This window comes from Neofelis nebulosa, chromosome 3, assembly GCF_028018385.1.
Source record: "Neofelis nebulosa isolate mNeoNeb1 chromosome 3, mNeoNeb1.pri, whole genome shotgun sequence".
Classification (NCBI taxonomy): Eukaryota; Metazoa; Chordata; class Mammalia; order Carnivora; family Felidae; genus Neofelis; species Neofelis nebulosa.
In genome coordinates, this window is record NC_080784.1 from 50,218,517 (window position 1) to 50,360,969 (window position 142,453).

Below are 142,453 nucleotides of genomic sequence, written 5' to 3' on the forward strand. Positions count from 1 at the left end.
ACAACAACAACAACAACAGATGTATGAATAGGCAAAGGACTTGAGTCGACTTTTCCCCAAAGAAGATATCCAGATGGCCAGTAAGCACATGAAAAGATGTTCCGCATCACTAATCATTAAGGAAGTGCAAATAAAACCTCAATGAGATATCACCACACCCATTAGGGTCACTGTTGTTAAAACAAACAAACAGGGGCGCCTGGGTGGCGCAGTCGGTTAAGCGTCCGACTTCAGCCAGGTCACGATCTCGCGGTCCGTGAGTTTGAGCCCCGCGTCAGGCTCTGGGCTGATGGCTCGGAGCCTGGAGCCTGTTTCCGATTCTGTGTCTCCCTCTCTCTGCACCTCCCCTGTTCATGCTCTGTCTCTCTCTGTCCCAAAAATAAATAAAAAACGTTGAAAAAAATTTAAAAAAAAAAAAATAAAACAAACAAACAAAACCAAAAAAACCTCCAAAAAATAACAAGTGTTGGCAAGGAGGTGGAGAAAGTGAAACTGTTGCACATTGTTGGTAGGAATGTAACATGGTGCGTCCATTCTGGAAAACAGTATGGTGGGACCTCAAAAAACTAAACATAGAATTACCATATGATCCCGCAATTCCACTTACGGGTATATGCCCAGGACTGAAAGTTGGGCCTTGAAGAGGTATTTGTATACAATGTTCATAGCAGCATTATCCACAATTGTCTAAAGGTGGAAACAACACAACTGCCCCTAGATGAATGAAGGAATGAGTGTGTAACATACATGCAATGGAATATTGCTCAGCCTGGAAAAGGAAGGAAACTTTGACCTATGCTATGTGGGTGAACCCTGAGGGCATCGTGCTAAATGAAATACACCAGCCACAAAGAGAAACACCGTATGATTCCACTTAGATGGTACCTAGAGTAGTCAACTTCATAGAGACAGAAAGTAAAATGGTGGTTGCCAGGGGCTGGGGGAGAGAGAACAAGGAGTTAATATTTAATGGGGACAGAGTTTCAGTTCCAGACCATTAAAAAGTCTGGATGCTGGTGCTGGGTGCATGACAATGGGGATGTGCTTGATAATGCGACTGAACTGTAGACTTAATAATAAAACAATAACACAAAATGGTAAACTTTATGTGCTATATTTCTTATTCCAGAAACAATGAAGAAATTTATATTCTAGTTCAGGGAAACAAAATTAACATGCATAGGACATTAAATAGCAACAGCAGAGATAAGAAGAAGTGTCAGGGGAGTGGCACAGCCATGAAGACCCGGCCAGGGCACTTGGACTCAACTTCCTCAGGGAGGTTACTTCAGCCAGAACCAAGTTCATGACTATGAGAGCCAGAACGATCCCTTCAGCAGGACCGATTATATAGTTCACAGGTCCCAGAGCAAAACAATTAAAAAATTTCAACAGGTCTCCTGACAGCAGAGAATTAAATTAAACTTAGCATCCTTTTTTAAAAAATATTTTTAAAATATTTATTCAATTTTGAGAGAGAGACAGAGCATGAGCAAGGGAGGAGCAGAGAGGGAACCATAGATTCTGAAGCAGGCTCCAGACTCTGAGCTGTCAGTACAGAACCTGGCTCAGGACTAGAACCCAAGAACTGTGAGATCATGACCTGAGTCAAACTGGACACTTAACCGACTGAGCCACCCAGGCTCCCCAAGCTTAGCGTCCTTCTGAGCACCAACTGGTCCTGCTTGGAAATGTGTATCACAGGTATGGCAGCTAGTTTTATGTGTCAACTTAGTACACTCTAACACTGAGTTATTTAATCTAGGTATTGATCTGAACATGTTTTGTAGATGTGGTTTATATCTACAATCAGATGACTTTATGTAAAGGAAATCATTCTCAAAAATGTGGGTGGGCCTTGTGCTATCAGTTGAAAGACTTAAAAGCACAAACTGAGGTTTCTGGAAGAATAATAAACTCTGCCTCGAAAGTTCCTGACTGAGTTTCCGGATTGTGGCTGCCCCACAGATTTCAGGCTTGGGAAAATCACATGAACCAATTTCTTGCATGAATATGAAATACGAATTGGTTCTATTTCTCCAGAGGACCCTGACTGATACATAAGGGATGAGTAAAGTTAATAAAAGACAAGCATAGGAGGGAAAAGCCTGAGGCTTTGGAAATCATGGAGCCCAATCTCTCATGTTCTACAGTTGAGGAAACTGAGGCTCAGAGAGGTGAAGAAATGTGTCCAACACCACACAGCAAGTTAAGAAAGGCAGCGTCTTCAAGCCTTTCAACCAAAGTATGTCTTGCAGCCCTTTATTTTCGAGAGTTTGAATTTTTAAAATCTATGAATGTTGCATTCTATTTCATTATGTAATTGTTTCAAGCTTTTGAGTAATATTTTACTTTCCAAATCTTTAAATGGCATTTCCGCTCTAGGAAGGAGTACCATGTTTGTTCTGTGGTCTTCTGGCCCCTCACATCTACCCCAGCAGGAGAAGTACAGATATTGAGGGACACACAGTGCAATGGCTTATGTCTGAAACCTTGAGATTCAGTAAAACTTCAATTCCTGGAATGCTAGAGCAAAAGAATATCCTGGAAATAGACTTTCTAATTATCAGAGAACCCAGATGTCTTTTCTGGCTCAGGCTTTGAGGAAGATAATTTACTCTTCCTTTGACTTGGGATCTTTTGATGCCTGAAGGTCATGCTTCCCCAAAATTCTTTTTTTTTTTTTTAAGTCGATTTATTTTGAGAGAGTGTGCATGCACATACACGTGCACGCAGGGGAGGGGCGTGCTGCAGGGCTCAAACTCACCAACCATGAGATGGTGACCTGAGCCGAAATCGAGAGATGGACACTTCACCGATCGAGCCGCTCAGCCGCCCCACCAAGAGATTCTAATTGCAGAATCCTTTTGGCATTGAGTCATGTGTACTGATCCACTTTGCTCTCCTTCCTTGATTCCTCCTTTACTTCTATCCCAGATTCCCACCAGCCGACCTCTCTTCTCTCCCAGCGGCCCCTTATGGTGTCAGCCTCAGGTAGCATGAGCCAGCTCTGCCCCTTTGGCAAACACTCTCATCTCAGGAGACCTGGAAAGTCATGGGTGCTGAGCTTGGGAACTGTGCTCCGAGACTGTGCTTACAACACTGGACAGTGACCGCCTGCACCATCTAAAGAGACAGATGGAAGGATGAGGAACAGCGTCTCCCCTGGGCCAATGGGAAACTAAATTGTAGTGCAGCATCAGGGCTGCTGAGCCATGAGGGCTCTCAAGGTTACATTTGGGGTGAGAGGTCACCACCCAGAAGAAAAGGTGCATATCCCACCAAGTAGAGCAGGCGAACTGTGGGCAGCTTCTCACCTCGGGCAGCCACCCAGCCCTCCATCCCACAGGGCAGAGCCAAGAATGGGAGGGGTCCGGTGAGCTCTGAGGGTCTCAGAAGGATGCATCTCCGCCCAGAAAGTCTCCCCAAATGCGAAGACGTGAGACATTTAAAGACCCAAGACAGATGATGGCTCACTTCACTTGCAAATGTTTCTGCATGGGGAGAACCCAAAACTGAGTCAACCTGGTCACCTCATGGGCAGGGCCAAGAGGATAGATAAGGGGGTGGGTAGATAGAGCTGACTCGAGGGAGGGGGCATCGAAGGGCACGGGTGTGGGGGGCCCGGGGGGGGGGGGGCGGTGTGTGGAGCTGCAACACCACTTTGGGCTTCCCTCAAGTTCAGCAGCCACTGTCAGCCCCAGAACGGGACTCATGGTGCCCTCCTGTGGCAGCCATCCTGACCCAGCTAAGGTACCCAGGCGGAAACCAAGCAGCCTGGCCCTGACCTAAACTGCCTAGCTGGCTAGTCCCAAACTAACAGGTGGCCAGAAATGCCACAGAGAAGGGAGCAGACCTTGAGAGAGGCGCTGGGGTGGGGGGGGAGGGGGGGGAGGGGGTTGCTGAGAGGGAAGAGTTTTTTTTATAATTTAACTTTATTTATTTATTTATTTATTTTTGAAATTTACATCCAAATTAGTTAGTATATAGTGAAGCAATGATTTCAGGGGTAGAGTCCTTAATGCTCCTTACCCATTTAGCCCATCCCCTTAGCCTATTCCCCTCCCACAACCCCTCCAGCAGCCCTCAGTTTGTTCTCCATATTTTTGAGTCTCTTTTGTGTTGTCCCCCTTGGGAAGAGTTCTTTATGCAACCATAAGTTTCAAATTTAGAAGAGGTTCCTGGGTCCCCTACAAGGAAGATCTTACAAGGAAGGTCTCCAGTTAAAAATGAGGCCCAAGGCAGGAGCTATCCAAGAACGGGGGAATGGAAGCTGGAAACATAGCTATGAGTACCCTAATCCCAAGGGGCCTTGAACCCATGGACGAAAGGAGCATAGAATAAAGCAGTCTGAGCATACCCGAGCCTGACTTATCTTAGTTTGACTCTGGTTTTCTTCCCCACGCGGCAGGGCTCTTCAGAGACACCTAGACATTTCCAGAAACTTCCAAAAGAAAATTATCAAAATTTGGGTGTGGTTTTTTTCACTGTTGACATCCACAAATGAATGCCTTTACACCCACACGGAGGGAGAGAACGATGTTCAAGATAACTGCAGGGTATTATTTTAAAGGTCAATACCTTGTGCACTCCATGCGGGTGGGCTGGTGACTGGATGCAAGTTTGGATTTGGAGAATGAATACCTTCCTTTGATGCCGTCAGTGCATCTCTGTGATTTTAGACACATGCCGTCATATGCAAAGAGGTCAAAAGTCTCTTAATGAAGGTAAGCCTGAAGTAAGTGGCCTGCCTGTCACCAGTTACTGAATTGGGCACCAGAGAGGGACAGAGACCAAGAGGAGATTGAGGGGCGAATGTCTGGTACTAGTTCAAGGTCAGCGTCTTTGCTCCCCCACGTGCTGGAGGCAAGGGATGAGAGCAGGCAGGTAACGCTGGCATCCTCTCCATCCCCGACCCCAGCCCCAGTGAGCTCTTCCCACCTTGGAGCGACCCTGACAGGTTGAAGGCAAACGTTGGCCGTCAGGGAATGGTTCTCAGAGCGGTGGGCGTGGGCAGGAGGAAGTGGGCAATTTGCTGTTGCCCACAGCTCTGAGCGATGCCATAAACCTGGAGGATTATGACCGAGGGGTTGAGAATCTCCCAGAGGCAAACAGAGAGTTCATTATTAACCTCGTAAATCTGCTCCATGTGGTCTGGCATTTACTGATAGTACACTACTTGATTTGGTAATCATTAATTCCTTTAATAAGTGCTGCGGACCTGAGTCCTTTTCACATTGCCTTCAGAACGATTTCGTATTTCCTGGGTTTGCCAAGCTGCTCTCTTACAGCTAGAAGATACCAGGCAATGCTGGGTCTGGATAGGTTATGAACGGGGGGGGGGGGGGGGGGGGGGCTGAGCAGCTAGAACGGGGTAGTGAGGCAGAATCAGATCGGGGTTCAATCCCAACTCTGCCAACTTACCAGCTGCATGGCTGTGAGTAAATGGCCCCAATTATCTCTGCAGCCTGACTCTTAAGTGACCTCTCCCCACGACACTCCTTGTCCGGGCCTCATGCTTCATTGTGGATAAGAGCTTCTGGAATCTGTTAATTGTGGAGTTTCAACTCATTTGGGGGCACAAACATGAAATAATCTGATTCATTCTAAGGACTGTGCCCATCACTAAACAACATCTCAAGCAGACTGTTTAACTTCCTGGAAACATCACAGTTAATAAAACAGTCCGTTTTGTTTACTTTAGAATGTCAGTCTAATACCCAAACCTAGACTCTTCTCCTCCCCTGTGAGGGGAGGGGGGGAGGAGGGGAGGGGCACACTCTACCCTCCGGCACACCCCCAGCCCTGGGTTCTGAGAGCCCAGAGAGAACAGGAAGGGGCGTGATCCAGCTCTGGACCCCTCCCATCCTCCGCTCTCCCTGCTCCAGCTGTCTTGAGGTTATCTGAGGTGGGGCGGGGTCTTGCTTGGTCTGGTCACCGAGAGGGTTAGTGCAAGGTGGCCTCTTCTCCTTGTAGACAGGGTGATAGTTTCCTTGGTTGGCCTTTGAACTTCTCTTGGACACCCGTAGAGAGCAGTCCTTCTGTCTGACCTAGACCCCTGCCAAGCAGTCCAAGCCTCCAGCCCCCTCTCGGTGGGACAAAGGTACTGTTATATGGTGAGCATTTTCCTTTGATCCTGTCATCGTGACTCTGTGATCAAAGGGTAACCCCAGTGGAGATGACGTCAAAAGCCTAATTGGAGGCCCTTTGGGAAAGTGAAGCCCGAGCCAAATGGCCTTCCATTGACCCACAACCGCCACTTAGTGGTGAGCTCTGTTCCACATCATGGGCAGCTTCCTGGCTCTCACCCCTCCTCTATTCCCTGCTACTTCACTGAGAAGGGTGGGCAACCCGAGGTCCCTTACAATAGCCCCTGTGGGGCACAAGGAACAGAAGGCAGATGTTCTTTCATCCAGACCCCTGGGTCACACACTTTTCTAATGAAGGCGACTCCTGGAAGCCTTTGTAATGTGCCTAGAGAGTAACCGTGGGACCTAATGGAATTACATGAAGCAATTGGCCCAAGTTGTAGAGCACTTTAGCTGGCCCACAGCTACTGGTACAGTTGCACAAGCTGCACACTGCGTAATTCCGGTATCATTTCACCATGCAGTGAGCAGATTCCTTTTTGTTACAATTCCCTGGCAGAAGGCCATCAAGTGTCAGCACAAGGCCTAACTGCAGGTTGGTGGTGCCACCCTTTACCAGGCAGATACTAAGCCCTCTCTTCTCAGAACATCTGGCACTGTTCCCACTTTGCTCCAATAATCCTAGAAGCCAAAAACCCAGGGCCGATTAGCACATGGTCCCCCTGCCGGAATTCCCCACATCTCATCCCTGCACCTTGGTGATCTCATGTCCTGCCTTGGTTTTTCTAGTGCCTCGGGCCAGGATTTCTGTCAGGGATGGAGAGACATCCAAGGACCCTCAACAAGGCCACCGTGCAAAGGGGGAAAGAGAATGGACAGATTGGGTCCCAGCAAACTTCAGAGTAGCTTTAGACTATCTTTTTAGGTGCTAGGCTAGGACAGTTAAAAAAAGTTTTAATGTTTATTTATTTTTGAAAGAGAGAGAGAGTGAACAGGAGAGGAGCAGAGTGAGAGGGAGACAAACAATCAGAAGCAGCCTCCAGGCTCCAGCTGTCAGCACAGAGCCTGACAGGGGGCTTGAACTCACAAACCACAAGATCATGACCTGAGCTGAAGTTGGACACTTAACTGACTGAGCCACCCAGGTGCCCCTAGCCTAGGAAATTTAAAGTAGACTGCATATGGACGCCTGGGTGTCTCAGTTGGTTGAGCACCTGACTTCGGCTCAGGTCATGGTCTTGTGGTTTTTGGGTTCGAGCCCCACATCAGGCTCTGTGCTGACAGCTGGAGCCTGGAGCCTGCTTCGGATTCTGTGTCTCCCTCTCTCTCTGCCCCTCCCCTGCTTGTGTTCTGTCTCTGTCTCACTCAAAAATAAATAGACATTAAAAAATAATTAAAAATAAAGTAGATTGCATAAAAAGCAACATGTAGATACTGTGGCTGCCAGCATCTAGAGACATAATAGGAAACAAAAAATAAATTTTGAAATCTGGTATGTGACATTAATGTGATGTACAATTTACAATGAGGGTCATTTTAGCAAAATGCCTTCTGAGCTTGTAACCCTAATTAATACAGATCATTAAGTGAATCATACTAACTTTACTCCGAATTTCCTTGAGACTAATACTAAAATACCAGCTTCTTTGATGACCTAAGCCTTGCAGTCTGTTCCTTGTGTGGCAGAGGTCCTTATAACTTAAAGAAGGGAGAGAAAAGGAACAGGTGATGTAAGAATATTCTAAGCTTTTAATTTATGATGTAGACTTAGCTACAATCCTGGAATGCGGCCAGATGTTTTTTTCTTCGTGCGAAGTATATTTGATGAAAAGAATTCTATGGCTACAAAATACTCATAAATGGAAATGCTTAGTAACTTAACGTTGAGGGAGGTACCACAGTTAGGTGGGGCCACCTGCTGGTAGCATGGGGTACTGCAACCCAGCCAGCCGGCAGACTAAGAAGTCAGATCTCACCATCAGAAAAAACCCAAGTGGGAAGCGCCTGGGTGGCGCAGTCGGTTAAGCGTCCGACTTCAGCCAGGTCACGATCTCGCGGTCTGTGGGTTCGAGCCCCGCGTCCGGCTCTGGGCTGATGGCTCGGAGCCTGGAGCCTGTTTCCGATTCTGTGTCTCCCTCTCTCTGCCCCTCCCCCGTTCATGCTCTGTCTCTCTCTGTCCCAAAAATAAATAAAAAACGTTTGAAAAAAAATTAAAAAAAAAGAAAAAACCCAAGTGGAAGAGAAATCATGGTGGAGGGGACAGATGTAAGTAAGGGTTGTATGGATTGACAGCATACCAACAATGTCATGGTGAAGGCCGTGCCACAGGAATTCCAAGTGAAAAGGAAATCACCCCGTTTTGTCTTTTGGGGACTACAGTTTCCATTAGGAAAATAGCAATTGTATATTAAAATACCCAGTATGCCTTATTAGTACCCTCTCTTCACTCTGATTTTCAAGCTATTCCTTCAGATCTCGCCCCCTCCCCCCGAATCAGAATACATCAACGGTTGTATAATGGAATGGCCAAGATTCACTTTTCAGAAATTTATTTCACTTGGCTGTTCGAACACATTTCTCTCCTCCTAAAAGCAAGAATCCTTCGGTTTAACTTTGTCACGCTCCACGTATTCTCAATTATATGGTATTCCTTATACATCTTTGCTACTGCCTTTTCTTTTCTACTTCTTTTTTTTTCAATACCAAAATGCAGGCATGTGGGAGATAGAAAAAAAAACAGCATAAAAGGAGGACACCCCAGAGCATTCTGATTACTGGCGGTTTTATTGAGTTAGTGGCACATGGGACTTCTTCCCATGATCAGCGAACACAGGCATTACAGCGTGGAGTCCAGAGGGAGGAAAGGCTGGGTGAAGGGACAGGAGGGCCTTGAGGCAAGGCCTGGTCACTTGGTGATGTGCAGGGCTCTCTCTAGGGGCCTATCGCTCATCTTGGGGGCAACGGAACTCAGACACCCCCATGTTTGGAGAGGCAATGTTCACATCTCATTTCTCCCTGGAAATAAAATGAAGGAAAACGGAAGGTGAGGGCTCAATATTCACTGACAGGCAGCAACTGATACTCAACTTCTCCTCAACAAAGAAAGAACATCCTTCAAAGGAAAACTAAAATGTCCACTGATTTTTCTGCCTTCGTGCCTGGGCTCTGGCTACTGGTGCCATCATTCCCAGGCTGGCTATGCTGCCCTGTTTCTGGCTCCTGTGGACCTGCTGGGCCCAGAAGGATGCCAGGTAAGGCCTGCATACTCACCCGTTCTTTTGACGGTATTCCTGAAGGGCCTTCTCTGCCACAGTCTCCATAAATTTAGGATTGTTCCTGGAGACTTCCTCTGGGACCATCACAGTGAAGGGGTCGGAATCAAAGAGCTTCACAACCACCTTAGTGAAGCCAGAGGGAACGTTGGAGTCAGAAGTCTGGGAGCTCACCTAGAAGGAAGAAAGGTAAGAGAAGGACTGAAAAACTGGTCCAGATGGACTCATTCTGCAACAAAAGCCAGGCAGAAATCTGGACAGTGGACCCCTTTTGCTTTTGACTGATTTTGACATCTGGACAACTCCGTGAACAGAAATGTCCAAGTTCAGAGACACTTGTCTGTAGGTACAAACATTGTCTGCAAATGACCAGCCTGTGGGGAGCCCCACAGAGACAAATGGGTCCTAAGCCACCATGTTTTCTTTGGGCAGCCACTGGCTTGGCCAGTGACAGAAAAGGAATCGGGGAAAGAAAAACAAAAAAAAGGTTCCCAGCACTAGAGAGAAGCTTTCTATCCCTGGTAGAGAATAAGGCCCCAGTTCATGAGGCATCCAACATAGCAAGGCAGCTTCGTGGAAAGAGCACAGGCTTTCTGGCCAAGCACACGAGTTCAAACGCCCAGGCGAGTCACCTACCGGTTATTAAACCTTGGGCACGCTGTTGAGTCTCTCTCACTTTCCTCAACTGTAAAATGGGGCCACGATGGTCTACACCTCACGGGGTCATGAGGCTTCCATGCAACCACGTGCATAAAAGCTCTTATGTTTCCTGCCATGTGACAAATGCTCGATCCAAAGCCTAAGGGCTGCCTTTAATACCTTCATCCCATTTACTCCCAGGGAAGGTTCCCATCGCCTCCGGACCGTGTCCCGGGCCCCCGAGCTTCGGTGCGTGGCCAGGACATGACTCACCGTAGTGACCTGGAGATAGAATGGGTCTTCACTCTGAGTGAGATTAGCCAGCTGGGACACCCAGCTAAACTGCTCATTCAGCTGCTTCAGCAGAGAGGACGTGTTGAACATCTTCTCCTGGTAGGACCGAAGCAGCTCGTCGTACAGCTTGGTGAACTTCTCTGCCATTTGCAGGGAGTTGTTAAGTTCCTGCCGCAGCAGCACCTGAGAGGGGTTGCTGGCAGAACAGTCTGCCCAGAGATGGGGGGGAAAAAAAGGCAGAAATGTAAAGGGAAAGCTAAAAAAGGATAAAAACATGAATGGAAATCCGTCCATGGAGCCAGGACCGAAAGCAGGGCTACTGTTAAGTACTGAGCCACAAACCACGTGTTGTCAGTCTGCAACGTTAACAGGGCTCACCCCGGAATATAAACCAGCACGCAGCTTCCTTCATCGATGAAGTCTTGCTCTGGAAAACAATGTCACCTGAACTAAACAGTGTCCTTAGAGACATCATTGATTTACCTTTGGGTGCAAGACCCTTATCCCTTTGGAAGACTGGTGACAAGCAGTGTGGACCACACTTTGAGAAGCACTGATCTCAGTCTCTGTGCTCAGACCCGGACCTGCTCTTGCTGCCCTCGTCCCCGGATGGATCATTTCCGGAGCGAGGGAGGGGTTACTTACGGCTACCCTTTGTGGGGACCTACTCGGTACCAGACACGACATAAGTGCTTTAGATAGCCCCTGTCTCCGATAATCACATCTATTTTGCCTTTAAGTATTACCAGCGATGAAACTGAGGCCCGCAGAAGTAAATCAATTGCCTAAAAGTCATAGAATGAATGATTCATGGGCTACTCAGAGTAGGCCCTTCCTACTCTGAGTCTATGGTTCTGGAAAATTCTCCAAGCCTGTCTTTGGAGCAAATCTGCAGAGCTGGAAATCCAGTGCCAACAGTCAAAAGAGGCAAAAGAGCTGGTCAGGGTCCTTGGGGCACAAAGCACAGCAGCCTGGTGGCTGGGGGTCCCGGCTTGCCCATCTTGGTCCTTGAATACTCACTGCAGGTTTCAGATTGAGAAGAGCTGGCAACTACCCACTATCTCTTTACAAACTACTGATTTTCTTTCCCTAATTGTTTCAAAACTCTCCTAAGGCGGGTGCATCCCCTGACTTGGGGAAGACAGATCTTTGCACACTGCATTTAATATAAGTGATTACCATAGGTATTGCAACTTCAAAAATGTTAGGTGGGGCAAGAAATGAAAGCCAGGTTGAAAAGACAATACAATGAATAATCTCAACTCTTTCACCAGAGAAGAATTAAAAAATAAGGAAAGCCATTGAGAACCCAGACTGTCTGGAGCAGTGGATCTCAACTGGGGGCTCTGCTAACCCCCAGGGGATATTTGGCAAGGTCTGAAAACAGTTTTGGTTGTCAGGATTGGTGGGGAGGGGAGGCTACTGGTGCCCACTGGGGAGAGGCCAGGGGTGCTGCTAAACAGCCCACAGGGCACAAGACAGTGCCACACGACAAAAAATCCTTTGGTGTGGACTGTCAGGAGTGCCAAAGTTGAGACCCCCTGGTCTAGAGTGTTCGGGCAGTGCGTGCTCATTTGGTTCAAGCACCTTCAGTAAGAGGTGCTGACTCTTTCTCCATGCAGAAGAGAAGGCAGTTTAGATAAGCTGCGACCAGTGACCATTAACCTCAGTGCTGGGTCGGGGGGTGTCTGGGTGGCTCAGATGGTTGAGCGTCCAACTCCTGATTTTGGCTCAGGACATGATTTCACGGTCGTGGGTTCGAGCTCTGAGTCGGGCTGTGCGCTGACATCGTGCAGCCTGCTTGGGATTCTCTCTGCCCCTCGCCCCACCCTCATGCTCACTCTCTCTCTCTCTCTCTCTCTCTCTCTTTCAAAATAAATAAATCAACTTGAAAAAAAAAAACAATATCAGTGGTAGGGGTGCCAATTTGAGCCCTGGCATCTGTGCGTCTCTCTTCTGGCCCTAAACAGGACTTTCTTGTGGCAAAGCACTATGTAATTTCTGCAACTCTAACTACGATATTTTATGGGAAAAGCCCGGGAGGCTTGGTTGAGTGCTCATCTACACTTCATACATCAGCCTCTCACAGCACTTGTATTTATTTTGCAGTGGCTTCTAAAATTATAGGAGTGAGGCTAGGAATATTTAACTAGACTCTGAAGGCTTGCCCTGGCAAACCCAAACGTATTAAGAACAAAGCCACAAGATTGATCTGCAATGTACAAGGGGAACAATTAACTCTTTCTGAGCACAGACTATTGTGTGCCAGGAACCATTCTAGATGCTTTGACAGCTGTTACTCAAAGTAACAAGAAACTAGTCAATGAGCAGATCTAACAAAACTGAGGGCAACAGCTGAAGGGAAGTACAGTCGACCCTCAAATGTGTCCACAGTGTGGATTCTATACCAGGCAGTACTGTGATGTCGTTTTTCTCTTCTTTATGATTTTCTTTCTTTTCTTTCTTTTCTTTCTTTCTTTCTTTCTTTCTTTCTTTCTTTCTTTCTTTCTTTCCTCCTTTCTTCTTTCTTTCTTTCTTTCGTAAGAGAAAGCAAGAGTGTGGGAGGGAGTGGGGGAGGGGTAGAGGCAGAGCAAGACAGAGAATCCGAAGTGGCAGAGCTCGATCTTATGACTGTGAGATCATGGCCACCGGACACCCCCTCTTCTTTATGATTTTCTTAATCTCTTTTTTTCTAGCTTACTTGAAGAATACAGTACATAAGACACGTTGAATATGAACTACGTGTTAATAGACAGCTTACGTTATCGCCTCCTTTTACCCCCTCGTTGTTCAAGGGTCAATTATATTTCCTTTGCTTCGGGACCAACCACTACCGGTGACCCATGTGTTCTGGGGACAGAACACCAAACGCTGGTTAAAAACATGTCCCAAACACCTAGCTCTCCAACATAAGGGTGTCCTATAATCTTAAGAAGTTACTCAACCATCCTGGGACTACGAGCTTTTCACCTCTGTTAAGACAGGGACAATAACTGTACCTAACTCAGGATCATTCTGAGGAAGTGAGTAAATGTTTGCCAAGTGTTTATAGTGGTGCCAGCAGAACACACGGTAAGTGTTTGTTAACCAGAATACGTATTCTCTCAAGTTCCATCATCTGCAGGGGAAAATGAGGAGGTCTACCAGGCTGGGCCCTGGGGAAGAAGATAACTGGGGAAATCAAAGAATGCTGTCTCCCGATTTCAGGGACAGCCCTCCATCTTAACCCGTGTCTACAGATGAGGGGCCCAGGTGGAGCAGGGCCGAGGACTGTCCCCAGTGCCACAGCCAGAAGGCAGCAGAGTGGAATTTCAAGTCCCATGTGTCCGACCCCATAAAGGGAGCCCCAGTGAGGGACCAGGGACCCAGGGCTCCCCGACTCACCCACTGACAAGATCTCCTGGCACTTGTCACACTGGTCCTTCATCCTCAGGCACCCCGTGGAGTTGTGACGGATCTCCTTGCACACCATACGGTCTTGGTTGTCTTCTGGAGACACAGGAGGGAAGGGGGAGTCATGCTGATGGCCCACACAGAGCAATATAGTGATGGGCCACCCCGACCTCACTGATCCTTCAACGCTCCCGTTTGCCCCCCTGAGATGCAGGTTGGAAAGTAGTCATCTGCCTGCAGACTGATCGGGGCTCCCCACAGAAGGACCAGGAGCTGGCTCCCAGGGCCTCGCCTCCCACCATCTCTGGGGGATGAGACCCTCCCGCTGCCACACTGTCGTTAGCTCCACGGGCCTCTCTTTGGCATCAGAACCCATTTTTGCTTTGCATTTCATCTGGCTCGTTTCTCTCCCCCTAGCCAGTCAGCAAGCCCCTTGAAGGCAGGAATGGGATCCTCCTTTGAGCCGCCTTATAACACAGGGCTCCCCCCATTGCGGATATGCAGTAGATGCTGTTCAATTCAAGGTCCTTCTGTATTTCCAGACCATTTCAAGCCAACACACTGCAGCATTTAGGAGATGGTGTTGGCCAACTACGTCTATTAGTTCAACGAAGGAAATCAGTTCTAAATATATTGACTTTTCATGTCCATATTAGACTTCATTCCCTGAAAAAATATTCACTGCATGCTCATTCTCCACCAAGGCCCCAAGGTTATAGCCATGAACGGTTTTCTAAACTGTAATATGGGGGCGCCTGGGTGGCGCAGTCGGTTAAGCGTCCGACTTCAGCCAGGTCACGATCTCGCGGTCCGTGAGTTCGAGCCCCGCGTCCAGCTCTGGGCTGATGGCTCGGAGCCTGGAGCCTGTTTCCGATTCTGTGTCTCCCTCTCTCTCTGCCCCTCCCCCGTTCATGCTCTGTCTCTCTCTGTCCCAAAAATAAATTAAAAATGTTGAAAAAAAAAAATTTTAACTGTAATATGGACTCATTATATAATTGGTCACCAATATATGCATGGCATCCACATAAAGCCACCTGCGTTCCCGAGAGAAAGGCTGTCTGGTTCTCTCGAATGGACTAATCAATGTCATGACCACCAGTTGCTGGGAGGGGCATGGTAAACTTGGAAAGAACAAGGTTCCAAGTCTGGCAGGGCTAAGTTTGACCAGGTCATACTTTTCCGGCTGTGAATACTTGGACACACTCCTTTACTGTCATAATTTTCTCCTCCTTAAATGGGGATAATACCATTCATGGAGTTGCTGGGGGAAATAGAGATGACACACGCCAGGCCGCCAGCAATGTTCTTAGACTCTACTGAGCTTCTCAATAACCTGCTAGTTCCCATCCCTTAGGAAGAATGAGACATTTTTTCACCTTCTGTGAATTCCATCGGAAAGTGGTAGGGAATTCTCTGGAGGTTGATGTCCATGGCCTGTTGAGCCTGGTGTATCATGTCGAAGAAGGGTTGAAACATGTCGTGGAAGTTCAAGGGTTGGAATGCAGGGAAAGGCATTACGTTCCGGGCGAAGCGGGACTTGGGATTGAAGAAGAAAGGCCTCCTCTGTAATGAGCTGAAGGGTGAGTAGTGGTAAGTATCCTGGGGCTCACGGGTGAAGAATCTGTCCTGGAAAAGCTCGTCCATAATTCTGGATGCCCGGTTGAAGCTGTCCTGCATGACGTCCAGGGCGTGGGTCTGCTGCCGGTCGTTCTCCAGCAGGGAGTCGATGCGGTCGCCATTAATCCAGAAGTAGAAGGGAGAACTCTGGTTCAGGAACTCCTCAAGCTGTAACAGGCAAAATGGGCAAGTTAGAAGGTTGCTAAGGTCCCAGCCTCCTCCTGGCCTCCTGCTTGTTGAGAAGAGCCGATCCTGACCCCTCACTGCCCTTGGGGCTCCTCAATCATAGCACGTGACCAAAGGTCCTGCTGGGACTGGCTCCCTGGCCCCCCAACTGGGGGCCAATGCCCTTCCATTCTACCTTCCCAATGGGGAAGAATTTAGGAAGGCCTCTGAGGCCACGAGATGCACAGACCCCCATCACCTGAGACTAGCCTCTTCTTTGACCACGAAGGATCCCACACCCCTGCTCAGCCAAGGGCCAACTGACAGCCTTCAGTTCATGAGCTCCAACCAGGCGAGGCCCTCAGGGGAGGATGAGATCAATATTCATGTGCCAAAGTTCTTAACTCCTTCTGCCTAAGCGGACACAAGGATTTGCTGTACTACAAAGCTGTTACATTACCCAGCTAATAATTTCTAGAGAAGAACCTTCTAACAGATGGCCAATACCTGGCACATGTGCGGTCCATGACTTCACATTTGTGCACTCGTAGCAACTGATGATGGGCGCTCCGGGGGGCCCCAGTGCAGCTGCAGCCCGACTGATCAGTTGCATCAGGGCTTGTGAAAGGAAGCTGTGATGCTGTGATTTGTAGTAAGAAATGTATATTTGGTCTTCGTGGGGTTCCTAAAGCCCTTAGAATTTCCTTCCAGGAGAGCAATAAAGGTCTTTTGTTATGTTAATTAGGCGGCTTTTGGAAAACACTTAAGGATGGGGGCTGGTAGCCAGAAGAACGGACCCGGATGCCCCGGATGCCCAGATGAGAACAATTAGAGGGTGGAAGTTTTAATCCCACCTCCTGATGTGGGGGGGGGTGCGCGGGGAGGGTCTGGAGGTTGAATCCATCCACAATGGCCAATGATTTTATCAATCATGACCACGGAAGGAAGATTCCATAAAAATCCCAAAAGGATGGGCTTGAGGAGCCTCTGGGTCGGTGTACATGTGAAAACACTGGAGAGGGGCGCCCTCTCAGAGGACGTGTTAGCTCCCCACCTTTTCCCCACACCTTGCCCTATGCATCTCTTCTGGTTTTTCTGAGTTATAGCCTTTTATCAGAAACCAATAACCTAGTAAGTCAACTGTGTCTCTGAGCTGTGAGCTGCTCTGGCAAATTAATTGAACCCAAGGAGGGGATTGTGGGAACCTCCACTCTGTAGCCAGTCGGACAGAAGCACAGGTGACAAGCCAGGCTTGGGATGGGCAGCTGAAGCTAGGGGGTGGGGAGGACGGTCCTGTGGGCCTGAGCCCTTACCCTGTGGGATCTAATGCTGCCTCCCAGGTGGCCAGTGTCAGAATGGAGCTGAAGCGTAGGCTGCTGTGGGGGAATTGCTTGGCGTGAGGAACACCCCCTGCGCGTCGGAACTGGGTGTAGGACCATAGAAGCATATTTCACTCAGTTCTCCGCACCCCCCACTCAGAGCCTAGCTGTCCTCAGCGGCGCGTCCCCTTTCACCTGTTGGCCAACCAGGCCCGAGCCGCTTCTGCAGACGCGAGCGTAGAACTTCATGCAGGTCTGTTTCAGGCACGGCTTACACTCCTCCCAGAGGGCCATCATGGTGTCATTGCACACCCCCTGGGACGCCTTCAGCTTCATTTCAGAGTCCTTGGTATCACTTAGGGCATCCTACAGGGGGACACGAGGCCAGGTTAGCCACGCGGAAACCACAGGCTTCACGCTTTCCAAGGGCGCACGGCGATGCCTGGTCCTCCACCGCTCAGGCGGGTCTTTCCAGGGCTGGCCACACAGCGTGCTTATTTCCTCCTCTGGCTCCTATAGGCCTCACTCGCCTGGATTTCCCTCCCCACCCAGCTCTAAATACCTTCCCAACTTCAAGACCCCGCTCTTCCTTACAGTTTTGTCCAGCCACTAGATCCCATGTAGATATCCCCTTCCTCTGATGCTGCACTTAGTCTCGACCCCAGGATTTACCGCTCCCTTATACCTAACTTTCTCTTCTCCACTTTTGGGGTTTAAATGTTGTCTTCCAAAGCTTCCACCAATGTCCTGAATCTTATTTGTCTATTGCAGCCACAGTCCCTGGCATGAAATGAGAATAAGCAAGCTTTCAGGGGCGCCTGGGTGGCGCAGTCGGTTAAGCGTCCGACTTCAGCCAGGTCACGATCTCGCGGTCCGTGAGTTCGAGCCCCGCGTCAGGCTCTGGGCTGATGGCTCGGAGCCTGGAGCCTGTTTCCGATTCTGTGTCTCCCTCTCTCTCTGCCCCTCCCCCGTTCATGCTCTGTCTCTCTCTGTCCCAAAAATAAATAAAAAACATTGAAAAAAAAAAATTTAAAAAAAAAAAAAAAAAAAAAGAGAATAAGCAAGCTTTCTTGATCAAAGTCACTGGGCGTCTGGGTGGCTCAGTCAGTTAAGCGTCCGACTTCCACTCAGGTCATGATCTCACAGCTTGTGAGTACGAGCCCTGCCTTGGGCTCTGTGCTGACAGCTCAGAGCCTGAAGCCTGCTTCAGATTCTATCTCTGTCTGTCTCTGCTCCTCCCCTGCTCTCTCTCTTTCAAATATAAATAAACATCAAGAAAAAAAATTAAGGTGGCTCAATCAGTTAAGCATCAGACTCTTGGTTTCAGGTCAGGTCATGATCTCACAGATGGTGAGTTCGAGCCCTGCATTGGGCTCTGTGCTACTTGGGATTCTCTCTCTCCCTCTCTCTCTGCCCCTCCCCTGATTGCTCTCTCTCTCTCTTCCTCAAAGTAAATAAATAGCCTTAAAAATTTTTTTCTTAATTAAAAGTTAAAGTCACAACAACTACCAAAACTCTCTTGTACATCCATGTCACTTGGTCCAATAATTCTATAAGAATCCATCCCAAAGAATTCCTGCCATAAAGGGAAAATCCCTATGCGTGAAGATATTTGTTAAGTATTCATTTATGGCAGAAAAAAAATACTGGAATCAATCCGGATGCTTAAAACTAGAAGGCCAGTGAAGCAAATTGTGGTCCACCCAGAGGCTGGACAAGTAGTTTGGCAGGGGTGTTTGTAGTTAAGTTTTAAATAGCGTAACAAGCACTTTTCCATGTTAACAAACCGTGATTTTGAGTCTAGCGGCTGTCAAAAGAATATAAAGGGGAAAAAGTAGTAAAAAACGAATCACATGTTAACAGTCCTCAGGTAAGAGGGTTATGGAAAACTTTTCTTTTTCCACTTTTCTATATTAAAGTCTCAACAAATGAATGTATTAACACTTCCAAGAAGAATGAAGTAGACCATCCACACCGCAAAGCAAATCTACACTGTGAAGAGCTGACCAGGAAGACAGGGACTTCCAAGAGATCCCTCTTCTGTTCCAGGTCCCCTCCACCCCTGGTACTCTGCTGCTGCTGGAAAGGCCACCATACCTCTTACCAAGCCAATTCACGACCATCAACTGCCCTGCCCACTTCCTCTCTTTCCTGTTCACATACTGAAGAACTAAGAAACAACGTAGTCTTGGGGCGCCTGGGTGGCTCAGTCGGTTGAGCGTCCAACTTCGGCTCAGGTCATGATCTCACAGTTTGTGGGTTTGAGCCCCTCGTCGGGCTCTGTGCTGATGCCTCAGAGCCTGGAGCCTGCTTTAGATTCTGTGTGTGCGTGTCTCTCTCTCTACCCCCACCTGTTCACGCTCTGTCTCTGTCTCTCAAAAACAAATAAATGTAAAAAAATAAAATAAAAAATAAAAATAAGTAATGTAGTCTTTTCTTGAACTTGATGTGCTTTTATCACAGAATCTGGATTGTAGAATATCCAACTGTGATCATGACCACAAAAACTCCAGAACAAGACTTGCCTGCCACCTCTACATGAGCTACTTGAGGATTCTCATAAAATGGTGAGAAAAAAACCACTGAGGCCAAGGAAGGGCACTAAGTGTCAAAAGAAAGAGCTGCCTCCAGGCCAGCATTTCCTGAAGCAGCTTCCAGGGAATTGTGCTAAAAGCTATCAGGGGGAGAAAAAAGGATGTTCTGATCAATTCCATTTGGAAAACAAAGGGTTAAGTGAAATTACACAAACTTCTTCGCTGCAGAACTTCTCAGAGCCTTTATTTTATGTATTTAGTTATTCTTTATTATCTTTTTTTTTTTTTTTTTTTTAGCTTTTAAAAGTTTAAAAAAAATTTTCTAGGGAGAGAGCACATGAGCAGGGGAGAGGGGCAGAGGGAGAGAGAGAGAGAGACTCTTAAGCCTGATGTGGGCTCACAACTGTGAGATCATGACCTTAGCCAAAATCGAGTCAGATGCCTAACAGACTGTGCCACCCAGGTGACCCCTCAGAGCCTTTAAAATGCTTTACTATGGGGGCTCTGGGTGGCTCAGTCGCTTAAGCGTCCGATTTCAGCTCAGGTCATGATCTCACAGTTCGTGGGTTTGAGCCCCGCGTCAGGCTCTGTGCTGACAGCTCAGAGCCTGGAGCCTGTTTTGGATTCTGTGTCTCCCTCTCTCTCTGCTCCTCCCCCACTCATGCTCTGTCTGTCTCTCAAAAATAAATAAACATTAAAAAAAATTTTTTTTTAATGCTTTACTATGCATTATGGGTCATGAAGGTAGCAGGTGACCCTGTCTTAGCATTTCGTTCATTAGGGGGAGGGAGGCAATGGGAGTAGGTTTTTAGGGTACACTTAAGGAGACTATTGATTTTTAAAATAAGTTGTTTATTGCATTGTGGTGTTTTAGTTTTCTTGAGTCATTAAGCACAGTCTAGACCCGCTATTTTCACTATTGGACTTAGGTGTCTCTTCATGAAATAGTCAGAACTCTAGAAAGCCGGGGGGCAATACGGGTGTGTGCCTGCCTTAACCCCAAAGGTATTGTCCCTACTAGATAAGCTTCCTGCCAGCAGGGCCCCATCCCCCTCCTGACCTGGGACAGACCTTATCCAAAGCCTACCTTGGAGCTTGCATAGTCAGGGTTTAGAAAAATCTATTGAAGTGAATCCTGGCATCATCAGGCCCTGTGCCAGGCTGGTAAAAACAAAAAAAACAAAACAAAACCAAAAAACCAGATCCAAGATCTCACCCCTTGAAGCTTTCAAAAGCAAAGAAACTCTCCCTATTTATTAACTGCAGCCCCAGCATCAGCTGACACCGGCCTGGAAGGGCTGAGGGTCACCCTGGCAACCCAGCAGGGCCCCACAGGAGCCCGAGCCACCCCTCCTCTCTAGCAGGGGCGAGCCAAGGGGGAGGGTGCGGTCACCTGGCTGTCCTCACCTCTTTCTTCTTCTTGGCTTCTTCTAAGTTGCTGAGCAGGGATTTGCGCTCTTCGTTTGTCTGTTCTATCAGAGTCTTTATCTGTTTCACGCCCTTGAGAGCATTTTTAATTTCCTTGTTAATGTACTTACTCCCCTCGGTGGACATTTCTGCAAGAGAAGGGTTGGGAGGTAGAGGGAGGAGAGAGGACGAGACTGCGGCGGCGATGGGGCATGTAACCCTAGAACCAGCTGGAAGGGTCGGGAAGGCCAGCTGGGTGTAGGAGCTGCTGGGGCTGGCAGTACCCACCCTGGCAGGCAGCCTTCAGGCCCCAGCTTTGCCCTGACACGGGTTCCCATCCCAGGGCTTATTGTGGACCCAGGGCCCACGTAGCGACTACACCAGCGGCTCAGGAACACAGCCCGCTGGAGAGAGCACACCCCAGAGGAGGGACAGCAAGCAGCACCATGCCACGATGCCCCTGCGGCTCTAGAGAACCAGCCTGCAAGAAAACTTTCAAGGAAAACAAAAAATCCCGGAAGTAAAATATTATCTTGGATACAAGTGTTTCTGGAATTCGGCTTAGCCGCACGTCTGAACTTCTTTATTCCACGGTTCCAGGTGATGGGGGACACAAAGATGAACGAATGGCACCGTTCTGCGAGGAGACTGCGATCAAGACACAACACCGCGTGACAAAGGCAATGAGACAGTGTCCCGAAGAGCTGAAGGAGTAACAGCTAAGGCTTTTCTGGCGGTTATCCTGGGCCGGACACTGAGTCCGGCCACTTCATGCACCTTTTATTTAATACTCTCTGTGCTGGCGTCGTGCCCACTGCATACATGAGGAAAAGGAAGCACAGTGAGGTCAGATACCTACCCCAGGTTATACAGCTAGGGAGTCACAGAGGTATCAGACGCATACCCAAGTCCGATCTCAAAGTCTGAGTTTTCAACTACTGCCTGCAGAGAAGCAGTCAGCTTGCAGGACAAGGGTGGGGAGGAGGGAGGACAGGTTTCAGGAAAGGCCTGGCGGAGGAGGGGACCCCCGGCTGGGCTCTGAAGGAGGACATTTCTCCCTTCCTGGATATGGAGCATTGAGTTTCTAGGTGGACTGGTATCAGATACATACAGCAGGTGCCATGGAAATTCAGAAATGGAAACTCACAAGGCGCAAATGATCCAGGCTTCATAGACCTTTGTGGACAAGGTGGGGGCACAAGACAAGCGGACTGGTGAGGGAACAGCCCAAAAGGAATACAGCAGCATCCAGTGCTTTCTGAGCACTTAAGATACACCTGAAAAACGTCTAGGAGTCACCTGACCACAAAGAACCTAGGCCAGGCAGCTTGGAGAGACAAGGCTCCGGGAGAGGCCGGGCCCAGCCAAGCAGACCTGATGCGCAGGAGAAAACGGTCTTTACCACTTGGGGCCCTGACAGTGAGGAAGTGTGGCCGAGGGGAACCCCTGCTCCACTTACCCTGGAGCTCTGCGTCTGAGACCGCTTTGTCTCCCAGAACCCGTCCATTCTCACAGGTCAGCAGCAGCCCCACCAACAGTAGGAGAGTCTTCATTGCGTCCGGCTCTCCAATTCTGGAATCCCAACAGGCCTCTGTTTGTAGAGAACAGGAGACTGTCATGGTAACAGCTAGACAGCCCGCTGGTTTCCGGCCCAGCCTGCAGCCTACAGCAGCTTCCCTGGAGCCCTGCCCTCAGCCAGCCCCTGAGCTGGCAATGCTGTGTTTTCATCCCTGGGGAAATTGGGAGAAAAGATCAGTCTTGCCCCCGGACACCTTCAAAAGAAAGCAGAGGCGGTGGGTACACGGAGGAGCCATAGGAGAAGCAGCCTAAGGCAGAAGAAAGGAGAACTCTGGAGTCAGAGCCCTGGGCTCAGGTCCAGCCCTTCCCCTCCTCCCCACCCTCCTCCTCCTCCTCCTCCTCCTTCCCCTCTTCCTCCCCCTCCTCCTCCCCCTGAATCGCTGACTAAGACTGGACACTGCTTTCTGCATCCAGAAAGGACGTCTATCTGATGATACCTGCTCATATCAAATAAACCCTCAAAACACCTCTCTGGGATGACTCACCCGGCCCTCTCCGTCCCCACCCCTAACGCCCTAACGCCCTAACATGGGGATGGCCTCCCAGAGCTCAGCAGCCCCCCTGCTGTGTGCACCACTAATCCTACCCATAGGCATCACCAGTCAATCACACCTTTTTCTCCACTGAGCCTTAACACCACCTAAAACTGCTTTTAAGACTCAGAGGCAGTGACAGCCAACCCTTTGGGTCGGCAAAGGACAATAAATCCCATTTGCCATCCTTGGCATGAGACGTGAGCCAGGCGGCATAGATTTGGGGTATAAATACAGGAGAGTAGAGGGTGGGGCAATTGTGCTCAGAGGGGAGAGAGAGAGAGAGAGAGAGAGACAAAGTCAAGGGGTTAAAGGTGGGCCCCCTGCCTCCCCAGGAGAAGTTCCCTCTGGATGGACATGTGCCTCAGCCCTGCCAGGTCTCTTTCACAGGGCTGTTCCCTTTAAGCCCACAGTAGGGTGCACTGCCAAGGTGCCCCTGCCACCACTCAGCTGACTGCTCAGGACAGCCCAGTCTTACACAATGGACCCTTTCCCAGAAGCTGAAGTTGTTGCCTAAAACAGAACCCCCCTCCCCAGCAGCCCGTCTTCTGGCCTCCCCCTCCCACTGCTTATCTGAACTCACTCATTTCCCATAACAGAGCAGGGAGGTGGATTGCCCCCCTTCCTGAAATCGTGAACATCTACAAACTGCCCTCAGCTCAGCAGGCCCGTATGGACACTTGGTAGCACATTAATAAAGGAAGCCTCTCCCAGAAAGTAATTAGTAAAACAGCCAAGCTGTGGTTCCTCGACTGGCCACACAGAGCAAAGGAGCAGCGTGGGAGAAGAGAGTGGGTCATTGCCTTCCCCAAAGACAGGGTGGGTGGCTGAGTCGGGGTGCTATTTCAGGCCTGCCAGAAGGCCCAGGGCTCCTGGGCTCTGCCCTAGCTGCTCACTGAGGCCTGAAACACCTCAGAGAGAAACAGAGCTTTTGTTAGGCCAGAGAGAGAAAGCCAGCAAGAACACCTCTTGGGAAGAGGCCCCTGGATACTTCTCAGAAATTCATACAAGAGCCTCAAAAATAGGTTTGGACCAGAAGAGCACTGAATGAAGAGTCCAGAAACCCAGCAGCCAGTACAGAGACTCCCATCAGGAGCCTGGGGTACACTGGGGGGCCAGCAGGTCCTGAGCTGAAAAAAAGATCAGTCTCCTGCCCCATCGCTCCATCTCAATGGGGGGGGTGGGGAGAGGGGAAGCAGGACCCTGAGACGAGATGGGGGCTCCCCAAAGTCGGCAGCAGGCTGGTCACCCCAGGATGAGAACCCAAGCCCTCCCAACCTCCAGCCCAGTGTTCTTTCCTTGACACTAAGTCAATTAAATCTGAGCCTTAAGTGTCCTCATCTGTAAAACGTCCCCAAAAAGGACCTCAGAGATGGGACTGTGCTCTGTAAATACTGGGGTCTTATATAATCATAGTAAATTCTGCCGATGTCGAAATCTGACCCAGGACCAATTGTGGGCTTTAGCAATATCTATCGGGGAAGTGGGGGGAGGTGGCATGTTTGGAGAGGGTCAGAGGGACTGAAACGGGCACCCGTGGTCCCTCCTTGTGTGGCTTTGCTATTAATGCAATGATCAGCTCCTTTACAGTACCTATGAATCAGCCTGAGGTGGGGGGGGGGGGGAGGGTGTCTCATTATCATGCTGACGCTGATTCCGAATGTGAGATTGATACCACTAGTTCATGGATGGCACTGGAACGGGGGCTGGACAGGGAACTGCTTGCCCTCAGACTGCCTGCGACTGTCCTGGGGGCCTGGCTGCCGGTTGCTCTGATTGGACAAGCCCAGCCAAGGCCCTCCTTTTCCCCACAGCCCCCAGGCAGGCTCTTTCCCCCAAGGAGGCTTAACCCTAGGAGAGGGAGCCTCGGGAAGGACACAGGCACCTAAGTAAGTGGTCACGCAGCTAGTGAGCTGCACGGTTTTTAAAGCCCGAGGCCCAAGCTCCTATCGAACCTCCTCCCCAAATGTAGAAACTAAAGGAGAAAGAAAAATAATACACCTGAAATTTACACCATCCAGAGGCAAATACTAGCACAGTGGTATATTTCCTTTTATTTTCTATGGATTTGTATACAATTAGATCCCTTACACCCACTACCTCCATAGAGTCTTTAAAAGCACCCTTTTGTGGCTGTGTAATAGTCCATTTTCTGGTGTGCTCTATTTCACACGGTGGGGCATTTAAATTGTATGTAGTTTCACACTGTTATTATAATGAACACTCCTGCCAGTATCCTTTCATTGTATCTGTACTTATTCTTAAATTCTTAACCTCTCTCTTTTAAAATCATCATCATCATCATCCTCAGCAGCAGCTTTTTTTTTTTTTCTTTTTTCCTTTTTTTTTTAGGTCCAGAAATTCTGGAAGATCAAGGCTTCAGTTCTAATCCCGATTCTGACACCTACTTGCTGTTTATCTTGGGAGACAGTCCTAAACCTCTCCAGGCCTCAGATTATCATCTATAAAATGAGACAGTTGGATCAGACGTCTGAGGTCTGATGGAGTATGCCTGACTTTTCTCTGATGCATCCTGGTGCGTTCGGAAGCAGTAAGAGTGGGATTTAAGTGGTTGCAACATGTATTTAAAATCAAAACATAAACACACTATGGAGACAACTAGAGAATTCTCGGGAGCAAACAGGATGCTTCAAGCTGGCTAGCTGACAATCATCACTGGAGATCAGTACCTGTACAAGGAAGATGCTGCAGGCAGGCCCTTTGCGGGCACCCGGCTCCGCCACTCACTAGTCTGGACCACCGGCTTTAGGCATTAGTTCTCCAAGTCTTTGTCTCCCCATCTTTGCAGGAGGGTCATTACACCTGTCCTATTTAGCCCATCCAATTGTGGCTGGAGCTGGCGAGCGCCGGAGCTCCGGAGCCCTGGCCCTTGCGCCACCCCCAGCAATTCCGCCTCCGGCTCGGCGGCCTAGTGATGAGGCTCGGACCACCTCCCTTCCCCGGTTTCCCGACTCCATCCAAAGCGCGGCTGTGACAGCCTTGTGAGTACCAGCGATCTTCCCGTCCTCGCCTGGGTGCCACCCCTGCCCTCCCGTGGGTCCCGATGGGGCTCTGCCCCGGGTAGGCGAGGAGGTGGGGACATCTCACCGGTCAGCGGCGCCCGGCGACGGTGCGCTGCTCCTGGCGACGCGTGCTGAGCACCGCCAGGCGCGCGTATTTATAGCGCTCAGCCTCGTATACACCCCCTTTGGGGCTGGCTGCAAACCTGCATGACTCACGCCCAAAGAACGCCGTGGAATTCACCGGGAGCTTTCTGGAAGCTGGCGCCAGAGGGGATGCGGAGGTGGAGGGTGGGGGAGTGCTCCCGTACAGCACCCGGCGGGGGGCGCGTAGGGTGTAGGGGAGGGGAGGCAGGGCATCTGCACCGCTAAAGGCCAGACAGACGCTCCGTGCCGCAGAGCACCGCTCCCCAGGGGGTCGGAGGGAGGGGCTCAGAGTTGGAAGACGGTGCCCCCAGGAGGGGAGAGCTTGAGTTAACATAAGGCCGCTGGGCGAACCCTCCACAGGGTTCCAGGGGTGCACTGCGCTCCTGAGCGGTTCCCAGTCCAAAATAAAATCTCACGGCTCTTTTCACATTGAACGTGAGCCATTCCTCTTGTTCCACTGAAGTAGAAGAAGCATCAGAAATAATGCGGGTGGGATGGGGAGGGTGTTGTGCTAGAGAAGAGCACCTAGGAAGAAAGAAACGATTTCTCCAACCCCACAGTGACCAACTCCACCCAACTCCCCCCAACTCCACCACAGTGACCCCCGGTGGTCCTTTGGCAGACCTGCCGGCCAGGAGGAAGAAGAAATGTGTTTTTAGCCATGAGCAGAGCGCTCATTTGGGGAACCAAAAGGCCCCCTGAACCTTAAGCAAATTATTGTCCCCATCGACTTGGGGCCCCCGACAAGCAGGGTGGGCTCCATGGGGTGGGACTCGGCAGCCCCAAGCTTGGTTTGGTGGCCATGGCTGCAGTCTTGAGATTCCTCATTGATGTTAAGGGGCCCCAAATTTTCGTCTTGCATCTGGCCTTGCAAATGACGTGCCGTCCTGTTTGCAAGGGGGCTCACTCAGTTCCATCTGTCTCAGTTCTGTCTGCTGACAGGAGCTGACTTCTAGACTCCCTTTGGCAGGGGGCTTTGATGTGAAAGAGAGATGGGAGCCTTCACACGACCCCCTGCCACGGAGGGCACCAACCCAGACACCCCTCAGATATAGGTTACTGCTTGGGAAAGAAACAGAGCTACCCACTCTGGAACCCCAGGACATTTGCACACCAGGTGAAAAGTCCAGCTGCCTGAAGGTGGCTCTCACACTGACAGGGGAAGAAGGGTAGGCAGAGAGGGATTAGGCAGCCTGCTTTGGGTGGCCGACTTTGAAAACCATCTAAGATGCAAGGGTTTAGGGGAGAACTGTATGGAAGGGGGCTGGGTTTTCTGCTCCCAACTTCAGAGATGCAGCTTGAGGCTCAGTTCCTGATTTCCCAAGGTCCAGGGACGACTAGCTAGGACCCCACCCCTTTTCAGGAGGGAGCATGGATGAAGCTTCTAGGCCTGTGAAAAACTGGAGACACTGGAGCTGGGTGCATGGATTTCTGACTACAGTCTCAGCTCTGCCCAAAGGTGCTGGGTAACCTTGGACCACCACTTGGCCCTCTGGGCCTCAGTTTCTCCCAACAGGACAATGAAGAATCTGCTATGTGTCATCCCTAAGGTCCCACTCAACCTAACCTGAGACAATACCAAGTGTGGAAGATCAGCCGAGAAGAAAAAAAGAAAAATCCAGTGAAAATGTAGAACAATATTTCTTTCCTGAGGCTTCCTTTTATTTTTCTTTAAAAAAAAAATCTAATCATTAGTAACAGCTACATTTTCTATGGAAACAGCCTCCTCCTTAGCATATCAATGACTGAGGTCACAGGAGCTGTTTTTGAGCACACTCCTTGTAACTTTTCTGTTCTCTGGCTCCCCCAGCATCCGGCCCAGGAGGCATAAATCTGTGATAATTATATTTGTAAAAATCAGACTTTGGAGGACAGGCAAAGAGATCTGCCTTAGTCAGCTGAAGTAGGGCAAGGGAGGGAGAGGAAGAAAGGATTTGGAAGAAAAGAACACGATTCACAGCCTGGACTGTGGTCCCCTGGGAATGATTACTTGATTACTCCAGCTACTAAGCAAACAAGGCTCGGATGGTTTTTAAGGGGAAAAAGTGCACATTTTGAAAGCACCATAAGTGCATTACTGGAGTTTAAATATTCTGAGTAGATCGTAGAGGTCAGCTGGTTCAGCTCTCGCACCATACTCCAATGCTAACTCCCACCACCAACTACAACGTTCCCCCCAGCTGATTATCCTGCCTCTGTTTGAATGCCCCCATAACTGGGAGCTCACTACCTGTATGTCAACGGTTGTCTAGAAAAGCTGTTGATAGCATTAGGTTCTTCTGTTGAGTCAGAGTCTGGCTCCTCCAAGGGCTACCAAGCCCAGCGCTGTCTTTTGGAACCATGTAGGAAAACCCAGTCCATCTCCCCGCTGCTAGTCCTTCAGATATTTGAAGGCAGCTAGTCCCTTCTCCCAGTGATCTCCAGGCTTGTGGCTGCCTGCCCCGTCCTTGTTTGCAGATTCCTCCCCAGCCCTTTGGCCTTCTGGACCTTGCCTCTCGCTTGACACTCTGAGCCCAGCTGTGGGCCTGCCAATACCAGTGGGGGCTGACTACGTTTCCCGTTGCCCCAACGCTCTAGATAAGCTTTCATTCAGCTGCTGAGTCACTTGGCTGATTCATAATAGAATTCATTATCTCTTTGGCAGATGCTGCTATTTAATCATTTTGCTCCCATCTTGGACTTGTGCACTCGGTTTGGGGTTTGTAGCTTGATTTTTTTTTTTTTTTTCCTGGGGCAGGGGATTATCGGGGGAGGGGAGGCAGTAAAGAGCTTTACGTTTATACATTTGTCTCTGTATGCTTTGCCCCATCATCTCTCCCCTGCTCTGCAGTATCTCTGTGATGCATCCACATCACTGCCACACTGTCCAGCTAGTGCCACAAGCTAGTGACAGCTTGGCCACCGCCGGTATAACTCAAACAAGCGAGAAGTGGACAAGAACAGTAAGTACCCTGGGGCCTGTTATTAACAATTCCTCTCCAGGCTCGAATTATTAAATGAGTATATCTAGTTAATTACAGACCTATGAAAAAAATCATGCATAATAAAATTATATACAGTAAACTCGGCCAACAGCTGATGCAGAGTATCCTGAGTGCTTTTTCAGGGTCTCCCTAAAGTACAGAAAGTTTCCCTCCATCAGTTGCATTTCCTTATCTTCCCATCTAGGGAATATCTTTTTGGGAAAAGGTATGAAACTAGCCTTTCCCAAGTTGCTTATCATAGGAGTAGACAAATATTACTTATACTATCTTCACCGTTACACTTGTTATTGACTGACTATATCGTCTAGATTTCACTCCAGAGTTGGTCAATTCTGTTTATTTATTTATTTGTTTATTTATTTATTTATTATTTATTATTTTAATGTTTATTTTTGAAAGAGAGAGAGAGAGACAGTGTGTGTGTGTGTGTGTGAGCAGGGGAGGGGCAGAGAGAGAAGGAGACACAGAACCTAAAGCAGGCTCCAGGCTCCAAGCCATCAGCACAGATCCTGACACGGGGCTTGAACTCACAAACTGTGAGATCATGACCTGAGCTGAAGTCGGATGCTTAACCGACTGAGCCACCCAGGCACCCCTCTGTCCTCCATCTTATTTCTAAGGTGCTATATGTTAAATTCCCCCTCCTCTACAAGACAGTCCTTCAAACTGGAAAACAGTGGTTCTATCTCAACTTAGGTGTGTTTCCTTATACGGGTCCTTCACTCCCTTCTAATAGAGTGAGGTCCCCAGATACCTCCCTCTGCTCCTTCCTGCCTTGAGGTGCTCCATTTTGTCACTGTTCCTCGGGTGTGGCTTTAGGAGCAAACACAAGACCCAGCTTCAGGTGGCCAGGCAGGAGGGCAGTCAGACACTTACAACCTATGATTTGATACTGAGGTCCCTGTGGCCCCAACCCACCCTCTGCTTCCTTTTATATTATGTCATAACACATTGTGCTTCTCAAATTGGTTTACACTGTCCCCTGGGGCAGGCTGTGGGGTGAGGAAAGTACACAAGGACACAGAAGCATCTGACTACACTTTCACTCGGATTTAGGGCAAAAAGTTAATATTTAGTGAGTAATCAATCTTCCTTCCTTTTCTCCCTTCCTTTCTTCCTTTCTTTCTGTCTTTATTCATTTTTCCTTAAATCTCATGCTTTGAAAGTAATGGATGTCTATTTATACATAAATTTATATTTAGAATGTATAAATGTATAGAGGTGTAATATAGATACATCATATATTACATATCTAAACAAATAAGGGATTTTGCCTGTTTCTTTTCTTTTTAAAAATAAGTATATAAAATCATATTATACATATTGCTTGTTTTTTTCCACATAATAATACATGGATATCCCTCCAGGTCAATACACAGATAGATTTAAACCATGCTTTTCTGTAGCTACATATTTTATTCAGTCATTCCCATTTTTTCTGTCGCTATAAATGGTGCCACATTAAATGGCCTTTCACATGTATTCTAATATGGTGGTGCCTTTTCTGGTATAAGGGAGATTCTCAAAGTGGAATTGATGGATAAAAGGGAACATTTAGGATAAAAGAGAATTGTAGTCTTCACATTAATCTATATTGCCTGATGGTTTTCCCAAAAGGTAGTGGTAACTCCCACTCTCTCTGAGAATGTACATTTCCTAGGTCCTCATCAGACTGGATGCTGCTGGTCTTTTGCATTTTTGCCAGTCTGGTGAGTGAAAATGGCATCTTTACATCTTAATCCCTTCATCTATTATTGTTTTCAACTCATCATTTATTTATTTTATTTATTTAAAAAGAATTTTTTTTTTTTTTTTACATTTACTTATTTTTGAGAGACAGAGACAGAGCACAAGTCAGGGAGGGGCAGGGAGAGAAGACACAGAATCCGAAGCAGGCTCCAGGCTCTGAGCTGTCAGCACAGAGCCCTACTCAGGCCTCGAACTCACAAACTGTGAGATCATGACCTGAGCCAAAGTCGGACGCTTAACTGACTGAGCCACCCAGGCGCCCCTGACTCATCATTTTTTTAAAGATATTATTTTTAAGCAATCTCTATACCCAATGTGGGGCTCAAGCCCACAACCCTGAGCCAGCCAGGCGCCCCTCAACTAATCATTTTTAAAGGAAGTTTCTTCTTCTGTGATTTGCCTATTCACATTGTTTGCTCATTTTATTGGACTTTGATCCCTTTTTCTTATCAATTTATAGGAGCACTTTAAATAAATAAATTTTATGTGTGTGTTGAAAAGTCTTTACCAAGTTATTTTGTGTCTTTTCCCTTTGATTATGGAGGCGTTAAAATTTTTTATATGGTGAAATTTGGTTTTTCCCTTTACAGTTTCTAGGTCTCCTGTCTTGTTTAAGAATGTCTCACTAAAATATAGACAGTTATTCTCCTAATTTTCTTCTAGTTTCCTGTTGTGTCAATGTTTGTATTTAGATATTTCATCCAAATGGAACGTGGGTGTTTGTGGTGTGTGTGTGTGTGTGTGTATGTGTGTGTCTTTATGGTGTGTGTGTTATGTATGTTGTGTATGTGTGTTTGTGGTGTGGTGTGTGTGTGTGTGTGTGTGTGTGTGTGTGTGGAGGAGGGAGGTGAGGCAAGGATCTAACTTCATTTTCTTCCAGATGTGCGGCCAATTATGTCAACATGATTTATCAAATAAACTACCCGATTTGTGCTGAGTTGAAATGCCATCTGTGTACAAAATGCCATTTGTCATCTGTGAACTTTCCCAAAATAAATTTGGATCTATCTTAGGACTTTCTAGTTTATTCCTCTGATTTATTTTTTTATTCATGTATAACATATTGTTTTCCTTACATAGTCTTAAAACAATAATTGATATTGAAAAGATAACCTCCCTCACTGTTCCTTTACAAATTTTGTTGTCTATTCTCAGACGTTAAGTCTTCTGTATGAACTTTAATTTTGTGCAGTTCGGGGAAAAAATGGTAATTGTAATGACAGTTGCATGAAAGGTACACATTGGCTTTAGAAAAATTCACATTTTTGTATTCGTTCTTCCAGTGCAGAAACATTACATGTCTAGAAATAGTTTAAACTATTGTTTTTGTTTCTAAATAAATTTTGCCTTTATCAAAGTGAGATAGGTATATAATTTGAGAATACCAAGTAGTAGAAAAAGTACCAATGCGACACCCCTCTGCCACATTCCCCACCATTCCTCGATGCCAGGCTGCCACCACACCCACCCCCAACCCAGACAAACATTACTTCTATATAAAAACAAATATGGTTTTGTTGTGATATGGCATGCAACTTTTACATTGCTTTTAAAATTTTTATTTATTAATTTGTTTGTTTGTTTTTTAATTTTTTTTTTTAGCGTTTATTTATTTTTGAGACAGAGAGAGACAAAGCATGAACGGGGGAGGGTCAGAGAGAGGGAGACACAGAATCCAAAACAGGCTCCAGGCTCTGAGCTGTCAGCACAGAGCCTGACGCAGGGCTCGAACTCACGGACCGTGAGATCATGACCTGAGCTGAAGTTGGCCGCTTAACCGACTGAGCCACCCAGGCACCCCTGTTTGTTTGTTTTGAGAGAGAGCACACAAGCAGGGGAGGGGCAGAGAGACGGAGAGAGAGAGATTCCCAAGCAGGCTCCATGCTGCCTGTGCAGAGCCTCATGCAGAGCTCCATCTCACAAACCACAAGATCATGACCTCAGTGGAAATCAAGAGTCTGACGCTTAATCGACGGAGCCACCCAAGGGTCCTTACATCCTGTTTTTTTGTTTTTGTTTTTTTTAATAAGAGGAAAGGTTTCAAAGGTATTTTTGCTACTTCTGTCATTATGGCAGTGGGAAAGTGAGAGAAATCTTGACTAAACATAGCATACTGAAATGTATCAGATTAGAGTTCAAATGTTTCCCCACCTCCATTCAGCTTTGCGCTCCCATTCTCTAAGACATGGCCTCGCATGCAGTAGGTACTTAATAAATGTGTGTTGGGGCGTCTGGGTGGCTCAGTTAAGCGTCTGACTTTGGCTCAGGTCATGATCTTGAGGTTTGTGGGTACGAGCCCCATGTCGGGCTCTGTGCTGATAGCTCAGAGCCTGGGGTCTGCTTGGGATTCTGTGTCTCTCTCTTTCTCTTTCTCTCTCTCTCTCTCTCTCTCTCTCTCTCTCTCTGCCCCTCCCCTGCTCATGCTCTGTCTCTCAATAATAAATAAACGTTAAAAACATTTTTTAATAAAAATAAATAAATATGTGTTAAATGATCTGAATCCATTTTTCAATGAGTGCAGTCTAAGATCCCAGGTTTCTTTTAGTAGTCTTCTATTTGTGATTCCTGTCAACACTGTAACACCCACAAGGTTAGGGAACATATCCCCAGCACTAGCACAACTCCTGGCTCTGTGTTTGTATAATAAATGAACAAAAGCCATGCACGGCCACATATCAACTACATCGTTTTCTCTGAATTCATCCTTTGTTAGAGCAACTGATGGTGGATCTCAATGTAGGGGTTTCAGTTTATTTCCCCTGAATGTTATCTTTTATAAGTGTACTACAGACACCTGTCAAGATGGTTCTGAATTTTGTTCTCCCAGTTTTGAATGAGAAACAAAGAATAAGCATGCTTCCTGGGTCTCCTCCATCCAGAATGTAGATAGGAACGTCCATTAGGACCCTTCTTAGCACATTAAAAACTCTTGTTTTTGAGAGTTTTAAGGCCTAAAGTCTCTTGAAGGCCTGCTATAAAGAAATTCCTATGTACCAAATCCTTTGGGAAATACCTTCTTGAAAAGCATCTGTGTCCCTCCAGCTCTGATTATTTCCATTTTAACATGTATGATTCTTTGGACGCCTGGGTGGCTCAGTCAGTTGAGTGTCTGACTTCAGCTCAGGTCATGATCTCACGGTTCATGGGTTCGAGCCCCGCATTGGGCCCTGCACTGACAGCTCAGAGCCTGGAGTCTGCCTCAGATTCTGTGTCTGCCTCTCTGTCTGTCCCTCCCCCCTCTCATGCTCTGTCTCTCTCTGTCTCTCAAGAATAAATAATAAACATTTTAAAAAATTTAATATTTATGATTCTTTACCCCCCCTGGATACACAGGCTTTTCCGGTCCTCTTTGCACCAATGCAAATGATTGCAGGGATCCTTTTCCATTATCCAGTGGATGGTTTGGCTAAAAGATGCTTCTCCTTCCTACACAGCATCAAGGCTCCTTCTTTGCTCATCTATATCCAGCCCCAAATGAAGTCAGCCACTTTCTTCCTGAGTTTATAATTGATTTGGATGAAAAACCTAAGTACTTTGTCTTTGCTAATACCTTATTATGTTAATTTGAAAGATTTGTTCAAGCTCCGATGCATCTTTGTAATTAAACTGTTTCAGGGGCGCCTGGCTGACTCTTGATCTCAGGGTTGTAAGTTCAAGCCCTATGTTGGGTGTAAAGATTACTTAAAAAATTAAAATCTTTAGGGTGACTGGGTGGCTCAGTCGGGCGTCTGACTCTTGATTTCAGCTCATCATCTTTTTTTTTTTAATTTTTTTAAATTTATTTTTGAGAGAGAGAGACAGAGAGCAAGAGAGAGAAGAAGACACAGACTCTGAAGCAGGCTCCGGGCTCTGAGCTGTCAGCACAGAGCCCGATGTGGGACTGGAACCCATGAACCATGAGATCATGACCTGAGCCAAAATCAGACACACTTAACCAACTGAGCCACCCAGGTATATCACCAGCTCAGGTCATGATCTTATAGTTTGTGGGATCTAGCCCTGTGTTGGGCTCCACGCTGAGCATACAGCCTGCTTAGGATGCTCTCTCTCCCCACCTCTCTCTGCCTCTCCCCCACTTGCACTCAATCTCTCTCTCTCCAAACAAATAAACTTAAAAAACGTACAATCTTTTTAAAAAACATCAAAATAAACTGATTTCTTCAGAACTTCACCCTTACAGAGTTCATAAAATAAGGTATTAGTATGATAATGTGAGGCCCCTTTAAGAATTTCTCAGGCCAGAAGAATTCATATAATATAGCATCACCCGCTAGTAAAGAGTGGTATTACAGGGCACCTCTTGGCCCCTATGTACATTCTCAAAAGTTCTAGTATTGATAAATGTAATGTAAGGCAAGAATCCACAGACATGGGAGGAAACTTAGGTGAATTTCTGGGAGGAAGCAATAAAAGATAGGAAACTTAAGAATTATGAAAATATCAGATAGTCCAGAGTATGGGCCAAAGAAAGCCAATTTAACATTTCTTGGGACAAATGTCTTCAACTGAGAATGTTGATGGGTCCCCCCCCCCACCTCCGCCGCCGCCCACCCCAGGAAATTCTATTATTTTAAATGGAATCCAACAGAAAAATGGGATTTATATTTTCCTGTACGGCTGGGGCACTGCTCTGTTGGAACTGGCCCTGCGTGACCTTTCAAAAATATTTTACTCCTGTGCAGGCTGGGTGAGCATACCTGCCTTCTAAAGATAGTTTACTCTTCGGCTTCCAATGAACGATGATTTGGGTGAAGCTCTGGCATGAACAAAGTGACAACCCTGCATGGAGTTTCAATCCACTGCATTAGAGAGCTTACTGGGGGAGTAAGGACGAAAATCTCGCCAAGTTCTGGGTTGCAGACGGGTTTGTTAGTGCACTGGAGGCCTCGCCAGCATCCGTGTTTCCCCCTCTCCTCACGGTAACCCCCCTAAGGGATGTTTCCCAGCCCCTGCCTTTGCTTGAGGTCATGTGACTGAGTTCCGGCCAATGGAATATAGCCGATAGTGGTGTGTGCCTCTCCTAGGCGTGTGCCAGGATTACCTCCAATCCACAATCCTCCAATCTCTCTCCCCCTTCTACGTCAACCTTGGGGGCTACTTATTAAAGATGGCAGCCTCACAGGACGGAAGAAGCCCCCATCCCCGAGGCAACATTTGTAAGGGAGCCATCTAACCTGCAATGGATTGTGATCTACGTGAGAGATAAACTATTGCTGTGCTGTCATTCAAATCTTGCAGTTGTTAGAACTAGCATTACTTGCTCTGACTGCCGTAGAAGCTGCTATCTTGAAATGGGAGGCCACAGTAATAAAAACATAAATATGTGGCCTGGCTTAGCAATTGGGTAGCAGGATGTGAGGAACTTGATATTAGAGGCCGAAAATACAAAAATCTTTGGGGCCTTCTCTAATCTGTTGAAGACCTTAACAGGAAAACAAAACAAAACAAAACAACAACAACAACAAAAAAGACTGACCTCCCCAGAGAAAGAGGGAATTCTGTCAGCAGACTGCCTTTGGACTTGAGCTGCAACATTAATTCTTCCCTGGGTCTCCAGCCTACCGGCTTATTGGTTCTGTTTCCTTGGAGAACTCTGACAAATACAGTGTTAAGTCTACAAAAGTTTGAAGAGAATGCAAGTTTTGAAAGAGTAATTATCTTGGCAACTAAGAGGAAGGTAGCAATTTTAGCAAGCATTGTGAGTTACAGCTACATCCTGAGAAGGAAAAGTGGAAGCAAGGTCCTAATGCTGGAGAAGAACAGGCTGCGAGAAGAAAGGATCAAAAGCACAGAGGGAGGAATCGAACTTTCGGAGAAAGATGTTTTGTGCCTGAAGCAGAAGAGAGAAAGGATGGTCTGGGGGCTCCCTAGGAGGTTCTGTTCTGAGCAAATCATAGCACTGCTCACAAACTGAGGTGGGACTTTGTACCTCCATTAATACACAGAGAGTTCCATCACTAGTGATTCTTTTTTTTTTTTTTTTTTTTCCCCTCTAAATGACATCTGTTCTATAGCTACTTCCTTTGGCTTTCAGCAGAGTACGGCTTAAGTGCCACAGTCAAATGTCCTCACCCCCTCCCCAGCCCACACACAAGTTAAAAACAGCATTAAGCATTTCTCCCTGTCCCATCCCGCCCACCCCCCCTTTGCTGTCTCTGCCTCTGTGCTGAAGTCCCAGCCTGAGCCCCATCCTGATAACACCCCCCCCCCCCCCATTCTGGTCTGGGTGGGGATTTTGTTTCAATTGACCCTGGGTCTATCCCTCTGGCTGTTGGTAGAAAATGCCTGAAATTGCAGCTGAAAGGCTTTCACCCAAAGGCTAGTGTGATCTCTTAGAAAATCCCTGTCTCCTCCCTTCTTGATCTGTGATCATCCTTTATTCTCATCATTCTGCCTTCCCTCTGAACTATTTTGGAGCTTTGACCCCTTGTGCCTGCCAACTCATCTCCAGCTCTTTCCTGCCACTCCACAGAGCTAGGTCCCCTCTCCCCTAGAGTCCTTTTGGAACTGGAGTTCATCCTCTGAACCTCTTCAGGGCTGGGGTCCAGCTCTGCTCACCCAGGGCCGATCTGCCACCAGACACGGACATATTTCATTTCTTTGCTGATTCATTTGCACATCATAGCAATACCACAGGGTATGTACATCCTCCAAATCCAAAAGGGCAGGGACAGGGGTTGGGGGGGGGCACTCCCTCACATCAGGGATAGGCCCTTTTTGTCACCAAACATCTTGGATCAAGCCAATTGAGAAAGCATGGAGAAAACCAAAGGTCATTTGCTTGTTCTTTCTGTCAATAAATATTTGACAGATATTTCTGTCAATAATATTTCTGTCAATAAATATTGCCTTCTATGAGAGGCAGTGTGATGGACTGAAGCTATACACACAGGCACTGGATTTAGCCTGCCTGGGTTCGGCTTTCAAGATCTCCACTTACTAGCTACATGACAGGAAGCACATTATTAAATCGCTCCTTGCCTCAGTTAACCTCCGCTAAAAAATGAGGACAACAATTGTGCTTATCTCATAAGGCTGCTACGAGGATTAAATAAATTAATACACAGGTAGCCTAGGTAAGGATTCCTTTGATGTGAATATCTCCCTGGTCTTTACCAAGCAATTCTCCCGACCCAGGCCACAACGCCAGCAGACGGGAGGTAGACTTGGAATCCAGGTTCAAGGAGGACATTGTGACTAATGCAAGGGAGGCAACATCCTCTCTGAACCTCAGTCTCTGCGTCTGTAAGATGGGCAGCATGGGACCTGGCTCCCTCGCTGGAGGCTGTGGTGAGGTTGTCTTGAGACCATTGAGAGAACGTGCTTTACAAACTGAAACTTGCCTTGACCAGGTGGAGCAGATTAGAGATGGCTGATTGGCTTTCTGATCGGCTGGGATTGTGAATTGGCTTTCTGATTGGCTGGCCCCTTCTCAGCTCCTGGCTTAGAGGAAAGTTCTTGCGCTTTGGCCATACCTACTTTACTCCATGGGCCAAGCCGGGCGTGGGCATGGAAGTGTGGGGATGTGGGAAAAGGCCGGGCAGGGTTGCCCCCGTTCTGTGGTCCCCTCTCTCCCTGCACTGTCCTGTTATAACTTTCATCACACCTCAGCCTCCTCACTTGTCAAATTGTTGGCTTTCGTCACCAGATGCAACCTCTTGGGGCCAGGGCTGGTGTGAAGTATTCCGCACACTCCCAGAGTTTGGGGCGGAACCTGGTGTGCGGTAGGTAGGGATCCATTCATGAAGAATGACAAGTGAGGATCCCAGGTGGGAGCCTAGGACGAGAGTCACAACTCCCTGCTAGAGGTCAGTTCCCCTCTGATGGATGTCACTGTTTATACCAGAGGCCCCTCCACGAACAAAATCACAGAATTTGGGAGCGCCTGGGGCCCAGCTCCCTCCGGCAGAACACAGGTTTGGAGACACGAAGTGGCTGCTGAGTCATTCGCCCAGCGTGGCGGGGCTGGGGCCCAACCTCGCGGGGTCTTCCCGGGACCGAGGGGCTGCGGGGGAGGGGGGCGGAATTTCAGTGCTAAGGCGGAGACAGTCCCAGGCAAACCGGGGCAGGAGGGGCTGGGGCAGCAACCCGGGGAGCCTGTCTTCTCCCAGTACATCTCCCCCCTTAGACGGACGAGGAGACCGCGCGGTCCAGGGCTGAACCCCGCTCCTGCACCCCAGCCCGGCCACGAGGCGGCCCCCGGGGCGGGCGGCGGCTCGGGAGGCCCCTCCCCCGGGCGCGGCGGCCGCAGGGCGGGCCCGGGGAGCCGGCGGGGCCCGGGGTCGGGGGGCCCCCGCGGCGGCACAAAGAGGCCCGCCGCGGCAGTTTTGAAAATACCGAGGAAGTGGATCTGGGCCGGGGCCCAGGGAGTGACGACGAGGGAGGGAGCGCGCGCCAGCGAGCAGGGGGGAGGCGGGAGGCGGGGAGCGCGGGGCGCGGGCCGGCCGCAGACCTCGCCGGCCTCCAGCGGGAAGCGCGCGGGCGGCGGCGGCGGCGGGATGGGCTGCCCGGCGCCCCCCGGCTGCGACCCCGCGGACCCTCCCCTCGGCGCGCCGCCTCCGCAGCCCGGCGCTCGAGCGGGCGGCGCGTAGGGCGGCGAGCGGGTGCCGGCCGAGGACCCGCCGGCTTCACCGCGCGTGCCAGTCCGCAGCTCGAGCCGCCGCCCCGGGGCGCTCCCGAGGCCCCTACCGGAGGGATCATGAAAGGTAAGACCCGAGCGCTCGAGGACGAGGCGAACCCCGGCGGGACCCCCCGCGCTCCCCTCCCCGCCCGGGCGCGGAGGGGAGGACTCTCGGGGTGGGGCGGGGTAGCCATGGGCTCTCCTGCCCTTCTGATTCTCCTGCCTAAGGCACTGATATGGGGGACGCATGCAGCCCTGAGTGTCTAGAGGAGGGGAGAGTTCACACAGTCACCTTCTCACTTCGCATCGCTCTATCCCTAAAAACAGTTTGAACTTCCAGAGAAGTTTCTGGTCCCTTTAACCGGTCAGCGCAGAAAGATGTCACCAGCCCAGCCTTCTGGGTGGTGTAAATCCCCAACCAGGGGACCCATCCTAGAGCTCCCGCAGCCCCCTACCTAGCTTGCCAGGTGCCAGGCCTAGGTACTGTCCTCCAGGAACTTCAACCCCTTCTTCAGGAGAGACCTGTTTTGTCCAAGTCGCTCAGCCCAGGCCCTGCCCCACCCCAGCCTCTGAACCCTGGCTTACCAGCCCTCTGACCTCCCAGGGACAAAGCATCTGGGAAAGACCAGTGGTCCAGGCCTGAGCTCTCCCCTGGGGCACTGGGTTATCCCCACAGTGGCCCTTCCTTGCAGAGACAAGAACCAGACTCGGTCCCTGGTGCTCATACCTGGGCCTGGCTTTCTTGAGGCCCGGGAAAAAGCACACTTTGCCTTAACACTCATTTTCAGGCTAAGGGCGCAGCAGACTTTGGGATCATCTTATGGGACAGGCAACCTTTGGGGTTTTTAATGCTCTCTCCCATGCTTTCCAATAATCCTTCCACAGCACCTCCAGCAGGTGCCGGTGTTCCTGGTAGTGAGAACCTCATCACTCCTTTGACTTACCGAATGCTTGGGCTGACAAAGACCTTTGAGATCATCTATGTGGCTTTAAATATACTCCCAGGTGTTGTTGAAGTATCAGCTGTGTTTGTGTCTTTTACATATGAGGGCCTAAGGGTTCCTGTGGAGAAAGGGCCCCACAGACAAACCTCTCTGACTGAATGCAGCCTCCGTGTTGTATAGTTGAGGAAACCGAGGCCCAAACAGGTAGAAGCGGCAGACCTGTGCATCTTCACAGCTTCCTGCGCTCGGAAGGCCTCACACTGGGTTCAATGTCTTGAAAATGCTTAGTAACTTTTAAACAAGGGCCCCTAACACTTTACCGGCCTCTACGAATTATGTTGCTGGTCCTAGGGATAGGAGGAAGGAACTTGCTTAAGACTCACAGTGAGTCCAGAGAACCAGAACCTAGCGCCCTGACTTCCAGGCCAGAGCACTGGCCAACGCACCCCTGCCTCTCTGTCACTTCCTTCCCTCTGGCCTCCAGACCCTCTATCTGTGCTTGCTGACGGCCTCACCGTGTCTTGAGCTGTCTGGGATGAGGCAAGCAAGTTATAATCACCTCCAGGGAGTTCCCATGGCAGCAGAGAGGAGCCTCACCCACGAAGCTCCTGCCTTCAGCTACCACATCTGTGGAGACGTACTCACCCCGGTCAGCCGGCCTAGGGCAGGTCATTACCCAGAAGCCTTTGGAAGGGTCTTAGACCACATCTCACCACAGGCTTGGGGCCCATACTGTTCTGGGCCTTCATGACGATGGTGAGATGCTACACATACTCAGAGTGGTGTGGCTCCACCAACATCCCCGGCAAACACTGTAAGAGAAAACAGAGTGAGAGACAGCAGGGCAGGGCAGGAATCCCCTGGAGTGGAGGAGCCATCCGGCTCCCAGAGAGGAGGGAGTTGGGAGCACATGACCTGCCTTTCTGAAACTCAGCAAGGCAATTCCACTCCTCCGAATGGAAGAGGAAATGAGCTAGTGTGGATGAATATTTCAAGGAGGATGGACTACTGTGGCAGCAGGTCTTGGGGTCTTTGTGGCCTGCCGGCCGGAAGTCTACAGGCTCCCTCCTTGGGTTCCCAAAGTCTGCCCCTCTCACCTCTTCTTCCCTGTTCTCAACCAACAGCCTCACCACCACGTGGGGCCAAATTCCTCTTCACTGAGGCCTTTGGGGCCGCTCTCATGTATTTGTCCTCCAGTCTCCAGGAAACCTTCCGTGATCTCCCATAACATCCCAGGGGCATGGGCTGCCGGGCTGCGGGGGAAGACGAGGGTTGATTCCCAGGGCAACCCCCCCACCCCCCGCCCCGCAAGTGTCTTTCCTCATTCTCCCCAGGAGCCAGGAAGACCTGCCACCTCTACCTGAGATGGAAAAGGCAGGGCAGACAGCAAATATTTGGCCTTTGGATCCGTGGCGTGTGAAGAACCAGGGTTTTTTTCACCCACATGGAAAAAGTAAAATGCCCAGCAAAGCAGGGCAGCCCTTCCAGACTGGCCCTTCCCCAAGGGGAACTGGCTTCACACGCTCCTCCAAAGGCCCCACCAATCTGAGAATTACATCTGTTGGCCAAGATTCATCATCTCCCCTCAAAGCAAAACATGGTGATGTTATGCTTTGTGGGGGAGAGGGGTGTTGGTGGGGACGGTACGTAAACCAGAAAACACATTTGCTGAGGAGTACGGCCCCCGGTGGCCAGGCGCCAGGGCCTGCTCCTGCCAGCCAGGCTGTTTCCACCCCGAGGCCCCTCCTGCCTGCCTGCCTGCCTGCCTGCCTCTGGCTGGGCCTCCCAGGCGACTACATCTTCTGATGCAAGCTGGTACCTGGCCCCAGGTGTGGCCCCTTTTCACACCTGGGGGCCACACAGCCGGCCCCGGGCCCTTGGTGACTGGCCCATCTTGGAGCTTCCCACTGGCCTGTCTGAGCCATTAATAGCCACCTGTGGCGAGAGGGTCCGGTTGTGGGAGCTCTCCCAGCTATCCAAGTGATTTGAGAGTCAAAGATAGGGGCTCGAGTCCTGGCCCCACGTGAGGCTCTGGTCAAAGCGTTTCTGTCTCTGGGCCTCGTTTTCCTCCTGGGTGATTCCTAAGGCCCGTCCTGCTCTGATGCACTGTGGCTCAGCCCAGGACCTCTGGCCCTGAGTACCACTTGGGGAGCGGAAGTGACTCGGTGGAGGGATGGTTGGAAGCAGGCCCACCGCACGGGTGAGTCTTTGCCCCTGGGAGACTTGTCCTCAGCTGCCACAGACAGGGCAGAGCCACACCCCGCTGTTCCCCAAGCGTGGGAGGGATTGTCCCTCGCCACAGAATCAGAGACCAGTGCCCATGCTCCGTGGAGAAAGGGTGGAGAGGGAGAGAAAGGCTTCAGAATATAGCAGTGTGATCCCAGGAAAATCCATCCCCCACAGCTTGGCGGAGGGGATCATGAGCGGGCAGACTGGGTCCCCTTGGAAAGCCTGACCTCCATCCCCAGACATTGGGTGCTGAAAGGAGCCTGAGACTAGAAGAAAAGGAGCTGACGTGGCAGAGGTGCAGCGAGCCACTAAACGGCCTGATGTGGGGGGGCCCGGGAGCTTAGATGATGGAGGTCAGCTCCAAACCCTCACCCCCCCCCCCCCCCCCCCCCGCTACTCACCTTGCCATCCAGCTGGGGTAATTTTAATAGCTGAAGACTCACATCGCAAAGCCAGTTTGTGAGGAAAAAGAATTCTGCTTCTTAGCAGATGTTTGGTGGAGAGCTTAGCCGTTTCCACGAAAGGCAGGCCGCAGTGCTGGACGTTAGGACTGGCAGGTTCTGGTGTGAGGGACTGTGCCACTATACTCATAGATATGCTGCCCATGTCGGATTATGTATAACTTAGCAGGTGTGTGTGTGTGTGTGTGTGTGTGTGTGTGTGTGTGTTGTGAGCACTGAAGCCGGAGGTTAGACCTAGCCCTGTACCCACCAGCTTTATAACCACATGGCTATGGTGAAGTCATTGCTACTCTCTGGCCCCCCTCGTCTGCAAGTAGACCGCATCGTCTTTAATGTTCTTTCCCCCTCTAACATTCTACTCTTTTGTTTTTCCTTCTGAGAGGGCTTATTAATTCAGTTATTTAATTTGAGTGCAGCTGACACACCCCATTACATTAGTTTCAGGTGTGCACCATACTGACTGCACAAGTTTAGACATTACGCCGTGCTCCCCACAAGTGTAGCTGCCATCGGTCACCCTACAGCACTGTTACAGTATCGTTGACCTCGTTCCCTATGTGGTGCCTTTTCTTCCCCTGATTCATTCATTCCATAACCAAAAGCCTCTATCTCCTGCTCCCCTTCCCCCATTCTGCCCACCCTCCCACCTCCCTTCTGGCAACCATCTGTTTGTCCTCTGTATTTATAGATCTGATTCTGCTGTTTATTCATTTGTTGTTTTTTCAGATTCCACATATGAGCGAAGTCATGTGGTATTTGTCTCTCAGTCTGACTTGCCTTCACTTGGCATAATACCCTCTAGGTCCATCCATGGTGGTTGCAAATGGCACAATCTCCTCCTCTTTATGACTGTGTAGTATTCCACGGTATATAGAGGGTACCTATATTTATCTCTCTCCATCTGTCTATTGATCCATGTCTATTTTTCTCTCAGAATAAGACTGTAGAACCCACAGGATAGTATTAGGATGTGAGTGTCATGAATATGGCGATCCTGTCTGCCTTTTTCTTGCCTCACTCTCTCACGGTGCCTGGCACTTAGGAGATGTCCACTGCATTTGCTAGTGGATACGTCTGAGTCCCCTACTGGGCTGAAATCCTTAAAGGCAACAGCCAACACCGTGCTCTCTATCCCCAGAATCTAAGGTAGGTATCCCATAAAGACTCATGCTTCTATTTAACACTCCCTGTCCAATCTCCAAATGCCAGGGCTTGTGTGTATATTTATGTCTAAGGGTCAAGATAAATGCAAAGAAGAACTCACTGCCCTTTCGCTCAAGGAGCTTACCCTTTGCTAAGATGCTTAAGATTTGTGCCCAAATCATTCGAAAGAGATTGAAAGTGTGCCATAAGAGAGGTCCCGGGGAGGCCATTTGGGGTAGTTTTGGCTCTTTTCCTGTCTCCCTCTTAGCATAGCATCTGCTATGGACTCTCTGGTTCTCACGGGGCACCCATTCTAGTACAGTTTTCCCTGGCCTTGTGGATTTGACATATGAGGACAGGCTGAGGATACCAGGTTTATGGCTCTAGGCGCTGGATTCATATTGCTGACTGTGTCGTGAACACCTCTAGAGGCCTGCGGACACCTTCAAGGCTCAGATGACATACCTCACAGCCACCTGAACCTGAGCTGTGGTTATTGACTGTGGTTATTGGTTATTGGTTATTGGGATGTTGCACCACACTTTGGTGGCTTCTGCCCTCAGGCAGAGACGAGACGTACACTCTTAAGAAGAAAACTGGATAATGAAGGGAGATGAAGCAAACAGACAAATGCATGGTATATGTAGTAGATTCAGTGGGAATCCCGGGGAGAAAGAGCAGTACAGGTTGGGGGGCAGTTTGGGGAGGCTTTAAGGAGGAATGAAAGGGTAGGCAAAACTTGGGTCAGGTCACTTAGGGGATAGTCATGAGAGGCAGGAAACAGCGTTGTGGAAAGCTGGGCTTTACGTCATTGGGTAAATGTGTTTAGGGGTGATGGGTAAAGTGATTTGCCTAGGGTTGAGAGCTGGGTCAGCGACTCAGGGAGCCACAAGGCCAAGAGGCGTCGAGCACCCTGCCAAGGACTTCCGGTTGTGTCTTGTTGATTTTGGAGAAGCCCTGGAAGGGTTTGTCAGGAGACGGCCTGGAGATGTGCTCTAATGACTTTAGCCCACGTTGGAAAATCTCTGCTTTTAGAGAATGGCGGCAGAGGGGGTTGGGGCGGGAGAAAACGAGCCTGTGAGGGAGCCAGAGAGACACAGGCAGAGAACCGTGCCGGTAATGTCAGGGAAACTGAGAGGAGAAAGTTCCAAGAAGGAGGAAATGGTCAACAATGTTGACTGTTCCTCAACAGAGTTAATTGATCCGAGGAAGCCAGGCGGCACAGTCTGAGAGGGCAATGGCTAGATCTGAAGCAAAGGTACGGGGAGACCTCGCATTAGAGAAGTTCCAGAAAAAGGTAACTGAGTAGTGAACACAGGAAGCAGACCCAGGCATGACGGGGTTTTCAAGGTGGGGCTGGCCTGTGCTTATTTAAAGGGAGAGGGAGAGAAGACAGAGTTCTGGAAACGGGCACGTGGTGAGGAAGGAGGTAGCAATGGGTAAGCTTTGCCTTCAAAAGAAGAAAGGCTCTCTTTTGGGGATGCAAGGGAAGGGAGAAATGACATGTACAGACACAGACTTGTTGCATTTAATCTTTTTATATATAGTACATATGCATTATGAAACATTTTGAAAAATTCAGTAAAGGGGAAAAAACAGCACTTACTCCTACCCCTCAGAGATAATTGACAAGATTTGGATGAGCATTCTTCCAGAAATCTTTGTGTGAATATTGGCACACCGATTTTTTTCATATGGATAAGATTATACTTTCCATGTTATTCTCTATATGTATTTTTAAAATTCAATGAACTTAGATATCTTCCTTGGGGAAAAATTTTTTTTAAACTGTTTATTTCAGAGAGAGAGAGAGCAGGGGAGGGGCAGAAAGAGACAGTGAGACAGAATCCTAAGCAGGCTCCACACTGTCAGCACAGAGCCCAACACGGGGCTCAATCCCACAAACCGTGCGATCATAACCTGAGCCAAAATTAAGAGTCGGACAGTCAACTGACTGAACGTTGAGACCCAGGTGTCCCAAGTCTGCATTATTTTTAAAATGGTTGCATAAGGGGCACCTGGGTGGCACAGTCGGTTAAGCGTCCGACTTCAGCCAGGTCACGATCTCGCGGTCCGTGAGTTCGAGCCCTGCGTCAGGCTCTGGGCTGATGGCTCGGAGCCTGGAGCCTGTTTCCGATTCTGTGTCTCCCTCTCTCTCTGCCCCTCCCCCGTTCATGCTCTGTCTCTCTCTGTCCAAAAATAAATAAAAAACGTTGAAAAAAAAATTTTTTTTTAAAAATAAAATAAATAAATAAATAAATAAAATAAAATAAAATGGTTGCATAATATTCCATATATGACTTTACAATAATTTATGTAACCAATCCCTTATTGGTGGGCATTTGAGTTATTTACATTCTTCCTTGGGTTTGTCACAACATACAATGATAATCTTCACACATTCATCTTTGCCCCACTGTATAAGCATCCCCTTAGGAAAAAATGCCTAGAAACGGGGTTGCTGAGTCAAAAGGCATGCTCATTTGAAGTTTGGAAACAGAGTGCCACACGACTCCAAAAGCATGAGTGGGCCCCTCAGCCCCACTGGGTTTGAGGTGTAACACGTGGAGGAAGTTTAGGGAAGGTGTAGACTTTTGATCTTTGCAGAAAAGGAGGAAGTGAGTTCATCTTTGGAGAATAAGCGATCAGAGAAGAGAAGGAACAGCGAGCGAGGATCCAAGCGGGACTTGATGGAAGCCAAATCCACGCCATTCTCTGACACGCTCTCACTGGGCTGGGGTTCCCCAGAGCAATGCAGAGGAAACAGGCTGAGGGGGTGAAGGGCACAAGGGCCAGGAGACAAAGCTAACGGCCCCAGCACGCTGGAGCTTATCCCAGGGAGCTAGACTGAGAGCAGGGTGGAGTGAGGAGTGAAAAGGCTTAGCGCAGTGGAGAGATTGAAGAGCAGTGGGAGAGGTCCTTGAGGTCCAGCAGATGGGACAACAGTAAACTTTCTGTTCCAGAGGGCACGCCAGCTGAGCTGTGGCCGAGGCAGAGAAGAGACTCATAGATTCCAGGTCAAGGAGCTTGGAGGTCTAGGGAACCAATGGGCTTTCAACAAATGTTGCTTCCATTAAAGTTGATGGCAGGAGACAGTCCAGAACATGAGACGCTCATGCTCTGTCTCTGTCTCTCAATAATAAATAAACGTTAAGAAAAAAAATTAAAAAAAAAAAAAGAATTACTAAAAAAAAGTTCTATGGTCAAATAAGTTTGAGAAACATAAAATTAAACGCAGGTTGAAATGGGCTTTTTTTTTTCTTTTGCTGCCTTGTCAAAATTTTCACTACGTTAATGTGAGCTTCCACGATGGTGATAGAGTACGCAGCACTTTCCAGACTTACTTGATCAAAGAGCTTTCTTTGTTTTGTTTTTCACAAAGAATATTTTGGGATTAGTGTTCCACAGGCCATATTTTGAAAAATGGGTTTCTTGAAAGTTGGAAATTGGCCCTGAGCATAAGGGACACTGGGAAAGGATGAAAAATGACAGCAGCAATTCGAGTAGGACCGAAAAAGAGTCCCAATAAAAATGACAGCCACTACCATTTATCAGGTATTTGCCCTTCGCCAGGTACTTGTCATTTATTGTCTCATTGGGTTTCTTTTTTTTTTTTTTAATTTTTTTTTTTAACATTTATTTATTTTTGAGACAGAGAGAGATAGAGCATGAATGGGGGAGGGTCAGAGAGAGGGAGACACAGAATCTGAAACAGACTCCAGGCTCTGAGCTGTCAGCACAGAGCCCGACGCGGGGCTCGAACTCACCAACCAAGAGATCATGACCTGACCCGAAGTCGGACCCTCAACCGACTGTGCCACCCAGGCGCCCCTCTCATTGGGTTTCCACAGCAGCTCTGTGAGAAGATGGCGTGCTCTCTAGTTTGCACGTGAAGTTGAGAGAAGGGAAGAGAGACCCCACAAGAGAGAGAGCAGGAGCCTCAAGTGGTGAAACACAGGGAGAGTGAAGGGTTTGAAGATCCAGAAGTGACCACAGAGATCAAGCAACTGGTGATTCCCACCCCTCCCCCACCATTTGCACGGGGTTTCAGGGTTCAGGGGCAGCGGAGGGGTCCCTGTCTACACAGAGGAGGACCAGTGTGTATGTGATGGGGGAGGGTTGGGTCTGTTGCATGGAGTGACTAGAATAGGCAAGGTTCTTTTCTCACATGGAGGCCACACTGCCCCTTGAAGGGGTTTCTAGAAATGGGGCGGGCATCTGGAGTTATCACAGTGACCAGGGATTGCTGCTGGCATTTAGCGGGCTCGAATGCCAGAAGTCTGCACAGTGTGGGTAAGCCCTGTCTAACAAAGAATTGTGCCCCCCAGATGATGGTCCCCCAGTTGGGAACACAGAGGGCAAGAAAGGCAAGGAAAGTTGTCGGGGATAAAGAGGGCTTAGGATAAAGGGTGAGTCTCCCCTCAGCCTCTGTGGTGACCCGGGAGCACAGTGGAAGGCAGGCTGAGGGCTGGCTCCGAGGACTGACACAGAGGTGGGCAGGAGGAGAGCAAAAACCCGTCCCAGAGTACCAAATGTGGATTTTAGGAATGAAGGCGCAGGGAGCAGGTGATCATCACAGGGAAGCAGATCATGACAAGTTGATGAGCCGGAGAATCTGAAAGAGAAGGACCGGATTCATTAGAGCAGAGAGGGGCAGACGGATTCCCATCGGAATATAGCTGTATCCACACAGGAAGCCTGCTGGGAGGGGGTAATGGCAGGAGGATTCTAATGAAAACAATTTTGCAACCGTAATTATAGCATTCTGCAACCCTAAACTATAGCCATTCTGCAACTTTAAATATAGCATTGGCTCCTGAGAAGACTCTGAAATCTTTATTTTTACCGGCCCAATTGGCCGTTTTTGAAAACCCACTCTGTGAACTCCATAGAAGATAATCATCAAAATATGTTCCTTGAAGTTCCCAAAGAAAGACCTTTTATTCAGTTCCTCGAATCTCTCCCCCTCGCTGACTCTGATGGAAGATTGCAGTCCCAGAAAGGCTACGGAGTGAATTAACTCCATATTTTTGGTCAACCAAAAGAAAGCCAGAGTCGGTGACCACAGTTGAGTTAGCAGTTGGTTCACAGGTCCAGGCTATTTTCCACCTCCAGGGAGAAGTGAACAGAGCTCAACCCCAACAGAGTCAGCAGTCCCGCCAAAAATGTGCCAAGGCATGAACTTTCAATCACACTTTCTACGTGGCTCTGTGAGAGCAGAGGCACAAAAAGGGGGGGGTGGGGTGCCTGGGTGACTCAGTCGGTTAAGCGTCCGACTTTGGCTCAGGTCATGATCTCGTGGTTTGTGGGTTCGGGCCCCTCATCGGGCTCTGTGCTGACAGATCAGAGCCTGGAGCCTGCTTGGGATTCTGTGTCTCCCTCTCTCTCGGCCCCTCCTCTGCTTGCACTGTTTCTGTCTCTCTCATAAATAAACACTAAAAATAAAATTAAAAAAAAAAAAGAAGTAGTTTCTCTTGTGGCTGTCCTGACACTTGAGTTGGCCATTATGACCTCAGGTATGAGGGGAACAGAGGCTCTTTTCAAATCTTCAGTGGTTGCCACTGCTTTATGAGTCCAAGCTTGCAACCCTGGCCTTCGAAGGCTGTAGGGTTGGTTGTTTGTTTTCCTGCCTGCAATTTGTGTAGAAGTTGCTGGATGAGGAGTAGAGCCTGGCTCTACTGGCTGTGCCTTCGGTAGGTCATTCGTGGTGTCTGGCTTCTTTAACACAAGGACCAGGATACACACCTCATGACAGCGATAATCCCTTGGGGCCTCTGGAACAGGGGAGGCAGAAACCGGCTCATAAAACCTTAGGGGTTTGCTGACTGGAGCAGCTTGCTGCTTATAGTCTAGTCCTAAAGGCTTATAGTCCAGGCATTATCATCTCTTCTCCCGTGTCCTTTCCCAAGCCCACCACCTCTTGTCACAATTTATGCTAGAGTTGGCAAAATGAGGAAAGGAAGGGAAAAAAGGAGAGAAGGCAACAGAGTCTACTTCTGCCTTTATGGAACCTTAGCCCCCCTTCAGACACCCATGGCCTACAGCATTGCCTCTTCCTCAGCCCTCACAGATACCTAGCACCCATGATGTTTGACACTCGGCACTGCCTGGGTTTTCGGCATGCCAGGAGTCCTCAATTTCATGGATAACTTATGTATGACCCAGGGAAGAGCCGGGGCCTTGCTTTAGAGAGCCATAACATGCTGGTGCTATTCTAAGGTAATTAATTGGGACCATTGGAAAATAATACTCCCCCCTTCCCACCAAAAAGAGGTCTTTTAGCTTTAGGAGAGGATTACCATGTCCCTTGTTCTGGTTCTGAGAAAGGGAGGGGAAGCAGACCCTACCTTCCACTATACCCCCCCCCCCAAGTTCATTCCTTTTCCTTAAAAAAGTTTTTTTTAATGTTTGTTTTTGAGGGAGACAGAGAGAGAGAGAGACACAGAGTATGAGTCGGGGGAGGGCCAGAGAGAGAAGGAGACAGAATCTGAAGCAGGCTTCAGGCTCTGAGCTGTCGGCACAGAGCCCAACGGGGGGCTCGAACTCACAAACCGCTAGATCGTGATGTGAGCAGAAGTTGGACGCTTAACCGACTGAGCCACCTGGGCGCCCCCATTCCTTTTCAATTCAAACATTAGGCCCCTGTATGTGAATGCTAAGCCTCTGCTGCTTTAAGCCTTTGCATCCTCTATGCATTAGCACCCCCCAATACCCCCTAGCCGTGGAGAACTAAGAATACACAAAATTTAAACCATATTTGAAGTCATTCGTCTTTATTTTTTAATAAAAATGAGCTCTTAAATGAAACAGCAGATGTCAAGAATTAACTAAGGATGCAGGCTTTCTCAAAGGATCGGTAAACTCATTTTTTTGAACACCCACTCTGGCTGGGCTCAGCCCTGTGCAGACTGAGGCTGGAAAGAGGATTTCAGACCTGAAGGCAATGTAAACAGACATCGGGCCTGGATAGAAAAGACTTATCCCAGATCTGTGGCCAGTCCGAGCTGGGTATATGCGACCCTGCAAGCCCTCTGTGTGTGTGTTTGGATCTTCCTTCAGATCCCTGGACGTTCAGGAACCACGAACTAACTGGCAGGTCACTTGACCTCTCCGCACCTCTGTACCATGACAGTGGGCTCTGTGACTTCTGAGTTCCTTCCCACTCCCTGTCTCTGAAAACACATTGGAAAGCTGGTGTGCCCAACATTAAGATCACCACAGAAGCCGTAGGAACAGGCAGGCATGGGAGATGGAGAGGAGGAGGAAAATTATCTTCCTGTCTCTTGGCCCAGTGCAAGGAGGGAGTACGGACTCCTGTCTAATCAATCATCCTCTGATCAATCATAGCCTCTGTATCCTCAAGCCAGGCTCTCCTCCATTCTTCAAGTCTGTTTCTTCCTCTGTCCCCTGACCGGAACAATCTTGGTGTAATGTGAATATAATGAGCCTGTGCTTGCAGAGGGCTTGGCTTATAAAAGCCTCCCAAATGCTTTGGATTATGGTCTCATTAAAATGAACAAGGCTAAAGTGGAGAGTTGCTACAGCATTCCAGACATAGGTAAATTAGAGGTCCCCCGGGCCCGCGGCTCTGTGCTGGTGAACAGGAAGTCCAAAGGATTAGAAAGAGGAGGAGACCCCCTTGGGGATCGGGGAGGGCGTGAGCTGCGGAGCTGAGATGTCAACAGAGGGAACAACGCCAAGCACTTGTGAACCCCTCATCTACATAGAGCCAAGTTCGTGCTGGCAACTGTCATTTCCCTGCCCATGGGCTGCAAGGTACCGGAACAGGGTCTTTATTAATTCCCACTTGCTAACGATTGCCAATCTTGGGGGACCTCGGTGGGAGAGCAAAGTTATGACAAAGCTGTGTGCTTTTTGAGGGGGTGTTTGCTGAAGGTCAGTGTCAGCCTTGCTTGATTTAAGTTCTCCCAGATCCCTTGCAAAGGCTATAAACAGCGATGTGATGAAATTGGCCTCAGAGCCAGAACAGGGAGGAGGCCTAGTCACCAGGGAGGGCAGAGAAGCACCATCAAGGGGTGGAGAGAATGAGAAACGGGCAGGAAGGCCTTGAAGGCATTTCTGCTCCAACGAATGGAAGGAATACCTCCCCTAGGGACCAAGGTGGCGGTAAATCCGGGTAAATCTGACAGCCCTCAGCGTGGTTCTGGCTGAGATCATCTGGGGCTGAGATGTTAGGGGGAGGTTTTGGTCAGATGGAGCATAGAGGGCACCAAGGGATTCTAGCCTGCCTCATCTGAAGCATAAATTTATGGGAAAGGGATGGTAATCGTGGTAACCCCCCCGGGCACAGTTACCCTCATAAACTGGTGGCAGATTGATGGCAGCATGACAGCCTAAGACACAACACAGGGCTGAAAAGATGGATTTCTTTTTTTTTTTTTAATTTTTTTTCTTTAACATTTTATTTATTTTTGAGACGGGGAGAGACAGAGCATGAACAGGGGAGGGTTAGAGAGAGAGGGAGACACAGAATCTGAAACAGGCTCCAGGCTCTGAGCTGTCAGCACACAGCCCGACGCGGGGCTTGAACTCATGGACCTCGAGATCATGACCTGAGCCGAAGTCGGCCGCTTAACCGACTGAGCCACCCAGGCTCCCCAGATTTCTTAGGCTATTTATGAGATGATCAGTGGTACCTGCCATGTCAGCCCTCCTTCTGCCATTGTACCCACTCCCCTCCAAGGCACACGCGTGCACACACACACACACTCGTGCACACACCCATGAGAACACACTACCTCTATCAGAGAGGCTACCTGGAGGTAGCTGTGGATAGGAAAACAACCAGGATTCAGGAGGCTTTGCCACTAGCTGGCTCGGTGACTTTAGCCAGGTGTTAAGAGATAACCCCCTGGCCCCAACTCACTTTCCTCACCTGGAGAGTGAGGAGAATAACTTCTCACCCTGTTTATCTCTCAGGCTAGTCATAAGGACCGAATGCAATAATGGATATGAGGTCTCCAGCCTCCCCCCCAGCTTAGCTCAGAATCGTTGAGAGTGGGGTGCTCACCTGGGGCTCTCGACCAAGCTTCCAGGTAGTTACACACGCGAGCGTAGACCTACTTACTACTGGAAAAGCATAATGTAAAATCATTCCTAGATTCATTTAAAATTGTGTTTGTTGAGTATGTCTCAGTGCCATATACAGCACTAGGGTCTTTGGATAAAGCAGAGAATAAGACAGACATATTCATTACCCCCAGGTCTTAAACACTGGGGAAGAGACCTACTGAATAAATAAGAAAAGGTATATTGCCTTCTACAATGGGGAGACACAGAGCACACGGAAGTATGCATGGAGCATACTGGCTATTCCAGTTTGGGAGCCCAAGGAAGGCCACTGAGGAAGTGACATATATGCTGTGCCCTGGAGGTCAGGCAGAAGGCATTCATGGTGATGATGGTGGCATCTTTAATTTGGGGTCACCTTCAGTCCCTCTCCTACTGAGTCCACTCATTTGATCATTACTCTGAGGAGGCGGTAGGCATGGTCGAAAAGATGTCTCAGTTCAGATCGCAGCCCCATCACATATTCAGTAGGCCATTAAGCAACAGTCTTAACCTCTCTGAACCTCAGTCTTTTTGTCCATGGAAGTGACACTGGAGACTGTAAAGTTTATAGGGTTGTCGTGACAACTGACACAAGGCAAGACCCAGATTTTTATCGAATTAAAAAAGGGAAGAAACAAAAAACTTCGAGCTTCTACTTCTAGTGTTACCGGCTTAAAATATTCTTGGGACATGAAGCTTATGTCCTAGATAAACTACAAGCCAAATGCATAGGTAAAGTTGAAAGAAAACTGAGGAAGTTTACAAAGACCAAGAAAAAGAATTCGAAATAGGAGCTGAAACCAATGGGTCAACACATACAGAAGCTGGGTGTCAGGAACAAGGCTGTGAGTGGCACAGGGAGGGGGCAGCAGGCTCAAAGACCCCCACCATAAATCCTGTCACACTCTGTCACCCTGAGAAACCCTGAGACAGCCATTCTTCCTGGTTTTGGGGTTTGTTTTTGTTTATGTTTTTGCCCCAGTTTTTTCTGATTGATCACAGTCTTCCTACTGGTTGCTCGATGCCTGTACCTGAGGCATTTTGGAGCTCACCCCAGCTAGTCTGCTCCCTGGAAAAGAGGAGGGGAGAAGCGAGAGGCTGAGCGGGGAGGGGATGGAGTGGAATACACCTGTCAGAGAGCTGTTGAGGAAACCGGATGTCTCCAGAGAGTCCAGAGGGTGGAAAGGGCTGTGCCAGGGATAGGCTTGCCCTCCCAAGGGTCTGGGGGTCCAGTTTATATTCAGTGTGCACTTGGACAAGCCAATTTTATTTATTTATTTATTTGTCTACTTATTTATTCATTTAAAATTTTTCTAACGTTTATTCATTTTCAAGAGACAGAGAGAGACAGAGTGTGAGTGGGGGAGGAGCAGAGAGAGGGGCCACACAGAATCTGAAGCAGGCCCCAGGCTCTGGGCTGCCAGCACACAGCCCAGTGCAAGTCTTGAACCCACGAACCACGAGATCATGACCTGAGCCAAAGATGGACACTTAATCCAGTGAGCCACCCAGGTGCCCTGGGCAAGCCAGTTTTAAAAAGCAAACTGCAGTGGTCCCAGGTTTGTTGTTGTTCCCTTGGCACCTGGTAAAAGTCAAGAAAATTCCCTCTGGAAGAAAGAGTCTTGAATACAGACCCCTCAGGATTCTGTCATTTAATCAGGGGGTACGATGTGGATGCCCTTCCACACCTCCCCACCCCGTGCCCTCCCCCTGGAAGACACTCTGGTGGCCCCGGAGCTGTGCACACACAAGCTTTAACAATTTAGAAATAGGGGCACCTGGGTGGCTCAGTCGGTTAAGCGTCTGACTTCAGCTCAAGTCATGATCTCACGGTTTGTGGGTTCGAGCCCCGTGTCTGGCTCTGTGCTGACAGCCCAGAGCCTGGAGCCTGCTTCAGATTCTGTGTCTCCCTGTTGTTCTCTGCCCCTCGCCCACTTGTGCTCTGTCTCTCTCCGTCTCTCAAAAATAAAGATGTTTAAAAAAATTTATAAATAAATCTATTGAAACATCTGCAAGACACGTGATAAAATGTTCTGATGAAAGCCTCGCACACACGCAAAATCCATAGCTCAACAGAAAAAAGAGCAAAGGCTACATATAGACAATGCATGGGAAAGAATGGCTAGTAAGCACTTGATAATGGTCAGCCTCTTAATTTTTTTCTCTAAAAAATTTTTTTAATGTTTATTTATTTTTGAGAAAGAGAAAGAATGTGAGCAGGGGGATGGGCAGAGAGAGGAGGAGACACAGAATCCGAAGCAGGCTCCAGGCTCTGAGCTGTCAGCACAGAGCCTGACACAGAGTTCAAACCCATGAACCATGAGATCATGATGTGAGCTAAAGTCAGAGGTGTAACCAGGTGACCCAGACTCCCCAGTAATTTTTGTTAATAATTTTTTTTTTACTTTTTAGAGTGAAAGTGTCAGTGGGGGAAGGGGCAGATGCAGAGAGAGAGAGAGAGACAGAGAGACAGAGACAGAGAGAATTCCAAGCAGTCTCCACACTCAGCATGGAGCGTGAAGCAGGATTCCATTCATTCCATCCATTCCATCCATTCCATCACAAACCACGAGATCTTGACCTGAGCTGAAATCAAGAGTCAGATGCTTAAGTGATTGAGCCACACAGTCGCCCCAATTTGCATGCCCTTTCTAGATGGCAGTTAGTTCATTTGTTTCCAGAACATTAAAATGTTCTTACAATGTGATCCAGACAATTCACTTTTAGGAAATTATCTTGAGAAGATCCTATATGTGCATAACATCTTATGCACAAGGATTTTCAATGAAGTATTACCCACACACACACATATATGCATATACACATATGTACACATTTTTTTTTTTTGCACATACCTCATGGTCCTTTACTTCTAAACACTTCCGTATGGATTTCTTAAGAATAGGAATATGTCTGAATACAGTCATAAACTTCATGAATTGCTTTAAAACTTTATGTAACGTACAGCGTGTGTTCCAGTGTTACCAGTGGACCAGCAGTATCCTTTGTAGATTTCCTCTCCCCTCCAGCACAGGATCCAGTCTAATGTTAAGGGTTGCATTTAGTTGTCATGTCTCTTTCACCTTTATTGTCTTTTATGACTGATATTTTTGAAAAATACAGTCCTCTCCCACATCCTTTTAAAAAAAATTTTTTTTTTGATCTTTATTTATTTTTGAGAGAGAGAGAGACGGAGTGCGGGCAGGGGAGGAACAGAGAGAGAGGGAGACACAGAATCCGAAGCAGGCTCCAGGCTCCGAGCTGTCGGCACAGAGCCTGACGTGGGGCTCAGACTCACCGACCGTGAGATCATGACCTGGACCGAAGTCGACTGAGCCCCCCAGGTGCCCCATCACATCCCTTTTTTTAATGTGATGATCGTCACTTTGTGTTTTTCTCATGTTTCCTCGTGATTGGATTGCGGTTGTGTGTTCTTGGCCAATAAATAGTATATGTGATGATGTGTGCTGCTCCAGCTAACACATCTCTAGGCACACAGTGTCCATCTGTCCCTCATAGGTGATGTTCATTTTGATCATCTGGTCAAGGTGTGGCCTGATTTCCCCGATACATAATGAGTGGGCTTTCCCCCCTCCCTCATAACAAATAAGTCATCTGTGAGAAGACACTTTAAGACCATGTGTATATACTGCTCTTCATCAAAATTTTCCCTGGAGGTAGCATCCGTTGATGGTTCTTGCCTGATTCAGTCTTTACTGTAATGAGTGCAGAGTGCTGATTTCCCAACCCCAGCGCTACTGTAAGAAGGAGCCCTTCCCCTGGCCTCCCTGGCTGCTTAAAGCTTGGCCACCATCATGAATGACAGACACAGTAACTATCCAGACTAGGAAGTTCATGACCAACCAGCGACTTCAGCAGAAACAAATGGTCATTGATGTTCTTCACCCCCAGAAAGGCAACAGTACCTAAGACAGAAATTCAGGGGAAAACCTAGTCTAAATGTACAAGACCACACCAGCTGTCATCTTTGTGTTTGGATTGGGAACCCGTTTTGGTGGTGGTAAGACAACTGGCTTTGGCAGGATTTATGATTCCTTGGATTATGCAAAGAAAAATGAGCCCAAACATAGACTTGCAAGACAGGGCCTGTATAAGAAGAAAAAGACCTCAAGAAAACAGCAAAAGGAACACAAGAACAGAACAGAGAAAGTCAGGGGGACTGCAAACGCCGGTGTTGATGCTGGCAAAAAGTGAGCTGGAGATTGGACAACAGAAGGGGTAAAAATTCTGCAGTGACTTTATCTGTGGCGTTTGTGCAGATTGTGCAGATTCCCTCATGCAGATTCATGAGGGAATTAAGAAACAGAACTTACAAAAAAAAGGAAAGAGCCCTTCCTTCTATCTATCTAACTATCAGTGGTATGGATTCATGAATTCCTGTTTTTAATGACTTAAAATAGCATTATTATACTTAATTATTTTATGACTCAAATTGTTTTAGATTTGGCCAGTGCAGACATCTTCGAGATGGTTTCTGTTTCCTTATGACATCCCCCATCATTTTTCTTTTTCATTCCTTTAATTTCTGAAATAACAAGATGTTCCAGATTCATCTTTACCTACCTTTTACCCCAACCCTAGAATCAGCCATTTCTCTAAGAATGCCTGGCTTTTTTTTCTTCTTCTTTTCTAGGACACAGAGTATGAGTGGGGGAAGGGGCAGAGAGAGAGAGAGGGAGAGAGAGAATCCCAAGCAGGCTGTGCACTGACAGTACAGACTTGAGACTCAATCCCACCAACCGTGAGATCATGACCTGAATTGAAATCAGGAGTCAGATGCTTAACCAATCGGGGTGCCCCTGCCTGGCTTTTTAAAGTGGGAAATAGTATTAGCCACCAAGACCTGGGGCTGCGAGGGCTGTTCACTGCTTTTTAAGTGTCTGCTTTCTGAGCCTTTCAACAAAGTTATACGTGTACACATACCGACACATACAGATACATATATGTTATATATGCACATAAGCATGAACATATACATAGCTATATATATTGGAAATTATGAGCTTATATTGATACCCTCAATTTTAATCCATCCCTAAGGGTTCTTTCTTGTCCCCCCCATTCCATATTTCTGTGTCCCCTTTTCCATAGTGAAAAACCCCGGGCCCAAACCACATCAACACATTTATTCATTTGCTCAGTCTTTTTTTTTTTTTAATGTTTATTTTTGAGACACACACACACACACACACACACACACACACACACGTGGGGGAGGGGGAGAGAGAGACACACACAGAATCTGAAGGAGGCTCCAGGTTCTGAGCTGTCAGCACAGAGCCTGACATGGGGTTTGAACCCACAAACCGTGAGCTCATGGCCTGAGCCAAAGTCGGACACTAACTGACTGAGCCATCCAGGTGCCCCTCATTTGCTCAGTCTTGAATTAATCTAAAGTAATTTCAGAATTGCTTTGCCCATGCTATAATAATAAATAAAATTACTTTATAAGTTTCATACGTGTTTGCACTTCCCCAATTATATCCTACCACATCCCAGATAGAGATTACATAGTCAAAACTAATTTATTTAGTTTATTTAGATTAAATAATTTTAGCTAATTTAGTAGATTAGTTCTTTCCTTCAGTATGCTTTGTATTCATTCAAAATGTAAATAAGGTTCATTTGGTTCTAGGTAGGTGGGTTTTTTTTAACCAATAAAATTTAATGTTTTGAATGTGTAAAATATTAAATGTTTTCGAAAGTCAAAACTAAACAAAAAGTTTCACGCAGAGAAATGCCACTCTGTCTATATCCCTTTCACCCTATTTCCCCCACCCCATCCTTTGTAGAAAACAACTTTTTGTTTTTTGTTTTTTTCCTTGCTGTGTTTCTTCTTTTAATAGTAAGCAGATATATGCATGTTTTCTTATTTTCCCTTCTTTCTTACAAAAAAGGTAGCGTACTGTATATTTGCACTTTGCTTTTTTATTTAATATCTCCTGGAAATTACTCCATGTCAGTTGATTGAGATTTCCGTATTCATTTGTATAGCTGCATAGGGTCCCATTGTGTATATAACCATAGTATATTAACCAATCTCCCATGCTTGAATATTTAGATAGTTCTCAGTTTTCGCAATTACAAATAATTCTGAAGTGAATAACCTTGTCATATATGTTTTCAGATTGTTGGAGGTGTATATTATGGATAAATTTATAGAAGTATGATTGTGGGGTCAGAGGACAAATATGTATGTGTTTAATTCCCCTCCACCAGGTCTGGGCCATTTGCATTTCCATCCCAATTCCCCATAGCCTGGCCAATGCAGTATATTGTCAGCCTCTGCATTTTTGCCAATCTGATAGTTGAGAACCGTTTTCACACTGTAGTTAAAAAAAACTTTTTTTAATGTTTATTTATTCTTTGAAAGAGAGAGAGAGAGAGCATGAACACAGGAGGGGCACTGAGAAGGAGACAGAGAATGTGAAGCAGGCTCCAGGCTCCAAGCTGTCAGCACAGAGCCCAACGTGGGGCTCGAACTCCTGAACTGTGAGATCATGACCTGAGCTGAAGCCGGACACTTACCAGACTGAGCCACCCAAGCGCCCCTCATACTGTAGTTTTAAGTTGCATTTTGTCTTAGAATAAAGCTGAACATCTTTTCACATCTTTTCATTTGTTTAGGGGACCTTTTTTTTTTTTCAACTGAACTATAGTTGACACACAATGTTACATTAGTTACATTAAAAACTAACTTGTAATTAGTAATTAGTTACTAATTAGTGTAATTAGTGTGTAAATTAGTTACATAGTGATTTGACAAGTTTATACATTATGCTATTCTCACCACAAATGTAGCTACCGTCTGTCACCATACGACACTATTATAATACCATTGACTACATTCCCTATGCTGTACCTTTTATCCCCATGACTTATTTATTGCTTAATTGGAAACACTTAGGGGACATTTTTTATCTCTTTTCATAATTGCCTGTTCAGGTCTTTTGTCCATTTTTCTATAGGATTTTTGGGCTTAGGTTTTCCTATTTCATCCATCCCTCGACCCCCTTCCTTCTGGTAACCATCAATTTGTTCTCTATAGTTAAGAGTCTGTTTCTTGATTTGTCTTTCTCCCTTTTTTTATCCTTTGCTCATTTGTTTTGTTTCTTAAATTCCACATATGAGTGAAATCATATGGTATTTGTCTTTCTTTGACTGACTTATTTCACTTAGCATTATACTGTCTAGCTCCATCCATGTTATTGCAAATGGCAAATTTTCATTCTTTTTATGACTGGATAATATTCCATTAGGTGTATATACCACTTCTTTATCCATTCATCTGTCGACGGACATTTGGCTGCCTCTATAATTTGGCTATTGTAAATAGTGCTGCAATAAACATCAGGTGCATGTATCCCTTTGAATTAGTGTTTTTGTATTTTGTTGAGGGGGTAAATGCCCAGTGTGTAATTACTGGATCATAGGGTAGTTCTATTTTTAACTGTTTGAGGAACCTCCATACTGTTTTCCACAGGGGCTGGAGCAGTTTACATTTCCACCAATAGTGCAAGGGGGTTCCTTTTTCTCCACATCCTCATCCTCACTTATGTTGTGTTTTGATTTTAGCCATTCTGACAGGTGTGAGGTGATATCTCGTTGTGGTTTTGATTTGCATTTCCCTGATGATGAGTGATGTTGGGCATCTTTTCCACGTGCCTGTTGGCCAAGTGGATGTCTTCTTTGGAGAAATGTCTGTCCATGTCTTCTGCCCATTTTTAATTGGATTATTCATTTTGGGGGTGTTGAGTTTTATACATTCTTTATATATTTTGGATATTGACCCTCTATCAGATATGTCATTTGCAAATGAATTTTCATTTTAAATTCCATTCTGAATTTATTTTTGTGTATGGTGTAAGAAAGTGGTCCAGTGTCATTCTTTTGCATGCTGCTGTCCAGTTTTCCCACTGCCATTTGTTGAAGAGACTTTTTCCCATTGCATATTTTTTCCTCCTTTGTCAAAAATAAATTGACCATATAATTGTGGGCTTATTTCTGCGTTTTCTTTTCTGTTTCATTGATCAGTGTGTCTATTTTTGTGCCATTACCATGTTTGTACAGCTTTGTAGTATAAACTGAAGTCTGAAATTGTAATACTCCAGTTTTGTTTTTCTTTTTCAAGATTGCTTTGACTATTCAGGGTCTTTTGTGGCTCTATACACATTTTAGGATTGTTAATTCCAGTTCTGTGAAAAATGCTGTTGGTATTTTGATAGGGACTGCATTAAATGTGTAGATTGCTTTGGGTAGTATAGACATTTTAACGGTATTTGTTTTTCCTATCCAGGAGCATGGAATATCTTTCCATTTCTTTGTGTAATTCTCAATTTCTTTCATCCGGGTTGTATAGTTTTCAGAGTATAGGTCTTTCACCTCTTCGGTTAGGTTTATTCCTGAGCATCTTATTGGTTTTGGCACAGTTGCAAATGGGATTGATGCCTTAATTTCTCTTTCTGCTGCTTCATCATTAGGGTGTAGAAATGCAACAGATTTCTGTACGTTGATTTTGTATTCTGGGACTACGGGATTAATTCCACTTCCTGAATTTTTAAAGCTCTTTAGAAACTTGGTATATTGCCTCTTTGTCTATAATATGTGCTATGAATATTTTCTCCCAGTTTGTCATTGACTTTGTTTTGGTCATGCCAAAGCATTGTTATTTTATTGTCATGTGGTCAAATGTATTAATCTTTTTCTTTTATTGCTTCTGGATTTTGAGGCATAGTTTTAAAAAATCCCCTCAACAGATATCTCCCAGGAATTCAGTCATCATGATCAGCTCGTACACCACCCTGCCCCCCCCCCCCCCCCCCCGCCATACACATCCACACTTCCCAGGACAGAAGTACTGGGTGGCTCCATCCTTAAACACCCACTCTGGCTCACTCTGCCTATTTTGGGTGTCTTTCTCCTCATCATTTCTAAAAGACCAGGTCCTGGAAGGAGGAGGAGGTATGAGGTGTCTGAGGGAACAAGAGCAATCTTCTGATTGAGGGAATCCATCACCTAGGTCTTACTTAGGGAACACATGGCCCCAGGGAGACCTGCTCCTCCCATGGTCCCTTCCACACCCTGGCAGGTCCCGGATGAGGCAGAGCGTGAGGCAGAGGTCTGTGACCATTTCCACCATTCTGTATTCTCTTTGTTCCCACTTCCTCCTTTCTGCAGCTCCCCCAGCTGGGCTGGATGCAGAGTCTTGTAGATTCACACTTGACCGTGGAGCAGAGGAATTCTGCTTGGGTTACCATGTGCCAGGGAACGGAAGGATGCTGAGCCGGGTCAGGCAACCAGCGCTTATTCCTTCTGATTCCATCCCAGAGCTTTGAGCAAGGTACAGAGCAAGGAGGCAGCAGAGCTGGCCGTGGATCTTTACCGGCTTGTGGGAGATCATGAAATCTCCTTGCCCAGAGGTGTTGGGACATCTCAGTTCCTCAGCCACTCGATTCTTCTCTCCCTCCCCCTTCCCCTTTCCTCCGGGTCACCTGGAGCTCAGGTGGGCTGACTTGTACTCAAGGGTGGGGGTGGGCATGGGTTGTGGGGATTGTAAACGAACTGGGCAGCTGGAGAGGGGTGGGCATGGCTCGAGGTTCCAGCCCCGGGTCTGACAGCACTGGCTCCGTCACAGTGAGGTCGGCCACCGGCGACAGAGATGCGTTGTATGTTACAGAAGAGGAGCTGGCTGGTGACGACGAGGACATGCCGACCTTCCCATGCACACAAGAGGGTAAGGGCTGCCCTCTGATCTCCCTGCTCCCACCCCCAGGCTGCTGACTTACCTCTCTACATGGCTTCAAAATCCTTCCCCCATTGCTTCCTGGAGGGGGAAGGGCAGAGTTGCATAGGCCTGGGTTATATGGTGTGGATGATGTCAAAGTCTGACACAAGTGACATCTGTCTCTAGGGCTCCTCCTGAGACCTGTCAGGGACCTCTGCCATCTCCCCCAGGACCCGTCCTCTAGCTGGCCCAGAACTGTCCCCTTCACCACATCCCATGCCACCCAAGTGGTTCGACCACTTAGCCCACAGGACCCACCTTAGCATTTGGATAGTGTCAGAAACCAATGCCACCTGAACTGTTACTTAGAGTAGAATTTGGTGGGTTCTGGTTAGATTAGAGCAGCTGTTCTCAACCTTGGCTGTATTTTTTTTTTTATATATAACATTTATTTATTTGAGAGAGACAGAGCATGAACAGGGGAGGGGCAGAAAGAGAAGGAGACATAGAATCCAAAGCAGGCTCCAGGCTCTGAGCTGTCAGCACAGAGCCCGACGCTGGGCTCAAACCCACCAACAGTGAGATCATGACCTGAGCCGAAGTCGGATGCCCAACCGACTGAGACCCCCAGGCACCCCAGCCTCAGCTGTATATTGTAACCATGCCAGGATGCCTGTGACCAGCCTTCAGAAATTCTGATTTCTTTCGGTCTGGAATGCAAAGGAGGCATCAGGAATTTTAAAACATTCCCAGTACTCATAATATGCAGCTGAAGCCAAATCCGCCTTAGAAATGTCACAACCGGGGACATCACTGCATGCCTCCTGGACGTTGGCCATGTGCCCGAGTAGCCAGAACACCTGGCTTCTTTCTTCTTCCATACCAGGGACCCAACTGGTGGACTGGAACCATTTGTTCCGTTTCCAGGAGAACTGCTTGTTACCCGAAAAGTTTGGGGACTGAGGGGTTTCCCAGGGTGTGTGACTGGTTTTCCCCATGCTGAGAAATTCCCACAACAGGAGACTTTCAGTGCTAAAGCCCGGAAAGTCGGAGGCAAATTGGAACAAGTTGGTCATCCAGTGGTGAAACAAAGCTGACTGCCCTGTGTTGTGGACCATCGTAAGGCCAATGCACCAGGAAGAGGTGTTTCCCCACACCATGGGCTGATTGACGTTGCCATAAGGGACACTGGTGGCAGTCATGGGGCTGTTCTTGGAAGACCCCGACTCTGGTCTCTTCTATTTCTCAAAGCTCAAGCACCTAGAGAAAACACAGGGAGATGGGCAGACATGAAAATGGAGAACAACTCCCTTCCTGGAGGCTGGTTTGATATGTGATGAGACAGGTTAGAGTAGGAACATGAAACTGTCCCTTCACCTGCAGCCTCAGCCACTGGTCTGCTTTGTTCCCCAACAGGCCGGCCGGGGCCCCGCTGCAGCCGCTGCCAGAAGAACCTGTCTTTGCACACGTCAGTGCGGATTCTTTATCTCTTCCTGGCCCTGCTCCTGGTGGCCGTGGCCGTGCTGGCCTCTCTGGGTGAGTGCAGGCTCCCAGTGGCATCTGGGAGTCCAGCATCTTTCTGGGGATCTTCATGCTTGGTTCAGACTCCAAAGGCTGGCCCCTGAATTCCGGTCAATTCGTAGCTGTGTGGCTTTGAGCAAGGCACTTGCCCTCTAGGGAGTCTGTTTTCCTACTGGGAAAATGAGAGGACAGGACCAGCTCAACGGTTCTCAGTTCCAGCTCCATGTGAGAATCACCTGGGAGCTTTAAAAGCTACCTATTCTGTGCCCCAGCCAGGTAATGTCCATCCAGGGTTGAGATCACTCTGTTGGCAATGTCTAAGCCCCTTCCATGGTCTTTGTGAGTGTTTCTCAAAGTGAGGTTGGATGCCTGCCTGCATCAGGATCGCCCCCCAGTATTTGTTAAAATGCAAATTCCTGAGTCTCGCTGGAACCTATGAAATGAGAGTCCTGTAGGCGAAGCCCAGGGACCTGGAGTTTGGCGGCTCTCATGAGCACTACAGCTTGTATGACCATGGTAGCCAACCCAGATGATGGTGCACAGCCAAGTTTAGGCAACCCTGCCTCCTGGATGCTAATAGATTACGGTAAACTGAGGGGAACAGATGTGACAGCTTCTCACTGCAGTCCCATTACACTCAGCTTCAGATTTTAAAAAATCCAGATGTTACTAAGGGCAGCCAGTAGGTTTGCTAAAGAGCAGCCAGTAGGTTTGCTTGTTCCTGTGGACTAGATATTGGGGATAAGGCCGGGACGCAGGTGAGACGATTGAGGAGCAGGGTGGGGTGCCTCAGTCCAGGTGCCGCCCCTGCACTTGTGTGACCCTGAGAGTGAGCGCCTCCCTAAATGGGAGCATCTGGTCCCAGTCCTGGCTAAAGATATTCAGCCGCTGGCTCACTTGGCTTGAGGGCACAAGGTCAGCATGTTAATGACTTGAATGGACACTCTTGTCATAATGCAGGAATCCTAAAGGTGTTGAGGAATCTAACACAAGCCGAGCACCTACTTTGTGCCAGGTAAAGGGAGCACCAGGATGAGGCCCTTACGTTTCGTCATCAGAGGGAGCAGTTCTCAGTTTTGTCTGGACCTTAAAAGGCATTTAAAATGCCTAATGGCAGGACTCCTGGCTCCAGATGAATGAAATCATAATCTCTGGGTAGGACCCAGGCCTTACTAAACTATAGAAGCTTCTCAGGTAATTCCAGAGTGCAACCAGGTTGGAGGACCATTGATTTCAAGAACTTTCCAAGCCTCTCACCTGGATCAGCCCCACCTTTTCCTGCTAAATCACTTTACGGGGCTTGGCCTCTCAGAAAGTAGCCAAAATCCTGGGCCAGAGGAGGTGGGGAGCTGCGGGCACCATTCTGAGGTGGCAAACTGGACATCAGGGAACCTCCAGAGGTTCCTGGTCAGGCCTTTTAGGGCCTCAGCTCCTGGCACCCGCAGGTCCATTAATAAAGCTCCAGTAGCCACAAACCTGAGCCCAGAGCAGAACACAGGCACAACCACACTTCAGAAGCTATGGACAGTCATCGGTGCCCACCAGCTGCTAGGCACCATCGTATACATGATATTCGTGAGTCATCTTAACCAGCCCCGAAACGGGAGGCTGCCTTCGTTCCACATACCTGGAGAGGTGAAATGATTTGCCCTATGATCCAGAATGAATGAGCAGAAGATTGCAATAATTGGGGGCGAGGAGTGCATTTGGGGACTCCAGGGAGAACTTTAGGTTTCCTTTTGTGCTTTTGCCTCCAGCCTGGGCCTTCAAAGTCCCCAGAGCAGGGTGTGCTGAGCACCGTCCTGGCCTGGCTGGTAGGTGCTCGGTAATATTTGTCAAATGAATGACTAGAGATTTGTGAGTACATATGTGGATGGTCCTAGTCAAGGCATTATGGTTAGGACTGTGGATAAAGTCTGGAGGATTGAGCAAAATCCGTCTTCCTCGCAGGGAAATGAAAATTCACTTATTCATTTAATCAAGTATTTGTTGCATGCATACTATAAGCCAAGAACTGTATTAGGCACTGGGCATACACTGCTTAATAAAACATAGGCCTTTTCGTTATGGGGATTATAATCTGGAACACGGTTTGGCAAACCTTCTGTAAAGGGCTAGGTAGTAAATATTTTAGGATTTATGGGCCACACATGGTCTTTGTCAAAACCACTCTGCCATTGTGGAGCCAAAGCAGCCAGAGATAATATGAAAATGAATGGGGATGGCTATGTTCCAACAGAATGACATTGGGTTAGATTACATATGCAGATCCTACTTTGCCAGCCCTTGGTCTAGAGCAGTAACCTGTGACCTTTTTTTTGACTGTGCACCCCATCAGTAAAAAAATTTGATTTAAAATGCATCAAAGGGGCGCCTGGGTGGCGCAGTCGGTTGAGCGTCCGACTTCAGCCAGGTCACGATCTCGCGGTCCGTGAGTTCGAGCCCCACATCAGGCTCTGGGCTGATGGCTCGGAGCCTGGAGCCTGTTTCCGATTCTGTGTCTCCCTCTCTCTCTCTGCCCCTCCCCCGTTCATGCTCTGTCTCTCTCTGTCCCAAAAATAAATAAAAAACGTTGAAAAAAAAATTAAAAAAAAAAAAAATTCGGTGGGTAGGTAAATGGATAAAAAGATAAAATGGACAGATGTACAATAGTAAATATAGTAAATATAGTAAAATTTAAAAAAAATAGTAAATATAGTAAAATGGTTTTTTGTTGTTTTTTTGTTTTTTGAGAGAGGGGGGCGCAAGTGAGCAAGGGGCAGAGGAGAGAGAGAGAGAGAGAGAGAGAGAATTCCACAAGGGGCAGTTCCATGAGGGGCCAAGAGAAAGAGAGAGAGAGAAGTAGGGCTCACCTGAAGCAGGGCTCATGTTTTACCTGAAGCAAGGCTCGTGCTCACCTGAAGGGAGGGGGCTTGAGTTCACCCCATGTGGGACTCAAACTCACGAACCATGAGGTTATGACCTGAGCCAAAGTAAGATGCTTAATGACTGAGCCACCCAGGCACCCTATAGTAAAATGTTAATTATAGAATGTAGGCAGTTGATACATTACTGCCTACTGTGCAAGTAGGATTGTACAAGTCTTTTGATTACTCTTTGAAAATTTTTACAATTAAATATTGGAAAAGAAAAACCCAATAATCTCACACCTGTAAAATATGCCTATTTATTTATAAATTATACATGTATACTCTTTTTAGTATAATTATAAGACTCAGTTTTGAAAAGATGAGAAAAAAATAAGATCTAAAAAGTAAGGAAAACTATGTAATTACAGATCATGAAACTCTTGTGAAGAAATGAACAAGGTGAATTATATGAATAAGCCCTTGGCTATTGGTTTGGAGGGGACTTTATAAAGCATTAGAATAAGAATCAAAGTCTGCACCTCTGTTTCCCTATCTATACAAGGGATTTTAACTTGGGGGGGACTCAAATGGAATGACGAATACTGTAAACTCTAAGTGCTAGTGTAATAAAATGGCATAGAACTGTTCCTAGGACCTCTCAACATGTCACTGTTGCTAATTAAGTCTCAACAGCTCTCAGACATACGATATTGAAGCCCAGAGATTCCAAAAAAGTTGGAATCATGGCATTTTGGAGCTGAGAAGAACATTAGAGGTCATCTAGCTTCATACTTGCCTTTTACAGATGATTCAGTTGAGCTCCAGAAAGGTTAATTGACTTGCCCGAAGTCACCTTGCAAATCTGAGGCAAGTGTGGACGAGAAGTTGCATGACCCAGCTCTCTTGGCAGAGTTCATTCCATCCCTGTGCACTTACCTTCCTAGGCTCTGTGGGAAACATATGGTCTACCTCCGTCCAATCCGGGCCCTCCTCTCACTTCCTCGTCCAGCCAGACACTTGCTAAAGAAAGCCAGGAATCCTGCTGCTGCCCAGATGTGCTGTAATCACTGGCCAGCACTGACCCCTGAGAAGGGGGTGAGATTCCCCATGCAGTGTAAGCTGATAAATCCTCTTCTAGGAGTCAGTTTGGCAACATGTGTCAAAGACTTAAAAAATATTAATGCCCTTTGACCCATTAATTCTACTTCCAGCAATTCATTCTAAGAGAATAACCATATACACACAACCACCAAATATAAGGATTATTTCTAGGAACAAGTATTACTCATATTTACATATCAAGTTTTATTTGTAGGCTCAGAAAGGGAGGTGGCTTAGGTGTCCCCCAACCACAGGAGATTTTTATATAATTGCCAAATCATTTATATCAAGTATGATACACGCATTAAAAGTAATGATTTAAATATTTTTTTAAACATTTATTCTTTTTTGAGAGTGAGAGAGACAGAGTGTGAGCGGGGGAGGAGCAGAGAGAGAGAGAGAGAGATACAGAATCCGAAGCAGGCTCCAGGCTCTGAGCTGTCAGCACAGAGCCCGATGTGGGACTCGAACTCACAGAGCCCAAGATCATGACCTGAGCTGAAGTCAGACGCTTAAGCAACTGAAGTCAGTGCTTAAGCACCCAGATACCCCTAAAAGTAATGATTTTAAGGCAATTTAAACCTCAATGGGAAAATGTCCATGACATGATACTAGTGATGCAAAATGAAAGAAAACAGATGAGATGTTCAGAACATTCCATTTTTTCTGTTGTTTTCTAAAAGAGTATACCTATATCTATGTAGCTATAGAATGATTATGGAGATAAGAGTCTAAGAGATGCATGAAGATATTGATGGCTATTATCTCTCAGTGGTAGGATTAAGAATATTTTTATATTCTTTTTACATTTTTTTCTTAATTTTCCCTATTCTATCCTGTGGGGGTCAGGTCCTAGTTTTAAAATCTGGATGGGGATGGAGATAGATACATATATACACACACATGTATATATATGTAGGCACAAGGATATATATATATATATATATATATATATATACACATACATATACACACACAAACTTTTAATGTTTGTATCATACTCTATATAAATGATTTGGCAACTATACACACACACACACACACACACATATGCATACATATATATATTTAAGAGAGATGTATAAACAGATATAGATCTAGATGGATATAGAATGTGTGAACTCTGGCCATAAGAAACATCTTCCCTTACCACCACTGAAAAGCCCTGTAGAAGGATGAATGGTTTTGGTTGCAGAAAGGCTGATAAAAATGCCTTCTCACCAAAAGACTGCTGTTTCTCTGAGCTAAGACCCTGCCCCAGTTTCTCATCTGTATTTCCCATACAGTTTTCAGGAAAGTGGACTCTCTCTCAGAAGACATCTCCCTGGCCCAGGCTGTCTATGACAAGAAGCTGATGTCCATGCAGGAAAATCTGCAAGGCCTGGGTAAGTGTCCAGTGTCCAGATGTGCTAATGACAATGATGGAAGACCAGGGTTAATTGGGGAGGGGTGAGTGTTCCTCCCCAGACCATGGTGCCCTGGAGCAGGGAAGCCTTAAGGCACCCTCTAGGCACAAGGGAAGGGCAGCTATGACTCCCTGCCTCCCGGTTCATCCCGAGTGGGCAGCTGCCCTGGGTTTCACCCAGGACTGGGGCCAGGGTTTCTGTGTGAGGTACAGATCTAGCCAGAGCCTACAGGTAGAGAAGGCTTGGAGGTAGACTTTGTAAAGCATTAGGAGGCAGAGAAGGAACCCAGAGACATTCCCCAGTTATTCTCAAGTATCTGAGATTATTTTCAGGATCTTCCGAAGCCTCTTGGCAAGTCTGCCCTTGCCTCACTACTGCCTTAAAGTGTGCACAATTCAGGATGCTGTCTATCTCCTGCGTTAGCTAGGGACATTCTCGTTCTGAGGCAGAGACAGAGGAGACATAAGAGAAGGGGTAGAGGTGGTCTGCCCTGATGGAAAGAGAAAGTACAGGCTGAGTGATGTTTGGCAGGCATCTTCTCTGTGCCTCATTTCTCGTCTGACACATGGGAGAAATAATCCCTGTACCGTCTTTTCCCCATAAATGTACTGATAAGATAGCAAATATAAAAGCGTTTGGAGAAATGCTAAAATAAAGTTTAAATGGGCAGTTCTTGGCAACCTTCAAAAAGTTACGAAGATATGTTCTCGAGAATTTGGTGGTGAGTTGGAAAAAAAAATGTCGCAAATTCTACATTTCAAGTCATAGTAAAGACATTTGGTCAAAATAAGATTTCATAGAGATGGCAAGATTTTTCCATAAAGGATTTCATAGTAGACTTAGGATAGGAAGAGGGAACAGGAAGCCACTTGACAATTCATTATGCTCCGAAATATTTAAAGAAGCCACTTTTGTCCCATGATCCATCAGCAACTCAAAATGTTGTCCCTTTCTCCTAAAGATCTGAAAGCCCCAAACAATTGTTCCTTTTACCATGAGGCTGGGCAGCTGGAGCAAGAGATCAGAAAATTGCAGGAAGAGCTGGAAGGAATTCAGAAGATGCTTCTGGCCCAGGAGGTCCAGCTGGACCAGACCTCTCAGACCCATGAACTGCTCTCCACCACCAGCAGTCAAATCTCCCAGGAGATGGGCAATTGTTCCTTCTCCATCCACCAGGTCAACCAGTCTCTGGGGTTCTTTCTCACCCAGGTGAGAGGCTGGCAGGCCACCACAGCTGGCCTGGACCTCTCTCTGAAGGACCTCACCCAGGAGTGCTATGATGTCAAGGCTTCTGTCCACCAGATCAACTTCACTGTTGGGCAGACTTCAGAGTGGATCCACGGGATCCGGCGGAAGACTGATGAGGAGACCCTGACCCTCCAGAAGATTGTCACTGACTGGCAAAACTACACCCGGCTCTTCAGCAGCCTGCGTACCACGTCGGCCAAGACCGGAGAAGTGGTCAAGAACATCCAGGCCACTCTGGGGGTCTCCTCACAGCGCATCAGCCAGAATTCCGAGAGCATGCACGACCTGGTGCTGCAGGTCATGGGCTTGCAGCTACAGCTGGATAACATCTCGTCCTTCCTGGACGACCACGAGGAGAACATGCACGATCTGCAGTACCACACCCACTATGCCCAGAACCGCACGGTGGAGAGGTTCGAAACGCTAGAAGGACGCATGGCTTCTCACGAGATCGAGATCGGCACCATCTTCACCAACATCAACGCCACCGACAGCCACGTGCACAGCATGCTCAAGTACCTGGACGACGTGCGGCTCTCCTGCACGCTGGGCTTCCACACTCACGCCGAGGAGCTCTACTACCTGAACAAGTCCGTCTCCCTCATGCTGGGCACCACGGACCTGCTCCGGGAGCGCTTCAGCTTGCTCAGCGCCCGGCTGGACTTCAACGTCCGCAACCTCTCCATGATCGTGGAGGAGATGAAAGCTGTGGACACGCGGCATGGAGAAATCCTTCGTAATGTCACCATCCTGAGAGGTAAGAGCCCGGCCTGGGCCAGACCTGCTACGGAGCTCCCAGAGGGCCTCGGTGATCTTGCCAGACACAGAAGTACCCGGTTTCAGGCAAGAGTCCTGATAGCCTAATACAATCCTGTAGCAAATGCCTAGGGCAACTGGAAGCTTTAAAAACACAGTGGTCCCCCTTTCTCTGCGGGTTCACTTTCTGCCTTCAAAAGGTCAACAGTGGCTTAACGCTACGTCACGATGCCTACATCATTTATCTCACTTCATCTCATTACTTAGGCATTTTATCGCCTCACATCATCACAAGAAGGGTGAATGCCGTACAACAGATATTCTGAGAGAAAGAGAGAGAGAGATGACATTCACAAAATGCCTAATTTATAAATTACACTTTCTCATAGGTAAGTATACATAGGAAAGAAAGGCGGTATAAGGGAGTCTAGGAACATATCCACCGCGGATAAGGGAGGACTGCCATACTTACAAGGCTCTTTTGTAAAGGTGTTATGGCTCCTAACTTTGCCTGTCATACAAATCTGGATTTTCATATGTGGGTTTGTTTGATTGGGTCTACACAGAGAAATAGGCAGACCTCGTCTTGGAAACTGTTTTCTGTCTTCCCACACCATCACTGGTGTTCTCAGCCATGTGCCCCTCATATACCCATCACTCTGATGCTCTCTTCTCCTCTCATCTCATCCCTGCATTAATCAGGGTTCTTCAGAAAAACAGAATCAACAGGAGAGAGAGAGAGAGAGAGAGATTCTTTTAAAAACTGGCTTATGTAATTATGGAGCTGGCAAGTCCAAAATCTGCTTGGCTGATGTCCCAGTTTGAGTCAGAAGGCTGGAAGCTGCTGTAGAACTAGGAAGAGAGGATGTGTCAGTTTGAAGGCCACCAGGCAGGAGAATTCGGTCTTACTTAGGGGAGGGTCAGCCTTTTGTTCTATTAAGGCCTTCAACTGATTAGATGAGGCCCACCTATTGTGGAGAGCAATCTGCTTTACTCAGTACTGATTTAAATATTAATTTTCTCTATAAACACCCCTGTAGACATGTCTAGAATGTCTGGCCATTTGGTGGTCCACTCAAGTTGACACATAAAATTGACCACATGTCAAGCTGGTGCCCATAGACATCCCCTTAAATAATACTTAATCCCCAAATGGAGACAATAACAAGGTTACAATTCTGCCTAAAGCTCATAATGTGAGTATGCTGTGTACAACCAAAATCATACTAAACCCTTCCCCAGAAGAGGAGGTAAAGTCCTTGAGAGATAGTTACTCTTCCCCCTGGATATCCCATAATTTAAATACTATGATATAAAGTTAACAATATTTAAATACTGTGATATAAAATCAGTGTTGTTGTTGTTTTTTTAATTCTCTTAAGTTTCTTTATTTTGAGACAGAGCAAACAGGGAAGGGGCAGAGAGAGAGGGAGAAAGACAGACAATCCCAAGCAGGCTGTCAGCACTGTCAGCACGGAACCTGACACGGGGCTTGAACTCACAAACCATGAGATCATGACCTGAGACAAAACCAAGAGTTGGATGCTTAACTGACTGAGCCACCCAGGTGCCCCTAAAGTCAATGTGTTTTGTGTTTCATGTTACATGATAAGGGGATAAGAGAGGAAAGATAGCAAAGATATTTGCTGTATATATATTTATATATTTATAACACACTAAGGGGGAAATGCTCTTGACAAGTTCAGTCCTTATTTTTGTAACTGGTCACATGGTCATAGCTGGTATTTATAACTGCCTTCTTCCACTACCCGTCTGTATTTTCTTTGCCCCAGGCAAACACCTCAGCTGGTTGTTATTCTTTACCTGGTAGGGTGATCCAGACCTTCATTCCTGAAGGGCCATTCCAGTCCTCCCTAGTCTGGGTTGTTGTAGTTTTCAACTGACATTTATTTCAGGGAACAGTAGCACTAAGAGACACCCTAAGGGAGCTTTTGAATTCCAGACGTGCTCTCCCTTACCCCCGTTGTAGAGTAATAGTCCAGTTTCTCCTTGGTAGTTGGGATCAGTCACGTGGTCAGCACAATAACTTCTTCTTTGTCTATTAATTCAAAGGCATGAGCAGCCCAAAGTGACCAAGCAGCAGTCTTAACTTCCAGTTCAATGGAATCATTGTTGTATCTCCTGGCAAGAACACTCCTTCCTTTGGAACAAAGATCTCTAAGCCAGCAGAGCATAAGGTTGTGGGAATAAGAAGCAAACATTTTGCTACTGGGTCACTAGGGGTAATAGTGAGTCTTTCCCATCCCCATCCCTTGATCCCAGGACTAGTGAATTCTGGCTATTGGAGAAACAGCACCACATACTGGACACTGATTCAGACTATAGACAGCCCTGCAAGGTATTGCCCCCTAACTAGAGCTGTAACTGAGTCTTCAAAGGCCATTGCACCCTTCTGTCATGCCAGCTGTTTCAAGATGGTGGGGACCATGGTAACACCAGTGAATTCCATGATCATGGGCCCATTGCCACACTTCATTTGCTGTGAAGGGATTTCCTTGATCAGAAGCAGTGCTATTTTGGAATACCATGGAATACCATGATGGCAGATAATGCATTCTGTCTGGTATTTTTGGCAGAAGCATTTCATGCAGGGAAGGAAAATGCATATCTAGAGTAAATTTCTATTCTAGTAAGAAGACATTGCCCCTTCCATGATGAGAGTGGTCCAAGGTAATTAACCTGCCACCAGGTAGCTGGCTGACCACCCTGGGGAGTGGTGCCATATTGGGGATTTTTTGGTGGTCTCTCCTGTTGGCAGATTAGGCACTTGGCGATAGCCGTAGCCAGGTCGGCCTTAGTGACTGGAAGTCCATGCTGCTGACCCCATGCATAGAACCCATCCCCACCATCATAGCCATTTTGTTCATGAGCCCAGTGGGTGATGACAGGGGTGGCTGGAGAAAAAAGACTGACTGGTATCCACAGAATAGGTCATCCTATGCACTTGTCTATTAAAAGTCTCCTCTGCTGAGCTTACCCTTTGAATAAAATTCACATAGGATGCAAAGGCCTTCACATTTTTGCTCCTTCAGAGAGGACTATTCACAAACCTCTTCCCCAACTTTTCTTGTAACCAATTTTCCAATTGTGGAAAATCCCTGACCATTCAGCCAAACCATTGGCCATGGCCCATGAATCAGTATATAATCACATGTCTGACCATTTCCTCTTCTGAGCAAACACGACAGCCAGGTACACTGCCAGAAGTTCTGCCCACTGGGAGGATTTTCATTCACCACTGCCCTTCAAGGATGTCCCAAAGAGGGGCTGCGATGTTACAGCTGCCCACTTTCAAATGATGCCTGCGTTTTGTGCAGAACCAATGGTAAACTAGGCCGGAATCTTCTCCTCTATCAGCTGGTCATAGAGAACTCCCCATAATACCACAGGTGCAGGCTGGGGGAGAGAAGGTGGTATACTAGGCGTGGGGACCGTGGGTATTTGGACCACTTTCTCATGTAACTTACTTGTGCCTTCAGAGCCTGCTCAGGCCTAATTACATATACACCACTTCCATTTGATGATGGAGTGCGGCTCTGTGTGCCCAACATTATAACTTGGTGGGTCAGAGAGTACCCAGTTCATGAGGGACAGCTCAGGTCTCATGGTAACATGGTGACCTCTGCTAGTCTCTACTCAAGCCCAAGAGCTATTTCTCAAAAGGAGAGTAGTTATCCCTGGAGGATGGCATGACTCTGCTCCAAAATCCTAAGGGTCTGTAGTGCAAGTCACTTATAGGGGTCTTCCAAAGGCCCCAAACAACATCCCTATCTGCCACTGTCACTTTAAGCACCATTGGATCTGTTGGATCATATGGCCCAGCTTGCACGGAAGCCTGGACCTGTCGCAGAGCCTTTTCTTATTCTAGGCCCCCGCTCAAAACCAGCAGCTTTTCAGGTCACTCAATAAGTGGGTTGGAGCAACACATCCCAGTGAGGAATGCGTATATGTTACCTCCAAAATCCAAAGAGGCCCACAAGGTGGGCCTCTTTTTTGATTTCAGGAGGGGGCCAAATGGAACAGCTTATCCTTGGGAGGGATATCTCAACATGCCCAAATCACTGGATCACTAGAAATTTCATTGAGGTAGAAGGCCCTTGAATTTTTGTCATGTTTATTCCCCACCCTCTGACCCACGAATGTCTTCGAAATAGTGAGCTACAACTTACTTGCTCGCTAGGTTGAATCAGTATAATATCGTCACTGTAGTGGACCTGCGTGATATCTGGTGGGGGAGAAAGGAAGTCAAGTTCCCTGTGAACTAAAGTATGATGGAGAGCTGGAGAGTCGAGATCCCCCAAGGCAGGTCCGTGAAGGTGTATTGCTGGTCCTGTCAGCTGGAAGCAGACTGTTTCTGGTGGGCCTCGTGAACAGGTATGGACAAAAAAAAGCATCTGGGATGTGTTGATTCTCTCAAGTAATGAGACTGCATCTGGTACAGGAGCTACAATTGGAGTCACAACCTGGCTAAGCTTATGAAAATGCACTGTCATTCTCCAAGATCCACCTGTCCTCTGCACAGGTCAAATGGGCAAATTTAACATTCTTGATGTTAAAGATGGGGGCACCAATCTCTTCAGTCCCTTCAGGAATGTGGTATTGCTTTGGGTTTACTATTTTCCTTTATAGATATATGTAGGAAAAAATAAATATTGGTTGATTTATTTTGAAAGAGAGAACGAACAAAGGGGGTGGGTGATGAACAGAGGATCCAAAGCAGGCTCCAAGCTGACAGACAGCAGAGAGCCTGATGCGGGACTTGAAGTCACGAACCATGAGATCATGACTTGGGCAGAAGTAGGACACTCAACTGACTGAGCCACCCAGGTACCCCTGGTTTACTATTGTCCTAGGTAAAGGCAATTCTAGTGGCTTCTGGTTGGCCTTTCCCACCATGATATCCCTTACTTCATAGGCTGGGGAACCAATGTGGGGATTCTGCCAGCTACTAGGTAGGATGTCTATTTCAATTATGCATTCCAGAACTGGGGAAACAACCACAGGGTGAATTCAGGGACCCAGTGGGCCTCACGTGAGACAGATCTGTGCTAAAACCCCGTTGATCACCTGACCTTCATAAGCCCCTACTCTGACTGGAGGGCCACAGTGACATTTGGGTCTCTTGGAATCAGTGTCAGTTCAGAGCCAGTGTCTAGTAGTCCCCAGAAGGGCTGATTATTTTCTCTGCCCCGGTGCACAGTTATCCTGCTAAAAAAAAAAAAAAAAAAAAAAAAAGTGTAAGTCCCCTTGGGGAAAGCTGGGAAGATTAACAGTATAAATACTAGGGTCCTTCCTCAAGGGTACCCAGCTTCCCTTTCATTCAAGTAGTTCTGGATCTGTAAACTGGTTCAAGTCTGAGAATTGACTGTGAGGAGCCATGGCTATTTTTATGATTTGGATTAGACTTTTATTCACTTGACCTGGAACTTCTCTGCTTATAGAAAACAAGTAAGAATTTAGTAGGCTTCCTATCTATTTCACTTCTAGGTACACCATGATCAACTAGCTAACACCACGGGTCTGTGCATGTCAGCCTATTCTGATCACCGTGTTGACTTTGCTATTACAGTATCCATGCTCTCCTTGCCTTGGCCAGTTGAGTGCCACCATTAGGTAGCTGCCACGCCGGGACCCAATCACTCCCATTATGGTTAGGTTTCCCAGTTGAGTGACAAAAGTTCCCCCTGTACGGTCTGCCTGCAGAAGAGAGCAATCAGAAAATTCTTCAAGGTTTCTAAGACTCTTCTTACAGATTTATTTCTCACAGTCATGGTGAAAGGCACATCTTCTGGACCTTCCCAGGATGGGTGAGTAGGTCCCAGATGACAAATCCACTCCAACATCCCAGCTTCTCTCATTCTTTGAATCCCTTTCTTTACATAAAACCAATGAGATCCAGCATTTCTAACTCACTCACTGTGGGTCTTTTGGCCCATGTCTCAGCCAACCAACCAAACTAACTGTTAGAGCCTTTCTCACTCCCCAAGATGCAATATTAGATGCAGAATCCCTGCTTAGTGAGCCCCTATCAATAAATTCTGCCTGATGCAATGTTATGTTCCTTCCACCATTATCTCCACACCTTTAGGATCCATTACCACAAATATCCCCCAGATTCCTATCTGTATAAATTTAAAAACTCAGGTAGTTCTTTTGGAGTGTAGCACATCTCCTCATAGGTCACATTTTGTGCCTCACCTTTAAGGTCCTGCTGAGAACTGAGTCTAGCTATAGGTCTAGAAGCAAAGGGGGGTGGTGGCGGTGGGTCCTCAGGAGAATCATCATTGTCTTGCTTGGCGGTGCCTCAGGGCAGGCCACTGCCCTTTCCTCAGGCCATGAGGGCTTCAGACAGGGGTTGAGAGGCCACTTTTACTGGGTGTGGGGGAACTGCTTCCTCTGTCAAAGATGACTTACCAGAATTTAGGGGTTAGTGTCCCCAGCTCCATCAAGGTCTTCCCACATATCCCCATTCCAACTTTCAGGATACCATTCCTTCCCAGAAAATGCCTTTACTTTAAGAGTGGACACCCTGGGAAGCTGGGAATTCAGCCTGCATTGCAATTCAGCCAGTTACAGCATGAGTTTGTAAGTTAGATTTTCAGCAATCTCAACCCCATAGCCACAGGAAATAAGGGTCTCCTTCAGGGCAGACATGGAAGCTTTCAGGTCATTTATGTGACACTTGAGCTGGGAATTTGAATCCCCAAGGTCAACTTTTTATTGCCCCACTTTGTCCAGTAACATTAGGAGCAACCAATCTCATTATACTCGTTACTTTGACAAAAAATGTTCGAAAGTATCAGTCCCCAATACTTTGCATATCTTTGTTGCCAGATCATGCTTTGGACTATTAGGCTGTCTTTACTACTAGAAATAAAGTCATTAGCATCTTTAAATCTTAAATTAGAGTCAGTTCCAGAAATCCCAGATCAATTTAGAACATTCATCTTTAAAATTCTGTTCCTTTATACTTGCTCTTGGTACCACAATCTGTATTAGTCAGGATTCTCCAGAGAAACAGAACCAACCAGCAGGATATATATATCCTGTGTCCATTAGGATCTCTGAAAGAAATTGATTTACTATAAGGGATTGAAGGAGGTGGCTCACATAATTATAGAAACCAGCAAAGTCCAAGATCTGCAGGGTGAGTCAGCAAGCAAAAGACCTGGGAGAGCCAATGGTTTAATTCCAATCTGAGTCCAAAAGCCTGAGACTCAGGAGAGCTGATGGTATAATTGCAGGCTGAAGGCTGGCAGGCTCAAGACCCAGGAAGAGCCAATGGTTTCAGTTCAAACCCAAAGGAAGGAAAGAGCTGAAGTCCCCACTTGAAGCAGTCAGGTAGGAGGGATTCCCTCTTAGGCTTTAAAAAAAAATTTTTTTAATGTTTTTATTTATTTTTGAGAGAGACAGAGACAGAGAGTGAGCGGGGGGTGGGGGTGGGGGGCAGAGAGAGAGGGAGACACAGAATCGAAAGCAGGCTCCAGGCTCTGAGCTGTCAGCACAGAGCCTGATGCAGGGCTTGAACTCATGGACACTGAGGTCATGACATGAAGTCGGACACTCAACCGACTGAGCCACCCAGGCACCCCATAGGCTTTTTGTTCTATCAAGGCCTTCAACTGACTGAAGTGAGGCTCACCCACATTGGGGATTTCCTCAGTCTACTGATCCAGATATTAATCTCATCCCAAAACACCCTCATAGGCATACCCGGAATAATGTCTGACCAAATATCTGGACACCCTATGGCCCAGTCAAGTTGATACATGAAATTAACCATCAGAGGTGACATCTGAACTGAGACACCTGAAAAAGAAGGAGGAATAAGTTAGATATAGCAGGTTCAACATGGATGAACAGAAGGGTTCCAGGTAGAGGGAGCAACACATGCAAAGATCATGGGGGAAGCCTATGGCATACACATTATCTCCTTTCATTCCCACGATCCCTGAAACCATGAACCCAAAAAGCCTGCAGTGAACTGGATACCACACAAGGTCTAGCCAAGTTCACACAGCTGTCAAGGAATGGACACAGGATTCAAATTCAAGGCAGTTCAGATCCATAGTTGCAAGCTGCCTTGAACGGCCTTCTCCAAAGTCACATAAAACCCTGTCCCTCTAAAAGCACCTGAGCAATTGAAGCACCTGCTTCTTGGTGACAGCAATCTGCCCAGTGTAGTTTCTGCAGTGCACTCCTGTCTAATCCCCATCAATTTCCCCAGCAAGGGGCTGACCTCTTCTTCCCCGTGGGGAACCTCCATCCCCAGCCTACCCCTAGATTCCATACCAAAGGTGGGTTGCCTGGCCCACTCCTTCAAATCATGCTTTATGGCTTCTGCTTATGAGAATTTCATTCTGAAATGAGCACTGTATTAGTCTGCTCCGGCTGCTGTTACAAAGTACCACAGACTGAGTGGCTTAAACCACCGAAACGTACTGTCTCGCAGCTCTGGAGGCCAGAGGTCTGAGTTCGAGTGTCGGCAAGGTTGGGTCCTTCTGAGGGCCGTGAGGGAAGGCTCTGTTCCAGGCCATGGCTGATAGATGACGCTTTTCTCCCTCATCTCTTCATCTTCTCTCTGTGCATTTCTGTCTCTGTGTTCAGTTTCCCCGTTTCCTCAGGAAGCCAGTCATATTGGAGTAGGGGTTACCTAATGGCTGCATTTAAAATTGATTACTTCTGGGGTGCCTGGGTGGCTCAGTCAGTTAAGCGTCTGAGTTCGGCTCAGGTCATGATCTTGCGGTCCGTGGGTTCAAGCCCCGCGTTGGGCTCTGTGCTGACAGCTCAGAGCCTGGAGCCTGTTTCAGATTCTGTGTCTCCCTCTTTCTCTGACCCTCCCTGTTCATGCTCTCTCTGCCTCAAAAATAAATAAGTGTTCAAAACAATTAAAAAAAATTGATTACTTCTGTCAAAACCCTGTCTCTAAGGAAGGTCATATTCCCTAGGGTCTAGGACTTTAGCCTATGAATGTTGAGGGGACACAATTCAATCCCTAACAAATGCTATTACTTTTTCATTCTACTCTTTCACAGCAGTATTTCCAACAGTTTTTCTCCTGGAAAATAATCCCAAAGATGCCTAATCAGAATTCGTTTATACTAGGAATCTGGATGGCTCTACCCAGGTTCCCTGGACCCTTCCCAAGGAATTGTGTGTCTTTGCAGGAAGAGGGTTCGACCTGAAAATATAACCAATCTTGGCTCTAGAGAATAAAATTAGTTAGCCACTGAGATCTGCCAGTTCCAGAATTTATGGCTTACATTTGGTGGGGGAGGGGGGCAAATATGTGGGCCTGATAATCTAGGGGAGCTTTAAGGAGGAAGGAGGGAGGGCCCCACAATCCCAGACAGCTCTGTTCTCTCTGCAGAGCACAGACTTGGAGCCAACCTCTCTGATTCTCTATTTTGCTTTAATCATTTAGTCTCAAACCTGTATTGCCTTTATTTTATATCATTGAGCATTTCTACTGCCACGAGGGTTAATTTTTTATTCAATCTAAATTGGTGGTGTTGGGGGGCATGGAAGTACATCTTGTTGACCTGCTGTCATATTTTTGCAACAAAGCCAAGTATTGAATGTTTCTTGGGTAACTGAAACATTCCCCCAGTGTTTTATCTAAAATATGTAGCTCTAGGATACATCCTCTAGGCTGCATTGTTCTAGAAAAGGCATTATCAGGGAGTTCTTACAGTTTATCCTCTGTATTTTTGTTGCGTTCAGCCTAAGAACCAATGAAATATAAAGCTTTCCCAATGACAAAGCCCATTCACAGACTTCGTTTTGTTTCAGCCTCACAACAACCTTTGTGCAGTAGACAAGGCAGTGTCTTTATTTTACAAGAAGGTGACCTGAGACTGGGAAAGGTTAAGGCACGAGCTCAAGGTCACACTATGATTTTAAATTCTGACCCCTTGTCATGGCTCTGAGGTGCACACGTCCAGGGTGCAGCCAGAAGAGGAGACACTGAGAGCGTAAGCTCTCAGATACCAAAAAGGCACCTCCCCTCAGGTCCTGCCTAGGTGTAAGGTGTGGGGCAGAGAGTTGCAAAGAGGGAGATGATACTCAAAGTGTTGGCAGGGGAACCATTTAAGAACCCCATTCTAAGTATAACCCAACAAGAGTCATGGGAATTTATATTTGTTCCTGTCCTAATAATGGCAGAGTCCTCATCTGAGGACCTTATCTTAGCTGGAGAGCAAGGTAAGATACTTGTTTCAGCTACATCTGCCTCTTGGTTCAACCTCTGAATTTCTGTTTAAACTCCTCATGGTTGTTAAAGCACCTCATGTAAAACCTTTCTCATCTGAGAGAAAATTTCAGGTACAAAATGTGCATCCTTTCCTACAGGAGCTTGTTACTCATTCTTTCAGGCATAGACAGGTGCTGACAGTCTCTCATGTTGGAGCTGGCAGTGAGGTCTCCCCCAGGCTGGAACTGAGCTGCTCTCTAGAATAAACGGGGTGGGACAGCAATGACCACAGCCAGTGTGGAAGGTGCCAAGTGCTGACTGAAGGGCTGGAGCTCTTAAACTACATGGGAAAGAAGTCTGACTTCTAATTTGCTCGGAGTCTGTAGGCAGAATCACTTAATCTTTCTAAGCCTCTGTTTTTTCTTTTTGTTCTTCATCGGTAAGTAAAAGGATAAGACCAGCTGTTCTCTGAGACTTCTTCCAGCTCAACTTGCTCAACAGAAAGCCTGTGGTACTTCCATAGTGTGTGTACCTCTCATAGAATATTTCTGTCTTTGGGGCACCTGTGTGGCTCAGTTGGTTAAGCGTCCAACTCTTGGTTTCAGTTCAGGTCATGATCTCACGGTTCGTGGGTTTGAGCCCCATGTCGGGCTCTATGCTGTCAGTGCAAAGCCTGCTTGGGATTCTCTCTCCCTGTCTCTCTCTGCCCCTCCCCTGCTATTTTTTTCTCTCTGTCAAAATAAATAAGTAAACTTAAAAAAAAAAAAAAGAGTATTTCTCTCTTCCTGCTCTGTAGGATGATTTCTGTGTCTGTGTTAGACAGCGTCTGTGCTAGGACTATTATTTGGAAATTGAAAACAGGAAACCATCATTGCTTATTAGCTGAGTGACCTTGGATAAGGCTTTTGGCCACTAGCTACTTTCAATTCAACTTCCTCATCCACAAATAGGAATATTAATACCTCCCTTGCTTATATCCCATGGGGTAGTTGTGAGTATCATTGTTAACAGTGGGTGTGAACAATTTTTATAAAATATAAAAGGCTGCCCTAATTTAAGGGATGATTCTGAATCTAATTTTTTTGATGATGGGCTACTTGTCTCCCTCATCAAGTACCCAGCAGAGTGCCTGCTCTTGGAAGGCACTCAGGAAACATTTGCTCAGTGAAGGCAGAATGAAAGCATAAACAAGGCTAGAAGCAGAGGGTGGGCAAGAAAGGTGACGTTTGGCCTATTTCTGATACACTCATGCTCACAGCGCTTGGTCCTAGAAGAGCGTTTACTAGGGCCCTATCACCTTGTCTGTCTTGAACGCCAATTCTTGTCTCCCCGGCACCATAAGACTAAGTGAATGAAGCTGAACGCTCTGCTCAGTCTCTCTGCCCTGTGCAAATGCACACACGATCCCCTCTTCTCCTGAATCTTGGCATCCTTCCACCCCAGCCCCAGTGAAGCCACTGAAAGCCCTACTCAGCTTCTCAGCCTGACGGCTGCAGCGTTTTGTTTGGCTTCTCAGCTTCTCTGCTCAAACTGATCACTCATCAACAAATGCCTTGAGAAGGAAAGTGCCAAAGACTGCCAGGCTGACTTCCATGAGCCTCCCTTCTCCCTGTGATTTTGGCCTTTGATCTCCCTCCAAAGCCATCAGGAGTATGTCTTGGTATTTGATCTGATGATTCGGATTATTCTCAGTGGGAAGTTTCGTCTGTTACAATCTAGTGCATCACACAAGTGGAGGTCCGTTGTCATTTTTTCAATGTTCCTCAGGTAACAACAGCCGGTATTGAGAGTCCCTGACTTAGGCCAGTATATTCACTGAACAGAGGGAAGCCTGAGGTCCCAAGAGGGACAGAGACTTACCCACGCATCCAATTGGTTAATACCAGACCTGGGACTCAAACCAGGGTCCCCCAAAGCCCAGGCCAGTGTGCCTTCCTTCCATGGCCTTTCAAGAGTCGCCCATTCCGTTTCTGTTTCCTTCCGTCCTCGTAAGCTGACCTGTTGCTTTGGACTGGGAGATGGGCTGCGGGCCCCTCCTGCCCACGCACTACCCCACCCATGGGTGGGGAGTGTTGGGCTCTGACAGACTCAGTACTTCTGCTCACCCCACCTCCACCTCTTCCGGGTTCCTAGTGCAGACCACCTACTTGTCCCAGACATGCAGTCAGTTGTGGCTCGACCCTAATGGGCCAGGATGGCCTAATTATAGTCCCCGGCTTCCTGAGTAATTATGGGCCTCCCCGGGACTCCAGGGTGCTCCATTCCTCTCCCACAACCCTGCCCCTCAGCCACACTGCTCACTTTCCTCCTTTGCTTTAAACGCTCCCCACAGTGTTTGAATTCCGCCCAGAGCAGGATTGAGCCCTCCCCTCCTTTGCCCTGCAGCCCTGCTGGTATCCCGATCTGATAATGGGCTGTGTCAGTGGCACGCCTTCCCGCAGAGCAGATACCCTGTCAACCTCTGTCCACATTCCTTGCCCCTAAGCTAACGATGAAAGCCAGGGCTGTTGACTTCCTCCCAGGCTAGACCCAGGTCCCACAGCATGATTCATGGCTGGGAGGGACCAGCTCACCTGGGGAAGACAGCCCTTCATCTTACCCTTCCCCACGCTGTGTGGACCCTCCCTGGGACAGGCAGGGCGGGGGCGGGGAAAGGGCCAGGAGCCCAGCCACAGGGTAATGAGGACCCGAGGCAGTGCGGTAGGGGGACAGACCATGGGTTTCAGAGCTTCAGGCCCGGCTTTGAGTCCTGTCTCTACCCCTTACTGGCCGATGATCTTGGGTACGATGTCACCCTCTGCACCACATTGTCTCATCTGTAAAATGGGACAACAATCTCAGTATACAAAGCTGACACAAGAGAGACTCAGTAGACAGATGCTGGCACTCTCATTGCCCTTCCCTTTTCCGAGAGAAGGCAGGTCCCAGAGAAGTCAGAGAGTGGGCAGGGATGTCGCAGGGTTGTCACTGGCCCCTGATGCCTTGTCTGCAACAGAGGCTCCTGTCAGTAGCCCCAGACGAGGCCACCCCGCCTGATGTCCTCAAAGTGACTGTCTAGGACCCCTTTCCGTGTGCTCAGAGATGGGGTCGGTGGTGCCAGCCATGATGGGGAGGGGTATGGAGAGTGAGGTCACCCATTTCCCTGAAGTTCTCCTTCCACGCATGCTGAGGGCTGCACTCCTGGGGCAGTGAGGTGCGTAGTGTGACCCAGGCTTCTGCACACACCTTCCGCCCAGGCATGTGGACCCCGGCCTTCCCCATCTAGGGAAGCCGCCAAGAGTTCCCCAGGAAGAGGAGGCCGTGAGGGCAGGTGGGAAGGGGCGGAAGAGAGGGCCTCACCCTCTTTCTCTCCCTCACTGCTGGCATAGAGACCCCTGGCAACCCTCGCAGCTAGCTGCTCTGCCCCTCGAGTAAGGGCGGAGAGGGCACCTGATGCAGACGACACGGGCAGGCCGGGGTCCCGGGGAGAGAGTGAGGGGGCTCCCACTGGACCTGGGGGCTGTTCAGAGCAGGGCAACTTCATCGGGATGAGACTTCTCATGCTTTTCCTGGGTCGACGCTGGAAATGGGGATCGTGGACCCATTCACCCCGGGGACAAGAGAGGAAGCCATGGAAGTGGTTGTAAGGGGAGAGAATGAAGAACCGGGGAGCTGTGTCCTGGGGCGGGCAGCGGGTGAGCCCAAAGAAGCAGGCCAGAGGGCAAGGACAGAGGCAGGGGGAGGGGTGGGGGTGGGGGAAGCTCCAGGGGCCCTCAGGAACTGAAGTACAACTCTCAATTTTATCCATGAGGGCCTGAGCTCCAGAGTGGGCAGGAATTTGCCCAACGTCACTCCAGGGCCCCCTGACTCCCACCCATCCACCCATCCACCGATCCTCCAGGGGCCCCTCCACCTCTGAATGGCTGTTTTTCCAACCTCAGCAGGCCCAGGTGCCAAGGCCAGAGCTGGGGCGAAGACCGGTGCCATGGCTCTGCTGATTCCCAGCAAGTCCTGCCAGGCTGGGGGAGGCAGTCCCTTGGTGGGCACCTCTCTGTACCAGGTTGTTCCAGCTGCCTGGTGCGGGGGAGGGGGGGCTGGGGGGGCTCCAGGGGCCTCTGCAGACCAAAGAGCAGGTCCTGCCTCCTGGCTGCTCCCTGGCGGGTCCGCTGCGCCGCCAACCACCCCACCCCGCCCCCGCTGGCCCCACGACGGAATCCCAGCCTGTGCAGCTGGCACGCCACGTGAGCCGAGCCCACACAGGGCTGCATGCCCCTGTGGGGGGGGAGGTGGGCATGGGCAGGCGGGGGCAGGGAATGGCTGGAAGGTTTTTATTGGCCCTCGTGGGGCTGACTCTGTCTGGGCTCCAGTTTCCCGTTTAGATCCCAGTTTAGAGCTTAAGAGGACGGTATTCACTGATCCACAGAACCCTCTGGGAAGCAGACCCACAGGGAGCAACAGGGGTGGGGAGTGGGGAGAGGGTGCTGGGGGCTGGGGGGCGTAAGCAGGTAGCATCAGCCAGGATTAACAGCAGTGGCATCTTCATTAGCTGGGGCAGAGCCCGGACACCGCAGACCTGGGTCATGGCCACTGGCAGGGCTCCCTGCTCTCTGAGAGGCCCACCTGGGTTCTGGTTTCCGCTCAGGGGACCCTGAGGGGACTGCTTCACCTCTCTGGGCGTTAGTTGCCTCCTCTGTGAAAGGCAGGAATTGGACTGGCTCTCACCTAGCTTGAAAATGCCAGAAGTCTTTTGCAAGAATGATGTAGCAGCAGAATTCTCGGGGAGAATTCTGTACCCGTAGCCTTTGCTGAGACCACTGAAAAAAGCCAGGTCTCTGCTGTGCCTTTGCTGCATGATCCTCATGAGGCCAACGAGTCCCCTTTCCTCCAGGAATTCAGAGATGCCTTGGGGCAGAGCGACGGCCACACTCTGCTTTGTGCCCTGAGTGTTCGTACAGCTCTGGGAGCTGGTGACTCTCAGATCTACATAGTCAGAAGCATATTAAAGTCTTCCGACCCCTGGCTTGGGAACTAAGAAGGGCTCTTTAAGGACAGACCATGTCTTCATCTTGGCCTCTCCCCCAGGCGCTAGGCCAGAGCCAGGTGGGAGCAAGGAGTCCACAGCTATTTGGTGAATCATTCTTTTCAAGCATATTCTGAGTTTTCACTGCCATGTGCCAGGCTCCATGCCCAGGGCGGGGGCTGTGAGCTGTGGCCCTCAGTCTCTTCCAGAGGCTCCATAGTCTAGCAGGGTCTGCCAGAAAGGCACTGAAGGTTTGCTTTCACGGTACGGTGACTTCTTTTTCCACACGTCAATTGAAAGATTCAGCAAGTGGCAGCCTCAGGAGCTCAGAGTAGTCAGGGTGGGCCTCCTGGAGGAGCCGTCTTTTCTCTGGGCTGTTGTGCCCACACACTAACCCTGCAAAGGGGTCTGTTTCTCCTGCCTCACTTTTTTGGTATTCCTCCCCCGTGTCACTTGACTCCATCCCTGGCCCCAGATGCAGAACGGTCATGGGCAAAAGCCTGAGGTTGAGATGAGGGCGGGGCAGGGGGTTGAGTCAAAGACTCAAGCAGAAGGCCAGGCGGCCTCCAGACAGTCCAGGACAGACAGTCCTGGCCCCAGTGTTGGCCTTTTCCCAGAGCTGTCCAGCTCTCCCAGTTCCCAGCTTGAGTGCACGTGGGGAACGAAGTCCTGAAGTCAGAACAGTGAGTTCTCACGGTGCCCCAGACCTCCCGCCAGACACTTACCCGCGTTATCTCAGGGTCCCCTCCTCACAGGTTGTTCGGCCGACTTAGGGAAGTCACGTAATGGGCCCGAGCTCCCAGAGCTCGCAGGTGGCAGGCCTGGCCTTTGTGTCTAGCTAACTAGACATTGTCACTGTGGCCTGGCCTGTGCTGTGTCTCCTTGGTGGGAGAGCCTTGTGAGAGCTGCCCGTCATGGACTGACTTCTCCCTTCTTCTCTCTGACCCTAGGTGCCCCTGGCCCCCCCGGACCAAGAGGACTCAAAGGAGACACGGGCACAAAAGGGCCTGGTGGCAGCAGAGGACCGAAAGGAGACCCTGGCAGCTTGGGGCCCCCGGGACCCCAGGGTCCTCAGGGGCAGCCTGGAGACACAGGACCCATGGGGGAAAGGGGACCGGTTGGCCTTCGGGGTTTCCCAGGCCTCAAAGGCTCAAAGGGCAGTTTTGGAACTGGAGGCCCAAGAGGACAGCCAGGCCCGAAAGGGGACATGGGGCCCCCAGGGCCAGAGGGGCCCCCAGGGTCTCCAGGGCCCTCAGGCCCTCAGGGAAAGCCAGGGATTGCTGGCAAGACAGGGTCACCAGGCCAGCGGGGACCCATGGGGCTTAAGGGTGAACCAGGGATCCAGGGGCCCCCTGGCCTCCCAGGGCCCCCAGGCCCACCAGGAAGCCAGAGCCGCTACTAAGGGCCCCAGGCCCAGACACTGCTGCACCAAATGCCGGGAAGGGCCTCAGGGCATGGCAAGCCCCCACCCCAGAAAGCCACCCTTACAGACAGTTGTGGTTCTTTGATCCCAAAGGGGCTTCTCCCCAGCCTGCCCCTGCACCTCGGGGCTCCCCAGTACTGACTGTACCACAGAAAGCAGCCCCTCACATGCACACACACACGCACATACATTTCCCTGCTGGCCAGGGGGGCCAACTGGGTGTCCCTGGCTGGGCAGGAGGAGAGGGCAGGAGAAGACCCCCCTCTCCTGTGACTGAGCCTGCCAGGGAGGTGGCTACCTTGGGAGGAAGGTCTTAACTCTATTTCTGAATTGTTGACCAACTTGGCTCTCCAGCTTTTTCGGAACCAGCCTAGCTAACAGTTCCCCGTGGCTCCCAGCGGTTGAAAAGACCCGGAAAACCTTTGAAGGGGATGTGGTTCAAACTCTAGGGACAAGGTGGATTTGATGACCAGAACGCTCTCCTCACGACCATGGGAGCAGCGTCCCAGGAGTTGCCCCCTGCCTCACACAGGACGGAGGGACTCCACCTGAGTCACATTCTCAGGCTCTGGGCACCGAGCTCTCATGAGTTCAGCAATTTTTTCTTGTCTCCAGAAAATTCCTCACTTCATCCTTGCCTCCTTCTCTCAGGAGCATCTTGGGAGAAATCCAAGCAGGAGCTTCATCTGCATGGGGAGACTATCTAGGCCCTGGAACATTCTCCCAGAGTGGCGCCCAGCAGCTGGGAAGCTGGAAGAAGGGAGGCAGAGGCGTGAGTGAAGATGCCTCCCTTGCTCCATCTGAGGCTGGCCCGCCTGCTCCATTCCTGGGATGGGCCCCTCTGTGGAGGCTGGAGGAGGGCCAAGCCTGGCGACAGCAGCTCTCCCCTCTTGTACCCGGCTCTCCTGCCCACAGCTGCCTGCTGACCTTACCCTGCCCTGACTCAGAACGGCCCGAGGCCTCTCTGCTTGGGCAGGAAGGCTGGACGAGGAGGGAAGGGCCCAAACATCCACAAGAGACTCGCTAGGACACCATCCCTCGTCACCTCCAACTTCCTGTGCACAAGGGCAGAAAGGAGCCCTGGAAGCTCCCCCAGCAGGGTGAAGGCCGCCCACAGGCTAAACTTGTGGTAAAGCTGCCTTACCTTGGTGTTTGGCAGATCCCAACCACTCCTGGGCTGGGGGCCTGGAGCTGTCCCCTCCCCACCCTGACTCAGAGAATAGCCTCTGTCCTCATTCCAAAAGCCTTAATGCCACCTCCCTTCCTGTAATATGTGCAACTGGTTTGCACTCCCACCTGCCCCCCCCAATGCCATGTAATTCTGTCTATATATGATATCATGCGATATAGTATTACTGAGTCAGTAAAGAGCTGTTTCCAGGAGGGAGGTGTCTTCTGGTCCTTTCTGCACAACCAGGGGCATAATGCCTTCAGGGGCTCTGCCTCACTTGGACTTTGAAGGGGAACCGGTGGATGAAGGGTCCCCTAGATATTCACTGTAGAGTTTGGCCCTAACCCCCTGCCCCTCAATCTAGAGACACAGAGCTGTGGCAGGAATTCACAGGGGTCCTCTGGGGGCCAGGGACCAAGCGCATGTGAGAGAACCACCCATAAAGAGCAGGAACCCAGTGAGAAACAAGGTGAGTTCTATTATTGCAACAGGCTAAACGGAGCCCTAGACAATCTGAGTGACACCTTCACCCTCCCTGTTCTGCAGATAAAACAGAAAAGCAGAAAGAGATCGGGCCAGATCTGCCCCGGAAAGCCTGCCTCTCCAGGATCCACAGGAAACAGAGGACAGCTGGGTCCCCTGTGAATCAGCCAGGTCTGCTCCAGGAAGCCAGAGTGTAGGAGGGAGCTCTGCCCTCGGGGGCTGGCTTTGAAAGCACGTCTTAGTCCATTTTGGCTATTCTAACTGGATACCACAGACTGGCGACTTACAAACGGCAGACATTTATTTCTCCCAGTTCTGGAGGCTGAAAGTCTAAGATCAAGGTGCCAGCAGCACTTAGGGCCTGGTGAGGCCCTGCTTCCTGGTTCATAGATGGCCATCTGCTCACTGTGCCCTCACATGGCAGGAGGGGAGAGGGAGCTTGCTGAGGTCACTTTTCTAAAGGCACTAATCCCATTCATGAGGGCTCCACCCTCAAGACCTAAACACCTTCCAAAGACCCCACCTCCTAATTCCATCACAGCGGAGGTTAGGATTTCAACACATAAATTTGGGGGAGACACAAATATTCGGTCTATGGTAGCATAGTATGGTCACTTGCTAATAAAACACAGCCCAGTACAAGTCCTATGCCCTGTTTCGATTTTGTTTTTTGGAAGGGAGGGGGAAGTGATGCGTGTTAGTAAGGTTTCTCCACAGAAACAAAACCAAGAGGCTATACAATAGTCTCCCATTATCTGTGAGGGGTTCCAAGACCCCCATTAGATGCCTGAAACCACAAATAGTACTGAACCCCATACGTATTCTGCCTTTTTTCCAAATATACATACCGATGATAGCGTTTAATTTATAAATTAGACACAGATGAGGCACCTGGGTGACTCAGTTGGTTAAGCATCTGACTCTTGGTTTCGGCTCACATCACGATCTCACAGTTCGTGAGTTCAAGTCCCATGTCGGGCTCTGCACTGACCGTGCAGAGCCTGCTTGGGATTCTCTCCCTCCCCCTCTCTCTGCCCCTCCCCGACTCATGCGTGCACATACTCTCTCTCTCAAAATAAATCAACAACAAAAACCTCGTGACTCAATAACGTAAGAATAAAGACATAAGAAAACTCATGTGTCCTAGACCATTGGCCACCAGCATCCCCGGCTGTGTGATTTGGAGGGTGAAGTTCAGCTTGATTCACAGGCGAGGGTGAGGCACGCACCTGAGCCCACCTGTGCTGTCGCCGCCCCCCACAGGTGCATACCTCCACCTTCCCTGTTCAGGGAAGTCCTCTCAAGCCCTACCGAGGAAGGAAGAGAGAGAGTATTTATGAAATAGGCACAGCAGGCAAAATTAGAGCTACAGATGCTGAAGAACAGCCGGGTCTTGGGCTTCCTACCCGTGGGAGGCTGCCAGCCTCTCAGGCTTCTGTCTTCACTGCCAAGGGTGACTGGTCTCTTCTCTTGGTGGCCACTGACCTCTCCTCTCTGCTCCCCTCTGTCCCCTTTCTCCTGACCATCATCTTCTGTGTGCATAAGGCTCAGCTTAACTGGGTTACTGCTCTCCCCCGCAAGGACCCTGTCCTTTGATTGCTCATTCCCAACCCTAGGATAGCAATTGAACTGCCAACCCTGGGGGCCCGTCCAGGATCCACCTTGATCCAGTGGGCTGGGACCACACAGGGAGAGAGTCTTGTGGTCAAATTAGAGGCAGAAGAGCCAGACTGGCTCTGAGCGAAGCTGGCCATAAATCTGTGGTTGGCAATAAAAGAATAAGGAGAATCATAGCAACAATAATAGCAGACACCAGTGGGGGACTTATGCAACAGAATACCATTCTAAGCATTCTACATATATTTTAAAAAATTTAAGTTCATTTATTTACTTATTTATTAAGTAATAATCTCTGCACCCAACGTGGGGCTTGAACTCACAACCCCGAGATCAAGAGTTACCTGCTTCTCCGACTGAGCCAACCAGGTGACCCAACACTTTACATATATTCACACATCTAATCCTCACTACAACTTGTAATGCAGCTATTATATCCATATATACTATTATTATTCCCCCTTTACGGATGGGGAAGCGGTGGTTTGGAGAGATTAGCTTCCCAAAGTCACATAGATAATGAGTTTTTAGATGTACCTCTATTAAAACAGCCTTGGGCAAGTTATCCTCTCTATGCTTCTGTTTCCGTCCCTGTAAAATGGGGATTACAATTGCACCTACCTCCTGAGGTCATTGAGGGGATTAAGTAAGAGGATACTATATTAAAAAAAAAAATTCAGCTGATGAAATTTGAAGATCTAGTTGGCTTTATCAAGTGATTCACTGAATCGGGCAGCACCCCATCTAGTGAAGAGAGGGAGACTGTAAGGAGTTGTACAACATGGGAAGTTTTGTTTTGTTTTTATTTTTTAATTTTTATCTATTTTTTTCATTCTATTTATTTTAGAGAAAGAGAGAACATGAGCAGGGGCAGAGGGGGAGAGAGAGAGATAGAGAAGAGAGACAGTCTTAAGCAGGCTCTGTGCTCAGCACAGAGCCTGATGTGGGGCTTGATCCCGTGACCCCAGGATCATGACCTGAGCTGAAATCAAGAGTCAGACGCTCAACTAACTGAGCCACCCAGGAGCCCCTTGTTTTTATTTTTTTTTAATGTTTATTTATTTTGAGACCCAGAGCATGAGTAGGGGAGAACAAGAGAGAGAGAATCCCAAGCAGGCTCCGCACTGTCAGCACAGAGCCCGAGGGGGGCTCTGTCTCATGAACCGTGAGATCGTGACCTGAGCCAAAATCAAGAGTCAGATGCTTAACCAACTGAGCCACCCAAGCACCCCAAAATGGAAAGTTTTTGGAGGAAGGAGGGTAGGGCAGAAAAATTATAAGCAAAAGAAAAGAAAGGATTATTTCAGGCAAAATCACCTTCCCCTAGTGGGAAGGGCCAAGGGTTTTATTACACAGATTACCTCATCTTCCTTTGGGGGATGGAGAGGGCCCAGGTCCACAGATTACCTCATTGCTGTTATCAGAAAATTCCCGACTGACAGGTTAAGATTTACATTTCTGGGGGAGACTGAAACTGCAATTAGTTTAGGTACTAAGCCCAGGTCTGATGATCTGGCCTGGCCCAGTTACCACCATTTTGGGCCTGGGGTTTTCTTTTCAACAGTCCATTTGGCCAATTGCTTGGTGCACTGGTCAGCTCGGGCCGCCATAACAGAGACTGGGTGGCTCAACCAATAGAAATTAATTCTCTCAGGGTTCCAGAGGCTAGGAAGTCCCAGAGCAAGATGCCAGCTCTTCCTGGCTTGTAGATGGCTGTGTCCTCACCTGGTCCAGGGTGTGGGGTAGGGAAAGAAGGGGAGGGGAGAGAGGGAGTGGGAGAGAGCACTCTCTTCCTTTTTTCATAAGGCCACAGTCTTAACAGATTAGGGCCCCACCCTTAAGAACCTCATTTAACCTCAGCTACTTCCTAGTACCTTATCTCCAGATACAATCGCACTGAGGGTTAGGGCTTTCGCACATGGATTTCATGGAGACACAGCTCAGTCCCCAGTACCTGGCAGTGGTGGTCAGGCGATTAGCAGTCGTTATCATGTGCATTATACAGATGCAGACCTTCTTGAGTGGCGGTCACCACTGCCCACTGCAGATGAATGGTCGGAACGGGAGCCTTTGCAGCTCCCACTGCCACATTCCCTATATCGTTAGAGCCCAGAGAGAGCTGGTGAATCACCAGGCTCAGCCTCTCTACTTTCCAAGAGAGACAGCAAAGGCTGAGAGAGGTGAGGAGTTTGTCACCCACCTGGGACTAGAGCTCAGGTCCTGGTCCCCTCAACTTCTCACATCTCTGGTTGTGCTGTAAACTCCACTTCTCAGGTCACTTTGCCGTTGGTCACGACCATTGGGCTCCTGATGCACATTCCCCAGAAAGTACCCGCGGGTCTCTCTCTCTATCCCACCTCATCAAATAGCCCTCACTACTAACGTGACCCTTCAGAATGTCCAGACCATTTTAAGGTTCTGGAAAGCCCAAGAGCCGACAGGTGTTGGTGGGGAGGGCAGTTGGAACCATAAAGCCTGCAGCAAACACCATGAATCGATACACTGTTCTGTGCAAAAACTCTGTGATCCACCCGCATCACGTGGGATGACTGGGTGGGCTCCATTATAGAATTCCTTCGCGGACATGGAACTGCAACGGGGCAGGCTTCTACCCCGCTGGGCCCTCCATTTGTAGTGGGATTGCAGGCTGACACCACGCATCTCCGACGTTGGTTCCTCTACCAGGGAACAAAGAGAGTGGCCGGGTCTTGACGCCATCAGGAAGTCACCTGGAATGCGCTGGATTTCTCTATCCTGCAATTCTGACCAAGTGCTCTTCCTCCCGCCCTGCTTGGTTGCTCCCCTGGAACTTGTCAGGGCCGAGGCGTTAAAGTCTGAACCCAGACTAAGAGGTGATAGCCTGCGAGATTTCTCATCACTGGATCAGAATCATGGCCTTTGCCGTCAGGTGTTTTACTCCCCGCCAGGTTTGCAAAGCCTTGAAGGAGCTCCCGGGCTTCCTTCTAAGGAGACAGCAAGGGGGCTTCCTGGGGGCCACAGGACTGGGTTATGTCTAAAAACCCTGGGCCTGCCCACCATTCCTCCCCAGGCCACTTCACCGCCCCTCCAGCCTGGGCTGAGCCTCTGGGCCTTCCTCTGGCTCCTCCTTCCTGGCCCGGGCTGTGCTGGCAACATGTGCTGCGCCAGCCTTGGACACACCTGTCAAAACAGAGCCAGAGATGACGCGAGCAGGGAGCTGACAAACATGGTGGGATCACGCCGCGCTTTCCAGCAGCGCTGGGCCGGGGCTGGGGAGGGCCTGGAGGGACGCTGAGCAGCCTCCCAGGGGATTGCTTGACCTGCAGAAGCACAGGTTATTTGTTTTCCTTGCCATCACCTACCCGGTCCTTTTGTTTTCTTTTGCACACTTCAAAGTGCAAGGCTCTGTGTTTGATGTGGTGGGAGATGTTACAGAGGTTAGGGCAGTGCTCTTAGCAGGGACAACCACCCAGGAGGCCCTAGAAATGCAGGCTGCAGGCTTCCACTGCCCGCTTCAGAATCACAGAGGGGGCAGCACAGGGAGGAGTGAGGGGGAGAAATCCCCAGGGAATTCTAGTGCGCACCCCCCCCCCGCAAAGAAAATTTGAGAACCACAGGTGTAAGAGAGAAAGCATACTATGTTCTTTAAAATTTGTGTGCAGTATCTCGGGGCGCCTGGGTGTCTCAGTCCGCTGAGCATCAAACTTTCGCTCAGGTCATAATCTCACAGAGTTCGAGCCCTGTATCAGGCCCGCTGCGGTCAGCACAGGACCTGCTTCAGACCCTCTCTTCCACTGGCTCTCTGCCCCTTCCTCGCTTGTGCCCTGTCTCGCCAAAAATAAATAAAACATTTAAAAACTAATAAAACAAAATAAAATCGGTGTATAGTATCTCATCCAATTCTCACAAACTGAAAGTATTTTCATTTTATAGGTCAGAAAACAAGGCTGAGAAAAGTAAAGTAATTCACTCAAGGCCATGTAGAAGTTATGCGGATTTGAACCCAGAATGTATGGAAGCCAGCTATGGTGAGGTGCTTCTTACAGAAGGATAGGATTGGGGGTTCAGTTGGGCCTGTGCTTTGCACCTGAGAAAGCTGAGGTCCTCAGAAACAGATTTGTTCAAGGACTCAGAGCAAGCTATTGACACAGCTGTAACAAGGCGCCAATCTCAGGGCCTGCTGGGCTTCTCTGGCCCTGTTGCCTTGTCACTAAACATGTGACAAGGCACATATTTAGGATTAGGGATTAGGAAGAGCAATACAGGGGTTAGAGACAGGAGCATAATCTCTGCTGTGAAAGCTGGGGGCTTTACAAAGGAAGCCAGGTGCCCACCAAACTCCCAATGGTCTTTTCCTTAAGTCCAAAATGGGCACCCAAATAAATCCTCTGGGGTGAGGCACAAACTATTAAGTATTAAAATGTCTACTACCTGTGTTTCATCTATTCTAAGTCATGCTTTCTTTCCACACAATCAGATCTGACATGAAGTCAGCCAGAAAGTTTGGAATGATCTAGAATATGATTTGAAAATAAATTTATGTTCATTATCTTTAATGCTAAACAGCGCCCTACATGCAATTACGCCTGGAGACATTAGGCAACAATAGAAACATGAAAAATTCTATACAAACTCTTTCAGAAAATAGAAGAGGAGGGAATGCTTGCTAACTCATTCTATGAATCCAGCATTATCTTGATAACAAAACCTAATACATATTACAGGAAAAGAAAATCATCATAAGAAAAGAAAACTACAGATCAATATCCTTAGAATATAGCAGCAAAATTTCTTTAAAAAAATTTTTTAATTTTAGAAAGAGAGAGAGAGCGCAAGCAGGGGAGAAGGGCAGAGGAAGAGAGAGAGAGAGAGAATTTTTTTTTTTTTTTTGAGAGAAAGAATCTTAAGAAACCTCCCATGCTTAGCACAGAGCCCAACGGGCGGCTCAATCCCATGACCCTGAGATCATGATCTGAGCCGAAATCAAGAGTCAGAGGCTCAACTGACTGAGCCACCTAGGCACCCCTAGAAGCGAAATTTCTTAACAAAATTTTAGCAAACTGAATCCAACAATATATATGAAGGTAATATATCAAAAATGAGTTTTATCTCAGAAATACAAAGTTGTTTTAACACTCAAAATCAAGATAATTCGCCATATTAATAGAAAATAAGATAATATGATTCTCTCTATAGATGCAGAAAAAGCATTTGAAAAAATTCAAAATTTATATATTAGAAAAACCTCACCACACACTAGGAATAGATTGAGCCTTTCTCAATCTGTTATAAAACATCCTAAAACAAACAAACAACCTAGAGTTAACATCACTCTTAATGATACAAGGCTTAATGCTTTCCCCTAAGACCAGAAAAGAGTCAAGGATGTATGTATGCTTTTACCACTTTGACTTAACCATGTATTGACCATCCTATCCAATGCAATAACGGAAGTAAAAGATAAAAGAAGATGCCCAGATTGAAAAGGAAGAAGTAAAACTGTCTTTATTTGAGGACAGTGATTGACTAGGTAAAGAATACTAAAGATTTGCCAAAAGAAAAAAAAAAAAAAGATGACTCAGCAATGAGTAAACAAAATTGAGAACACAAGGTCAATAAACAAATATCAATTGTATTTCTATACACTAGCAAGGCACAGCTAGAAGTTGGAATGAAAAACTGTAATACAATGATATCAAAAATGTGAAATAGTAAAAAATTTGGCAAATACATGTAAGACCTGAGATTTAGAAAACGGAAAATCACATTGCTGTGAGAACTTAAGGAAGACCTAAATAACTGTAGATAAATACAATGTTCATGGATCAGAAGACTCAATATTGTTACAATATGAGTTTACTCCATATTGATATATAGATTGAATGTAATCCTAATAAAAAAATCCCATCAGGAATTTTTAAAGAAATAGATAAACTTACTCTAAAATTTGTTTGGAAATGCAAAGGACCTAGAAGAGCCCAAACTTTTTTAAAACTATTTTTTTAATGTTTATTTATTTTGAGAGCGAGAGACAGAGCATGAGCAGGGGAGGGGCAGACAGAGAGGGAGAGAGAGAAGCCCAAGCAGGCTCTGCACTGTCAGCACACACCCGGATGCAGGGCTGAAACCTACAAACCATGGGATTATGACCGGAGCTGAAACCAAGAGTCAGATGCTCACCCAACTGAGCCACCCAGGTACCCCAGAGCCAAAACTATGTTTTTTAAAAAAGAAGAAAGTAGGGGCGCCTGAGTGGCTCAGTCAGTTGAGCATCCAGCTTTGGCTTTGGCTCAGGTCATGACTTCACAGTTCATGGGTTCAAATACCCCAACAGGCTCTGTGCTGACTGTTTGGAGCTTGGAGCCTGCTTCAGATTCTGTGTCTTCTCTCTCTGTCCCTCCCCTGCTCACTCGCTCTCTCTCAAAAATTGAATAAACATTAAAAAATTAATTTTTTTAAATTAGAAAAATAGAAGAAAGTAGAAAGACATACTGCCTGATTTCAAGATGTACAAAGCTATAGTAATCAAGATAGTGTGGTATTTGTATAGAGAGAGACTCATAGATCAATGGGACAGAATAGAGAGTTCAGAAATAGATCCACTTATATATTGTCTGTTGATTTTCAACAAGATTGCCAAAGCAATTCAATGAAGAAAGAATAATCTTTATAAAAAGCAGCACTGGAACAATAGTATAATGATATACAAAATATGAATCTTGGCCCTTACCTCTTAACATACACAAAAATTAACTCAAAATGGATTATAGACCTAATTGTAAAAGCTAAAGTATAAAACATCAAAAAACAACATATAAAAATTTTAGAATAGTGAGTTAGGCAACAGTTTCTTAAATATGATATTAAAAGTATGTCGGGGCGCCTGGGTGGCGCAGTCGGTTAAGCGTCCTACTTCAGCCAGGTCACGATCTCGCGGTCCGTGAGTTCGAGCCCCGCGTCAGGCTCTGGGCTGATGGCTCGGAGCCTGGAGCCTGTTTCCGATTCTGTGTCTCCCTCTCTCTCTGCCCCTCCCCCGTTCATGCTCTGTCTCTCTCTGTCCCAAAAATAAATAAATAAATAAAAAAAACGTTGAAAAAAAAATTAAAAAAAAAAAAGTATGTCAACATGTAAAAGCATACAAACACGGACTGTAAAAGAGATTTTCATATAAACAAAGCTGAGCAGTTTATAACCAGTACACTTGCACAAAAAAGAAATATTAAGGGAATATCTTTAGGCTGAAAGGAGATTACACCAGTTACAAACTTAAGTTTCACACACAACACTCTTTTACCCAATGAAAGAAACAATAAGTGTTAAGTTTATGGATATAAAATACTTTTTCTTTTTATTTCTTGATTTCCTTAAAAGAAAATTTATTGTTAAAGGGATAATCACCACAATGCATTGTGAAGTTATTTCATACAAAAAAGGAAAATGAATGATAACAGTGGCACAATGAAAGGGAGATAGATAAGTGGAAAGTTCTTACATCATATGTGAGCAAAAATAACATTAATTCAAGGTAGGATAGGAAAGAAGTATATTGTAACTCTTACAGCAACCACTAAAAAATAAAGCCAAGAGGTAGAACAGAAAAGCAAATAGAAGAGGTAAAATGAAATACTAAAAATACTTAATTGAGCTAAAAATAGATGGAAAATAGGAGTAAATGAACATAAAACAAGACAAATAAAAACCCAAACAAAAAGATATGGGCTTAAAAAAATTATATTATAATTACATTATATATAAGTGAACTAAATACTCAAATTAAAAGACAGAGAATGTCAAACTAGACTTAAAAAAAAAAATGTAAGACCTAATGATACGCTGTGTGAAAGAGATGCTTCTAATGCCACACTTTTTCTTTTCTTTCTTTTCTTTTTCTTTTCTTTTCTTCTTTTCTTTTCTTTTCTTTTTTCTTTTCTTTTTCTGGAAGCTTCACGAATTTGCATGCCATCCTTGCACAGGGCCCGTGCTAATCTTCTCTGTGTCGTTCCAATTTTAGTATATGTGCTGTTGAAGTGAACACTCTAATGCCACACTTTTAATTATATAGGTCAGAGAAAAAACATCGCAAAGAAAATTAGAAAAATTTTTTAACTGGTATTGAAAATATAACATACCAAAATTTGTCAGATGCAGATAAAGTAGTTCTTAGGAAAAAAAATAAAATAGAGCTTAAGTGACTATATAAGTGGGGCACCTGGGTGGTTTATTTAGTTGAGCGTCTGACTTTGGCCGAGACCATCATCTTACAGGTTCATGAGTTTGAGCCATGCATCGGGCTCTCTACTATCTGCCTGCTTCAGATCCTCTGTTTCCCTCTCTCTGCTCCTCCCTTGTGCTCTTGTGCTCTCTCTCTCTCTCAAAAATAAACATTTAAATGACTATATAAAAAAAGAAAAGCAATTTTTAAATCATTGATTTATGTTTCTGCTTTGAGAAACTAGAAAAAGAAACAAATGTTAACACAGAATAAGATAAAGAGAGACAACTAAAAAAGCCAAAATCAATTAAAAAAAGACAAACAATAAGGAAATTAACAAAGCCAAAAGTTAGTTCTTTGAAAATATGAATAAAACTGATATATTCTTAACTAAATTTTCAAGAAAAACAAAGGAAGAACAAATAAATTAACAATATCAGGAATGAAAGAGGGGACATCACTATGGATCCTGCAGAGTGAAGTATAATAAAGTAATATTATGAACCAAGTTATACTACCAAATTCAACAATCTAGGTGAAATGAAAAAATTTCTTAAAAGACAAAAATTACAGAAGCTAATACAAAAATAATAAAAAAGTCTCCATAGTCTTAAGTGCATTTTAAAAACTGAATTCAGAATTACAAACCTTTTCCTAAGAAAATTTATTTTAAACATTTACAAAATAAATAGCAATCTTACACAAACTCTTTCAAAAGGTAAGGAGGGAATGAGTAAAGTGCAAGAAGATAAAATCATAGACCAATGATCTTCATGAATATAAATGCAAAAATTCTTAACAAATTGAATGAGGGTACTAGCAAATCAAATCTAGTCATATATAAAAAAGATAATTCATCATGACTAAGCAGGTTTTGTCACAGTAATGCTAGGTAGTTTAACACTTTGAAAATCAATTAATATGGTTCATCATTTATACAGAAGAATAAAGGAGAAAAATCATTTGGTCATCTCAACAGATGCCAAAAAATTGTAACGATTCAATGTTTTCTAATTAAAAGTCTCAGTAGACTTAAGAATCAAAGGAAACTTCAAAATGATAAAGTTGTCTTATGAAAATCTTTCGATTAACATCATATTTAAATGTTAAATACCAAATGTTTTCTCTCTAAAATCAAGAACAAGGCAAAGGCATGGACATACCACTTGCATTCAACATTGTACTGGAGATCTTAGCCAGTGAAATAAGGCAAAAAAAGAAAATAGAAAGACAGGGGAAGAAGTAAAATTGTTTCTATCTACGAACAAAATAATGGTACATGTAGAAATTCCTAGGGGATCTATTAAAAAGCAAACCTTACTTTTACCAAAAAACAACTTCTCAAGGTCAAAGGATACAAGAGCAATACATAAAAATCAATCAGTTGTCTATATACTAGCTACAAAAAAAAATGAAAAAGGAAATTAAAAAAATATCACAATAGCATGAAAGAACATAAGATTATTGGGAATAACTTTAACAAAATTTGTGTGAAATCTGTATGTATAAAATGACAAAACGTTGCTGAGAGAAATTTTAAAAGACCAGAATAAATGGAGAGATACACACGTTCACAGATTGAAAGACTTAATAGTGGACATTCTCCCCAACTGATCTATAGTTAATGCAATCTCAAAGCTCCTGCACGTCTTTGTTATAGAAATTGAAAGGCAGATACTAAAATGTATATGGCAATATAAATGACATAGAATAGCAAAAAAGAAAAACAATTCTTGAAAAAAAAAAGAACCAATTTGGAGGACTTACATAGCCTGATTTCAGTAATGACTATGAAGATTTAGTATTCAAGATAGTATGGTACTGTCACAAAGATGAACAGACAAGTGTAACAGAAACAGAGTCAGAAATTAGCTCAACATTAATTAGCCCATTGATGTTTTTGTTTTGTTTTGTTTTGTTTTGTTTTACAAAGGAACCAAAAGAAGTCAACGAGAAAAAGAAAGATTCTTCAAAAATGGTGCTAGGACAATTGGAAATCATAAGGAAAAAAGTGTATCTTGACCCCTAGCTCATGTTACTCATAAAAATTAATTCAAGATAGACGAAGGCCTAAATACAAATGTTAAAATTATAGCACTTCTAGGAGCTCCTGGGAGGCTCAGTCACTTCAGTGTCCGACTCAATCTCAGCTCAGGTCTTCTTCTCAGGGTCATGAGTTCAAGCTCTGTGTTGGGCTCTGCGCTGGGCATAAAGACTTACTTAAAAAAAAAAATTATAGCGCTTCTAGAATAAATGCAGAAAAATACCTTCAGGATCTTTGGGTGGCAAAGATTTCTCAGCTAAAACAAGAAAAGCATTAACCATAAGAGAAAAATGTGATAAATTTCATAAAAATTAAAATCTGCACACCAAGAGATCCAGTTAAGTATATGATCAGATATGTTACACATTGGGAGAAAACATTTGACAAGTAATTTATAAATAGAATATATAAATATCTCTTGCAACTCAGTAATAAGACAAATAACCCATATAAATGGGTGAAATGTTTGAACGGACTTCACAAGAGACATTTATTAGTGCACAAGAAGATGGTCAACATCATTAGTGATCAGGGAAATATAAATCAAAACTACAATGAGATACCACCACAAACCTATTAGAATAGCTAAAATTAAAAAGACTGACCAAGTGCTGGTGAGGATGCGGTGAGGATGAAACACTCATATACCACTGGCAGGAATGTAAAATAATACAACCACTTTGGAAAACAGTTTGGTAGTTTCTTAAAAAGTTAGACATAGGGGCGCCTGGGTGGCTCAGTCGGTTAAGCGGCCGACTTCGGCTCAGGTCATGATCTCGCGGTCCGTGAGTTCGAGCCCCGCGTCGGGCTGTGTGCTGACAGCTCAGAGCCTGGAGCCTGTTTCAGATTCTGTGTCTCCCTCTCTCTCTGACCCTCCCCCGTTCATGCTCTGTCTCTCTCTGTCTCAAAAATAAATAAACGTTAAAAAAAATTTTTTTAAAAAGTTAGACATACATTTATCATATGGTTCAGTCATTCCACTCCTAGGAATTTATCCGAAAGAAATAAAAACATATATCAAAAAATACATTTATTCATAATAGCCAAAAAGTAAAAACAACCCAATGTCGACCATCAGGAGAATGTATAAAATCCATACAATGGAATGTCCCTTCAGCAATGAAAAGGGAAATGTTATATTGGACACAAAAATATGAGTGAATCTTAAAATAATTATGCTGAGAGGCACCTGGGTGGTTCAGTTGATTAAGCATCTGACTTCGGCTCAGGTCCTGATCTCATGGTTGGTGAGTTTAAGCCCTGCGTCGGGTTCTGTGCTGACAGCTCAGAGCCTGGAGCCTGCTTCAGATTCTGCGTCTCCCTCTCTCTCTGCCTCTCCCCTGCTCATGCTCTGTCTCTGTCTCTCAAAAATGAAAAAAGTGTAAAAAAGTTTTTTTAATAAAAAAAATTATGCTGAGTGAAAGAAGCCACCCATTAAAAAGAGTACATAGTGATGATTCTATTTATATGAAATTCTAGAACAGGCAAAACAAATAAAAAAAATGATAGAAGTAAGATTAGTGGTTACTGGGGCAGAAGTGGAGAGTAATCAACCAGAAAGGGGCATGAGAGTTTTCTGAGGTGACAGAATTGTCCCTATCTTGATTAGGGATGGTGATTACACAGGTGTGTACATTTGTTAAAACTCAAGAAATTATACACTTAAAATGTGTGCATTTTAAAATTATACACTTAAAATGTGTGCATGTAAAGTATACATCAATAAAATTGATTTTAATTTTTTAAAACATTTATTTTTGAGAGAGTGGGGGGAGGGAAAGAGGGGCAGAAAAGAGGGAGACAGAGGATCCAAAGCAAGGTCTGTGCTGTGTGGGGCTGGAACCCACAACCGTGAGATCATGACCTGAGCTGAAATCAAGAGTCAGCCACTTAACCGACTGAGCCACCCAGGTGCCCCAAAATTGATTTTAAAAAACAACTAGGATACCATATTTTACTCACTAGAAGAATTAAAATGGAAAAGACTTAAATATCCAGCTATAGTGAGAGTGTTCCTGTTGGGACTGTATGGTAGAACCTCTTTGGAAGACCAGTTTGGCAATTTCTTGTAAAGGTAAATATGCACTCACCCTATGACTCAACACTTCACTTCCATTCCTAGGTATTTACCCAAGAGAAACAAAAACATATTCCACAAAAAGACTTGTACAAAAACATTCACAGCAGCTTTCATCATAATTGCCCCAAACTGGAAATAGGCCAAATACCCACCAACAGAGGAATGGATAAATTGTTACATTTTTGTGCAATGGAATATGAACTACTCCAAAGAAGATGGAGAAGAAGGGGAGGGGGGAGAGGTTGAAGAGGAAGAAAAAAAGCAACAACCAAAATGTATAAGCAATACATTAAAAAAAAAAGAGTCAAAAATACTATATTGAAGAAAAGTAACACACAAAAGAGCATATACAGTATGATTCCATTTCTGTTAAATTAGGGGGAGGCAAAGCCATCCTATGACACTAGAGAACAGAGTGGTTGCTGCCTCAGGGTGTGCAGGGGAAAAGCAGGAATCGATGGAGAGACCATAAGACAAGTTTCTGCTCTCATGGAAAAATGGTCTGTGTCCTGACAGCTGTGTGACTTCTCCAGATGTATGCATTTAGGGAAACTCATCGAACTATGCACATAATCTGTGCATTTCACTGAAGGAATGTGAAGTAGCACTCAATTTTTAAAAATTATTTTAAAAAATAGAAATTTATTTCCAAAAGCTCATGAGTCAAAAAAGAAAAAATAAAAATTACATTGAAATAGACATAGCAAGTATTTTTAAGCCGGTTTATTATGAAATGTCTCATAATAAAATCTCAGAAGCTGAGGAGTGTAGTTGGGCAGTACTTGAAGAGAAAATTAATGGTCTTAAATACTTACATTAGAAGAAGAAAGGCTAAAGTTAATGAGCTATGTGTCCAACTTGAAAAGTCTGAAGTCCACCAGAACACACATAAAGTTGAAGGAAGGAAATAATAAAGGCCTAAAATTAATGACATGAGAAAAAGAAAGTTTTGAATGGAGAGGACAGACAAAGCCAAAAGTTAGTTCTTTTAAAAGACTAATACAATTGATAAGCTATATGCAGTATTGATCAAGAAAAATGGAAGCATCAATAACAGACATTGAGAATAAATAAGACAACATTAAATGGAATTGCCATGAACATTTAGTCGCGATACATTTGAAAGCTTTGATGGACCGAACAAATTCATAGGAAAATGTAAGTCATCAAAACTGACTCAAGAAGTAGAAAACCTGAATATTCTGAGACCATTAGAGATGTTGGATCAGTGGTTTAATATATTCCCCCAAAGAAAACACCAGGCTCATGCAGAAAGACTTAGAGGCAAATTCTACCAGAACATTCAAAGACAACTCTAATCCAACACAAATTCTTCCAGAGAACAGATGAAATAGGGAGACTTCCCCAAATTTATTCTATGAGGATAGAAAAGCTTGTTACAAAAATCAGAAAAGGAAATAGATGAATAGATGCAGAAAAATCATTTAGTAAATAAGGCATCCATAAGATGCCTTATTTATTTCATCCTATGTGATAAAAGAAGAAATCTTATCAAACTAGGGAACTTTTAAATCTAAAATGTAGTATCTACCAAAAAAGTCCACAGCAAACATCCTTCCTAAAGGTGAAAAATGGAAACTCTTCCCTTTAAGAAAACCAGACATCACATGCCTCCTGACATGATGTAATAGAAAGTACACAGCACCACCTATTAAGTAGATTTGCCAAAATAAAGAAAAGAAGATTGCCGCTAGTTGTAATTAAGCCTCTAGATCTATCTTCCAGTTTGCCCACAGCATCTCCAAAGAGAGAAACATGTTAACACCATCTTCGTGATCTTGAACCGTCAACCTAGAATGACTCATTTTTTCAACAAATAAATGGCATGGGAAAAGTAGCGTGGAGGAGATGTTATAGATCAAAAGAGACATTAACATAAAATAATGTAAAAGTTTATTCAAGAGAGAGGCTTAAACATATCCATCAAATGCAATGTTTGGACTTGGGATTTTAATTCAAACAAATCAGTTTATAAAGAATTTTTGAGAAAATCACAGAAATTTGAACACAGATTTGTTATTATAATATACTAAGAAATTATTAAGTGTAATAATGTATTGTGATTACTGGGGCACCTGGGTGGTTCAGTTGGTTAAGCGTATGACTTTGGCTCAGGTCACGATCTCACAGTTGGTGAGTTTGAGTCCTGCACCGGGTTCAGTGCTGTCGGTGAGGAGCCCACTTAGCATCCTCTGTCCCCCCCTCTCTCTCTGCCCCTCCCGAGCTTGCTCACTCTCTAAAATAAATGAACATTAAGAAAATAATGTATTGTGATTGCTTTTTTAAAAAAAAAAAACTCTATGTTAAAGATACATGCCTTGATGGGGCGCCTGTGTGGCTCAGTCGGTTAAGCGTCCGACTTCGGCTCAGGTCACGATCTCCCTGTCCTGAGTTCGAGCCCCGCGTCAAACTCAGTGCTGTGTGCTGACTGCTCAGAATCTGGAGCCTGTTTCAGATTCTGTGTCTCCCTCTCTCTCTGACCCTCCCCCGTTCATGCTCTGTCTCTCCCTGTCTCAAAAATAAATAAAACGTTAAAAAAATAAAATAAAATAAAAAGATACATGCCTTGAAATATTTAGAGCTGAAATGATTCGATGTCTGGGATTTGCTTTAAAGTATGCCATGAGATAAGATAAAAAAAAAACAATTGGCAAAACATTAACAATTATAAAATTGGGTGATGAGTGGTACATGGGTACATGGGGGTACATCATCTAGTCTCTTGGCCTTTGGTGGAAACCCTCTGTAATAACAACATAAAAGTCAAATAGCAATGATGGTGGTGGTGGCCACAACAACAAATATTATTTTGAAAACAAAACAAAGAAGGCAATAAGCCCTCCTCCTCTTTCACCATTGTGGGGCCTCCCAGGGAGACCAGGCTGCTAGTTAAACTGTCTCCAGCCCATCTCCATGGCTTTTGCTTACACCATTTCTTCCTCCCAGAGTTCCCTTTTCACTTGTCTTTGCAGACATAAGCCCTGACTTCCCGCAAGCCCAGCTCCCAATGTACCTATGGCAGATATCTGCTGTAGTTACTGAATCCCCACCCACTCTTCTTCAAGTAACAACACCCATACGTCTTTTCCTTGGGATAAACACTTCATGTGGTTCAAAGTTGACCCCACCCCCCCACATCCCCCCAGCGACAGACCAACTACTCAGGTCTGACCAGTGGGAATACCACTGCTCTGTCCACTCTCATTGCAGGAATGGACATGTTACCCAGGCAGGGCCAATTAGCCAAAGAATGTCAGCCTCCACGTTTTTGCTGAAAATATTAGAAAAGAGGTGCTTTCTCTTTTTATGGGGGTAGCTAGGTCAGCAGACTGAAAGCTTGGAGGGGCTGTGTCCATGTCCCTAAAAACGGGAGGGGATCTTACCTAAGAAGCCACTATAAGAAAGCAGAGACTCAGAGACTCAGAGCCTGGTGACAATTATAATCCCTATATATAGCCACACCTCCTCCCCTCCATCTTCTAGTACATTAATTAATAAAATGCCCGCGCACGCGTGCGTGTGTGTGTGTGTGTGTGTGTGCACATGCACAAAAGAGAGAGAATGCAATACATTCTGTTCAGGATCAAGAACAAGGGTGCCTGCTGCTATCACCACTTGTCCTCAACGTTGAACTGGAGGTCCTATACATTTCATTAAAGTAAGAAAAAGAAACAAATGGTACAAGGCATATAGTGCATATAGTGCCTGAGATATTTTTTGTCTTTTACGGTCTAATGAAGTGTTCATTTAGTCAAAATCCTTTATTTTGCCATTGGCCTTCTACCATGAACTCAATAGCCAGCCTGCCGCATGATTACATACCCGCCAGTCTGCCGGTCAGTGACCGAACCAGTCAATCAGAAAAGAACTGAATATCAGAAGCAGTGCCTGAAATGAGTGTGTCTGGGCAGCATGAAAGGATCCCGAGAGAGAAATTTGCTAAACCGGTTCTAGAAGTTCTGACCAATGTGAGGTTGATAACGCACTGAGCCATGTCTCATTTATATCTCGTCATCGTCCTACATCACGGAGGAGGGATTCAGGTAGGTCGGGCAGTCTTCCCAGGGCCCTGTCCTTGGAAACAAAAGTCCTATTGTGTTTGGATGTGAGTGTTCAGGCACTGAGAAGGCACTAAATTGCTCTAGAATCTATGTTCGGGAGTAAACTTGTCCAGTCATCTCAGGGCCTCAGGGCCTCAGGGCATTGGGACAAGGGCGGGCCTAGATGTGCTCTCTCAGCTCTACTCAAGGTGAACCGGACAGACTCTGGGTGGACTCCTAAGGGATCCCAAGGAACCTCTAAGACCAAACTGGACCAGAAAGCTGATTGAGGTTATTTATCATGAAGGACCCATACTTCTAGACATCCTTCCCCTTTATCCAGAGAGATACAACCTTTCCCAGTATTAGGGAACCTGAGAGGCCCACCAAAAGCTGCTCGGTTACTTTGGAATTGCCAGCACCTTGCTAAGCTTGACTCCATGTATGTCCAAGGACGTTTACCGTCCAGTATGGAATAGCAAGAGACTAGAAATTAACCTGAATTCCCATTACTATGAGACTAAATTGTGAGGCATCTATAACATGAAATTATGTGGTCATTAAAAAGTAATAAGGCAGTCCTCTGTGAACTGATTAAGAATAATTTCCAAAATATATTTTAAAAGGTAAAATTTATAAAAAGCGAAGTGCAGAAGAACCTATACATTATGCTATCATTTGTGTGAAAAATGGAAATATGTACATTGCTGTTTTTAAATGCTGAGAATGTCTTTGGAAGGATCTATAATGATCCTGATGATAGAAGCCTCTGGAAAGGGGAGCTCAGGTAGGGGGCAACAGAGGCAGGAGGGAAATCTGCCTTTCCCTGTAAATTCTTTTGCACCTTTTAGACTTTGTGAATGTGTCAAGCAATTGCTTTTATTTTAAAACATAAAAAAGTAAAGAAGCTTCCCAAAGCAAGGAATATTTTTACATTTAATCCAGATTGGGAGACTTCAGCAAATCATCAGTAGGCCTGTGAGAGTGCAGCCTTCCAAGGACCACATATTTGAATCTCCCAGCTCAGTTTCTCTCCCTTGGCCAGAGGAGCAGAATCTGAGATTCTTATTTCCCTTTACTTTTTTTTGCTTTTTCAAACTCTCAACCCCTTCCTTTCTTCTTGCACTTGTCATGACATCATGATTCATTTCAATATTTCATGGCACGCTAACATTTCCAACCAGACCACTCATTCATCCTGATTATAAATGATGTTGGCACCACTTGCTGAGAGGAGGGGAGCCTGATTGCACTCACCTGGTTCCTGTCAATCCACACGTGAATGACTTCTGGGAAGGCTCTCAGTCTCCTACATTAATCCTGCCCCCTGTGGATTCCTGTAAGTTTCAGTGCCACACTCACCTGGTTCCTGTCACTCTACATATGAGTGGCTTCTGGGAAGGCTGTCTGCTGCATTAAATCTACCCCCTGTGGATTCCTGTAAATTTCAGGGCTGAATGGCCCTTTTGTCCCCTGAGGTTCTATTCTTCCCGCTGACCTCATCCTCAATCCTTTCTCCTCCTAGACCTTGGACTCATTCCCTTGTGAGTCCTATGATTCCCTTCCTGTAGTTTTCAATTATTTTAATCTCTGATCTCCTCCCCACCCTTCTCATTCTCCTCTGCCTGATCACAAAGCCTCCCAGATCACACAAGTTTCTGATGGAGATTATAACACAAGACCCCTAATATCTGACAATTTCCATCCAGGTAATGCTGGACGATTCTGACTTCATGAATTAGGGAACTGCCTGCTTTTTGACCAAATTTATTCACAGACACCCTTCTGGGTAGAAAGTATTGCATAGTGAAAAGAGCCCAGATTCCTAAAAAAATAAGTGTAAGAATCCATACTTCACAAAGTAGTAGAGCAGATTAAATGAATTTTGTATGTAAAAGGTTATTTTAGTGTCTTGACTCAGAACCAATGCTTAGTGAATATAGTTCTCTACTCCTGGATGTTTTCCAGCTTCATTTCATAGAAACTATGCCAAATAAATTCTCACTCATATATGTAGGAATACTTCTCATCAAGCATACATATGTAAATCAATTAATATATGTAAATCAATTTATAAACTGATATAAATTTTATAAATAACACAATATAGAAATAATTGTAGGGGTGTCTGGGTGGCTCAGTCAGTTGAGCATCCGACTCTTGATTTTGGCTCAAGTTGTGATCCCAGGGTCATTGGATTAGGCCCCACACTGGACTCCACACTGCATGTGGAGCCTGCTTGGGATTCTCTGTCTCTCTCTCTCTCTCTCTCTCTGCCCCTCTCCCCTGCTTGTGCTCTCTAAAATAAAATTTTAAAAAAATTTAAATAATTAATTGTAATAATTACATAAATAATATAATATACATTGATTTACATATATAAATTGATTTATACAAAGATATATAGATCATATTCATATGGCCCAAGAGACAATAATTTTTTCAAAAACAGGAAAGCAAACAGAGGAAAACTACATTTAGAAGAAGAAAGAAATGAGCAGATAGTTGGAGAAATGAAAAGCTGAGAAGGTGAGTGAATGTGTAGGAATGAGAAGTAAACATAGCTTTGATCAGTAAGAGGTACACCCCCATGGTAGTTTGGTAAGTACAAGTTATTTGTGACCTAATTTGTAAACTTCACCTATTCACAATAGCAGGAAACAGAAAGAGAAATGGAAGCTAGCCACAGAAAGAAAGATCTGTGCCTATTTATTGCCTGCTGGAAGATGAGCCAAAGTAGTTAAGTACATCTGTGTGTCACCTTAGGTCCCCACAAGATCAAATCACCAGAAGGCAGGACTATAACTGGAAAAAAGGCATACAGAAATAGGAAGGAATGGAAATGGAATGGAAAATGGTGGAGCTGGGTAAAATAATCTATCCTCATCAGAGTCGATCAAGGGTTTTCTAAGTGGTCTCCCTCAACCCTTTACCATACGATACAGACTGAAGTGATGTTGAGACTTCCTTGTCTGAAATCCACCGATGACTTCCACTTCTGGATATAACAGGGTAACTGGTACCATACCAGCCCTCCCATCATAAACAATCATAACATGGGACAAAATATATGACACAACTGTTTTCAGGCAGTGGATAATGGGAAGTGCAAGACTCCAGTCCCCAAGAGAAAGAAAACCCACAAGGTGAACTCATGATCACCCTGGAGACAATTTTGTAAAAGAGGGCAGAGGGTTAAAGTCTAATCTAAGCATAGCAGTCTTGCTGAGCTGAGGAGTCAGCATGCAGAGTTCAGGAGGGGTAGCTGAAGCAGTGGGAACTACAGAGCAGGGCAATGAATAAGAAAGGGATATACATATAAAAGGCCCAAAAGTTGTGTTTGGGTTACCCATGAGGCCTTGGGTGAGGGCTGTATACACACAGGTAAAGACTACAAAGGATTACTTGTGACGCTAATATGGGCTGAGAACAAACAGAGACATGAGATCATGAATTCCTGGAGATATTGGAGATACATAACAGCAGAGTGGAGTGATGTTATTAATAATTTGTCAACATCTTTGCATCAGGCTGAGACATCAGAAAAGTTGTGCTTTAGGAGTAAGAACTACACTCTAGATCAAGGCTTATCTTAGGCTCATTCTAAACAAAAAAAAAAAAAAAGCCAAGCTCTGGAAAATGTCCAAGAAAGAAAGTTTGGAGGCTGAGTCCCATAAAGTTCGAAGGTGGGAATAACAAACTTGCCATAAAAAAACATCAAATCAAATCAAGTTCAAAGGGATCAATCAGTGATTGAACTGATTATTAGAACATAAATCAATACTCTACTGAAGAGAATAACAGATTCCATAGTCTCTAAAATGTGTCATCCATAATATCCAAAAATTACTAGACATGGCCCCCAAAAAGAACAAAAAAACAACAAAAAAATGTGACCATTGTCAAGAAAAAAAATGTGACCATTGTCAAGGAAAAAAAAGCAATAAATACTGATCCAGAGGTTACACAAGTGTTAGCAGACAAAGATAATATATTAATATGATAATAAATATATTTAAAGAACTAAATGAAAATACAGTTATAATAAATAACAAAGCAGGAAATCCCACAGAAAAGTGAAAGCTATAAAAAATGGGAATTTTAAAACTGAAAATTATAATAACTGAAATAAAATATTCACTGGATGGAATTAACATTGCATTGGAAACAGAAAAGAAAAAGTCAGAAAAACTTGAAGATAAATCAATAGAAATTATCCAAACTGAAGGAAAAAATACAGCAGGAAAAACAAACAGAACCCCCAGGGGTACTTGGGGATAATGGCAAATAATCCAACATACATGAAATTGGAGAACCAGAAGAAAAATTGAGAATAGAAAGAAAATCACACCTACTAGGTAAACTGCTGAAACCCAAAGATATAGAGAAAATCTTAGAAACATCTAGAGAATAAAACACACATTATATACAGAGGGTCAATGATATGACCCTAATTTTTAAATCAGAAGCAACAGACACAAGAAACAATGGAATAAAATCTTTGAGGTTTTAAAAGAAAATATTGTCAACATAGAATTTATATCCTTTGAGAACATCCTTCAAAAATGAGAATAAAAAAAGGTATCTTCAGAAAAATTATAGCTGACAGGATTCAGAGTTGAATATCTGCATTAGAAGAGTTGATAAAGTATATTTTTCATACTAACAGGAAATATTAGATAGAAACTCATATCTATAAAAAGGAATGAAGAACAGCAGAAATGGTAAATGAGTGGATAAATATTAAAATTTATGGAATTTTTATCTTCTCTAAATTGTGCTAAAAGATAACTGACTTTTTAAGAAAAATAATAACATTGTAGAACATTTATAGTGTATGTATCTGCAATATTTTAAGCAGATATAGCAATTGTACTTCGAACAAGGGGAAACATGTAAATGAAATTGTGCTGTTGTAAGGTTATTACATTAGTGAAATGGGATGTGTGAAGTGGGAGTGTCAGGTGCAAAGTAAGAAATAGGAAATGTGAGTTATAAAGTGAAAAGCAGTATAATATTGAATCTAAGTAGGTAGACTTATAAGTTAAAATGCTTATTATTAACCCTAAGCAAACACTAAAATATAATAGTGAGATGTATGGCTAAGAAGCCAATAGAAAAAGTGAACTAGAATATTAAAAATTATTTAATTAACCATGGAAAGGCAGGAAAGCAGCAACAGAAGAATAGAAGACAAAAGGAACAGATAAACACATGGAAAACAAATACAAGGTAGTAGACTTGCACTCTACCATAATAATAGTTACATTAAAGGCTGAAGGACTAAACACTAATTAAAATTCAGAGATTGTCAAGCTAGGTTGGGTTTTTTTGCTTGTTTTTGTTTTTGTTTGTTTGTTTTCATTCATTTGTTTGCTTTTTGTCAGGCCAGGTTTTTAAAAAAGACCCAATTAGATACTATCTACATAGAGGTGCTTTAAGTACAAAGATAGATTGGAAGTGACAAATGGCAAAAGATCTACCATGCCTACAGTATGCATAAGAAAGCTGGCAGGGCTATCTTAATACCAGGTAAAACAGACTTCAAGACGTTAAAGGAGATAAAGAAGAATATGTCACAATGATAAAAGAGATAATTCACCAGGAAGACATAACACTGTTACACATGTATAAACTTAGTAACAGAGCTTCAAAATTCAAAAAGCAAAAATAACAGAACCAAAGAAAGAAAGAAACTCACAGTCATAGTTGGGTATTTTAACACCTCTCACTCAGTGATTAACAATAAGTACCCCAAAAAACTCCTAGTAATTGTATAGAAAATCTGAAGCAACTGGAGTTGGTAATTATAGAATCCTATGCCAAATAAGAGCATAATAAACATTCCTTTCAAGGAAATATATGCCATCAAAATAAAACATATATTGGGTCATAAGTTAAGTCTCAGTAAATTTTAATAGATTGGAATCTTACATAAAATATCTCTGGCTATAAGGGAATTGTATTAGAAATCAATGAAAATAAGATGTCTAGAAAACCCCCCAAATAATTGTAAATTGAATATCACACTACTAAGTGACACCTGGGTCAAAAAGATATCATAAGAGATATTAGGAAATATTTAGAATGAAAGAGAAAAATGCAACCTATATAAATTTATAAGATACAGCTAAAGCAGTTTTTAGAGGGAAATTTATAGCCTTAAATATTTCTATTAGATAGGAAGAAAGGTTAAAATCAACTTTAAGAAACTAGATATAGGGGTGCCTGCGTGGCTCAGTTGGTTAAGTGTCGAACTTTGGCTCAGGTCATGATTTCGTGGTTTGCGAGTTTGAGCCCTGTGTCAGGCTCTGTGCTGACAGCTCAGAACCTGGAGCCTGCTTTGGATTCTCTGTCTCCCTTTCTCCCTCTGCCATCCCCTGCTCATGCTCATGCTCATGCTCATGCTCATGCTCATGCTCATGCTCTGTCTCTGTCTTTCTCTCTCTCTCAAAAATAAATAAATACTAAAAAATAAAATAAACATTAAAAAATTAAAAAAAGAGACTAGATATAGAAGAGCAAATTAAACCTAAAGTAAGTAGATGGAAAAGAATAATAGAACAATAAGAATCAATGAAACAAAAGCCATACAAACAATAGAGAGTGTTAACAAGGCCAAAAATAGGTTATTTAAACAAATTAATTAAACTGATAAACACCTAGGAAGATTAGTAATAAACAAAAAAGAGAACATATAAATTCCAATATCATAAATGAAAAAGGACTATTACCATAGATCAAACAGACATTAAAAAATAATAAGGGAATATTATGAACAATTTTATGCCAATGCATTTGATTACTGAGACAAATTGGACTTATTGCTTGAATAGCACAACTTATAAAAACTAACTCAAGAAGAAATTTAAAATCTGAATAATACTATATGTGTTATAGAAATTGAATTTTTTAAAAAAAATTTTTTTTTCTATGTTTTCTATTTATTTTTGGGACAGAGAGAGACAGAGCATGAACGGGGGAGGGTCAGAGAGAGAGGGAGACACAGAATCGGAAACAGGCTCCAGGCTCCAAGCCATCAGCCCAGAGCCTGACGCGGGGCTCGAACTCACAGACCGCGAGATCGTGACCTGGCTGAAGTCGGACGCTTAACCGACTGCGCCACCCAGGCGCCCCTAGAAATTGAATTTTTAATATAAGGAAAATTCTCATTAAGTGAGCACCAGTCTCTGATAATTTCACAGATGAATTCTATAAAATTCTTAAGAAGGATATAATATCATTCATATGCAAACTGTTTCAGAAAATAGAAGAAAAGGGGAATCTTCTCAATTTATCATATGAGGCCAGTACTATAGACTGAATAATTGTGTCCCCCCAAAATTCTTATGTTGAAATCTTAACCTCCAAGGTAATGTATTAGGAGGTGGAGCCTTTGGGAGGTAACTGGTTCATGAGGAAATAGCCTTCATAAACCGGATTTAGTGCCTTTATAAAAAAGACCTAAGAGAAGTCCCCTACCCCTTTTACCACCTGAAGACACAGCAAAAAAGAAGACTATGAACCAGGAAATGAGCTGTCACCAGACACCAACTCAGCCAGCACCTTGATCTTGGACTTCTCAGACTCCAGAACTATGAGAAATAAATGTCTCTTGTTTATAAGCTACCCAGTCTGTGGTATTTTGTTATAGTAACCCGAACAGACGGAGACAGCCAGTATAAATCTGGTAACAAAACCAGACAGGGGCATTACAATGAAGATAATTATAGACACATAAACTTATTGAAATTCTTTTTTTTTTTAAGTTTATTTATTTGAGAGAAAGAGCACGCATGCGAGCATGAGTGGGGGAAGGGCAGGGAGAGAGAGGGAGAGAGAGAATCCCAAACAGGCTTTGCACTTGCCAACACAGAGCCGGACACGGGGCTGGAACCCAGGAACTGTGAGATCATGACCTGGGCCGAGATCAAGAGTCGGATGCTTAACCGACTGTGCCACCCAGGTGCCTGTGCAACAATAGCTTTAAAAAAAAAAAAAAAAAAAAGATAATGTACCTTTAGGTACAAATAGGGTTTATCCTAGAAATGAGAGATTATTTTAACATTTGAAAACTGATCAAGGTAATTTACCACATTAACAAAACAAAGGAGGAAACTTATACAATCTTTTTAATGGATGTAGAAGAGTAACTTAACAAAATCCAATAGCATTTCACAATTTTAAAAAGTAATTCCAGCAAATTATAAATAGAAAGAAATTTCTTCAACTTGATAAAGAACATCTATAAAAAACACCCTACAGCTAATCCTATATTTGATGGTGAAAGACTACAGTCTTTCTCTAAAATTAGGAATAAGGCAAGGATCTAACCTCCTACCCTTCTATTCAATATTTTTCTGGAGGTCTTCCCCAGGGAAATAAGGGAAATAAAGAAATAAATATTGGAAAGAAAAATGTAAAGCTGTACTTATTCATAGACAGTAGGGTTGTTTATATAGAAAACCCTAAGGCATCTATAAGAAAACAATTATTAATAAGTGAGTTTATCAATGTCCCAAGATAGGTGGCCAATCACTAAAACCCATTGCATTTCTATATACCAGGAGCAAAATAATTGGAAAATTAAATTTAAAAAATTATCTAGCAATAGTAATAAAAACATGATACGTAGGGAAAACTTTACGAAAGATGTGCATGATCTCTATATTGAAAACTATAAAACATTGCTGAGAGAAATTTTAAGCTATCTTTACAAATGGAAATATGTATCATGTTCACATATAGGAACGTTCAATATTATTAAGATGCCCATTCTCTCTATATTCATCTACAGATCCCATGCATTCTCAATACAATCCCAGCAGATTTTTTTTTTAATTGACAAACTGATACTAAAATATATATGTGAAAATGCAAAGGGCCTAGAAAAAGCCAACAGAATTTTGAAGAGGAGTTAAGTTAGAGGTCTTTTAATATTTGATATCAAGAGTTACTCTAACAGTAATCAAGACAGTGTGATAATAGTGTAGAGATAAACATACAGATCAATTAAATCACACAGAAAATGCAGATAGACCCATACATACACCATCAACTGATTTTCCTCTAAGACACTAAAGAATTTCGATAAGGAAAGAAGTCTTTTCAACAAACGATTTTTTTCCATATTGAAAAAATTAAGCTCAACATTACCTCATACATACCACGCAACAAAAATTTATCTTTTATGACCACAGACTTAAATGTAAGAACTAAGTCTATAAAATTTCTAGAAGGATATATAGGAGATAATTTTCATGACCTTGTGATAGGCAAAGATTTCTTAGTATACAAAAGTCACAAGCCATAAAAGAAAAATCTTGGTAAGTTACACTTTATCAAAATTAAAATGCTCTGTTCTTCAAAATATACCTTTAGGAAAACAAAAAGGCAAACCACAGAATGGGAGAAAATATTTGCAATGCATATATTAGACAAAGGACTTTCATTCAGGGTATATAAATAACTCTAACAATTAAATTTTAAAAAGACATATAGCCCAATTTAAAAATAGGGAAAGGACTTTAACAGAAATTTTGCAAAGAAGATCTACGAATGACACGTAAGTGCATGAAAAGTGCTCATTCCTTATCAGAGAAATGCAAGTTAAACCACAATGAGATTTCACTACAATGGCTTAAATTTTAAAAATTGACAATACCAAATCTTGACGAAGATGTAGAGAAACCAGAACCTTCATACGCTGATGGTGGGATTGTAAAATTGATGCAACCACTTCGGAAAAGTTAGGCAATCCCCTGTAAGTTTGAGCATACACTTTATTTTTAATGTTTTATTTATTTATTTTGAGAGAGACAGAGAGAGAGAGAGAGAGAGAGGCAGAGAGAGAGTCCCAAGCAGGCTCCACGCTGTCAACCTGAGGCTCTACCCAGGGATCGATCCCATGAACCCCAAGATCATGACCTGAGCTGAGATCAAGAGTTGGACACTTAACCAACTGAGCCACACAGGTGCCCCAAGTTTGAGCATATACCTAACAAATGATCCAGCAACTCCACTTCTAGATATTTACCCAAGGGATGCAAAGACTTATATGTAATATTCACGACAGCATTATTCACATAGCAAAAAAACTTGGAGACAACTGAAATAGCCATCAATAGGTAAAAGAGTAAACAAATTGTCTTATATCCATACGCCAGAGTAAAAAAAGGAACAAATTACTGACACAACATCTCTGGTGAATCTCAAAAACTGAGCAAAGGAAGTCAGACTCTAAAGAGCATGGACTGTATGATTTCATCTAGATGAAGTTCTCGAACGGGTGAAATGAATCTATACTTACAGAAACCAGGTAAGTGGTTACCGGGTATAGGATGGACAGGACAGGACTGGCTGCAAAGGAGCACTAGGGAAGTTTTTGGGGCAAAGTAAATATTCTGATTGGTGTCATAGTCACATGGATATATGCACTTGCCAAAATTCATTGAACTGTACATTGAAGTATGTACATTGTATTCTTTATTAATTATACCTAAATACAGTAGGCTAAAAACAAAAACAAACAAAGAAAAAAGAAGTCTATCCCTACCTTCCCATTCAGGAAGGTGTTGCCATGGTGAAACTTCCCAGCTCCCCTACCAAGAGCTAGTCTCTACCATCACCAATTCCCATGGCTTTATGTAACCTCTGTTAGATCACTCATCACATGCTATTACGTGTATTGTTTCTAGATCACGAGCTGCTTGAGGCCTGGGACTGACGTGACCACCCACCCACGTTTTCATTACCAAAACTGGGAGAGTCCCAGGCAAATACACGCATGGAGGGATCTCAAGGTTCTGTTTTGATGCCCTCACACAAACAGGCCCAAAGAGGTGAAGCCAGAGGCAGTGGTAGATCCAGGCCCAAATGCCAAGCTCACTGTCGTGCCCGTGGCTCTGGCCTCTCTACCATGACACTGGGTGTTCCAGAAGGCAGATAAACAAGCCCTGTTTAAGTTTTATGGAGATCGAACACCTTCCAGGGCCCCATCTCCAGGAAGCTCCACTCCCCACCTCCTGGCCTACCATTTCCCCACTCCGGGGAAGTCATCTGACCCCAAGTAGCCAACCGTTTCCTTTCTCCCCACGCCTCCCAAAGCCACTCTTGAGTGCCAGCGCAGCCTGGTCTTAGTGCTGACCTTCCATGGAGCAGTTCGGTTGGAAAGTAACTTTATATAAACAAAAACAGCCTTCAGGTTTTCCAGGGGCAGTCTTGTTTTCCTCTTCAGGTCCCGGGTAGAAAAATACCCAGTGGGCGGGAGGAGAGAGCGACGAGGAAGTGACCCTCCCTCCCAGACCTTGGGCCTCTGTCCTCTCAGGCCTGTCCCTCAGGGGCTCCTTTGCCAGAACTCGGTTCTCAGTGGGGAGAGAGGCTGGGGGTTGGGGAGGCTGGGGATTTAAACAATGCCACTGTGTCTGGCAGTGGACTGGATGCTTGACCTGATTAGGCTCCATGAGCCGGGGCAGAGGCAGGGAGGAGAAACTGTTTTCCATTCCCACCCAACAGATTATTCTCCCCTGCATCTCTGCCAAGGCCTCTTCGTGGGTGGAAAAGGCTACAGTGTCTCATTTCCCCAAGGTCGGCCAGTCTTTCTGCCCTCGGCCTGCACAAAAGTTTTGACCTGCCTGGCCTCTCTCCCTTTTGTCTTTCCGTCCCACCAACCAGCTCCCCAACAGAGTGTCTTTCACACCCTCAGCCTCCCTCCTCAGGCCCCGCCAGGGTGAAGCCGGCCCGGGAGTCCTGCTGGCGCCCACATGAAAGCCCTTCCTGTTGAGAACCCACATGGAACAGAAAGCTGCCCACACCCACAGCCCTGGCCCAGGGTCCCTGAACGCAGGGCCGTGGAAACTTGGCCACAGCGCTCCAGGGGAAGAAACAGCCCTGAGCCGCACAGGAGAGGAGCCTCCCCTGCCTGCTGCCAGCAGGGTCCACCAAAGCAGAAAGGAGCCGTGCCCAGGTCCCCTTAGCACGCTGCTTTGCAGCACCTGCGCCTGGCAGAGGACATTTAGAACCGCGGGTAATAGTGCTTGGGGTAGCACTTTGTGTTTGTTAGTGCAGGTGGAGGGAAGACAGGAGCACGCTGCAGTTTCCAGTGCGTTAGCAGAAAAAGTGAAAGCTGAGAAGGCAGGGGTGAGGCCCAAAGGGATGTGAGGGGGTGTGTAGCTGGGCCGAGAAGCCAGGTCTGATTCTCGAACTGGTGGCAAAAGGCCACAAGGCTGGGGCTCCCTTGAGAGAAAAAATCTGCTCTGTCAACCTGGGTGTGGTAGCAGGTGGCACAGCTGAGGCCTTTTCCTGCCATCCAGGTGTCGCCTGAGGAAACGGAGATCCAGAGGCGAGCAGGGAGGGCTTGTGATTTGCTCAGGACGGAGCTTCGGCGTCAAAGCCAGGCCTCCTGACTCAAGAACCTCCTACTCTTATTCTCACAGAGAAATCTGGGAGAACACGCACCAAAATGTCAACAACGTGATGACGGGATGAACTTTAATTATCTTGTTGTTTTGGGTCACTTGGACTTTTTTTTTTTTTTTTTTACAACAAGCAAGGGTTGCTTGTGTGAGATATTTCCAGGGGAAAAAAGAATTCTCACCAATGACACGCTACACATAAGACGTTTAGCAGAACGAGGGGCTGGCATCTGCTAATGGACAGTATTAGCTTAAGGTGAAAGGGGGAGAAGAGGAAGCAGGAGGAAAGAGAAAAAGAAGAGAGAGGAACGTCTGAAATGAGGAAGGAATCAAAGGAAAACGAAAAGGAGGGCAGGAGGGAAGGGGGCAGGAGGAAAGCATGGGCATGGAGGGCCTGTCCTCCTGCCAGTTTCCTGGGGCGCCGGACCGGCCTCTCGGAGAGTAAGGCACTAGTGACAGCAAAAGAAACATCAGTCAGTGTTCCCTTCACTTTTCTTAGGGTCGATAATGAAAACCCTGGCCTGGGCTGGACTAGAAGGAAACTTCCCGAACTAGCTGGGGAACCAGTTAACAGAAGCATTTACAGAGCCCCTGCATGGGGTTTGTTTCTGGATCTCTCTCTCTCTTTCTCTCTCTCTCTCTCTCACACACACACACACACACACACACACACACACACTCATACTCGCAGCCGGAAGACACTGAGCCAACTCCCTTCGGAGCATCATTCCTGTTTTGAAATGAGTGCTCTTCCTGTCTGTCTCCCGAAGGAGTACGAGCTGGAGGTGAGGGAGGGGTGTCTTTGCTGCCAGCACCCCACAGGGTAATCAAACCATCCTTGGTGACATCATGTTTTCTGAGTGGATGTTTGCTTCAAAAGCTGCAAAATAATCTGAAACTTCCAGCCTCAATGTCTCCCCAGAGGGCAGTGTCCTCTGAATTGGGCCAAAATAGAACCCACACCTCTGCTCATTAAGGCACTAATTAGTAAGGGTACCAACAAACTGCCTCTCTCACACTTCCCACCCACTTCCCCCATAAAAATCCTCATAGTCTGGGTTTCTGTGGGTGCCAAGGGCTGGGAAAATGAGTGCTAAGGGTGGTTAAGGAAGGGAGGGGAAAAGGAAGCATAGGTCCAAGGAGTCTGGTACAGAAAGGGGAATGGCCCCCCATCTGCCTTCCTCTGGGGCTAGTGTCTTTTATTATGGACACTTGGCTAGCAGAAATCCATGGCAGGATGTTGGCAGACCCAGGCAGGAGCAACTGAAAATCAATGCTGATGGTAAAGCCACCCCAGAGAACGCTGGAAATTTAATCCCTCAGTAGCCAAGGTTAACATACCTGAGGCAGAGGCCAGGGCCTAGGAAAGCAAGTGCAGCTTGAAAGAGGGAGCACCCATCATCAAACAGGGGCTGACAGGCCTTGGAAGAGGGACCTCAATGCAGCTCTTAGCTGGGTGAACTTGAATGATTTGCTTGGCCTCTCCAAACCTCACTTTCTTCACATGAATATGGGAATCTAACCATTTACTTACATGTCTATTTGTTCAACAACTATTTATTGAGTGTCTACTATGTCCAAAGTGCTGTGCAGTGGTAACCAAATTATGTCCCTGTTCCAAAGGAGCTTGTAGCTTACTTAGGAAGGACAAGTAGTGCTGCCCTAGGGCTATATATAGGAGCACATAGTAGTTTGGGGACGAGGAACATCTTTCCCATGGTTATGGCATCTAAGGTGAGTTTGTCAATACAGGAAAAGTTTTTGAAAAGAAAAAGGAAAGCAAAGAAACAACATGTGCATAGGCTTTGCAGTAAAAGAAAGCATGGCTTAAGGAACAGAAATAGTTTAGAATGGCCAGAGATGGAGTGTGTGTGGTAGGAAGGACATCAGGGAGGGGATAAGCTGAAGAGGACAATGGAGGTTGGCTATTCATGCTGGGGTTTATATTTTATCCTAAGTCTATGCTTTAATAGAGGCTTTCAGCAGGGAAATGAAATGATCATATTTGTGTGGCTACAGGATGAAGAGCTGACTGAAGGAGAGGAATACACAAGAAGGTGAAGAGATTGTTAGAAGAAGCCTGTGGGAGTGAACTGGGCAAGAGACAACAGAGGTCTGACTGCAGAGGTGAAGTGAAAACAGAGAAGGGGAAAATGGGTAAGTATGAGAGGTGACTGAGAGGAAAAATCAGTGGAGCTTGAAGACTGACTGGATGTTGTGGAAGAGGCAGCTTTGATGATGGAAGGGGTAGTAACTATTTTAGCACTGGAAAGAAGAAATGTGCTAGTGGAGAATAACATTAATAAGGAGAAAGCCAATCCATGCCATAGACCCCTGGGAAAACTCAGAATGTGAAGGCACCAGGTAGGGAGGAGGGTAGAATGAGGCATGGGAGAAAAATGAAGACATAGGTTGGAAACTTGTCTACCTTCAGAATTATAGCACCCAGATACTTATTTCTTAAGCAGGAGATAGCATTTATTCTTGGAAGAAAGAGAACTGAAGAAGTTATGTACTTAAGGATCCAGGCACCAAATAATGAGGGTGAGATTCAGGGCTGGAAAGGATTAGTTGAAAGTCTGACTATGGAGCAGCAGATCTCTAGCCCCTTCCTCTTGCCCTACCTGCTAATTGGCATCTTTTTCCCAGGTAGGAAAATAGGATTCTTTAGGGGAACTGAATGGTGCCTAAGGAAAAAAACTTCCAGATGCTAATATTCTGGGGGGGGGGGGTGATGTCTTCTAAAGAAATGGGGAAGTTTCATCCCATTCACCCTAAAGTGATAAGCAACACAGAGCTTACAGTCAATGCTTGTAGTTTCTCATTGTTAAATATGAACACTCAATCTCATACATTCATAGATATGAGAGGCTATAAAACAAGAACAAGATGCTATGATAAAGGAATAATCATTTGACAAGAAAGAGTTCTTAGAAATTAATAGATAAAAGAAAACTTTTAACAGAAGGTTAGAAGACAAGATTGAGGACATTTCTGGGAAAGTAGAATACAGAAATAAGAAATAAGAGAGAAAAGATAAGAAAAATAAGGGATTAATCCAAGAGGTTCAACAACTGACTAACAGAAAGTCCAAAGAAAGAGAAGGTGGAAAAGAAGAAATTATCAAAGAAATAATGTAAGAAATATTCACAGAACTAAAGAGAACATGACTGGATTAAAAGAACCTGCCAAGAGCCCAGAACAAAGAATTTTAAAAGATCTAAACCTAAATGTTTGATCCTAAAATTTCAGGATACCAAGCATAAAGCAAAGAACTCAAAAAGCTTCCAGAGACAGAACAATACCAACAAAATACACACAAAGGATAAGAATTACATTGGACTCCTCCAGAGTAAATGTATCTTAAAATTATGACAGAAAATTATCTTCTATATCCAGTTCATCTATCAGCTTAGTGTGAGAGGAGAAGAGAAATGATTTCCAAACATGCCAAGATTCAGAAAATTTAGTTCCCAGGGCACCAGGGTGGCTCAGTAGGTTAAGCGTCTGACTTCAGCTCAGGCCATGATCTTGAGTTTCATGAGTTTGAGCCCTGTGTTGGGCTCTGTGCTGACAGCTCAGAGCCTGGAGCCTGCTTCAGATTCTGTGTCTCCCTCTCTCTCTTCCCCTCACCCATGCTCTTTCTCTCTCTCTCTCTCTCTCACTCCCTCTCTCTCAAAAATAAACAAACATTAAAAAAGAAAAATTGAAAAAATAAAAAAGAAAATGTAGTTCCCATCCACACTGTCCTAGGAAACTACAGAATAGGTGCCAGCAAAACAAAAAAGTAAACCCAGATAGAAGTCATAGATTCCAGGAAATGGGGTTGCAGCTAGAGGTGTAGCAAAAAAAAAGTCCTAGAGGACACTCTATAGCAGAACTAGTGAGTGACTTGTCCAGACTGGAGAAATATGGAGTGCTCTGAAAGAGAGTTCTCTAGGAAAAAACACAGACCTGACAATGTAAGGGATACAGTAGATTATATAATGGAGCTTCCAAAAAGAAGTATGGACAGTTATGCAAGTAAAAAAAGAGCAATTAATAACTCCAGGAAAAAAAAAACTATGCAGGAAAGAGGATGCAATCAGCGTGCTACTTGACTCTGCCACAAACAGTATTTACAAAATCTTAATGATGTAAACCCTGATTACTGCTATAAAATAAAAAATAGTAATTTAACTATATTGAGAGGATGGGAAGACAACAGGTGGGAGAGATTATAAGAGAGACAATATCATATACTATCATAACAGAAATGTCTAAAACTGATGTTTCAAGAAAAAAACATAATCATATTATTTTTATATTGTAGAGTTAAGTAGCAAAAGAAATGGTGGAAGTGGTTGTCTAGGTGGTTGGTGGGGAAAAGGTTTTGGAACGTAGGGAGAGGTTAAACAGATGGTTACTGTTTTTCATTAGACTTTTAAAACCACACTCAGATGTTTCTTTTATACAACTTTTGTGTTTAAGAGATTAAATGTAAATGAAATAGCAAAAAAGAAATGTGAGTTCTCATTCCCATTTCCAACCATCCCCCCTCCTGAGAGTGTGAGGAGAATCCCAGCAGAGTAGCCGTTGCCATTTCAGAGTCAGAAAAGGGGAGAAAGACAACTTGCTGAAAGTATTATTTATAGTCTATGACTGTCTTCTGGTCGGAGAACACAGCGATGAAGTTGGTAAAGTACCCAGCACAGAAATCTCCTCAGGAAATGTCAGTTTTCCTTTCCCCCGACCCTTGAATGAGCACTTCCCATCTATTTGATTATTTAATTAAATGAAAACAGTTCAGAGAAAGGCAAAGGATCAGGTAGGAACAGACTCCAAATAGCAGAAGGAGACTTAGTGACCATGAGGTTGAGCACATGGTTTCTACGCTGTGTGATCAGGAGAATTACCTGATGAGATTTTGCAAGAAAAGTTTCCCTCCTCAAGATCTGGGGTAACTTGGACCCAGGGAGGAAGAGTAAGTGACCAGGTCACGAAGAGGCAGAACTAGAACAAGGTCCCAGCCTCTTGCCCACAGTGTCATGGCCTCTACACACCAATCTGGGCTTCTGTGCCACCTTGGTTTTCTTTTAAATGGATCCCATTAGGTCCAGAAAGCTCCAACCATGCACCTTTTTGGAGAGTGTGATTGACATTCAGTGCTGAGGCAAGGGGAAGTTTTGGGGAACGGTGCTTTGAGTCCCATGGAATTCATCTCAGACTCACCTGCCCACCTTCGGATTCCCCAGACCCAGAGGAGCGGTGGAGCTCCTTTGCCAAATGGACAGCTTCCCCAAATGTCCTTCTGTGCCCAGAAGCATGGGATGCTGGCCCAGGGCTAGAACCAGAAAATCCAGCTGTGTCATTTGCATGGCCAACCTAGTGCTAATACATGGTTCCAGCCAACTCTGATCCATACACTTCAGCACTTGGGCAAGATCCCACCCACTGTCCCTCCTTTCTTCCCTCCCTCCTGATCTCTCTCCCTGCAACCGGTTGATGGGCTAGCCCAGGTAGCTCTACCACAGGACACAGATGTCAGGATCCCCAGGTTAGCAAATTCAGTGTTATGTGGTTGCAGAAAATCACAACCTTAGGATTGTGTCTCTTTAGGGTTGAATAATTAAAATTCCCTTATACTCATTTTTTCCTATATTCTTATAGCTTGGGGCCAAGAAAAATTCTTTTCGGGAGAAGGAATTGAAAATAAAAACAATCTCACTTTATGTTTGCATATCATTTTCTACATACAGGCTCTTTCGTGTATATTATCTCAGATATTTGAACCTCACAAGCGATTTTTATGTTTGCTATTGGAGGCTCTAAGTCCAAGGCCCAACACTGCCCACCTCATCTACCTCTTCTCTTGTTTCTATTCCCTTCTTGTTGGGTGGAGAAAGATGAAAGTTTTCTGTTCAAGGGGATACCATTAACACAACATGACAGAGGATCTCCTGCTCCCCTCAGAAGTGGTTGGAGCTAAGGAAGGCACTAGAGCCAGAACAACCTAGGCGGAAATGAACAGGCACATTGGGTTAGCTACATTTAGAAATGTTTCTTATGGAGAATTTAAAGCATAACAGAATTAGAGAGCAATGAACTGCTATGAACTGATCACTCAGATTTTAAAAAAAGAGATGAACTCATGGCCATCCTTCTTTCAACTGTATCACTGCCCCCTCCATTTCTAATCTCCCCAAATGGATTGTTTTGAAGCAAATCTGTGTTGTCATAAGATAACCATGCAGTTTCAAACTCCCCCCAAATGTTCACATAGTATTTGGTTGATATGTCTCTTAAATTTCTTTGAAACTATATGTTTATGCTCCCTCTTTTTCCTTGTGCACTTGATTTGTTGAAGAAACCAGGTCATTTTTCCTATAGAGTTTCCCATATTCTCAATTATGCTGGTTAAATTTTTAATTTTTTTAATAAAATGTTGATTTCGGGGCGCCTGGGTGGCTCAGTCGGTTAAGCATCTGACTTCAGCTCAGGTCACGATCTCACGGTCCGTGAGTTCAAGCCCTGCATCGGGCTCTGGGCTTATGGCTCAGAGCCTGGAGCCTGCTTCCGATTCTGTGTCTCCCTCTCTATCTGCCCCTCCCCCATTCATGCTCTGTCTCTGTCTCAAAAATAAATAAACATTTAAAAAATTTTAAAAAAATAAGTAAAATGTTGATTTATTTACTTTGAGAGAGAGAGATAGAAAGTGAGGAGGGAGGGGCAGAGAGAGAGGGGGAGGATCCCAAGCAGGCTCCACAGCTGTCAGTGCAGACCTCGACATGAGGCTTGAACCCACGAACCGTGAGATCATGACCTGAGCTGAAACCAAGAGTCAGACACTTAACCAACTGAGCCACCCAGGTGCTGCTTTAATTTTTTTAAAAAATTTTAATGTTTATTTATTTTTCGAAACAGAGAGAGTCAGAGAGAGTGCAAGCAGGAGAGGGGCAGAGAGATGGAGACGCAGAATCCAAAGCAGGCTCCAGGCTCTGAGCTGTCAGCACAGAGCCTGACATGGGGCTCGAACTCACAAACTATGAGATCATGACCTGAGCTGAAGTCAGACACTTAACCAACTAAGCCACCTGGGAGCCCCTAAATTTTTTTTTAATGTTTATTTATTTTTGAGAGAGAAAAAGAGACAGCATGTGTGAGGCAGGGGAGGGGCAGAGAGAGAGAGGGAGACAGAGGATCCAAAGTGGACTCTGCACGGACAGCAGAAAGAAGCCTAATACAGGGCTTGAACTCACAAACCACGACATCATGGCCTGAGCCAAAGTCAGACGCTTAACTGACTGAGCCACCCAGGCGCCCTTATTCTGGTCACAATTTTAAAACTTATTCCTCTGTCCCAGACATTTCCTATAAACTGGCAGTGAGATGTATACAAGTGAGGTGTGATTTTTGAAAAGAATACTTCATAGGTGATGCTGTGCCATTAAGAGGTGTATAACATCTGATCTTTTTGTGATTTTGGTGAACACTGCTGATCATTATCTAGGTCCACTAGCTCATAGGGGCTTTGATGATTTCAGTACTGTATATTCACTCACAAGCTGGGATTCTTACAGATAGAAGCCTTTAGGGGCGCCTGGGTGGCTCAGTTGGTTAAGCCTCCGACTTCAGCTCAGGTCACGATCTCGCCGTCCGTGGGTTTGAACCCCACGTCGGGCTCTGTGCTGACAGCTCAGAGCCCAGAGCCTGCTTTGGATTCTGTGTCTCCCTCTCTCTGACCCTCCCCCATTCATTGCTCTGTCTCTTTGTCTCAAAATAAATAAATGTTAAAAAAAAAAGAAGCGTTTATCCTCAAATAATGACTACTTTGAGGAGATCTTATAGGATTCTTCAATCCTGTAGAATTGGTATAAAATTCCTACAGGAAAGGCAGATTGAATTCTTTTTTCCCCTTCCTTTTTTATTTTTGTTTTGTTTTCTAGTGTTCAGAATAAGTTGGTCCCCCCACTATATCAGTCAAAGATGACCTATCAGTTCTTTTTATTGTTTTTATTAATATTATTATAAACTCATAGGTTTTAAGAATTTTAATGTGTTTAACCTACTACACTTATTATTCTTTTTTTTTTGTAGTTTATTTATTTCTGAGAGAGAGAGAGAGCAGGGGAGGGGCAGAGAGAGAGGGAGAGAGAGAATTCCAAGCAGGCTGCACACTGTCAGCACAGAGCCTGAAGCAGGTCTCAGTCACATGAACTATGAGATCATGACCTGAGCCTAAATCAAGAGTCAGATGCTTAATGGACTGAGCCACCCAGGCACCCCAGCACTTATATTCTTATTCGGGGCCAAATGAGTCCCATCTTTGGCCTCTTCAAGCTTGTTTCTGAATTTTTCCTACCCAACCTTAGTAGTTGTTGGTAGTTTCCTTGCTGTCTCAGGAGCGATAAAATTTTCTCAGCTTATCTTGTATATTTCCAATATTAGACCTGTATTCTAATACTCTTTAAGGAATTCTGATTCCTTTTGGTGGAAAATGGTATTTAGAATTCATAATCTGGGCACAGGAGGCACTCACTGCTACTGGCCGATCACTGTTTCTGATTCTCTTTAATGGATGGAGCTAGAAAATACATCTATTTTGGTGCTATCGTTTTTAGTTTTGAAAAAAATTCAAACTTATGAAAAAGTTGCCAGTAAAGTACAAAGACACCCTCCTTCCCAAATGGGAATAAATTCTGGCATGAATGTCCTCTAACTCCCAAATACTTTAGAACAGTTCTCCATCTTTCCTTGAAATTCATGCCCTTGACATTTCTGAAGATGATAGGGCAGCCTTGTGGAACGTCCTACAGTTTGTTTGAGTCTGATGTTTCCTCATGATTAGATTCAGGTTGAGTTTCCAGGGCAAAAATATCACAGAAGTTACATCACTGCATCTTATTAGGTGACACATGATTTCAATTTGATGAATTATAAGTAACATTTGGTTTGGTCACTTGATTAATGTCAGGTCTGGTAGCCTTCTCCATTGTAAAGTAATTCTTTTCTCCTTTGTAATTTAATGTTTTGTTTTTGTTTTTGTGTTGAGACACACACACACACACACACAAACACACACACACACAGAAAGAGAGAGAGAGAGAGAGAGAGAGAGAGAGAGAGAGAGAGAGAGAGAGAGAGAAAATCCCAAGCAGGCTCCACACTGTCAGTGCAGAGCCCAACACAGGGCTTCATCCCACAACCATGAGATCGTGAACTGAGTGGAAATCAAGAGTCAGACGCTTAACTGACTGAGCCACCCAGGCACCCCTCCCCTTCGTAATTAATACATATTTTGTAAAGACGTATTCTAAAAACTTTGCCAAATTTTCAATTTAATTATTTACTCATTTATATCGTATAGGCTCAAGTTTTCCTATCTTATTAAATGGGTTATAATCCATTGCAATCATTATTTAGTTTGGTGCTCAGATTGTCCCAGATATGGCCAGTAGATGCTCCTTCAGACTAGTTCTGTGTCTCTCTGACTTGTATCCATTATGTTCTAGGTTCATCTTGTCTTTTGCCCATCCCAGCTGTGAAATAAGCCATTTCTCCAAAGAATCCAGTTTCTTTTAGTGTAGAATAGTATTTGGAAGCCAAGATCAGGACACGGGATGGGCTTATTGCTTTCTGGGGTGTCTGTGTTCCTAGGACTTCTCTCAATGGACACAGCTAGGGGAGATACATGTGCGCACCCACACACACACACACACACACACACACACGCACCTATATTTGCTTCTATTTTCATAGAGTTCCATTCTAATCTAACACCAGAGGGTCCATTCTGCTTTTTCCTTTCTGTATTTATAATACGTTTTTCCAATGCTTAGACAATTATTCCCATTATCCATAATGTGTTTACCCATTGGGTCACTCCCCAACAATCTCCCTTAGCAGCTGCCACTTCCTGTCCTATGAGGATCCCTCTGCCCACCCTACTGGGGCACTGGTCCCCACTTCAGGTGCTGCCACTGACTATGTGGACACCCTCTTCATCCTGCCCCCACTCCAATACCCAGTGTGAGGCTGCTCCTTCTCACAGCCACTCTCCCTGTCCCATTTGGCTCTGACCCCCCATGCTGGCAGCCCACCCTTCCCCAGGGACACTGTGTACCCCCTGGGCTTCTCTGTCCTGAAACCCCAGCATAGACACTGATTTTACTCCTCAGCTGCACGTTATGGCTTTAGGGATGAATTGTTCAAGAAAAGAAAGGAAGGGATGGGGCGCCAAATTTCTGAAGTTGACTTTGGCTCAGGTCATGATCTCACAGTTCATGAGTTCAAGCCCCACGTTGGTCTCTCTGTTGTCAGTGCAGACCCTGCTTTGATCCTCTGTCTCCCTCTCTCTGTGCCCCTCCCCCCCCAAAATAAATAAACATATTTTTAAAATAAGAAAGGAAGAGAAGTGAAAGGAAAGAAGAGAACAAGGAAAAGGAGGAATAGCTACATTTTTTCTTTAAATAAAGAGAAAATAGGGTGCCTGGGTGGCTCAGTCGGTTAAGTGGCTGACTGGCTCAGGTCATGATCTCGTGTTTCATGGGTTCAAGCCACACATCAGGCAGCTCGGAGCCTGGAGTCTGCTTTGGATTCTGTGTCTCCCTCTCTCTCTGCCCCTCCCTGCTTGCACTCTGTCTCTCTCAAAAATAAATAAACATTTAAAAAATGTAAAAAAATAGATAAATAAAGAGAAAACACTTCTTGAGTATATATAACATTTCCAATTCAGATTTAGGAGGTGGACACGATCTTACTTAATTTCCTTGATTGTGTATCTTCATCTTTTTTCTCTTAAGCTAAAAATCTTGGTTTCTGACAACATCAATATTATTACTTATTTACTTCACCTTATGGCATATTTAATTATTTCAGAATAACAAAACCAATACCATTGCAAATAATATGGTGGAAAAAGTTTAAGATCTTTTAAAGTTCCTTTTATCCTTAGGGTATTCCCTGCTAAAACTATACAGCCAAAGTACTGTGCTTTTAGGTCAATTAAAATATTACTCTCAGTGTGATTAAACCTCCAACTCAAATTGCAGTTATGCTTGTTAGTTTCACTTGCCTTTGTATTTTAGGAATAATTAGAGGGAGAAAAGAGAACTGAGAGTGGTAACAAATTTTGGCAGAAAGAACACTCTGGATGAGGTTAGTTCGGGATAGATGCAGGATAGAGGAGAAAGGTCCAAAAAGTTAGGCGATGGTCAGAGAAAAGGATTGAAAAGCCACAAAAACCACCTAACCTATGCTTTAAATTTAAATTTTTTTTACAGTAACCCCTAACCCAACGTGAGGCTCAAACTCCTGACCCCGAGATCAAAAGTCGCATGCTCCGCTGAGCCAGCCAGGCGCCCCAACCATATAACTTCTTTCGAGAGGAACTTGGTAATATCTACCAACATGTACTTGATACTTGACTACCATATAATATTTTCTTACTCACTATAGACTCACCATGTAAATCTCTACATAAGTCTACTTACATGCAGAGTTGCCCCTTGACTCACAAAGCCACTTCTAGGAATCTATCCCAAAGACACACCAGCAGCATAAATATGAAAAGATACGTGTTCAAGGCTATTCGATGCAGCATTATTTGTAAAACATTAGGGGTAACTCAAATGTCCATCAAGATGTTGAGACAATCATAATAAATGGGGCCAGGAGGGGTCATGATAAACCAGTCAGAGGAAGCAGAAACGATGCGGAAACAGAATTATGAGGGAGATATACAGGGAGAGAAGAAAAGAATCGATATCAACTGGAAGTTCCGTGAAGCCAGACAGAAACCTTTATGTCTGAGTCACTCAAGTATCTCAAACACCTGCAGTGGTGCTTGGCACATAATGAGTGCTCACTGAATAGTTATTGATAAATAAATAAGTTAGCAAGGTAGGAAGAAAGGATGAAGCTGGCAGAGAGCTGTGGTGGCCAAAAAACAAAAAACAAAACTAAACAAAAAACAACTACGCAAGCCACAAAAAAGAGACAAAGCAAGCTTCCTTTCCCTAGTCTACCTAGTCTCCCTAGTCTTCCTACCCTAGTTCGTAGGGTGCTTGATTCAAAGCATGCTGCGATCCAAGGTCTAACTCAGGGTCATGATAAAATCTGCCCTCTTGTAAATTCTACCCCCTGTAAATCAGAATCAAAATATGTATTCAAACTTCTAGCTTTTTTCTGTTGAATAGATGAGAAATAATACCTCTGCGTAGTTCAATTTGCATTTCTTTTATTAAGAGTAAAGTTGAGGGGCGCCTGGGCGGCTCAGTCGGTTAAGGGTCCAACTTCAGCTCAGGTCATGATCTCGCGGTCCGTGAGTTCGAGCCCCGCGTCGGGCTCTGTGCGGACAGCTCAGAGCCTGGAGCCTGTTTCGGATTCTGTGTCTCCCTCTCTCTCTGCCCCTCCCCCGTTCATGCTCTGTCTCTCTCTGTCTCAAAAATAAATAAACGTTAAAAAAAAAAAAAAAAAGAGTAAAGTTGATCATCTTTTTATATGTTTTTTTAAAAGTAGGTTCCACACCCAAAGTGGGGCTTGAACTCACGGCCCTGAGATCAAGGGTTGCATGCTCTACTGAGCCAGCCAGGCACCCCTGTTTTTATATTCTGAATCGCCATTTGTACTTTTCATTTTTGGCCCCTTAATGTCCTTTTAACTTCCTGATTTGGGGGAGCTCTATATTGCCTTTGGAAACACAATAAGCCTGTCTTAATTACTTTATGACATAAATTGCTTTTTAGTGGCACAAAAGTTAACAGCAGTTAGCTACAAGGAGGTAAATGCAAGGTGTAAGTAAAACAACTTCCTAACAAAGTCCATTCTAGGTTCACCCCTGGCCTCGCCCTCCCCCTACAATCCCCAAATCAGCCCAAATCTCAGAAACAATAGGAAACCTTATTACATTCTTAGCAACACCATCTGGCCAGAGACCTCAATTATTCTCACCTCCTCTTGCCCCACTGCCTACACCACCTTGTCACCATGTTGGGAGACAAATATACCCTTCCCTCCATCCTCACAGTTATAACCACATCCTAACTGGTTTTTCTGCCTCCAGGCTGGCCCCGCTCTGACCCTTTCTTCACAGACTTTCACAGTGGGAAGGCTTTCTAATGGTGACTCAAAATCTAGAAGCCATAAAAGAAAAGATTAACAAATTCAGTTATATAAATAAAAATTTCTGCATGGAAACTATACTTGATGCAAAGTCCAAACGGAAATAGAAAACTGGGAAAAGAATTTGCAGTATAATCTCCCCAGTACCAGAGGTCCTATCCATCAAGAAGTCAAGAAGGATGTGAACAAACAGAAAATGAAATACAAGTGTCCTATATGAGAATGATGAACTTCACTCTTAATAAGAGAGATGCTCTCAAAGGGGGAAAATTACAGTGCACCTCCACCTTTATTATTTTTTCAATGTTTATTTTATTTTTGAGAGAGAGAGAGACAGAGCATGAGCAGGGGAGGGGTAGAGAGAGTGAGACACAAAATCCAAAGCAGGCTCCAGGCTCTGAGCTGTCAGCACAGAGCCCGACGTGGGGCTCAAACTCACAAACCGCGAGATCATGACCTGAGCCAAAGTCGGATGCTTAACTGACTGAGCCACCCAGGCACCCCAGTGCACTTCCATCTTTAAACCAGTAATCTCTCTCATGAGAATTTATCCTGCGGATTTATCTGTACATGTACAAAATAACACTAACCAGGGTTATTCATTATTCATTTTAACATTCCAACAGATTGGAATCAATCCGTGTGCTATCTAAATGGGACTGATTAAATCAACTGTGATACATCTACAAAATGGAATACTATGCAGATGCTGTGTTTTAAAAAGAAATATACTTAGGAATGCAAGCTGGTGCAGCCACTCTGGAAACAGTATGGAGGTTCCTCAAAAAACTAAAAATACAACTACCCTATGACCCAGCAATTGCACTACTAGGCATTTATCCATGGGATACCAGTGTGCTGTTCTGAAGGGGCACATGCACCCCCCTGTTTATAGCAGCACTATCAACAATAGCCAAAGTATGGAAAGAGCCCAAGTGTCCATCGATGGATGAATGGATAAAGAAGATGTGGTATATATATATATATATATATATATATATATATATATATATAGTGGAGTATTACTCGGCAATCAAAAAGAATGAAATCTTGCCATTTGCAACTACGTGGATGGATCTGGAGGGTATTATGCTAAGTGAAATTAGTCAGAGAAAGACAAAAATCATATGACTTCATTTATATGAGGAATTTAAGAGACAAAACAGATGAACATGAGGGAAGAGAAACAAAAATAATATAAAAACAGGGAGGGGGACAAAACAGAAGAGACTCATAAATATGGAGAACAAACTGAGGGTTACTGGAGGGGTTGTGGGAAGGTATATGGGCTAAATGGGTAAGGGGCATGAAGGAATTACTCCTGAAATCATTGTTGCACTATATGATAACTAATTTGGATGTAAATTTTTAAAAATAAAATATAAAATTAAAAAAAATAAAAAAAGAGAAATATAAGAAGTATCTCCAGGACGTATTAGTGAAAAACCAAAATTCAAGCCTGTGTACACATATATGTGGCAGACAGCGGCTAGTTGTTTTCCAAAATGTCTCCTCTTTTCTCCTGGCACACCTAAGCGACAATTCTCAGCCTTCATTGCAATAGGACTGGTTATTGATCCAAATTCTGGCCAACAGAATATAACCAAAAGTGATTAAATGTCACTTGCAGGCCTGGCCCATAAAAACTGTGCCATGCACCATTGACATTCTTTCCTTCTTACACCTACTGGCTAGATGGATAGGAACCTACAAAACTTTCCAAAGCTTTAATGTGTGTTAGAGCCACTAATGAGAAGAAACAAAGTTCTTGAAAGTCTGTATGATCTGCCAACCAATGCCAGACCATTGTGAGAAAAGATAAATCTTTTTTGAGATGTAGGGACTATTTGTTATACCAGGTAGCACACATTGATCATGACTACTAATTAGCTACCAAAGTAGTTAATTCTATGCATCAACCTCATTAGGCTATGGTCCTCGGTTATTTGAGCAAATACCCATCCAGATATTAGTGTGCAGGTGGTTTTTAGATTGATTAACATTTAAATCGGTAGACTTTGAGTGAAGTAGGTTATCCTCCATAATTCAGGTGGGCCTCATTTAATCAGTTGAAGGCCTTAAGAGCAAAGACTAAAGTCCTCCAAAGAAGAACTTCTGTCTCTAGACTGCAGTATAGAAATTCTGCCTGAATTTCCAGCCTACTGACTCAAAATTACAACAGCAACTCCTGGATTTCTAGCCTGTCCAACTGGTGTTCAGATTGCAGACTTGCCAGAGAAGCCCCACAATTGCATGAGCCATACTCCTTCCAAAAAAAAAAAAAAAAGGTGTGTGTGTGTGTGTGTGTGTGTGTGTGTTGTGTGTGTGTGTGTGTGTGTACATGGGCATGTATGTATTGTCTAAGATAGCCGTTAATGATGAGCCACAGAAAGATGGCATTAGAGCAGGTGGCAGGGGAATCCCACTGGTTGGCTACATGCATGAAATTGAACAAATAAACAAATAAATCGTGGACAATGAAGTCAGGTTTCTCATTGACAGAGAAAGTAGGCATAAATATGAAAAGGGGGAAAGGAAGAATGAACCCTGAAGTATAGAGTGAAATTGAAAGTATCTGTGTGAATTCATGGGTTAACAGATGATAGATGGATAGACAGATGATAGGTAGGTAGATAGATGATAGACAGAAGATAGATAGATACATACATAACATATATACATAGATGATAAATGGACATGTAAAGGGGTACGTGTGTGTCCACTGAGACAGCTTAAGAGCAGGGCACCCCAGTAGAAAAGGAACTCTGACATCTAAATGGCTGATGTTTTTTTTTTTTTTTTAATTTTTTTTTCCACGTTTTTATTTATTTTTGGGACAGAGAGAGACAGAGCACGAACGGGGGAGGGGCAGAGAGAGAGGGAGACACAGAATTGGAAACAGGCTCCAGGCTCCGAGCCATCAGCCCAGAGCCTGACGCGGGGCTCAAACTCACAGACTGCGAGATCGTGACCTGGCTGAAGTCGGACGCTTAACCGACTGCGCCACCCAGGCGCCCCTAAATGGCTGATGTTTAAATACCACTCTCTACTAAAAGGAAACAGGAATTCATGGAAAAATGGCTGATTCCAGGGCTGGGGCAATGGAAGTACAAGATGAGTCTGGAATTTTTCTTCTTTTTTTCTTTTTCTTTTTTTTTTTTTTTCTTTTTTTAGAATTAAGGAAATGCTCAAAGGTGATGGGGATATGTAAAAGGACATGGAAACTAGCTTGAAGGGGCTCCTGCTTATCAAATCGGGAACAATTTAAGCCTCAAAATAATGATATAAATAGTTTTTAATCCACTACTTAAAATAGGAAATCCACATGGATATATGTAAACAAACAAGTAAATAAATGGGAAGAAGAGAAAGCTCTTCCACATAATAAAATGCCACCTAATAAATACAAAAGAATGATGAAGTTTAAAAATAAACCACTTTACCGTCACCCTAGCAATAATTAAATCAGACCAAAAAAAAAAAAACAAAGGATGTTAAAACTAGTAGGTGAGAGTGGAATAAGAAATAGAATAATTACATAGTCTCAAAGGATCGCCACACCAAGTATCTTTTTGGTACAAAGTAGGAAAGATGTCAATTTCCAGTGGAGAAACCTGGCAGACACCATCTTAAGTGATTAAAACTAACGCCACCAGGAATGGAACAAATCAACATGTGAAATCTAATAGTGTTCAGCAAGAACACAGCATCACTTCTGTGCTAGTCTGGCCCCCCACCCCCACCCCGGCAAATGCATAATCTGGGTGTAATCACAAGGAAATGTTGCACAAATCCAAACTGCAGGATCTTCTACAAAGGCTGGCTTTATAGTCCTAAAAAAAGTATGTTCAGGGTCAGAAATTCAAGGAGGACCTGTTCCAGAATGAAGCAGACTGGAGAGGCGTGACAGCTGGGTGTGACTTGTATACCCTTGCACGGCATTGACGCCAGTGCTAGAATGTCACTAGGACAATTGGTGTAGCGTAAATAGGGGCTCTGGGTGAAGTCCTTCGTAGCATTCTTGCAACTTTTCTGTAAGGCTGAAAGTGCTCCAAAGTAAAATAGAGATGTGGATGTAGATACAGATACAGGTATAGATATAGATGTAGATATAAACACTAGAATGATACAAAAAATTAATAAAAGTGGTAAGCTAGGGCACTGGGGGATGGGGGAGTGAACGGATGGAGTCAGGTACGAGGACAAGACTTCTCAGTATATATCATTTAATACAATGTTTATTTTATAATTCTATTTTTTAATGTTTATTTTTGACAGAGACAGAGAGCACGTGAGCAGGGGAGAGGCAGAGAGAGGGGGACAGAGGATCTGAAGCAGGCTCTACACTGACAGCAAAGAGCCTGATGTGGGGCTCAAACCCACGAACCATGAGATCATGACCTGAGCTGAAGTCAGATGCTTCACCAACTGAGCCACCCAGGTGCCCCTAATACAAAGTTTACTTCAAAACACACAAGTACTGATTACTCAAAAAATAAACCATTTTCAAGAAATATAAAGCACAACACTGACCCTTGTCCCTGTTCTGCCAAAACCTTATCATGCATAGCATTTAGTTCTGTCTGTCCTTCTGTCTGTCTCAAGCAAGCTTCCTTGCTATTCTTATCTCCAGTCACACACCCTCACCCCTGCCTCCCCAGACGCTCCCTCAGGTTCTATTACTACGATGAACATTTACGGGCACTAAGTACTCAGGTTGTGCTGGGCATTTGACACATACCTTATCTAATTGTATGCACTTCCTTGACTATGGTCTTGGTTCCAAGACAGACCCTCTGCCAGGAATGCTCCACCACCTGGTAGGTTCTCACCAATCCTTTGAAACCCACCTCAAACCCAGCCTTCTCTGTGGAAACTTCCCTGGCCCCTGCTAGTTAATTGCCCCCTCCTCTGGGCTCTCAGGGCACTTGGTCGTCTGGTCCCTTGTCAGCTGCGGATGTGTCTGCCTCCAGCAACTTCAGCAGTGTCTTCGGGAAAAGTTACCTGCTTTCGCAGAGCCTTAGACAAGACCCGAAAGGGTCAGATGTCTCATGAATGTCTACCTACTTCATTTGGATTGCCAAAAATGGTCCCCAAAATTTCAGACCAGCAATGAAGACCTTTACTTGGCAAAGAATGATTTCAAACAAAATCGGGGGTCCTATGGCTCTTATAGTTCAACAGAACCCTGGGAGAGCTCAGAAGTTTGGGGCTCTCCGTAGCTCCATTGTTTCCAAAACTTCAGCAGGATTGATGGCATAACTCTAGGCCCCGTGGGCAATGGGGGAGTATTTCCTTCTTGGGAAAAGGATACAGAACAGTGGAATAATTCATTTAGGCCACAAGAGAAGCAGTATGTAAGTGTAAGAGCAGCTTTTCACCAGCTCAAGACAGAAGGACTCGGGGAGAGGGGGGAGATGCCCCATCTCTGCCCCCCCTCCATTAGGACTCATCAAAATTTCAAAACATCCAGGTGACTGTACCAAAGCAAAAGCCTCAGGCCTTTCTGTTCTCTCCCCTTTTGTGAAGTAAGGGGTCTGTACTCTTACAACTGACTTCAGAAACACAGAAAATAATTCTTATGTTCTTCTGAAAGGGAAAGACTAATTACTTTCCCTGTCTCTTAAATCGACTAGGCTCAGTCCAACAGATACATCCAATAGTATCAAGACACAAATAGAAAATCATTATGTTTCGGGGGCGCCTGAGTGGCTCAGTTGGTTGAGCATCTGACTCTTGATTCTGGCTCAGGCCATGATCCCAGGGTCGTGGGATCGAGCCCCATGTCCAGCTCATGAGATCAAGCCCCATGTCCTGCTCTGGACTGAGAGTGCAGCCTGCTTGATATTCATTCTCTCTCTCTCTCTCTCTCTCTCTCTGTCCCTCTGCCCTACTCATGCTTTCTCTCTATAATAATAAAAAAATTTTTTATGGGACTGCAAACTGGCATAGCCACTCTGGAAAACAGTATGGAGGTTCCTCAAAAAATTAAACTAGAACTACTCTATGACCCAGCAATTACACTACTAGGTATTTATCCACGGGATACCGGTGTGCTGTTTTGAAGGGGCACATGCACCCCAATGTTTATAGCAGCACTATTGACAATAGCCAAAGTATGGAAAGAGCCCAAATGTCCATTGATGGATGAATGGATGAAGAAGATGTGGTTTATATATACAATGAAGTATTACTTGGCAATCAAAAAGAATGAAATCTTGCCATTTGCAACTACGTGGATGGAACTGGAGGGTATTATGCTAAGTGAAATTAGTCAGAGAAAGACAAATATCCTATGACTTCACTCATATGAGGACTTTAAGAGACAAAACAGATGAAATAAGGGAAGGGAAGCAAAAATAATATAAAAACAGGGAGGGGACAAAACATAAGAGACTTAAATATAGAGAACAGAGGGTTGCGGAGGGGTTGTGGGAGGGGGATGGGCTAAATGAGGAAGGGACATTAAGGAATCTACTCCTGAAATCATCGTTGCACCATAGGCTAACTTGCTAACTTGGATGTAAATTAAAAGATAAATAAATTATTAAAATTAAAAAAAATTTTTTAAAAAGATCATTATGTTTGGAATGTCATACCTTATAAAGTATTTTAAGGCAAAGAGAAGCTACTTCCCCTTGCAAGAAGAAACGCAGGCTGTCCCACTCTGGGAGACTGTTAGCATGTAGAGGTTTTGAAGACAGGGCCACAGCAGCACGCGTGATCCTCTCCACACCGCGACGATGGGGTGGATAATGCAGATCGCTTCCCGGAATGGTGAGGCCTAGGCCGTCTGATGCTGAGCGAGCCACTTTGGTTCTTGGGGTCGGTGCCCTCACCTATTTAATGTGCATACTAGCAAAGAGTCTTAAGGATTAAACAATACTGTATCTGGCACATAAGAGGCAATTCATAAATTCCTGTTGGTTGTTGTCGTTTCCCCCGTGCTTTTTACGTTTTTGCAGTTAGAGAAACAGACGTGGTCATGGGCAAGTGAATTGTCTCCATCGCCAACTGCTTTTACACAGCCAACCCTCCTCACTAATTTGAACTTCTGCCCCCCAAATGTCTTTGCATTTAAGAGATAAAAGGCACAGTCCTTGCTTTCTGGGAACAAATAAATGATTCCTCTTTACTTTGAGAAGGGCTAAATAGAGATAATTACAGAAAACCAAGGAACACAGAGAAAAAGCAAGCAGATCGGCCCGCAAGTGGATCAGGGAGAGCAAAGCCTTCCAGGATGAGCGGGACTTGGCCAGGTCAAAGGAAGGGAGGGGACCAAAGCTCCTCCCCAGGAGACACGGTTGGGGTTTCGGTGATTACAGGACACAAGGGTGCTCCAAGGCTGGCTATCAGCTGGGTGAGGAAGTGCTCCTAACTGCAGACAGGAACTCAGAGGTGCCAAGCCGCCCTGGCTACAGAGGCGGGGTCTCCAGCCTCACCGGAAGCGGAAGTGACAGAAGGGGCCAGATGAGGGTGATGGTTCTCAGGCTGCAGAAGCCCGGTAAAGCCTTGGGCCCTGTGACAGGCCCAGACTTTCCCCTTTGTTCTTCCCGTGAGCTTGAAGGGTAGGTCTTCTCGGCGCCACATTTTGGGAGTGGGAGGTGTAGAGGGGATTGGCGCCCTGGGCAGGCCCCGTTCTCTCCCTGCCGCCTTCCGAGCCCACGGGACGGGACGGCTGGCTCACCGCTTTCTCTCACTGGCAGCGCCAGACCTCATCAGGGAGGAGGAAGGATTCTCTCCCAAACAGCTCCAGTAACCTCCTCAATTAGGTTGGTGCACTTCCTTCATAAGTCACGTCAGAAAAATAGCACGTTTTTGTGAATCTTGTCTACAAGTCTGGGGCCTGGTGGGCCTGGGAAGTGAGTGGGTCAGTCCTTCGTGGGTATGTGTATGGAGTAGAAGCGGGGAGAGAGGTAGGCCATTTGGTCTGTGCCCAGCACTGGGTGGATCCCAGTTTGGGGGAGCCTGAAGCTGATACAATTTGACAGGAGGCGCTTTTTAAGAAGAGGAACAGAACATTACAAATGCAGAAATATAGACCTTGGGTATAGGTCTTTGTAAGTGTAACTTCACCATCACTGGTTTCATGGTAAGCCCACCTCTGCTAAGATGCTCACCACATCCTCCACCCACCTTGTGTGGAGCTGGTGGGAGAGGTGGGGGGGTGGGTGGAGGAAGAGGGACACAGGATGGAGGATAGGAAGAGAGGACTGGCCTGGGAGTCAGGACCCTGGTTCCAGTCCTGCCTCTGCCACTCCCTGGATGATGAAATCAGGGCACATCTCTGTCTGGCTGATCTCTAAGGTCCTTTCCAGCTTTATTCATCCATCCATCCATCCATCCATCCATTCATTTCATGAGCAAGGCCATTTAAGTCATCCAAGCCCCTATTACCTTTTTTATAGAAGCCCTCTCCCACCTCATGTTAAATGCAACAAAATGCATTCATATCACCCATTAAGTATATTGTTGTATTTGCTGTAAAATGTGAAGTATTTTTAAACTTTTAAAAAACATATAAGTTGAACCTTTTCAACTTCACTTTTGAAAATTTCATTCATTCAGCAAATATTTTATTGAGCTCCTAGTGTGAGCCGAGCACTGTTCTAGATGCTGGGGTACAAAGTTAACAAAATCCCTGCCCTTATGGAGCTTATGCAGATCAAGCCCAACAAATAGATACAAAAAAATGTATAGTATGGCAGATGGTGATATGCTTGTGAGAAAAGTAAAGCAAGGGGAAAGGCAAAAAATAAATTAAAAAAAATAAAGCAAGAATGGGGGCAAGGTTGGTTTATTGTCCACAAAGGCCCCCTGGG

The 142,453-nt window shown here is 45.6% G+C and overlaps 2 protein-coding genes, 1 non-coding gene and 1 pseudogene across 3 annotated transcripts; 2 read left to right on the forward strand and 2 right to left on the reverse strand.

The window, feature by feature from the left end:
• Positions 1-8,854: 8,854 nt before the first annotated feature.
• CLU (clusterin) lies at positions 8,855-26,081 on the reverse strand. The gene is made up of 9 exons (XM_058720748.1): positions 25,949-26,081; positions 22,189-22,320; positions 20,730-20,878; positions 16,984-17,154; positions 15,064-15,472; positions 13,679-13,783; positions 10,274-10,503; positions 9,360-9,535; positions 8,855-9,104 (listed from the first exon to the last, which is right to left on the reverse strand). The coding sequence occupies exons 2-9, from the start codon at positions 22,280-22,282 to the stop codon at positions 9,095-9,097; spliced, it is 1,344 nt and encodes a 447-aa protein (XP_058576731.1). The 5' UTR covers positions 22,283-22,320; positions 25,949-26,081; the 3' UTR covers positions 8,855-9,094.
• Positions 26,082-38,889: 12,808 nt separating this feature from the next.
• SCARA3 (scavenger receptor class A member 3) lies at positions 38,890-89,853 on the forward strand. The gene is made up of 6 exons (XM_058720751.1): positions 38,890-39,445; positions 62,865-62,963; positions 64,371-64,490; positions 69,712-69,810; positions 70,793-71,836; positions 87,998-89,853. Exons 1-6 carry the CDS (start codon positions 39,439-39,441, stop codon positions 88,447-88,449), a joined length of 1,821 nt encoding a protein of 606 aa, XP_058576734.1. The 5' UTR covers positions 38,890-39,438; the 3' UTR covers positions 88,450-89,853.
• Positions 56,420-59,575, forward strand: LOC131506779 (small ribosomal subunit protein eS24-like; annotated as a pseudogene).
• A 9,795-nt stretch (positions 89,854-99,648) lies between the features above and the next one.
• LOC131508189 (U6 spliceosomal RNA) lies at positions 99,649-99,755 on the reverse strand. The gene has a single exon (XR_009259901.1). It is a non-coding gene; the product is annotated as a U6 spliceosomal RNA (small nuclear RNA).
• Positions 99,756-142,453: the final 42,698 nt, after the last annotated feature.

Bases quoted from the DNA above. Each gene is read 5' to 3' on its own strand.
- CLU (XM_058720748.1), bottom strand. From the start codon at position 22,282: ATGAAGACTCTCCTACTGTTGGTGGGGCTGCTGCTGACCTGTGAGAAT. The intron at 20,879-22,188 runs GTAAGTGGAGCA...CTTCTCTTGCAG, and splicing joins CTCAGACGCAGAGCTCCAGG to AAATGTCCACCGAGGGGAGT. The intron at 13,784-15,063 runs GTGAAAAAATGT...CTGTGTCTCCAG, and splicing joins TCCGATGGAATTCACAGAAG to AAGACAACCAAGACCGTATG.
- SCARA3 (XM_058720751.1), top strand. The intron at 62,964-64,370 runs GTAAGGGCTGCC...GTTCCCCAACAG, and splicing joins CTTCCCATGCACACAAGAGG to GCCGGCCGGGGCCCCGCTGC. The intron at 64,491-69,711 runs GTGAGTGCAGGC...TTTCCCATACAG, and splicing joins GGCCGTGCTGGCCTCTCTGG to TTTTCAGGAAAGTGGACTCT.